The following is a 144,179-nucleotide window of genomic DNA, read 5'->3' on the forward strand; positions in this document are numbered from 1 at the left end:
CTCACAAATGCGCTTCTGAAAGATTTGTCAAACATTCCCATAGACACACACCTAAACCTTGTGGACAGCCTTCCCAGAAGAGTTGAAGATGTTATATCTGCAAAGGGTGGGCCAACGCAATATTGAACCCTATGGACCAAGACTGGGATGCATTAAAGTTCATGTGTGTGTGTGTAAAGGCAGGTGTCCCAATACTTTTGACAATATAGTGTATATTAACTGTTTACATGTTTTTTGTAAAGTATGGACTCTGGGCCAAATCCTCAAAAGGGATACGCAGGCGGAACTGCTGTTCAGCCTGCGTATCCCTGTGCCTATCTTTGGAACTGATCCTCAGAAGCAGTTTTCCAAAGATAGGCAGAAGATCTGACATCTGTAAGACACTTACACTGTCAGATCTTAGGATGCAGTACCGCATCCGCCGCTGGGGGCATTTTGCATTGAAATGCCGCTTTGCGTATGCAAATGAGGACTTACGGAGAGCCACAAAGCTTTTCAGCTTTGTGTTTTCTGCGTAAGTTTACGTTTGCATACGTAAAATTAGTTCTGCTTTTACAAAGTGTAAACTAGTAACACCTTGTAAAAACAGACCTTTTTTTCGATCGCCGCGTTTTTTTTTTAATTTTTAATTTTTTTTCCCGGCGCGTAACTTTTTTTTTACCCGACGCAACTTTATTGTCCCGTCGCAATCCACAAAGCCCGGCGTAACGTAATTTTGCGCGCTGCCCGTCGGGAAAATGACGTCACGAGCATGCGCAGTACGGCCGGCACGGGAGCGCGCCTCATTTAAATTGTCATCGCCCCCTGCAGAAGAGGACCGCCTTGCGCCAGAGACATTTAAGTTACACGGCCTGAAATTTCTAGGTAAGTGCTTTGTGGATCGGGCACTTAGGTAGAAATTTTAAGTCAGTGTAACTTAAATGGGAAAAGATAAGTTAGGCAGGATTTTGAGGATTTGGCCCTCTGTACCTATAATAAAAAGAATGATGTAAAAAATCTGGGCCAAATCTTCAATGGAGATACGCAGGCGGAACTGCTGTTCAGCCTGCGTATCCCTGTGGCTATCTTTGGAAACGATCCTCAGAAGGATTTTTCCAAAGATAGTCAGAAGATCCGACATCTGTAATAGACTGAGGCCCCGTACACACGGCCGAGGAACTCGACGTGCCAAACACGTCGAGTTCCTCGTTGAGTTCTGGGATGAAGCCGCCGAGGAGCTCGGTGGGCCGCCTTCTCCCATAGAACAACGAGAAAATAGAGAACATGTTCTCTATTTTCTCGACGAGTTCCTCGGCGGCTCCATCGAGCCAAAAGTGTACAGACGACAGAGTTTCTCGGCAGAATCCGGGTTTTGACCGAGTTTCTCTGTGAATTCTGCCGAGAAACTCTGTCGTGTGTACGAGGCCTTACACTGTCGGATCTTAGGATGCAGTACCGCATCCGCCGCTGGGGGCATTTCGAGTCGAAATGCCGCTTTGCGTATGCAAATGATTACTTAAGCAGATCCACAAAGCTTTTTAGCTTTGTGTTTTCTGCGTAAGTTACGTTTTGCATACGTAAAATTAGGGATGCTTTTACAAGGCCTAAACCTTTTTTTCGATCGCCGCGTTTTTTTTAAAATTTCGAATTTTTTTTCCCGGCGCGTATTTTTTTTTTACCCGACGCAACTTTATTGTCCCGTCGCGATCCACAAAGCCCGGCGTAAAGTACGTTCGCGTGATGCACGTCGGGAAAAATGACGTCACACGCATGCGCCGAACGTCCGGCGCGGGAGCGCGCCTCATTTGAATAGGAATCGCCCCCTCGAGCAGACGACCGCCTTGCGACGGAGGCACTTAGGTTACACGGCGTGTAATTTCTAGGTAAGTGCTTTGTGGATCGGGCACTTAGGTAGAAATTTAACGCCTGTGTAACTTAACTGCTGAAAGTTAAGTTAGGCAGCTTTTTTGAAGATTTGGCCCTCAGTTTATAAACTTTCAAACAATTCAGTCATTTTAAATATGAAATATGAGAATGAAATAAGTAAAATAAAAAGAAAAAAAATCTATACATATATTACACATACATACGTATATATTCTTTATAAGCAACATAGTACGAAAACGTAATCACATAGTTTAAAGACTGCACTGGTGTACCTTATAATTACAAGGATATTGACGGAATCAAAATAATGTTAAACAGGTTGTACTGACATAGCATGTCCTTACTGGGCCCTGTAATTAATCGCCTGCTCAGCTTTTATACTTCAAATGAAATTTAATGTTAGTTGACAGCTACACATGGTCATTAATTATCTGTGTAAATCCTTTAAATATGACATATACATAGATGCAGGCACACCGTGAACACTATATTTAAGTCAATTTTTTCTCCTAAAAATAATCATTAATTAAATAGTAAATTGCAGAGGAATATTAAAGGGTGGCAACAGTTGTACAAGATAGAACAAAAGTCCTATTAGTGATTAATTGAAGCCAAACTTACTAAATACACAAAAGCAATACATGCTGTGGGCTACTTAATCTGTAAAGGGATTTGAAATGCACTTTAGTAAGTCTTGTGATACAGACAGCCCTGTCAGGCAGCAAAGCCCGGTCCTGGATCTCAATGAAGACCACATAGCATTTAGAGTGTAACCAGGGCTGGTGCAAGGATGTTTGACACCCTAGGCGAAACCTAATTTTGCCACCCCCATTGGCTCCACCCCTGACACCACCCTTTTTTCCCTACCTATGTGACCGGAGGCAGCGATATACAGGAAGCATCAGCTTCCTCTAGCGCTGGTTTGAGTTCTGCGATGCGCCTCTAATTACACCACCGGTCGGACAGAGCAGCTGCCTGGGACTGAGTTAGTTACATGCTGCAAACTGCAGAGCATGCAGACGCGGAGGGAAACCAGTGCCCGTGCACCTCTAGGCAGCAGTGCGCCCTAGGCGGCTGCCTAGTTTGCCTAGTGGTAGCACAGGCCCTGAGTGTAACAAAATTCTGGAATCCTATCTGCTTCACTTTGTACTAAAGATCACACATGGATTCCCTTCCTACTTTCTGCAGATATTTAGAATCCTTTCCTGTGTATTTCCTGTGAGAGAATATTCCTAATATAGTCACATGTTAATAAGAGAACAACTGCTGAAAACAGTAGTGAGACAACTACATAAGCAGATAATTACATTTCTGGTGAGTTTGAAATTGAAAGGTAATATTTTTTTATTAACCCAAAAAGGCTTGTGTGGTAATTATATGTATTATAGGATTTTATTTAATAAATGTGAAAGTATCCTTTAATTGTAAGAGTCAGGTCCACAACCTGCCAAAAACCATCATAACAGAAAATCAGCACACATATGAGGTTATCTGTGTTTTCCCCTCCTGTAATTCACACAGTTAAGGTGACAACACTGTATAAAGTAATAAAGCCCTGACTGGTTCAGAGTCTGCATGGCTCTGTAAGGGCTGGTTCACACTGCAATCGCTAAGAAATGCGCTTGTTCCCATGTGATTCCCATGCAGATATCAAGGGCAGCACATTCACCTGCGGTGTAGAAACATGCAAGGAACACACTTAGGTGGATTAAGAAAGAGTTAGGCCGGCGTATCAGTAGATACGCCGTCCTAACTCGGAAATTGCACCGTCCTAAGTTTAAGTGTATCCTAAGTTTAAGTCGTATCTTAGGGTGCAATATTTAGGCTGGCCGCTAGGTGGCGCTTCCGTTGAGTTTGGCGTAGAATATGTAAATGCATAGATACGCTGATTCACGAACGTACGTCCGCCCGTCGTAGAAAAGATACGCCGTTTCCGTAAGAGATACGCCGCTTAAAGATAAACATGCCCCCTAGGTGGCGTAGCCAATGTTAAGTATGGCCGTCGTTCCCACGTCGAAATTTGAAAATGTAACGTTGTTTGCCTAAGTCGTCCGTGAATAGGGCTGGACGTAATTTACGTCCACGTCGAAAACAATACGTCCTTGCGGCGTACTTTGCCGCAATGCACACTGGGAAATGCACACAGACGGCGCATGCGCCGTTCGTAAAAAATGTCAATCACGTCGGGTCACAGTTAATCTACATAAAACACGCCCCCCCACATCCTCATTTGAATTTGGCGCGCTTACGCCGGCCTATTCACGCTACGCCGCCGTAACATAGCAGGCAAGTACTTTGTGAATACAGTACTTGCCTAGCTAACTTACGGCGGCGTAGTGTAAATACGATACGCTACGCCGCCGCAAAGATGCGGCGGTCTACTTGAATCTAGCTAACTGAGTTCTGGTGTGAACTCACTCTGAAGGAGTTTACACGAATGTAACCAAATGGAATGTCTTCTCCCTCTTGTGTCTTGGATAGGAAACACCATCTAAGTGGTTGCATGGTTCTGTCGGTTGAAAATGACCAAAGTCCCACTGTTGCAACTCACAAAACATATTTCACCCAGGTGCAGTTACTGAAAAGGAGCTTTGTTCCCAAACAGGCCTTTGCAGTCAATTGGTTGGACTCCTCTGGTTCCCTCTACACCATATTCAGGGATCCCTCATCCCAAATATCCCAGGTAGAGCCCATGAGTGTAATCCTTAGCACAAATTTTACCTTTTTCCAAGACAGAATGGACACCAAGCATACCAACCCTGCCTACATGACCAGAGCCAACTCAAATGTTAAGCATCTCTCTCACTCTTCATTTTCAACAAACCAGAAAATGTATTTTGTTGTGCATTGGTTCTTGTCTCCAACCCTGTACATCACTACTGAATCCTGCTAAAACCATATGTTTTGTTTTGGATAGTGTGTGGTTAGCACTGCTTGTGGTTCTTTATTGATCTCTGTCTCAACTTTGCACACATTGGGGGTTATTTACAAAATACAAATCAAACTTGGCACTACAAGTGCAAACTACAAGTGCAAAGTGCACTTGAAATTGCAATGAAAGTTCACTTAGAAGTGCAGTTGCTGTAGATCCGAGGGGGACATGCAAGGAAAATAAAAAACAGCTTTTTAGCTTGCACATGATTGGATGATAAAATCAGCAGAGCTTCCCCTCATTTCAGATCTACCCCTCAGATTTACAGTGACTGCACTTCCAAGTGCACTTTCAGTGCAATTTCAAGTGCACTTTGCACTTGTAGTGCAAGTGGATTTGCCTTTCGTAATTAACCCCCAATGTTTCTCACAACTCCAGGATGTGATGGGAAACGATCCAGGTTAGCCACTGAAACAATTCGTACTACTTTTTTACCACCTGGAACAAACAATTTTTTGCTTGTGCATATTGTTTGTGACAAGGTTAAAGCTGGGCCTTGGGGAAATTCAAAAACTATCCTTGCAGAGAGGCTCTCCCCCTTTCCAAAGGTTAATGCTTATTTTTTGATATTTGTCCCGTGCTGGTGATAAAATTTAGGATTTCCCTTAATTTTTAGTTTTGCTGACATTGGTCATTAGAACAAATAGAGTGTGGGAATCTCTCCAACTGGGACACAATCAGCAATGGAAACCTGACAGGGATAACATTTAATGAATAATCTATCAAAAATATATAAAGAAAATAAGTTTTGGGTTTAGATACACTAAGGGCCAGATTCTCAGTCAGCGGCGTATCTTTGCCCGGGCGTAACGTATCAGATTTACGTTACGCCTCCGCAACTTAGACGGGCAAGTGCTGTATTCTCAAAGCACTCGCTCCGTAAGTTGCGGCGGCGTAGCATAAATCGGCCGGCATAAGCCCGCCTAATTTAAATTTGGATCAGGGGGCGTGTTTTATGTAAAACTACTGTGACCCGACGTGATTGACGTTTTTGCGGAACGGCACATGCGCCGTCCGTGGAATTTCCCAGTGTGCATTGCTCCAAAGTACGCCGCAAGGGCGTCATTGCTTTCGACGTGAACGTAAATGACGTCCAGCCCCATTCACGGACGACTTACGCAAACGACGCAACTTTTTCAAATTTTGACGCGGGAACAAAGGCCATACTTAACATTGGTACGCCGCACTTATGCCTCATATAGCAGGGGCAACTATACGCCGGGAAAAGCCTAACGTAAACGTCGTAACTTTACTGCGTCGGCCGCGCGCATGTTCGGGAATTCGCGTATCTAGCTAATTTGCATACTCAATGCGGAATTCGACAGAAGCGCCACCTAGCGGTCAAAAAATGCAGGTAAGATATGACGGCGTAAGAGACTTATGCCTGTTGGATCTAATGGATATCTATGCGTAACTGATTCTAAGAATCAGGCGCATTGATACTACGGGTCGGATTAGGACTTATGACGGCGTACATGGCGCTGCGCCGTCGTAAGTTCTTTCAGAATCTGGCCCTAAAGCTTTTCTCCTCCTGCTATTGGAATTGTATCATTGGCTTTCATCTTGAGTATTTACGAAGCTTGCCACTTATAGACAGTAGTATATATTTTATGTTATAAGATTAATTTATGACAATTTACTACAAATTGCAAGGTTAAAGGATCACTAAAGGAAAAAAAAAATTGATGCTGAAATGACTGTTTACAGGGTATAGAGACATAAAAGGTAACTGATTCCTTTTAAAAATGATTAAAAATAGATACAATTCAATCATATAATGTGCCTGTAGTTTCACTTTCGTTTTTAAACTGGTTTCATGTTTATGTGAAGTAAAGAGACCCACAGAACAAAAACAAACAAATCCAGGGCAGTGTTTTGTTTTTAAAATGAATCTGATTGGTTCTGAGGAGTTTTAGACACACAGTAATGACAGCTTAGACCACCGTGAAAAGCTCCCAGTACTGTGGTTATAAGGAGCCAGACAACCAGGAAGTGTGGAGATCAGAGCAGTTTTACAGCAACATCAAAGCAAAAACGAGCAATGAGGACATGAAACCAGGACTGCAGTAAGGTAAAGGAAGCTATTTAGCTTAAAAAAAAAAATTCCTTTAGTGACCCTTTAAGTTGTACAACTTAGTCAATATCATTTTAATTGTGCTAATACAAAAATAATTGTGCACACTCTAATATTAAGCTGCAAGCATAAAAGTAAACATTCATATATCTGAATTGCAACCTAATAACTGTGAAGAAAGAAATGCTGCCCTACAAATAAATCAATATAAAATCTTAATCCTAATAAAAAATCATCAAAAGGTTTATGAATAATGATTTTTTTTGGCCATTATTGATTTTCACAGTCTTTCACAGATTTATGAATAAGTTTGGACATTGTTTTTTGGAGTTTCTATGAATTATTGGACATAAGATTGTTGGACACAAATAGATTAAAACAACAATTATTATTTGCATAGACGGATAGATCACATTTCTTAGCACTATAAATGATGATTGTTTATTAAGCTTAACCTCTTGGTGCCGGCGCCTCCCGACCCTTTCAAGGGATTTTGGATTATGGGAGGTGGGGCGTAATCTAACAACATGTGACCACCGTGATTGGCTGTCATGGCGGTCACATGATTGGAAAGCTTTTGATCAGGAACTTTCCATTAGCTGCTGGCAACTGTGATAGGCGCACGCAGGGTGCTTGCTCTTGGCACAGCTGTATTTACACGAATATGCAGCCACTCTGTGCCAAGGCCCACCAGCTGAGAGGCCGCATATTTACGTGCAGCCGGCACCAAGGGGTTAAGATTTTATATTATGCTTGTTTTATTTGTAGCACAGCATTTCACAATGTAATTTTAATTAAATGTTAACTTTTGCTTAGCTTAAGAATATATTTTAGGAACAAAATTGTGTAACCTGGCATAACTCAGTTAACATGTCTTTTGGCTGAGAATTAACTCACTTCATATTTCAGAATAATTTCCCTTTAAAGAAATACCTGGCTCCTTCTAGCTGAAAGACGTTCAAAATTCCATATGTTTTTACTATCTGCTATTCAGTGCTAAACTACCCTAAGTTTATCTTACTTTTTTAACTTTTTGGTTTGGTTTTAACTGAATGTATACTGTAAATATATTTAGCTTAATAAGATGAACATGTATGCAAAGCTCCATGAGTGGAAATGGATCTTAGTTGCTCCGGGTCAAAGGTCCCAACCTTAGAGAGTTTTCAGAGTAACAATCAAATGAAAGAATTGTGCTATAAAAAAATGTATTAAACTCTATGGAAATGGTTAGAACTGTTTACTAGCAACCCTAAGGTCCATGGTTCTGGTTTAAAGCAGGACACTGAGCGATTGCATTTTGCCTTTTTTTTTTCTTTTGCATGGATGTGTTTCCAGGTGGCAGCAGTGGGGTCAAGTGAGTCTGAGTACCACTCCTTAGCAGCCAGTCAGGGGTTGGCCGCCTCGCTGTGCATGCTGGGGAGGGGTATAAAGGGGGCAGACGCCATTGCCTCGAGGTTCTTCCTCATGTGGTGCCCACCATTGGGATAGCCATTCCACGACACCCCTGCATATGGCCCTCCTGGCCGGAGTGTGCATGGGTAGCAGTGTTCCTGGTTCCGGGATCACGTCGGCCCTGAGCAATTGATCTTCTGTGCGGGCCCAGTGATCGACTGGGTACCCAATCTGGAGGGGGTCCCGAGCTGTCCATCCAATTGGAGAAAGCTGACCGATGAGGAGTCTGTCCGAAGGATACTAAGCACGAGGCTGGTGTTCCAGGAGGGGCCTGTCCATTCATCGGGGGACTACCTGGGATCTGACAGGCTGGATGTTGGTCACCTGTCAGTCGCTAATTTTCAAAACTACCTGAAGAAAACCTGGGAGCTGAATCTACTGAGAGAGGATTATGGACCATAATTGTCTCCAATCTTTTGGGAGGGTCTGTGGCAGAGACTTGATCCTAAGTTCGAGTGACACTCTGGCTGCCAGGCTGGTGAGAGAGGCCTGTCCAGGTGCGCTACACCCACTCCGGCTGGAGTGGCGAAGTAAAGTGTTGTTGGAAGCAGGACTGTTTCCCCGTATGCAGTTACACCTGAATCTGCTGTCTCCTATTTGCTATCCCTTCACCTTTCTACTGTTTAATCGTTTTTACCTGGCTGCGTAATAAAAGCACAGAAAATGTGGACATTCCCTTTACTACAACTCTCATCAGTTACCCTAGAGGGCGGAGATACAGAGGTAACATGCCACCCAAAATAAATCAGCAGCTCCTTCTGGGGTAGTGCTACACACATATATATATATATATATATATATATATATATATATATATATATATATATATATATATATATACTGCTGTATATAAATCTGATTGATGATGCCCTTTGCTCTTTTTATGTATTGCACTATATAAGGCAAAGAAAGTTGTAATTTATGTACCATTTTTTTGGGGGGAAGGGTGTTTGGGTTTGTTTGTGTAGTGCTGTATCTTGTGTGCTTAATATTTTGTTAAAATCTTTTGGGATATCCGAAAAGCTGCTGGGATTGGAGGTTTGTCTAGACAGCAGAGCACTGAAAAATTATATCTTCACTTGTTTCAGAAATACTTTAACTGGTACAACTTAAAAGGAACGTTCTAATAATTACTCCTGTAATTCTCAAGATCCAGAAGTGGGCACCAAGAAATGAAGATGGAAAAATACTAACTGCCCCTACCGTGCTTGTATGGTGGAGTAGTTTTACAAATGATCACTGCACGCCTAGAATTATGTAGACTAGATTTTGTCTACTTTGTGTCATGCTTAATAGAGTATTTAGGTATCTGTAAAGGTACTGAGCACTTTATAAGTGTCTTCTGATAATAAAGATATCAACAGAAATGAAATACCATACAGGGGCCTTTTTAAGTAAAGATAACGATAGATACACAGTGACAGTGAAAAGGTCATTGCCTCCATGTATGGAATGCATTGAAAAGCTAAGGACCATTAAAATAGCGATCTGTGTCTTCGACACCCAAGTTATTCCCTTAGAATTATTAAGACGATTATATCTAAATTGTAAGTAGGTAATACCTGTTGCTGCAACATTTTCAGCAGGTACCGGTACTTGTATTATACCATTTATCATAACTGTCTTCTGTTAGGCTGCTCAGCATTCTTTCACAGATGGCTTAAAGTAGAAATGACTTCTGATCGGGAATGCTTTATATAATCCTCATGGTTTATATTCTACGCTTGTGGTCATTTTGATGTAATGCACAAAAATAGATTTCATAAGAACAGTTTACTGACTTATGTTTGATAAAACACATAAAGCTATCACTTAAGGTACCTTCACAACCACATAGAATGAAAGGTCTTTGAACTGAATTGCTCAGCAAAAAAAAACAGAAAAGCTTAGCTAATTAAAACTGTAAGAAGCATGATATGTGTAGCCTTTTTAAATATTTTGGCACATACTTTAAACGGCAAAATGTATGAAAAGATAAATATCTTTGTATTGCTAATTACATGTTTGCCATGGATTGTGTTGTATAGCGCTATTGTCTGCAACTATAGAAAATAAACTGGATGCCTACTACCAAGGTTTTGTGTTACATGGCTTCAAAAATTATTCATGGTTATATACTAAAGTCATGCTTTATGATGCCAAACTCAGTTCGCTGCCTGCTGAAAAAAATACAGCAATGAATACTGTTGTAGCACTTCCCTAAAAGGAGCCGCTGGATGATTGATTTCCCATGAAATTGACATGAATAACTCTCGGAGTGGTATCACATTCTGTGCCATAGCTGGATTTTTTTTTTTTTATATGGTCAAAGTTTACTGGCAAAGATAAAAAGGGAACAATAAACAGAGTCAAACAGTAACAGTATGAATGATGCTACCAACAATTCAGTAGCAGTGTAAAATATGTATAGCGTACGCAAATAGGGGATGCTCTTGAGTATTCTAACATGGTCCCTCTCGATACTTCCCCTGTTACTGTCAAGATGCTAAGTCTGTCAGCAGTTGTTTTAATGTCCCATAGTCCACGTTGGAGCACCCAAACAAATTTGTAATCCCACAAATTACAAGAACTTTTTGAAAAGTCAGAGCCCAGTTAAACAGGTAGGAACAGAGGACTCCTCAAGGAGTGGTCCCCAAACAAATACAGGAAGCGCTGTCCAATATGTGAGTAGCAAAGCAAAGCTCAGCCAAGTGGTATCTTTTGATGTCTTTAGGTATCCACAGTTGCAATAAAAGCTTTATTGTTTGAAACTGCAGGTGTTGATCTGTTTGCCTTGTTAATACAGTTGCATATCACATGCAACTTAATAAACCTTACCAGTATGTAGAAAAAAAGGTAAGAATGGGTACTCAAAAATATGTAGAAGAATACATATCGGCCTAAACTGTGGAATTTTTTTTTTTATATATATATTTTTTGGGGATATTTATTATAGCAAAACGGAGTCAAGGAGGATTATGGGATTTTTAAGGTGCAAAAAATATACAAACATATAGAAAAATATATAAATTTAATAGGTTAAAAAATCTTCATATGAATACAAAAAGTACATTTAAAAGGTGATCTTGATATACAAGCAAAGAGTGCAAACTGATTAGATCTCTACATGTTTCGCCATTTCAATGGGGTTATATCACACTTTTTAATGTCTCTAAAATGTCTCTAAAATTAAGTTCTTTGCCTTGGAATATGTGCCTGATCATGATAGACGTGGAGATGTAGATAGGATTCTCCTCCAACGTGAATCCAAGCTGATTCATACTTTAGCTGCCACTGCCCATCCAGGTTTAAACGAGTCCCTCAGTTTTATGCCTCTTCTATGGGTCATCCCTAAAGTGCCATTGTCTAGGAGATTATATCTTCTTTCTAATTGATAAAAGTTTTTCAAGTTTTTGCTGTTTTCTTTGACTATTAATTATGTGTAACCCGATTTGACAGTCTTCTATAAATTGGTCCCATTAAGCTCTGTACTTTTTCCAATGGGTAGTGATATCATTATCGATTTTTAGGATAATTAAAATCTCTTCCATTGAGGAGACTTAAATTTGCAATATCTGCATTTTTTATTATACATAATATGGAAATGGATTGGGATCAGATGTACCAAATGGACACCCAAGGCGTCATTATAAATGTTGTTCATTTCTAGAGCTCCACTGGATGTCCTCATTATACCTGTTTTGTATGTTACTGACAGGGCTAATATTGATGGGTGGTCTTTCAAGATCATCCTCTGTGAGTTATTTTCATCTTTCCACCATTAGTGCCTTTTTGGCATTCAGGTGAGTGGTTTTGACGTGTTTACCATCAATTTAGCATCATATCCCAATGAGATGGCAGACTTCCGGTTTCCGGCTGGTTTGTGTACCCATGGTTTGTGTCCATCAGTGCACCAACACCTTTGCAGCCATTGTGCTATATGCTGGGTGCTTGGTGTGCTCTTGTACCTTTACAGGAGGGGTGGCTTCCCTTCAGTTCACCTGCCCCTGTCTATCCATTAAAATGCATGTGCCTCCACTGTGGGGACGCTCATTGTTTAGTGTTAGGACCACAGATATTACAGGGTGCCTTGGCGCGGCTCTGTGGCTCATGCATGCGTTTGCAAATGCGTGCGGACTGAACCCCTGTTTTTAACGCATACTGTAGACAGGTTAATTGGTTTTCTGCAAGCTGGTCGGTAAGTAGGCTTGGTTTTTCCCTGGGCATTCCCCAGGTTTTTGTTGTTGTGTACCCAATACATCACTTCCGGTGCTTCTGGGCGCTGCTACCTCACTTTCGGTGCACTCCCTCGATGTCAGACGCCACATCCGGTGCAACAGCATTTACGTACCAGCTTTGTTGAGTGTCCTGAACTCGTCTTGGCACCATTTTTTGGCTCCAAACGAGGTGGAGGGGGATATAGAAGGAATTCAATCAGCATTCATTGCTGTCTGGTCAAACTTAGGGGAGGGAGACCTCTATGGACAGTCCCACTTTTGGCAGGTAATCTGGTGTATTTCACTGTGGCTATGGTGTTGTCATGATCCGTGTTGTGGCTTTGGTCAGCTGCTGGTGGCACTATTACTTCCAGCAACAAAGGGTGCAATTCTGGTGGCCACCAGCATCTTGACAGTGTCCTGAACTCGTCTTGGCACCATTTTTTGGCTCCAAACGAGGTGGAGGGGGATATAGAAGGAATTCAATCAGCATTCATTGCTGTCTGGTCAAACTTAGGGGAGGGAGACCTCTATGGACAGTCCCACTTTTGGCAGGTAATCTGGTGTATTTCACTGTGGCTATGGTGTTGTCATGATCCGTGTTGTGGCTTTGGTCAGCTGCTGGTGGCACTATTACTTCCAGCAACAAAGGGTGCAATTCTGGTTGCCACCAGCGGGTGTCTCCCAGTAGATGGACTCTTCATTAATCAAGCTACACTTGATGTGAGGTGCTGGAAGTATATAAGCCTGCCCTTCACTGAGGTTCAGGGCTTCAGTATCCTCTCTGCTAGCCTTGTTCCTGCCTGACCTGATCTGTTTGAATATGTTCCTGATCCGCTTCCTGCCCTGTCCTGGACTCTGTTTCCTGTACCTTGTACCCAGTCCCTGAGTCTCGTCCCCTGATTCCAGCTTCCCCTTGCCACTGCTCCCTCCATCTGGCTGGCTGTTCCCCCTTGTCTCTCATCCCTGCTTTGATTATGTATATATGCTCTTGTTTTTGTATATATTAGTTAGTCAGATTAGGTGTTTTGAGGGTTGCTGTGTTTTCTTGTATGCTTTGGGGTTTGCTGTTGTTTGGTTTGCACGTGTGCCTTTATCTTTAATAAATATATATATTTCTCACCTACTTTTGTGCCTGTTTCCTTAAGTGCAGCCCACTGATCTGTTTAAACCTGTGTTGGATGCCTGTGCTAGATATCCCTGATCTATTGGTCTGACCTTGGTTATTTGTTTGGTTTAAGGGTGCGTTTTTACAAATTGGGGCCCCATTAGGGAGGATTTTTCAACTCTCCTTCTGACTTGATGGTGGAAAAGCATATGATGGCTGCTTATGATTATTGTTGTCCAGTTGAGGTGGGTGGTTTGTTTTTTCTGTCCTTGCCTGATGACTGTTTTCTATTGGGAGATGTTTTACAAATATATTCAATTTTTGATTATCAGATGGACCAATAATGGGTATTCCTGTATATTTCAATATCCCTCTCTATGGTACTACCAGATGATCCAATTTTATCCATCAATATTTTGGAGTCAATTTATCTACTGAATACAAAGGTCTGAACCAAAACCAATGTATTGTGCTGTATGTCTTCTGTCAAATCTAGAAATGTTAAATTATATAATCTTTATTTCTTATTGTAGTGATCATATATGCAGTGCCTGATAAAATTCTCCCGAAAAAGCCAATGAAATGGCGAATCATGTAGAGATCTAATCAGTTTGCACTTTTTGCTTGTATTACACAATTACCTTTTGAATGTACTTTTTGTATTCATATGAAATGATTTTTTAACTTATTAAATTTATATATTTTTTGTGTATTTTTCGCACCTTAAAATCCCATAAAAAATACTTCTCTATATGCTACTATTTACATAGGGATGTGGTGCTTATTTGCTTCTTCAGTTGCCCAGCTAAAATATCTTCTCTAAGATCTCTAGTTATAAGCCTAGACATTTACTAATAGTCCACAAATGTTATAAACATAAACAAGGCAAATTTGACAAGCAGTGGGCTACTTTAATGAATATGTTGCATACTTGCATGTAATGTCATACAAAGTACCCTCAGTAATTCTGGACATAACCTCACTTCATCTTTACCAATGTATGTGTGCAATACACAGAGCAACAGCATAGGGGTAACCTTCTCCACTGACTACCAATGCAAGGGGGTAATACACTGATCACCAATGTAGGAGGACACTTCACTGATCACTCATGTTTAGGATCGCAAATGTAAGAAGACAGCACTCCACTAATAACAAATGTCAAGGGTGCAGTCCTCCACTGACTACCAATGTAAATGGACATTTCTCTACTCCACCAATATAGAAGAGAACTACACTAATCACTAATATAAATAGGGAAATCTAAATTGATAACCAATGTATGAGGGCACTTTTCCATTTACCACAAACATGTAAATGTGCTGACCTCCAGTGTAATAAGGCACTTACACCCAGTGGTGTATTTAGGTTTTGTGCTGCCCTAGGCCTGTCTAAACGTGTGCACCCCCTAATTTAAATATGACCCACCCTTACTGTCAAGGCCACACCCCTAGCTTTTTAAAACCCGGCCTAAAAATTTCGAGTGGGGACACTAGTTCTGAGGGCCTGGGGGGCAATGGATTCCCTTAATTTGCATAGATTTCTTCTCACTTCCTGTTTGGCTATGGGGCAGGAAGTGAAGGAAAATCTCTGCAATGGGACAGGGATGGTAAAAAAATAAACTGACAGGGGCTATAACTCTCTTACTCTATCCAAAAAGAAAAAACAATGTGTTGCCTATAGTTCTACTCTAAGCACAAATTTCTGATAATTTTATGGAGAGGACTAAGAGGATATAACCATGCCAATTGTTCAGCAGAAAACATATAGCACAGTAATGCGGAATGCCGGCCACCTGCATACCTGAAGCAGTGCGGTAGCTTTATGGGGGCGGTAGACTAATTTGCCTCTCAGCCCAGTCCGCCCCATAAGACTGGCGCTACACTAACAGTGTATCGCAAACCGGTGGGGACTCTTTCCATGCTGCCCCCCTGCAAAGTGCTGCCCTGGGCCAGGGCCTTGTTGGCCTTGGCCAGGATACAGCGTTGCTTACACCCACCACCAATATAAGAGGGAACTACACTGATCACTAATATTATAATAAAGGTGTGCTTCTATATTCACAACCAATGTAAGAGAATGTTTCGTCTCTGACCACTAATGCAAGGGGACAGTTCTCCACTGAGCACCAATATAACGTATAGTTATCTACTACTAAAGTAGAGGCACTACTTCTCTGATCACAAATTTAAGAGAAAACTACACTGACCAGCAATGTAAAGGAACAATACCATTTTCACTGTTTGTGTTTTTTTCTGGACATTATTTTTATTACTAAGTTAATTTCATGGTTATTACTAAATATAATTTTGTGTTGGGGGGGGTGGTAATAAAGAACCAAGTTGGGTGCGAAATGCTTCTGCTTAATAGTACAAAATGTTTTCCTGAGAAGTGAGAAACGGTGGGGATATTAATTAGAAATTCTGGCAAAGCTAAATAAATAAGTTATACAACTTTGTAGGTGTTGATGCTTTTATGATGTTGCGTTCATCCTGAAAAATGCAGTCAGTGGTGGCATTACACTTTAATTTCTATCTTTTATACATGTACAGTATATGTGCATTTTGTTGTAATGCTTCATGCCATAAAAAGGACCCGTAGCTAAGAGAATCTTAGTTAGGCAAAAATGACGGAGGTGAAGTAATGTTTTCTTTAGCTGTCTGCCTAAGCACTAATTAAAGTCTGTAGTAAATTACAGTTCTTCTCTGTACTGTAATCATAAGGACCTTTTTTTTTACAACATGTGCTAAGCAATTTGCAGAATAGGATATGTCTCTTTGTTATCTATAAAAATGTTCTTTAAGCATGGCTTTAATTAAATAAGGCCTTTACTGTTTTCTTTTGACACACATTAAAACATTGCACTAACCTTGCAAAAAAGTAATATCAATAAAATCTATAGCCCAATAATACTATTTTCTTTAAGATATCTTATTAAGGTATTAAAAAAGAGTTTTGTCATGCTTTTAGCCAAAGTTTGTGAGCTAATTTATTGTACGGTACATATATTGCATTTGCAGTTTGACTTACATTTGCATTTTTCATTTTCTCAAATGCATATAATCTAGTGGATTATTTAGCATTAGGAAGATCATGTCTCCAAATGGGACTAGTGATAATCAAAGCAGGTGAATCGCAAATGTTTCATTCTCCTGTATAGTAAGAAATACAAGCAATTATAATACATGAATAGTATGATTTCCTCCAAACTGAAAAAAAGTGTACACATAAATATTCAAGCAAGTAAAAAAGAATGGTAAATTTCTGATTTTCTTTAAAGTTGACATAAAGGACCTAACAACATTAATTCAAATATATTTCTCAATGGCCACAAAGGATATAAAAGCTTTTTGTGCAGCAAATTCCTTTGCAAACCCAGATATCACTTTAATAACCATAACACAGTCACTGCTTGCACAGTGTGAGCAGAAAACAATGTTTCGGGTGGTATACAGCAGGCCCTCCTTTTACAGACTGCCTACAGAATACTGTCACCCTGCACAAAGAGAGATAGCAGCAGTGATCAGTCTGTATTATGTCTCTTTTAGATGGGCAGCTAGGGTGCTCTGTTATAATGCTCATGGCCGCCCATCTGAACTGAAAATTACAGTTGGACGGGGTCAATCACACTCTGCTGCTGCAGCACTTTTTAACATGGGGTTCAGAGTTTTACAAGATGCACTGCTGGTCAACGCACCCATTGAGTTTAAAGGGGCTGCACCTCAACTGTGAGCCGAACGCAGTTGCAGCACGGTCCCACTATGCAGAAATTGCCATTATGAAATTTTAAAAATAGATTTAAAAACAGGCAGAAGTGCCACCTCTTGAATGCCTGTCTGCTCTGTTGAGTAGTGACTGCATCATGTCTGAGAGAGCCCTTAAAGGAAACTCTTGCATAGAGACAAAGTGTAGGAGTTCTTCCATTCAGGGTTAGCCATAAATCTGATAGAAATACACAAAGGAAACTAAGATTCAATTAAAAATACACAACATTTTGTATTTAGATATTATTTTTTTAACCTGGAGTAAAGATTTAACCACTTAAGACCCGGACCATTATGCAGGTTAAGGACTGCGTCGCTTTAACTGACAATTGCGCGGTCGTGCGATGTGGCTCCCAAACAAAATTGGTGTCCTTTTTTTCTCACAAACAGAGCTTTCTTTTGGTGCTATTTGATCACCTCTGCGGTTTTTATTTTTTGCGCTATAAACAAAAATAGAGCGACAATTTTGAAAAAAATTCAATATTTTTTACTTTTTTTCCTATAATAAATATCCCCCAAAAAAGATATAAAATTTTTTTTCTCTTCCTCAGTTTAGGCCGAAACGTATTCTTCTACCTATTTTTGGTAAAAAAAAAATCACAATAAGCGTTTATCGTTTGGTTTGCGCAAAATTTATAGCGTTTACAAAATAGGGGATAGTTTTATGGCATTTTTATTATTATTTTTTTTTACTACTAATGGTGGCGATCAGCGATTTTTTTCATGACTGCGACATTATGGCGGACACATCGGACAATTTTGACACATTTTTGGGACCATTGTCATTTTCACAGCGAAAAGTGCTATAAAAAGGCACTGTTTACTGTGAAAATGACAATTGCAGTATAGTAGTTAACCACTAGGGGGCGCTGTAGGGGTTAAGTGTGACGTCATATGTGTTTCTAACTGTAGGGGGGCGAGGCTGGACGTGTGACGTCAGTAATCGTCTTTCCTTATATCAGGGAACAGACAATCACTGACATTGCCACAATGAAGAACAGGGAAGGTGTGTTTATACACACCTCTCCCCGTTCTTCAGCTCCTGTGACTGATCGCGGACACCAGCGGCGATGGGGTCCGCGGGTCCCACGGGCGCAGTCACGGAGCTTCGGACCGTGTCGCGAGTACGCCGCCGCTGGCGCGCTTGTGACCCTGCGGCTGGGCTCTTAAATAGGACGTACAGGTACGTGCTTGTGCCCTTCTGCCGACGTATATCGGCGTATATCGGCATGAAGGGGTCCTTAAGTGGTTAAAGTAGCTCTATATGCAAAACTTTTTTCCATAGAGATAGAGTAACCCCTGTAAGGTTTATTATTTCTATTTGTCCCATTGGGGAGACTTACCTTCACTTCCTGTCCCATAGCCAAACAGGAAGTAAGAGGAAATCCCTGCAAATAAGGTAGTCTCTTGGGGACCCCGAAGTCACCAGAACTGGTGTTCAAAATTTGAGTTGTCATTTTTCTTTTACTTTCACTCTCAATGATAATGGTAAACAGAACAATTAGAGAGGGTGAATCTCTCTAACGGGGACACAGACAGCAGTAAAAACTGACAGGTGTTTTAATCCATCTCCACTCTTTCCAAAAAAGTGTTGCCTGTAGTTATACTTTAATGGTTTGGGACCCTAAATCATACCTAAACCCTAATATACTGTATTTTAGCTTGCCAGTTCTTGATGTGGTGGCCACATTTTGCTTCTTTGTTTAGACCTTTTTCCTTATATTTTCATCCAGCAAATAATATATCTCTGATCCTAGGGTGACAACAATCATTTACTGTACTGTGTCTGAGGAGAAATAGCATTGTCCCCCTTGGCTGCTGTCCTGATTTGAACTACAAACACTCCTCTCCCCATCTCCTTTGCAAAGGGTGGAGGGGGGGGTTTAAATTTACAGAAGATTTCTGTAATTCTTTGTGTATCGGCAACATCTGTTCCGTGCAAAAGACTGTTCAGTTCTTCAGGGTATATTGTCAATAAAATGCGATCATGTTTGCTTCCAGAAAATTTAAACATGCGTGACTGGCTAAAGTGATGCCTATTTGCCTACTATAAATTGACTGACAGTCAATATACTAGATACATTTTATAATTAAAGTTAAACTAACTTTCTACGTTTTTCTTAAAGTTTAATAAGAAAAAAATACTTACGTCAGTGCTACAGTTTGAATTTAAAACGTATTTGTGTGAACTGTGAAGTTAAGTCATGGATTGTGGAAACTAACTAGTGTCGGTTGATTGTATATGGTGTATACCACATTTACCACTGACTAATGCAGAGTTGCAATGCAAGGAGATCAGTTAAAAGTAGTTGGATCTGTATGTGCGTTATAATTAATCGAAATTAGTCGATTAATCAATTAAAAAAAAAAACGATTAATCGAACACGAAAATTTTAATCAGTAACAGCCCTAAGTTTTACTATTTATACTATTTTTCAGTATTTCTTACTAATTAAAATCTAGAAAATAAAAATATATGTATTCAAAAAAATTAAAACCCTGTCTATGCTGAACAAAACAATATACAGTATAATACACTAGGATAACCTAAAAAAAAAAAACTAATAGGCATAAGGTGCAAAGATATCTACAAAAATGCTCTGGTACTCAAGAGGGTAAAGAAAGTGGAAAAGGCTCAAAGACTCAAGCCACAACCCTGCATGTATCCTACCTCCCTTGCCCAATTCTCAGATAGAATAATTTGTGACTAGATCTGTATTCATTTCTCCTATATATTTCAAGTAAACATTTGAGGTCATTTACTTTCTTATATGTATCCTACCTGCCAGTCACCTATTTTTTTCACCTATGTACCACAACTGTTCTACATAACAAGGCCTACCCAATAGTCTCTTTCTCCTAATATGCTCCACTAGTAGGTGAGGAAGCCAGGGTGCAGGAGCAGATATAGCAGGTAGGGATCAAGCAAAAGCATAGTCGAGGTACAAGCCAAAGGTCAGTAACAAGTAGTTGCAGATTGGGATCAAGCGGATGTGTAGTCGAGTAACAAGCCAAAGGTCGGTTTCAACAGTGGTAGCAAAGATTTGCATAGCAGCAGGAGTGACAAAGGTGACATATTGGCTTGGGAGAGATCAGTAATCTGGAAAACAGGAAATACAAAGGCATGGCTTAAATAGGAAGTTAATGGGAGGCACAAAGGGTTCAAGGTTAAACAGAAATAAAATACAATGCAAGGTTGTCTAAAGAAATCAGGTAGGGTGCTGTCCCATATCTCAGGTGGCTCAGCAAGAAGAGATACTGCCAGATACAGCAGAGGTTGTATCTATCATTTTGGAACAAAGATACCATATATCTACCAATCATAAAAATTGCTCATTGGCAATAAGGCTGTTAGAAAGAGTGCTTACCCAGGGTTAGAAAAAAGATTAAATACATTAAATAGATGTACACTTTAGTCTGGGGATACACAGTAAAATAAGTGGTAGCTACAGTATCTCACAAAAGTGAGTACACCCCTCATAATTTTTGAAAATATTTTATTAGATATTTTCATGTGACAAGACTGAAGAAATTACACTTTGCTACAAAGTAGTGAGTGTACAGCTTGTATAACAGTGTAAATTTGCTGTCCCCTCAAAATAACTCAACACAGAGCCATACATGTCTAAACCACTGGCAACAAAAATGAGTACACCCCTAAGTGAACATGTCCAAATTTGGCCCAAAGTGTCAATATTTTGTGTGGCCACCATTATTTTCCAGCACTGCCTTTACCCTCTTGGGCATGGAGTTCATAAGAGCTTCACAGGTTGCCACTGTAGTCCCCTTTCACTCCTCCATGATGACATCATGGAGCTGGTGGATGTTAGAGACCTTGCGCTTCTCCGCCTTCCGTTTGAGGATGCCTCACAGATGCTCAATAGGGTTTAGGTCTGGAGAGATGCTTGGCCAGTCCACCACCTTTACCCATAGCTTCTTTAGCAAGGCAGTGGTTGTCTTGGAGGTTTGTTTGGGGTCGTTATCATGTTGGAATATTGCCCTGTTGCCCAGTCTCCGAAATAGAGGAGATCATGCTCTGTTTTAGTATGTCACAGTACATGTTGGCATTCATGGCTCCCTCAATGAACTGTAGCTCCCCAGTGCCGGCAGCACTCATGTAGCCCCAAACCATGACACTCCTACCACCATGCTTGACTATAGGCAAGACACACTTGTCTTTATACTCCTTACCAATTTGCCACCACACACACTTGACACCATCTGAACCAAATAAGTTTATCTTGGTCTCATCAGACCAGAGAACATGGTTCCAGTAATCCATGACCTTTGTCTGCTTGGTTTCAGTAAACTGTTTGTGGGCTTTCTTGTGCATCATCTTTAGAAGAGGCTTTCTTCTGGGATGACAGCAATACAAACCAATTTGATGCAGCTTGCAGTGTATGGTCTGAGCACTGACAGGCTGACCCCCCCACTCCTTCAACCTCTACAGCAATGCTGGAAGCACTCATACGTCTATTTACCAAAGACAACTTCTGGATATGACACTGAGCAGGTGTACTCAACTTCTTTGTCGACCATGGCGAGGCTTGTTCTGAGCAGATTCTGTCCTGTTAAACCGCAGTATCGTCTTGGCCACCGTGCTGCAGCTCAGTTTCGGGGGCTTGACAATTTTCTTATAGCCTAGACCATCTTCAAGAATTCTTTGTTTCAGATCCTTAGAGAGTTCTTTGCCATGAGGTGTCATCTTGAACCTCCAGTGGCCAGTATGAGAGAGTAAGAGCGATAACACCAAATTTCACACAACTGCTCCCCATTCACACCTGGGACCTTGTAACACTAATGAGGCACATGACACTGGGGAGGGAAAATGGCTAATTGGACCAAATTTGAAAATTTTCACTTAGGGGTGTACTCACTTTTGTTGCCAGTTTAGATATTAATGGCTGTGTGTTGAGTTATTTTGAGGGGACAGCAAATTTACACTGTTATACAAGCTGTACACTCACTACTTTATGTTGTAACAAAGTGTAATTTCTTCAGTGTTGTCACATGGAAAGATATACAATATTTTCAAAAATGTGAGGGATATACTCACTTTTGTGAGATGATAATATATATGAATAAAATACAAAGTATCATGACACCAATAAGGTAAATAAGCCAGTACTTTCCAGAGTAAAACATTTAAAATATGACTCACCAACTGTTTTCTTGGCGTGAAGAATGTGTCTAAATAAAATCATGTAAATTCATCTACTTCACTAAAGAGAATCATTAATATTGGTATCCTTTTTTAATAGGCTACATAGACAGGGTATTTTTCCAGTACTTTTTATGTGTCAGTTGTGTGCGTGCTCTGACAAACAGTGTGCATGTAAAGTGAGTAGAGATATAAAGTATGTAACAATCCTTGGTAGCCATTCCCTTTAATGCTTTCTTAGGTCTATGATATATGTTACCAGCAGCAATTGCTTCCAAATGCTGAAATATTTCCCCAACTCTTTAACTTGAGTGGCATAGTGCAAGTAATTGCACCTCCCAGAGACTGTAAATCAGAAACAAAGATTAAGTTAAAACACAGAAGGACTATTTTGTTATTTCTGTTTAATTTAAAACAGGTTCTGTAATTTAGCTGTAATTTGGAAAATCTAACAACATTATATACATTGACTTTCCCTTTCTTTTTTCCCATAGTTATTTAACACATATGCAGAAAATGATTTTTAACCCCAAAAATGCGACATAATAGATGAGTAATAGTAGTATTTTTTGTATCAAACTAGAGAACAAACTAAAAGTCATATGATTTCAAAATATATCCTGATTCCATTTGTATGTATAATAGATGCTTTCAGAGCTTATAGTGTTTGTTACCCCAACACTTCATATTCCTGATATGTGCCTGCTGTACCATATACTTGTATGAGAAAATATCCTGTTCTCTTTATATTGCTTATTTGATGTGAAATGCCTGGTGTTCCTATTAACCCCTTGCTGCCGAGCGTACACAGATATACGTCCTCGGCTTTCAGGGTTATACCGGGATGATGCCCGCAGCCGAAGTACCGTTGTTTAGAGCAGGCGATCGGCTTTCCGGTGGTAACAACCGATGCGCTTAAAAGCTGATCGGTTGTTATCCCGTCGGAGCGGGAGGGGACATCCCCCCTCCCGCCGCCTCCGCCGCTCTGACCGAGCCTCCCATCCCACCGGGAGACCCGATCCACGATGCGCCTCTTTTGGCGTCTAGCCACAGACTGGACCTAAGCCGTAAATGGCTTTGTTCCAATCTCCTGACTGTAAACACTGAGGTGACGTCACAACGTCACTTCCGGTTAACTCGGATGCCAATGGCGCAGGATTTAAAAAAATACTGTATACAGTATTCAGAATCGCTGTTTTCGGCAATCTGAATACCGATCTCTCCATAAACCTGTCACCACCTATTACTGTCACAAGGGATGTTGACATTTCTTGTGACAGCAATAAAAGTGATCAATTAAAAAAAAACACACACACAATTTAATAATATAAAAATAAATAAAATAAATAAGATTTTTTTTTTAAAGCACCCCCATCCCCACGAGCTTGCGCAGCAAAGAAAACGCATACAGAAGTTGTGCCTGCATATATAAATGGTGTTCAAATCACACATGTGAGGTATCGCCGCGATCGTCCGAGTGAGAGCAATAATTCTAGCCCTTAACCTTCTCTGTAACTCTAATCTGGTAACCGCAAAAAAACATTTTTGGTATCTATTTACTTGGCGTAACATGATCTTTCACAGTATACAAACAAATTGGGCTAACGTTACTGTTTTGTTTTTTTAAAATTCATGAAAGTGTATTTTTCCCAAAAAGTTGCATTTAAAATACCACTGCACAAATACCGTGTGACATAAAATATTGCAACAATCACCATTTTATTCTCTAGATTCTCTTCTAAAAAAAAATATATATATATATATATATATATATATATATATATATATATATATATATATATATATATAAATAAATGTGTGGGGGTTCTAAGTAATTTTCTAGAAAAAAATACGGATTTTAACTTGTAAGCACCAAATATCAGAAATAGGCTTAGTCATGAAAGGGTTACAAATTAAAAACTGACCATACTATGCAGGAGAACCAAATGTTTTGCCTTTCATTTCTATTTTAAACTGAGTGGGTTGTTTTACAAGGTGATCGTTTACAATCACTTTAAATAGGTTCTATTTTGTACAGCTTACCTTTCTACGATGGAGCATTCTTCCTATTGGCTGAAAAAGACACAGGTTAAGGAAGGTGCTACCAGATGTCCAGCTTATAAGACATGTAACATCTTATTACTGAATTTTTGTACAGCTCTAGTCACATTACTCACCTGTAATGGAGTATGTCCCACATTATGCAAGCAGCAGGATTCTTTTTAAATCTTCTGTGCAGGAATGTTCCTCCACTTCAAAGGACGCCCATCTGCTGAGGAAGACCAATCAGAGGTCGATACGTGTGCAGATGGGAGGACCTGAGCCTGTGATGTCACGCAGCCACGGTGGTGAGCGAGTGGACGCTCTCAATACATATAAGAAGCTGTTTTTGTTTTTTTGTTCTAGTAAGTGTCCTCTTTTAGCTGGGTTTTAAATAAACGTTTTATAGTAGAGAGCACTATGTTGGCTATGTTTGTGATTACATGACATACGAGTCCTTTGAAGCGGAAGAACATCTCAGGAGTAAGGCTGAAATATCCTGGAGATCAATCCCCTATTTGTGAGAGACACATTGGGTGAAGTGGAGATCATGAAAGGTAGAGAAATTGAACAGCTGAGCCCAGATAGAAAGGAAAGACACCTGGGGATTGATAATAAATAGTTCATTTGAGTCTTCCTGACTCATCCTTGAGGTGAGCAGATGAAATAGCTGGTGGTGATGTGCACAAGCAATAAGAAGTATTGAGAAGCACAGTGATTTGATTATAACACTGGAGCACTACTATCAAGATTTATATTGGGTAATATTGATTTATGAGACTATTTTATGATTTTGAATATTGCATTTGTATTGCATGTTTAATTAGCACTAAGTTTAGCATTGAATTATAATAGTAGTAGCACTGCACTGTGTGTATAAGTGTGCTTTTTGGCACACATACATATACATATATATATAGAACATTGATTTTTAAAGTGTAGTGAATTCACCTATAGTGTACAGCGGCTGCATATTTACACTTGATTAATCATTAAGGTGATGCTGTTTTTTTCAAATATTTGTAAATATGCTAAATGACTGTCTGAATCAGTAAAGCCCTGTACACACGATTGGTTTGTCCGATGAAAACAGACCGGTGGACTGTTTTCATCGGACAAACCGATCGTGTGTGGGCCCCATCGGTTTGTTTTCTATCAGTAAAAAAAATAGAACATGTTTTAAATTTTTCCTATGGATAAAAAAACGATAGTAAGCACTGCACTGTGTGTAAAAGTGTGCACCGATCCGATCGTCTGTATGGAACTCCATCGGTCAAAAATCCACGCATGCTCAGAATCAAGTCGACGCATGCTTGGAAGCATTGAATTTCATATTTTTCGGCTCGTCGTAGTGTTGTACGTCACCGCGTTTGGACACGATCGGATTTTTGACTAATGGTGTGTAGGCAAGACTGATGAAAGTCAGCTTTATTGGATATCTGACTAAAAAAATCCATCGGATTAGATTCCATCAGATATCCGATCGTGTGTACGAGGCTTAAGGACGGAGACAATATACCACAAACATAAAAAATAAATAAAAATTTTATTTGGTTTGATTTTCCAAGCCAATGCTTTTGTTGGTTTGGGATAATGCTGCCTTTGGGAGTATTTACTGCATTGCAGAAAAAAGCACCTTTTTATATTAGTGGTGTTGCAGTGACTTAATTTTGCACCTGATATCAGATGTCAGTAGGCAAATTAATCCTGATGGCTGCATTCCAAAAAGTTTTAATGTATCCTGAGTTACTTGCATATTTAAGTAACCAGACAGTATAATTATCACCATTATATAATAAATGTACTCCATCTGCAAAAGAATTTTCTAAATTTTTGGAATGCCATTTTTATGAAAAGCACAACCCATAAAAGCCAATACAATTAAAGATGCCTATGCCATTTTTAAAAACATTTGAAATGGCATGTGTACAGGTTTAGGTAATATATAGTATACTGAAGTTAATGTACTTATTTAAGGTAATTTAGGTTGTCTAAATAATAAAATAAATTGTAATAGTCATATACAATGGTTATTAATAACTGAGAAAATTACATAAATATAAGTAGGGAATTTATTCGAACATATAGTAACAAATCAAAGAGTAAATATATTGGCCCAGATTCACGTAGAGCGGCGTATCTTTTTGCCGGCGTAGCGTATCTCATATGCGATACGCCGACGTAACACAGAGAGGCAAGAACAGTATTCACAAAGCACTCGCTCCCTACATTGCGCCGGCGTAACGTAAATTCTTTGGCATAAGCCCGCCTAATTCAAAGTAGGTGGAAGGTGGGCGTGATACATGTAAATGAAGCGTGACCCCATGCAAATTAATGGCCGAACGAACGGTGCATGCGCCATCCTGCGGACGCTCCCAGTGCGCATGCTCAGAATCACGTTGGAACGAACGCCTAAGATACGTCGAATCACTGAACGTAACCTACGCCCAGCCCTATTCACGTAGTCCTACGTAAACGACGTAAAATACGACGGCTGTTCCATCGTCCATACCTTTGCATGGGATGCGCCTCCTTTAGGTGGAATAACTTATTCACCGGACGTACGCCTTATGTAAACGGTGTATATTTCTGCTACGGGCACAAGTACGTTCGTGAAATGGCATATCTCAGTCATTTGCATATTCAACGTGTAAATCAATGGGAGCGCCCCTTGCGGACAGCGTAAATATGCACCCAAGATACGGCGGCCTAGGAAACTTACGTTGGTCGGATGAAGCCTAACTTCAGGCGTATCTAGTTCTATGGGTACGGCGCAGAGATACGACGGCGCACATTAACACTTACGCTGCGTATCTGTAGATACGTCGGCGTAAGTGTTTTAAGAATCCGGGCCATAGCTTGTAAAAGGAATGTACAATGTTTTTAGTGTTTACTTCGTCCCTATGTTTTGTTAGGTAAATTTATAGCCACCAAATAGTATGCTAAAGGCTGCAACCATAGTTCTTCTGCAGTGATTTATTCTATTCTGCTAATGCTACAGTTGATCTCAAAATTTGGATTATGTTAGATTCAGACATTTCTTGACCTCGGATGTCACAAGCTGAATCCAAATTTTTAGTGTTATTTTTGGCAGTTTGGATTCCCAAATGTCTTATGGGAGAAAGGAACCAAACACTTGTAGTGCAAAGTGGATTTGCCTTTAGTAAATAACCCCCAGTATGTACGTTGCATTAGTGACACATCAGATGTTTTTTTCTGTATACCTATTAATTGGTAAAGTGTGTTTATCTCAATAAATTGATCATGATTGGTAAAAGATTTATGTGTTTTCATTAGACATGTGCACAGAAAATGTTTTCGTTTTTTTTTGTTCCGTTTCATATTGTTCCGTAGGTTCGTTCCCGTTCGTTTTTCGTAAGACGCCGTTTTCCTGTTCGTTCCCGTTCGTTTTTCGTACTACGCAATTTTTTCGTATTCCGATCGTTTCGTATTTTGGTTACCGTTTTATTTTCGTACATGAGGGATGGTTCATTATTCTGTTTAATTCATGTTCGTTACTTGTTAGACAATAATTTTCGTGAATTTTCGTAATTCTGTACTTTCGTAAATATATTGCGGGATTCGCGGCACTTTCAACACGCGGCTCATCCATATTAACTATTGTTAAGCCCCATACACTTGGTCAGACTTTTTTTAACAACAAACATAAAAACGATCGTTTTACCGAACGTTCATTCGTTTTTAAACTCCATCAGAAAACCATTTTTGGGTTCCAGGTTCAAAAGTCTGGCCAACTGATCTCCCTTCAGACGAAAATCCACAGAAAAGTTTATTTGGCTTTACTGTACTACTGTACTCAGCACAAAAGAGAAGCTGCTTCACTAACTAACTACACTCACTGTCCATTCAAAAAAACGAAAATGACATCTTATAACAAAAGATTTGCATTCTGTATTTTGAAACCAAATTACGAACAGAAAAAAGGAATTCAGAATACAGAATACAAATCTTTTGTTATAAGATGTCATATGAACATACAAACAGAAAAAGGATTCAAACAAAATACAGAATGAAAATCTTTTGTTAGATGTCATATGAACATACGACTGAAAATCAAAATACGAACAGAACAAGGATTCAAACAAGATACAGAATGCAAGTCTTTTGTTATTAGATGTCATTTTCGTTCTTTTGCCGTTTTCGCTTTGTCGTATTTTCGTCGGATCATTCGTTCGTATTTGCTGTTGTTCGTTATGCGGCTCATTCGTAATCCCGTCGTTTTCGTATTTTGGTGCTTTAATTTTTTCGTATGTACACATTATTCTGCGGGTACGAAAATGAACATTTTCGTACGAAAATAACATTCGTACGAACAGGAATGCACATATCTAGTTTTCATCCTTGTGACATCTAAATGCTACTGATGTTCTGCAGCTCCTACAATCTGTTCCTGTCCACATGCATTACAGTAATAGCAGGCTGAATTTTTTTCATAGGGCATATTTCCCAATAATTGCCAGCTGTTTTTTTTTTTTGTTCCATAGGGCCTTTTTTTAAAGCGGACCGCCCATGAGAATGATGGGCCAGCTCTGTTAAAAGCACCCTCCCACCCCAAAGTCAAATCACCTGCAGAAGCAATTTAAAATAAAAAGTGGTACACCCTTGACACTTAGTAGCGTATATTATTCAAAAGACAATAAGAAAACAAAATGCACAGTGGCCCGATAGTACAGATTCCAAGGGCAGCAAGTATCGGTCATCTCCAAGTCTAGCTTTCTGAGCCCCATTACGCTGGCAAAGTATTGAAGAGTTTTAGTAAATTATATAATAAAAGAAAATCAGCGCAAACACTATAAACCATATAGTGAACTTGGTGTTGAGTTATTCACTTTACGGTCAACACTGAAGACAAGGGGGCACTCTTCACATCTAGAGGAAAAGAGATTTCATCTCCAAATACGGAAAGGTTTCTTCACAGTAAGAGCTGTGAAAATGTGGAACAGACTCCCTCCAGACGTGGTTCTGGCCAGCTCAGTAGATTGCTTTAAGAAAGGCCTGGATTCTTTCCTAAATGTACAGAATATAACTGAGTACTAACATTTATAGGTAAAGTTGATCCAGGGTAAATCCGATTGCCTCTCGGGGGATCAGGAAGGAATTTTTTCCCCTGCTGTAGCAAATTGGATCATGCTCTGCTGGGTTTTTTTTCCTTCCTCTGGATCAACTGTGGGTATGAACTTGGGTGTATGGGATTGTATTGTGTTTTTTATTTTGTTTGTTTATTTTTATTTTTTTGTGGTTGAACTGGATGGACTTGTGTCTTTCTTCAACCTGACTAACTATGTAACTATGTAACCACAAATAAATGCCAGCTGAACACTTTAGGTCAATCATATCACCTCATAAACATAAAAAACAATAATATAAGTGCAGCACAATCAAGTCTGTATATAAAATGGACTATGCTGAGGAACCACAAGTCCCAGAATAAGAAATGAAGAGTCTGGTGTAGAATAATGCAGGTTCCTGTGAGATACCAACAACAGCTGATACGAGAAATGCGCTTACCAGATTCGGTGGACCTCTGGGTTTAACAGATGGTCATACGAGCATGTATCCTCAATGGAATGAAGGTAGTCAGCGCTCCAAATGAGACAGCCAGATTCAGTAGGCCTCTGATTAATCAGATGGTAAAACAAGCAAATATCCTCAATGGGATGATGATAGCCAGTGCTCCAAATGAAACAGGACTGCCAAATGTGCTCTCCATTAAATCAATCTTCTTTTTTTTTAAAGACATAAAAAGACTCCAGAAAACCTTTATAAGGTACATGAGACATTCAGCATAGGCATCTGGTAATTAGCAGGAAAATTTACTGGTGCATAGCAACACGAAACAAGAAGGATGGCAGAGGGTGATGTCTGTTAGGTAGCTCCTCCCCAATACACATTATGTTGTCCTATGGAACTTCACCAGCAAGGGTGGGGCTACCACGTCACCTGTGAGTTTAAGTAGCTTATCCACATAAGAACAGAGAAAACAGCCAAAGGTATGTGGACTTTATCACAAAAGCTGCATGAGCATTCAAGTCTCAACAATAAGCTGTTACTGCTAAGAAAATTGTATAAGATGAGACTAGAAGAAGGCCAGCAAATGTGTGACCTTGTGAATTCTATGCTAAAGATCATAGAGCAGCTGTGTGCCATCGGAGAGAACATCAAAGATAAACATATTGATGATTATTCCAGGTACCCAACTACTTATCGAATGAAACACAAGAATGAAACATCAGAGAAACTTCAAGAGTTTGTTGCCATGTCTAGCAACAAATTCCAACGCAAACCAGGAATAATACGCACCGACAATGGGGGAGAATACATAAGCAAAGAAGTGGCCTCATACCTGAAGAGACAAGGAATAGTACACCAGACAATCACACCATACACTCCTGAACAAAAAGGTGTAGCTGAAAGGAAAAATTGCACTCTTATGCCGTGTACACACGACCATTTTTTTATGGAATGGACATGGAAGACTCCCACTGTCTCCTTCAGACTGGCGAAGCGCAAAATTTCCTGGCTAATGGCGCAAGAACACATAGTGGCAAAACTGCTGGATAAGGTAGGCGATTTGAAGCTATATGGGAACCCTGGGCTACACATTGCAATATTTCCCTTTGTCCGGGCATTACAAACAGATGAGTGGCAGATCCTGGAATGCTACCCCTCCCTTTCCCTTTCTCTTCTTTTACTCTCTCTGTCTGGGACACTCTGCTCCCACCCTCCTAGATGTGTGAGAATGGGAAATTGCTCCCCCCCCGCTATGTAGCGGACAAGGTTGTACACAGACTTGAGCACCAAGCTTATTCCAGCAACTAGGCTCCAGATTCTTCTCCTTTGTTATTTTCTCCACGATGCCTGATACCGCGGGGGGGAACACAGGGCAGTAGGGGGGACCGGTTCTGCCACAGTGTGATCCCAAGGGGGTGGCGGGCTGGAGCTTCTGGGCTCGGTGGGAGGGAGGTGTGTAGGCAAGGCCGGTTTAACAATAAGTAAATTGGATGGGGACAACTGCGCTATGTTTAGGTTATTAAAGTCTGGATTAATAAGCAGCAATTATTTTGTAAACGACAAAGAAAATAATAGAGAAAAAAGGTAACTGCGCTAAACCAAAAATGTTATCCCAATGGAGAGAAACATGTAAGGGGCATAAAGCCCAACGTATATTTCGTACCTTAGTAGTGAACTAATGACAGACTTTGAACAAATTAATATACATCAAAGTGCAATATTGCATATTAGAAACCGTGGCCTCAACCACTTAAAATTAAACATATATGTGAAAAAATGTGAATAAACAATCCTATCCATCCAATATGACATCAGTCACCATTCAGGGGAGGATGGATGGATAGATGGATCATATAGAGTGCAAAAAAAACAGTCAAATTCCGATCAGCCAAAAATTAGATTCAAAGTGAACCAAATTAAATAAAGTCCAAAATCCATATGTATATCTCAATAAGTGAAAACACAGTCCAGTAAGTGAAAACGGTTTAACAATAATCGTGTTGAAAAAAACGTAGTGGGGGGACGCAGTCATGACTGTAACCTACCTACAAAACTACAGACTACCCTCAAGTGCCATTAAATTTACTCCATTCCAAATTTGGCATGGATCAAAGCCTAGCATAGGGCACATCAGAGTGTTTGGATGTAAAGCATTAGCCTAAATTCCAAGAGAAAAGTGATCCAAGCTGGAGAACAGAGCCATAGATGGCATTCTTGTAGGCTACAGTGAGCAAACTAAGGGTTACAGAATCCTACACCCAAAGACTGACAAAGTGACACTAAGACAGTGTTTATTTTGATGAGAGCCCATCACCAGAAACAGTGATTCCTGAAAGCTGTAAATTGAATATGCCAAGCAAACCAGAAGAAAAGGTCAACCAAAGCTAACCTATGCAAGAGTCAGAACAAGAGGTGGAACTCACAATTAAAACTGCATCCCTATATCAAGGCACTAAGTAAAACCTCTACATGGAGCAACCACCAGGGTTTTAGCAAGGAGATAACCTTGTGTGTAAACTTCAGAAGAGCATTTACTGTCTTAAGCAATCTGCAAGGATGTGGAATGAGAAAGTGAACAAAGTACTTACCAGAGAGGGATTCTCGTGCAGACCCCTGTCTCTACTCCAATAATTAAGAAGACAGATGGATATACATCCTTATCTATGGTGATGACATTGTAACCTGTTTTGAACAAGAAGGGGATTACAATCATATAGTTTACAAGCTGAAACACAATTTTGAAATCAAAGAACTCGGGAACATTAGCTACTATCTGGGAATCCAAATAGGGAGAGAAGAAGATGGAAGTTATCTTCTCAACCAATCTCATAAAATCTCCAATATCTTGGAACAATTCCATATGCAAGATGCAAAAGGAAGTGGAAACTCCTATGGAAACAGACTAAAGTGCAATGAAGCAGAAAACTTGCCCCGCACACTCTCTCCCCTGATTGGCTAGCTGACTTGACAGCAGTGACAGACAATGGCACCACTTGGCTTAATGCATAGAATGCATTAGGATAGAAAAACGGGCGGTGCAGCTCTCGCTCTGGGTGGACCTCATATAACGGCTTACCCGAGGGCACGCAGTGCGGCAATCGCAGCTGCACTGTGTTGCTAGGATACAGTGTGACCCCAATCTCTGTAAAGAGCCGTGGCCGTGGATTTTTAACCATGTGATCGGGTATGTCCAATCACAGTCGGTCACATGTAAACACGGAGAAGCCAGTAATCAGCGCTCCTCGCCTCACACTGACAGAGCCAGTACCAACTATCAGTGCCCATAAGTGCAGCATATTCGTGCTTTCTCATCAGTGCCACCGAATCAGTGCCCAAAAGAGCCGCCTCATCAGTGCCCATAAGTGCCATCTCATCAGTGCCCATCAGTGCAGCCTCATCAGCGCCCATCAGTGAAGGAGAAAAATTACTTATTTACAAAATGTACTGACAGAAATGAAGAAAAACATAGTTTTTTTCAAAATTTTCTGTCTTTTTTTTTTTGGAAACCCAGAAGTGATTAAATACCACCAAATGAAAGCTCTATTTGTGTGAAAGCTCTATATATGTCTCATGATTTTATGTTTAAGTATTTTTTTCGCTACTCTCAACATTTCGTATAATCAGAGATTAACTGCAACATTTTTAAAGTAATGCAAAACAATTGCTGTACTTTCTGTACTGGAAACAACCACCATGCAGTTACAGAACTCAAATTCTGGACTGAAAGTCACCTGTACAAGTAAGTTATTTGCACGCAATGTTGATGGTGAACAGATCAAAACACTGACAGAATCCATGGATGGCAGGCTTTTGAGTGTCCTTGCAAAGAAAGGTGGCTATATTGGTCACTGATTTGTTTTTGTTTTGTTTTTGAATGTCATAAATGTATATTTGTGAATGTTGAGATGTTATATTGGTTTCACTGGTAAAAATAAATAATTGAAATGGGTATATATTTGTTTTTTGTTAAGTTGCCTAATACTTATGCACAGTAATAGTCACCTGCACACACAGATATCCCCCTAAAATAGCTAAAACTAAAAACAAACTAAAAACTACTTCCAAAAATATTCAGCTTTGATATTAATGAGTTTTTTGGGTTCATTGAGAACATGGTTGTTGTTCAATAATAAAATTAATCCTCAAAAATACAACTTGCCTAATAATTCTGCACTCCCTGTATTTTGTTGTTTATTAAAAAATAGCATAATATTTCACCATGAAAATTAATGTTCTTATTTAAACGAATTGCAAAGGATAAAAGAAAAAGAAAAAATATTTGCATCATGGTTTGGTGAGTAGGGATGAGCCGAACACCCCCCAGTTCGGTTTGCAGCAGAACATGCGAACAGGCACAAAATTTGTTCGAACACGCGAACACCATTAAAGTGTATGGGACACGAACATGAAAAATAAAACATGCAAATTTTAAAGGTTAATATGCAAGTTTTTGTCATAAAAAGTGTTTGGGGACCTGGGTCCTGCCCCAGGGGACATTTTATACCTGGGGGTGTCTATAGTATGCCTGTAAAGTAGCACATGTTTCCCGTGTTTATAACAGTCCCTGCACAAAATGACATTTCTAAAGGAAAAAAAGTAATTTAAAACCACTCGCAGCTATAATGAATTGTCGGGTCCTAGCAATACAGATACAAGTCATTGAAAAAAATTACATGGGTTCCCCCTAGTCAATTACCAGGCCCTTTGGGTCTGGTATCAATATTAAGGGGAACCCCGAACCAAAATTACAAGTAAAAATGCGTGGGGTCTCCACAAATTCCATATCAGACCCATCATGTCTGGTATGAATATTAGGGGGAACCCTGTGCCAATTGTTTTTTTAAAAATGGAGTAGGGGTCCCCCCTCAAATTCCATACCAGACCCTTATCCAAGCACGCAACCTGGCAGGCCGCAGAAAAAGAGGAGGGATGAGAGAGCGCCCCACCCTCCTGAACCGTACCAGGCCACATGCCCTCAACATGGGGAGGATGTCCCCATGTTGATAAGGACAAGGGCTTCATCCCCACAACCCTTGCCCGGTGGTTGTGGGGGTCTGTGGGCTTATCGGAATCTGGAAGCCCGCTTTAACAAAGGGGACCCCCAGATCCCACCCACCCTATGTGAATTGGTAACGAGGTAGCGATTTCCAATAAGCCCCCCCGCATGCAGACCCCCACAACCACCGGGCAAGGATTATGGGGATGAGGCCCTTGTCCCCATCAACATGGGGACATCCTCCCCATGTTGAGGGCATGTGGCCTGGTACGGTTCAGGAGGGGGGTGCTCTCTCGTCATCCCTCTTTTCCCAAAAAATTGTCGCAGGGCTCCCCTTAATATCCACACCAGACCTGAAGGGCCTGATATGGAATTTGGGGGAGCCCCATGCATTTTTCTTTTAATTTTGGTTTGAGGTTCCCCTTAATATTCATACCAGACTCAAAGGGCCTGGAAATGGACTGGGGGTACCCATGCCATTTTTTTTAATTACTTTTATCTGTATTGCCGAGACATAACAATTCATTATAGCCGCGGGTAGTTTTAAATTACTTTTTTTCCTTTAGAAATGTCATTTTGTGCAGGGACTGTTATAAAAATGGGAAACATACTTTACAAGCATACTATAGACACTCCCAAGGTACGAATGTTAAAGGAATATTTCACTTTTATTGTTTCACTTTAAAGGGGTTGTAAAGGTTTGATTTTTATTTTCAAAATAGGTTACTTTAAGCTAGTGCTTTGTTGGTTCACATACCTTTTCCTTCGATTTCCCTTCTACATTTTTTTTCTTTGTTTTCTTTGTCTGAATTTCTCACTTCCTGTTCTTCCTCAGTAAGCTGTTCAGTAAGCTGTTCTAAATGACTTTCCACCGCTCGGATGATGGTGGAAAGCTTATTGAGGAGAAACAGGAAGTGAGAAATTCAAACAAAGAAAAAAAACATTTAGAAGGGAAATCGAAGGAAAAGGTAAGTAAACCAACAATGAATTAGCTTAAAGGAACCTATTTAGAAAATAAAAGATGAACCTTTACAACCCCTTTAAGCATTATTAAAATCACTGCTCCCGAAAAAAGTTTCGTATTTAAAACTTTTTTGGCAGGCAGGACCCAGGTCCCCAAACACTTTTTATGACAATAACTTGCATATTAACCTTTAAAATGAGCACTTTTGATTTCTGCCATAGATTTTTAAAGGCTGCTTTCGAATTTGCCGCGAACACCCCAAATTGTTCGCTATTTGGCGAACAGCCAATGTTTGAGTCAAACTCATGTTCGACCCGAACATAAGGCTCATCCCTAATGGTGATCATTTTGTTTGTGCTCCAAAAACTTGTTAGACATGTGCAGAATGGGAACGTTTGTTTTGTTTGGTTTCTTTATTTTCTAACGAACTCCAAATTTTTGAACGATCAAATTTGAATTGGTTGAAAATTGATTGACCGATTCGTAATCTGTGTGAATAATATGTATCAACAAGGGAGAACTATCACGCTAAAGGTACAATTAAGTGAAAAGTGTTATTGAGAATAAAGCTGCAACACCTAAAAACATGCGATACTCATGTACAAAGAATATGTAAAAAATAAGAGAAAGGATCGCAGTAAAATTTAATAATCTAGTGAGACAAAATTGTTAATTAAACATACATAATCAATTGAATCAATTGAGTACTAAATACTAAAAAAAAATTAATGTAAATATAAATATATATAGTGTATAAAGTGTTAATATTAAATGAATAAATAAAGTCCCAATGATGAGGATAAGAGTCCATATGGTGAATATTGAGCAATCGGATGTGGAAATACTGTAGCGTTAAAGTATGTAAATCCGCCACCACCGGGATGATAGGAGAAAGCCGCTCCTTAAAGAGTACACCGGAAAAAAGAGTAAGTATGGACACCCTTACCGGACAAGTTGGACCTCCTATTTAGAAAGGTCATGTGGGCTTGCAGAAATAACCCTCTGTGGGGTCTCAATGATGAATCCCAATTGTATGCACCACTCTGCTCCTATCGGCTCCTAACGGCTGCCTTAATTCTGCCCACTGTGTCCCTTGGAAAGGATCTCTCCCTCTGATGGAGTGAAAATCTGCTCACAGACTCAGACTCAGCATGCCGAAAAAAAACACGAAAAGAAGACTCGAGGTAGTGTATTAAATTAACCACTTCCTCTGTTTAATATAAAAAATGTAACATAAAAAACACAAGTTCAATATAGAACAAGTTAAAAAATGCCAGCAGTAAAAAATAACGTTAGCCCGTGCTTCTGGGGTCACGTTGAACGCGGTGATGTCAGTGAGTGGCTCCGCCCTGACATGTTTCGTCATAAATGACGTTATCAAAGGGCACGGGTGTGAATAATAGCTGGTTGTTAAGGATTGAGCCAGGAAGATGGCTGCCACGTTCTTAACAACCAATGACTCATCAGCTGTCAGCAGGTTACCTCACTGACAGCTAAATGTAAATAAAAGAATGCCGGCAATGAAAAATAAATGACCTTTGGATTTTAAGGGGAACCCCATGCCAAAATGTAAAAAAACACTGTGCCCCCCAAAATCCACGCTAGAACCTGAGCATGCAACCCAGCAGGTCAGGAAAGGGAAAAGGGAGCCCCCCACCCCTGAAATATACCAGGCCACATGCCCTCAACAAAGGGGGGGGTGCTTTGGGGCAGGAGGTCTCTGTTAATAGGGCCAAGGGCCTCTGTCGGTGGTTGTGGAAGTATGTGGGCAGAGAGATTTTCAGAATCTGGAAGCCCCCCTTTAACAAATGTACTAAGTCTATGGCTACAGGATATTATACAAGAGTGTGAGTCCACCTCTTTTCTTACTAGAACAATATTGGACTTCATTTTACATTATATATATGTTTTATTGAGCTTTGATTTGCCCTGCACTCTTTTATAGTATCCTGTTTTGGATTATGTGATGATCTTTTAGTGTTCAGCTGCATTATTATTTGCATTTGTGTTTATTTGCGCTGATTATATCCCATATTTTTTTTTATATGGCTACAGGATGTTATGTGTGCATATGTTGGGTAAAAAATTATCTTCCAATTGTGATATTCCCAAACAAATTCAAATGGACATATGGAAGTGCACTAGCAAAATGTCAAAAGTGTCCCCTGCAAAGAAAATAGTTATCCCTCCTAGATCACTTCTGGACACAGTAGGAGCTGATGGACCAAATCATTGTTTGCAGTGATGAATCATAAATTGAATACTCCTGGAAGTGTTATGCCGCGTACACATGATCGGTCCATCTGATGAGAACGGGCTGACGGACCGTTTTCATCGGTTAACCGATGAAGCTGACTGATGGTCAGTCGTGCCTACACACCATCGGTTAAAAAAACAATTGTGTCAGAACGCAGTGACGTAAAACACAACGACGTGCTGAAAAAAAAAAACGAAGTTCAATGCTTTCAAGCATGCGTCGACTTGATTCTGAGCATATATGGATTTTTAACCGATGGACATGCCTACTAACGATCGTTTTTTTTCTATCAATTAGGTATCCATCAGTTAAATTTAAAACAAGATTGCTTTTTTTAACCTATGGATAAATAACCGATGGGGCCCACACACGATCGGTTTGGTCCGATGAAAACGGTCCATCAGACCGTTCTCATCGGTTTGACCGATCGTGTGTACACGGCATTAGTACTTTCACGTGAATTTTTAGGAATGGACACTAGACTCCTACACCAGCAATTAGCATATTCCTGCAGGAAAGAATCATAGGTATAGCTGCAGCTGGGAAGCCTGTCCAAATAAATTGCAGCTGACAGCGGCCGTATCTGTGCACACTTGTCCGCATGTAGTCACACATGGACAGATTACTTGTGGATAGGAACAGATGGTTGGCTGTGTTCTCAGAAAGATTGCATAGATAACTTAGAAATAGAAATGTCTAATAAACAGATTTTTTTTCAGCAATCTCATACAGTATTTTATATATTTGGGATGGCATTTTTGGTTGTGTATTGCAAGAGTTAAGTTTTGATGTTTAGAGTTAACAGCAGCTTTTCCCATTCATGATTCAAATCTCCATTACTCTCCGAGTAATTTTTTCCATTCTTTAAATGTCGTATACACATAAGAAGTGCCATATACAGTTTTTTTTAATATGGCTGTAAAATGCTAAATGGGTTTTGGCAATGTAAAATGTGTGAGATTTTACTGTAATACAGCTTGGCACTTAAATCAGCAAGTTCTTATGACAAAAGTTTTTCAAGTTATAGTGATGTGATGATAATGATGACAAAGGTGATGGTTGTGATGATGGTTAGCTTGCGTTAGGACCCTTCCCTAAGCAGTGGTGTCCCCAAATTAAGTTCTGATAGGTTGTAGTCAGCCTTAGCTTTTAATTGATTGTTCTGTTTTGCTTAAAGCTTGGTTTTATTGTTTTCTTTAGCCTGCTGTTTGGGAGTGTCCCTGGTAACAGCGTGAGAAGATGCCTTAATTCTAAATTTTTATGTCTTGGCCAACTATTAGGAGGTTTATTGCTGCTTGTGCATGCTTAGACAGGATTTAAGTAGTTGTGGTGACCTTCTGAAAGTTCTCTTGCTGCTACCAAGAGAGGAGGCTGTGTGTGTGTTCAAGGCCAGTGCCTTTGGATTGGATTTATACAGATTGGTTTCCTGATAGAAAAATATAAAATAACCCAAACATCGGTGCTTATTGTTCTTTAGTCACTTACTTTCTGATATACAGTATCTGGTTGTAGTTGAACACTCTTTTAACCACCTCAATACCAGGGACCTTTACCCCCTTCCTGCCCAAGCCATTTTTCACCTTTCAGCACTGTCACAATTTGAATGACAATTGCGCAGTCATGCTACACTTTACCTAAATGAAATTTTAATAATTTGTTTCCCCACAAATAGAGCTTTCTATTGGTGGTATTTGATCTCCTCTGTGGTTTTTATTGTTTCCGCTATAAACAAAAGAAGAACGACAATTTAAAAAAAACTATAATTTTTACTTTTTGCTATAATAAATATCCCCAAAAATATATAAAAAAAACAATTTTGTTCCTCAGTTTTGGCCGATACGTAATCGTCTACATATCTTTTGTAAAAAAATCGCAATAAGCGTATAATGATTGGTTTGCACAAAAGTTATAGGGGCTACAAAATAGGGGATAGATTTATAGCATTTTAATTTTTTCTACTAGTAATGGTGGCGATCAGTGATTTTTATCGTGACTGTGATATTGCGGCGGACACACCAGACACTTTTGACACTATTTTGGGACAATTCACATTTATACAGGGAACAGTGCTATAAATATGCACTGATTACTGTGTAAATATGACTGGATGAGAAGGGGTTAACATTAGGGGGTGATCAAGGGGTTAAATGTGTACCCTAGTGAGTGATTCTAACTGTAGGGGGAGGGGACTGACTGGGGGAGGTGACCGATCTGTGTCACTATGTACAAGGGACACAGCATCGGTCTCCTTTCCCGAAGGCAGGAACAAAAGGTGTTTCTGGACAGCCGCACTCTGAACAAATGGTAGCCTTTATTAAAATAAGGACAGCACTACAAGTCACAGCAAAAATTATAAAATAAAACCTGGCAACTGACGCCTTTCGCACTGGAACTAGTGCTTAGTCATAGCTCAGGTCTCCTCTCCCTGACAGGATGTGGATCTCTGTGTTTACACACAGAGATCCACGGTCCTGCACATTTACTGGGTAATCAAGGGTGCCCGGCGGCCGTCGCATGTTCCCAGTAACGTGGCGGGTGCGCACGTGCTTCCTAGTGGCACTGCAAGACGAGGACATCATATGACGTCCTCTCAGAATAACAGAGCTATCGTGTCTCTGTCAATTGACGGCGGCCGGTACTAAAGTGGTTAAATACCTACCCTGACCCAAATGCCCACATGTGCTGGATATAATCACAGTTCATACAATCCAGCCTTTTCTATACATTACTTAAAAACTGTATTTAAAAAGAAAAAAAGAAAACTTCTGTATGACCTTAAATTACTGAAATGGAAAAAAAAGTACATTTTTTTACATCTGTTAATGGGAGGGACTCTTACATTGCTGTCAGCAGTATGCAGACCAACTGCTGACTCTAAGCTTTTCTGGCATAGTACTGAAATAATAGATTTGGTATTATGGGTATCTATGTGTTCCCATATTTGTATGCGGTATTCATAACCTTTGCACTCCTCTCTTTATAATCAAGGGCATTTTAATACTTAGAGAGGATTAACGATAGATTTAACTTTACAGCTGAAGCAGATTTATTAAAAGCTTAAATTAATTGAGCTGAAAGAGGGAGCAAGTTTCAGACGTTTCATATGAACACAGGCACTGGAATATATGGCATCAACAAATAAGATGACAGTGTTATTTCCTGAAATACCATACAAACTGATTGATGTGTTGCCACTTGCAGAATCCAGAAGCCCACAATGCTGACAGATGAAATTCAGAACAAAAGGTTTTAATTTTCTTAATTAGATCACATTTTTAACCTGGGCATTCAAGTTCACTTCCTATTTTCCTAGCACAGACTGTCTTTTAAATTAATTGGAGGCATCTGAGTTACAGTCAGATTGCTTTAGTAGAAAAAAAAATATGTTTATTGCTAAACAGACGAACCTGTGATTATTTTAAGCAAAGATCAGCTTAAACATATCAGATGATATAAGTTTTAAATATGCAGACGTAATTAGCAGTAAGTTAAACAATTTAAAATGCATCTAATGTTTTTTATTATTACTTCTAAAGTCTTTGAGCTGTTTTTGTTGCTCATTGTATAAGATAGGACATCAAATAAATGGGCTCATTGTAGAAATGGCTATTAACCACTTAAGACCCGGACCAAAATGCAGGTAAAGGGCCTGGCCAGTTTTTGCGATTCGGCACTGCGTCGATTTAACTGACAATTGCGCGGTCGTGCGACGTGGCTCCCAAACAAAATTGGCGTTCTTTTTTTCCCACAAATAGAGCTTTTTTTGTGGCATTTGATCACCTCTGCGGTTTTCATTTTTTGGGCTATAAACAAAAATAGAGCGACAATTTTGAAAAAAATTCTATATTTTTTCCTTTTTGCTTATCGATTGGTTTGCGCAAAATTTATAGCGTTTACAAAATAGGGGATAGTTTTATTGCATTTTTATTAATAATTGTTTTTTTACTACTAATGGCGGCGATCAGCGATTTTTTTCATGACTGCGACATTATGGCGGACACTTCAGACAATTTTGACAAATTTTTGGGACCATTGTCATTTTCACAGCAAAAAATGCATTTAAATTGCATTGTTTATTGTGAAAATGACAGTTGCAGTTTGGGAGTTAACCACAGGGGGCGCTGTAGGAGTTAGGGTTCACCTAGTGTGTGTTTACAACTGTAGGGGGGTGTGGCTGTAGGACTGATGTCATCGATCGAGTCTCCCTTATAAAAAGGATCATTCGATCGATACGCCGCCACAGTGAAGCACGGGGAAGCCCTGTTCCTGGGAGCGATTGCGACGGAGCGGCTATAAACAAATAGCCGCGCCGTCGTCCCGGATCGCTCCCCGAGGGAATCCGCCCGCCACACGCAGCGGGGGGGTCCCGATCGGACCCCCCACCCGCTAGAAGGCAGGGACGTATATATACGCACCATCTGCCTGTCCGTGCCATTTTGCGGACGTATATAGACGTGCGGCGGGCGTTAAGGGGTTATATAGGACGTACATGTACGTGCTTGTGCCCAGCCGTGCCATTCTGCCGACGTATATGTGCAGGAGGCGGTCCTTAAGTGGTTAATAAAGCCTACTTTTAGAAAATCAGTGCAAAGGGCATTACTTACTATCAATGGAATATGTCCCCTCTGCTGCCTGGCTCCTGCCTAATGCCCTGTACACACGATTGGAATTTCCGATGAGATAAAATCTGATGGGATTTTCTGTCAGAATTCCGTTCAAGCTGTCTTGCATACACACTGTCAGACCAAATTCTGACCGTCCAAAACGCAGTGACGTAAAAGACTACGACAAGCCGTGAAAAAATGAAGTTCAATGCTTCCGAGTATGCGTAGACTTGATTCTGAGCATGTGTGGGTTTTTTCTCTGTCGGAGTTCCACACAGACGATAGGAATTTCTGATAGGATTTTTTTCCATCGGAAAAAAATAAAACATGTTCTATTTCTAAACTCCGATGAAAAAAGTCAGATGGGGCCCACACACGGTCGGAATATCCGATGAAAAAATTCAGTCTGACTGTTTCCATCAGAAATTCCGATTGTGTGTACAGGGCATTAGTTGAACTTGTCCTCCTTAATATCCCCCCACTTACCCCCACCGTAATCTTCTGATGCGGTGTGGGTTAATAGAATGGAGGGACCTATCAAATGCTGACTATGCCCATTCTTCCTGCCCCTCTCCTTCATTTATAGAAGCGGTACTATAGATTATATGAATGAAAAATGATCTATGAATAGATGCTCAAATGTTTTTCAACTATAGAAGCTATAGTACAGCTACAGTACTATAAAAGACACAGAACAGCACCCACTAAATGCAGCGAGTTTACACTTTTTTAATTATAAAGAGTAAGATTAAGAACACCCACAAAAGAGTGATATTTTCCAGCATGGGTGTATAAAATACAGGTTTCATCTGCATTGTCCCGGGATAGTGTTGGGCTGATGGAAACGATCTGCTATCCGGCTTCTATCCAGTTGCACTGTGTGTTCACAGTGCTTCCGGAGGGCTGGAACGTGGATCGGCGATGCTCTGTGATGACGTCACTTCCGGGAACGGGGTCGGCGGACGGTGCTTCGCGTTCAGGGCATGCCTGCTCCTTTTTCGGGAAGGAGTGGGGCAGGAAGGGCAGGCATAGTCAGTACTCTTCATGAGTGCATATGACAGGCCCCATGGATCGATTAACCCCAGGAGGTAAAGTGAGAGCTTGCATATATACTAGCAAAGCTTTGTTTCTTGTGGCTTTCTCAAAAGGTTTGTCAGCTGCTTCTCGGGTACGTCAGCAGCATCTAAGGGCCTGATCCACAAAAGGGATACGCCGGCGTATCTACTGATACGCCGTCGTATCCTTGTTTCTATCTATGGAACTGATCCACAGAATCAGTTTCTCATAGATAGACAGAAGATCCGACATGTGTAAGGGACTTACACTGTCGGATCTTAGGATGCAGTACCGCAGCCGCCACTGAGGGCATTTCTCTTCGAAATCCAGCATCGGGTATGCAAATTAGCACTTACGGAGATCCACAAAGCTTTTAAGCTTTGTTTTCTCTCCGTAAGTATTAGTTTGCCGTCGCAAAATTAGGGCTGCTTTTACAAGGTGTAAAGTTAGTACACCATGTAAAAGTAGACCCTTCTTTCCCGCGACGCTGTCAATTTTTTTTTAAAAAAATTTTTTTTCCCGCCGCATCTCTTTTTTTTCCCGACGCAACTTTTTTTACCCGGCGCGATTCACAAAACTCGGCGTAACGTAATTTCGCGCAATGCACGTCGGGAAAATTGCGTCGGGAGCATGCGCAGTACGTCCGGCGCGGGAGCGCGCCTAATTTAAATGGGACTCGCCCCATAAGATTAGGAACGCCTTGCGCCGGACGGATTTAAGTTGCACCGCTCAAAATTTCTAGGTAAGTGCTTTGTGGATCGGGCACTTAGGTAGAGATTTTGCGGCGGTGTAACTTAAATAGGAAAATTTAAGTTACGGCCGCTCTTTGTAGATCAGGCCCTAAGTTTCTGTATGACCTCTTAGCTGATTTCTGCTAGCTGCAAGGCTCAAAGGTCATCATAAAATATCGATAAAGCAAACATTAACACAGATGCACAAGTATGAATGCATGCGCTCTCTTTAACTTGCAATTTGAAAGTGTTCGCATTTAGTTCTGCTTTAACCTTTTGGCTGCTGGACACATTTTTTTTGCACACACGCCAAATCCAATTTTTTGGCTAGAAAGTTACTAAAAATCTCCAAAACACTATATAATGATCTAAAAAGATGGTAGTTACAACATTTTTTAAAAACCTTTATGATTAGTTTAGAATTAATCATAAATGATAGCCCCAGAACTATTGTCCTTGCTCCAGAGTAGGCAGTGATCTCTAATATACAATGTTTTTTTTTTTTGCCAGAATGTAGCGGAATCTGGGCTTCTCTGTTTACAAGTGACAGTGACAGTTGGGTGGCTCCCACACAACCCTACCCGCTCTGCACTATGCCTATGACAGCAGAGGAGGGGTATCATATTTACACAGCTGTAGTACTCTGGGGCAAAAACTCATTCTGAAGCCCTCGCCTCTAGCCTACACGTTCTACTCTCCTGCTGTAAGTTGCTCTTGGGGTGGAAGGAAAAATCTGTAATGGGGTGTTTTGAGGGAACTTGGGTGGGGGCTAATTTTTAGTTGTGAACTGGCCTGTGAGATATGCAATCCTGAACCCTGCACCTTTTTTTGGGACACACTCCTGAACCCTGCACTCTGTGCATAATGCACTCCTGAAACTTGCATGTGTAGTGCACTGCTAAACCCTTGACCATATGTGTTTTGAACTCCTAAACCCTGTACCCTGTGTGTAATGTACTCCTGAAGCTTGATCCATGTGCCTAATGCACGCCTGAATCTTGCAGTCTGCATGTAGCGCACTCCTGAACCCTTCACCCTGTGTGTAATGCAATCCTGAACCAGACTAGGGGGGGGAACACTTAACACTCAAGGTTACAAAACAGCCCTTGCTGCCCAGACAGACTCCATGAGGGTGGCAAGCACTTTTCTTTACATCACTATCTCACTATTCATCCCAGCTCATACTGATGTGGAATTTCCAGTGAGTTTGGGTCGCATTCCAAAAAACTACTATAAATATTTGTTATCAAACATTATAGTTGTTATTTAGTTTCAAACACAAGAAATATTCCTTTTTTATCAGGTTGTACTGCTCACCTTTGCGCAAGTGTTGTGTTAAATAATTGCCATTTGACTGGTCTAGCTATCGTATACCTCACTATTATGTTTTTTCGATCATAACAAGTTTCAACTGACTGTGGCATAGAAAATCATGATGCCTAATCTAACAGGGAAAGTCCTACTTACAGGGAAAACACCTTATCACAGCTCCCAGCCCCCTCCCCTCTCCCTAATACTCCTACCAAACTTTAAGTACTCCAGAAATCCAGGGAAAATGACTGCCAGGCCTGTTATCTGGTACCAAGGGGAACCTATCCAAGTGACTAATAATATCAGGGAATACAGCTGGCTCAGGCACCTGCATCTTTGCTTGCCACTCTGCACATATAGCCATGGTTAGGTATAAACCTATGTTCATGCACATGCTGCATAGTGTGTTCATAATGCATATTGTGTATACCCAGGTTTAGAATTGGTGCTAAATGCCCTACTGAAGGGATGACCTGACTGTGGTATGTGTAATTTAAGCTACCTGTTCAGTTAAAGCAGACCTTTTTAGACCTTTTTAGGCTTTGTCAAATGAGAACCTCAGTTTTTAGTCTTTGTTTGGTAAGTGCCAACAAGTAGAAAAGGAAGTCAATGGACTTTACGGGCATTGAAGAGGAACACGTACATTTTGATAAAAATGTATAATGCTTTGATACAAAAGATTAAAATACATAAGGCTGAAGGACAATAAAAACAAGATACAACACATAATAACAAGTCCAGCTGTTGACTCACTGACCACTGCATTTAATTATAGGAAGTAAAGCTATAGTTGTCTATTATATATAAATGTATAATGTGGGCATGAGTGCCAATTAGTCAATGTGTTTCTCCTTCCTGCTTCCTCAGGACACATGAGAATTCATCAGTAATCACTGGACATGTTTTCTACATGTTTGTACAATTAATTATGGATGTGGCAGGAGAGTGGTATATTTTCTTGGTAAGTGCCGAACAGTTTGATACAGCTGTAATTCATCTGATTTTGAAGTTCCTCCATATAAGCAGTGAGGGCTGATGATGGAATGTGTAGCCCTGACGAAAGGCATAGTTTAAAGGGTACAGTTCTGAATTGTCTCCATAACAGTAATAAGGGTTCTGGATTATTTTACTAAGTGGTAATGTGTAAACTACAAGCAGTAGTGGTGACAGACAGTAATGTAACAATAACTTGTACAGCAACTGTAAAATTACGAGCCTTCAATATCCAACCTTGCTAAGTATAAATAAATGAAGATAACAATTGAGTAGTGGCTCCAACACTATCCACGTTTTAGCAGATGGGAAGCATCTCACACAGCTTTCTGCCTGCTACATTAAATTAATAATCAACCATTGCATTTTTAAGAATGGCTCAACATACATTTCTGATAATTGCTATTTGAGTGTGACTGATGTGCCCTGTAAATGGATTCCTGTATTCATATACAGTGGAATACAATTGGACATAATTTTCAAACTGGATAGATTTTTTGCCCATATCATGTGTACTGTGGTTGAAGTTTGATTAAACCCAATGCTAAAATCTCATTTAAGATTTAGCATTTTAATGCAGATTCTAAGTTGTTTTTGTCATTTTTATATGCAACTTTCATTAACTACTTCACCTCTCACAGCTGTAAAAGTAACATTTCATTCTGAAATTAGTCTTGCTTAAAATGGCACTGAAATGATAATTCTGGTACAAAATATTGTAAAATGATTTACAAATGAAATACATATTTCTTTTTTAAATGTTGGTCTTTGTTTAATGTGAATTAAAAAAATTGCAAACAAAACAAATATGAAAAATTGAAAAAGTAAAACAAAAATAAACAAGTCAGTAGGGAAATAATAGTTGAAGGGAGAAGGGGAAGGATAAGTTAATGATGTCTGATTAGTGTAAATCATAAAAAACAGTCCACTGCGCTCGGTCCAATATAAATATCAGGCCAGATTCACAGAGCAAGTACGCCGGCGTATCTACTGATACGCCGGCGTACTTTCAAATTTCCCGCGTCGTATCTTTAGTTTGAATCCTCAAACCAAGATACGACGGCTTTTGGGTACGTCTTCGTACGCCTTCGGATCTTAGATGCAATACTTTGGCGCCCGCTGGGTGGAGTTCGCGTCATTTTCTGGGTCGGGTATGCAAATTAGCGATTTTCGACGATCCACGAACGTACGCGCGGCCATCGCATTTTCTAACGTCGTCTGTAGTCGGCTTTTTCCGGCGTATAGTTAAAGCTGCTATTTTGCGGCGTATAGATAGACTTGCCATGTTAAGTATGGCCGTCGTTCCCGCGTCGAAATTGGATTTTTTTTTTTTTGCGTAAGTTGTCCGTGAATAGGGAAGGACGTAACTCACGTCTAAGTTCAAAAAATTACGTCGTTGCGATGTCATTTCGCGCAAAGCACGGCGGGAAATTTCTGGACGACGCATGCGCAGTTCATTCAGCGCAGGGACCCGCTTCATTTAAATGAAACCCGCCCCCTGATCGCCGATTTGAATTCAGCCGCCAGAAATACACTACGCCGCCGTAACTTACGGCGCGAAATCGCTGAGGATTCGAAATTCTGCCAGGTAAGGTACGGTGGCGTAGCGTATCTCTGATACGCTGCGCGGATCCAATTCTCTCTGGATCTGGCCCTATATACACAAATATAGAATAGTCCCAGTAATATAGTGACATAAAGTGCTTGTGCTCAAAGATGATATATCTGTGCTTAAATGTTCTCAGAGAGCGATCATCAGAACTTCCTGATGATAGTCCGCTAATTGGCTGCAATGTGTCGAAGTATTACCGCGTCACACTTCCGCCCAAACGAACACAGGGAATCAAGCAGCATTGCAATAGTGATAACTACCACTATTGTGAGACAATTTCCCCCCAAAAAATCATCTGTTACACATGCCGAGTGCCAGGATGTTTAGGTACCCTAACATTTGAGTATTACTTTTCATTTTTTTATGATTTTAATAAATGTTTTGGAACAATATTTTGTGCAATGAGGATTCTTTTGGTTTGTTTATCTGTATGAGGAACTGCACTGCATGAGATGCCAACAGCGGATCTCTACAGAGGTCTCCTCACATGCTTAAAGGACCATGCTAGCAATAGTTGGTCAACTCCAAGGGGTGAGTTTACATTCATGTGGGGCACCCAAGTCTGAGCACATTGAAGCACGGATATATCATCTTTGAGCACGAGCACTTTATATCACTATATTACTGGGACTGTTCTATATAAGTGTATATCATTTATATTGGACTGAGTGCAGTGGACTGTTTCTTATGATTTCTATTGCCATCTTGATATATCCATTGGTGTTTGGTTCTTTTATTTTTCTAAATAGTGTAAACTAAGGTTTAATAAGGACAAAAATAAAAGTTAATCTTCCTGATATGCAGATGAATACAATAGATTCAAAAGTAACATTTTTACTTTGTAGCTCTATGGCCACTTTCACACGGGCAGACCGATTGGGTCCACCTGTCAGTTTTTTAGATGGACTCGATTGGACCATCCGTTGCCCTCTTTGGAGCAATGGGTGTCAGACATATGTCCGTTGACACCTGCTGACATCCAATCTGATCCTATTCGCTAAAAATGTTCCCCATCCGTCTAGCAGACCGAATCAGATGGTAGTCTGGTGTAAACGGACAGGTGGGACAGTGGGCAGTGTCTGTGTCCGCTCTAGATAAATGGAGCAGACATGAACAAGCCATCATCCTGTTCAGCAGGGATCAGTGGACAGATTCCCCGCTGAGCAGGTGAACTCCTGGTGGAGTCTGCCCCATATGAAAGGGGCCTATTTTGTGTCTGGATGACTTTAATAAACATTGTGTCAGACAGGCTTAATTTTAACCCATTAATGCCTCTCGTTCCAATATTGTAACAGTAGTGATGTGGGAGTTATATATATTCTATTGCTTTAGGTAACATGTGAATTTTATGCATACATTTTCTTTTTAACCCTATGCATAAATTGTTTTTTAGCCAGGAATTGCAAGCAAGTGAGAGGAAGACAGCAGTAGGGCAGGAGAACAGGATGAAGTTTTTCTGGGTGGGCATGTGTAGAACGCCTAGTGTCCTAAACTGGTTAAAAGAATACCTAGTGATTTTGTGATATAGGTCCTTGTATAGAATTTTCCTGTTATGGAGGAACAACTTTTTCTCAGTTGTGCTCCATGCATTGTCACCCTGCCTCACACATCCCTGGTTGGGACTTAAAGCATCCTTGCTGACACTGTGCAGGTATGGTTCAATGTAGCCATGTAGACATGTAAAGAGATATCGCCACTCTTATGCCACGTACACACGATCGGTCCATCCGATGAGAACGGTCTGATTGACCGTTTTCATCAGACCAAACCAATCGTGTGTAGGCCCCATCGGTTATTTATCCATCGGTTAAAAAATTTGAAACTTGTTTTAAAATGAACCAATGGATACCTAACCGATAGAAAAAAACGATCGTTTGTAGGCACGTCCATCGGTTACAAATCCACGCATGCTCAGAATCAAGTCGACGCATGCTTGGAAGCATTGAACTTCATTTTTTTCAGCACGTCGTTGTGTTTTACGTCACCACGTTCTGACACGATAGTTTTTTTAACTGATGGTGTGTAGGCACGACTGATCATCAGTCAGCTTCATCGGTTAACTGATGGAAAAATCCATCAGATCGTTCTCATCGGATTGACTGATCGTGTGTACAGGGCATAAGCCTGCATGAAAAACTCAACTCTGGGTGAAGAAAGTCACACACTAATGAAGTGAGATCACATCCACTGTTGTCACAGAAAAATTATGTGCAGCCAACACAGGAGCAAGTGCCAGTAAACCTAAAATGATTAAAAAAAGTCTGGAGGAGATCACTGAGATCCAACAAAGGATGAAAAAATGAATGTTTGTACTCCATGCACAGTTCAATCTTTGCCTTACAAAGTTTCCACTCAAATCCTACAACAATTTTTGTGCAATGCTAGAATAGTTAGCAACATTTTCTTTGTTTTATGGGATGTTGTGTATATTTTGCTCTTGTTTTACGTTTTCTTTTTACTGTTTTGTATTATAATATTTTATTTGATAATAATGAAATGTTAACACTGTGTTGTCTTGTAATTTACCATTGCCAGGTTTTACAAGTGACGAAATTTTGGATAATGGCAAAACATTCTGGACTCAATACTGTGAAGCAAGAGGAAAAATGCCAACATCTAGCCTAGATAATCCCTCAGATCAGCATGTAGCTGTTATATTGCCATCTGGGGCCTACGTTTCCTGTACCATTCATTCAGACAATGTTACATATGTTTTTGTTATGCTTGTTTTAATTCAGTAAAGAAGGCTGGATTATGTACTTTTGGGTTTAGCAGTCTTACTTGTTACATGTCCAATTTGCCAGAACATAATATAAGCCCAACCATTTTTTGGTTATATTTGCTATGCCAAGTAGTCGGATAGCTTTATAGAATAGTTTTGAAGTAATTTATTCTTTGTTTTTTTGTTTTTATTAAAAAGCTGGGATATGATCATTTCTATTATTATATAGGTGCTTGCATGTTTGTATATTGGATCTTACACGTAGAGTTGAGCAGAATGTACTTAAAGCGGAGTTCCACCCAAAAATGGAACTTCCGCTTATCCCACTCCTCACCCCCTTACATGCCACATTTGGCATGTCATTTTTTTTTGGGGGGGGGGGTGGGGGCTTCAGGAGAAGGGGACTTCCTGTCCCACTTCCTCCTTCCGCCGAGGGGCTGCAAAGGCGATTAAGCTTAATCGCCTTTTGGCAGCCCCTCCCTGTAGGCGATCGCCTAGGACACGTCAGGTCCTAAGCGATCGCCTGTCCAATCAAACAGCGCAGCGCCGCGCCACGCGCGCATGCGCAGTGCCGCTCGCGCATGCTCAGTGGGTGCCCGACCGTGAAGCCGAAAGCTGTCACGGCCGGGTGCCCACAGTGACAATGAAGATGCCGGCCGGGGAGGGGGGGAGAGGAGCGGAGCCCCAGCCGGCGTGTCGCTGGAATGCTGGAGCAGGTAAGTGTCTGTTTATTAAAAGCCAGCAGCTACACTTTTTGTAGCTGCTGACTTTTAATAAACACAAATATTGGCTGGAACTCCCCTTTAAGTTTGGTTTTCAGGATGATTGCCAAAATGCTCCTAAGTTCAAATGTTAATTCCAACCCTATTCAAATAAATGGGAAATAAAACGTTAAAACCAATTCTGGCCATTTTCTAGGCGTATAGGCAAAAGCTTTTCAAGAAAAGGGTATGATGGGCTGGGCACTCACCTGGAGGATATACAGTATATCAATGGAAAAAAAGGCTTTTATAAATTATGTGCTTTAATTAATGTTTAAAGTTGGCTTTTTAATCCTTTCACTGTGCATTACATACGCTTGACCCAGAGCAAAAGAGGCTCAGTTTTTTTTTAACCATACCCCTTTTAGCCCCTCCCTCTGTGCAATTTTCCACACCTGGCTCTCACCACAGTGCAGCACCATTACTCGCCTTAGATGGCCCAAGTGTGCCTCGGATCTTTCACAGTCCTAGTTACACCTCCAAGGGGATGCTGGCTGTCATTGACCAAATATGTTTATGGTTATATTTGGTCAATGTTGTCAGCCAGCATCCTAATTTCTTTATTTCCATTCTGCTACTGTCCAGGCATATCCAGGAATTAAGCTGGAGATTCATCACCAGTTGCTGTTATTTATCCCTTCTGATAGCAATAAAATAGATAAAAAACTAAATAAAGATACTGTGTATGTGCGCAAAGGCGAACACATACGTAGGTCACGCACGCATATGTAAGTGATGTTTGCACGACACATGTGAGGTATTGCCTCAAAGGTTATAGTGAGAGAAATAATTCTAGCACTGGACCTCCTATGTAACTCTAAACCGGTATCTAACCTGTAAAGACTTATAAAGCATCGTCTACAGAGATTTTTAAGTACCGTAGTTTGTCTCCGTTTCACAAGCGTGCACATTTTTAAAGCATGACATGTTAGGTATCTACTTACTCTGTGTAAGGCTGACATAAAGTACACAGAACGCACAGCAATGTTAAAATAACAGTACTCAAAGTTGGTAACAGCAACCATGACCATTTCAATAACATAGATGTGGTGCTTATACTGACTGCTAACTGAATAAAAACTGGAGACATAAGCTACCGCAGAGGTACTGTAGGTATAATGCCTCTTATTTCCAGAGAATTGATTTCGGGTTTATTTTTGGCCACAACAGTGTCACATTAAAGAGATACCATCATATAAATAAAATTAGTACATTTGACTTTAAAGAAGAGGCTGAAAACTCAACTCTTGTGTCCCATGTTGCTGAGTGCTGCTCCAGTCATAAGCAGTTATCCCCTAACTTTACTTCCAGAGTCCCCTGAAGCTCTCCCTTGTTCCTACTACTGATCTCCATGTCATTTCTGTATCATGTAGTGATGTAGAGGTCAGCAGTAAGGGTGAGTCAATGTGTCTGGGTTCGGTTTTCATTAAACCCATCATGAAATCTCAAAATTATGAACTTAAATCCAAACCCCTCTGAAGTCTATACTAGGTGAAGCTTAAAAGTACATTTTGCAATTTTGAAGACTAATAGGGGCAAGGGGTTGTCAAACAAAGGGCACAGGGACCTGAGCACTGCTATGGAGGACATTAGCTGCAACTAGGGATGAGCCGAAAACCCCCTGATTCGGTTCGCAGCAGAACATGTGAACAGGCAAAAAATTAGTTCAAACCGCGAACACCGTTAACCACTTAAGGACCGAGCCTGTTTTTCAGACTTGTGTTTACAAGTTAAAAACATTTTTTTTTGCTAGAAAATTACTTAGAACCCCCAAACATTATAATTTATTTTTCTAACACCCTAGAGAATAAAATGGCGATCATTGCAATGCTTTTTGTTACACCGTATTTGCGCAGCGGTCTTACAAGCACACTTTTTTGGAAAAAAAAACACTTATTTTTAATTAAACAGTAACGTTTTAACCCATTATTTTTTATATTGTGAATAATAATGTTACATCGAGTAAATTGATACCCAAAATGTCACGCTTTAAAATTGAGTCCGCTCGTGGAATGGCGTCAAACATATACCCTTAAAAATCTCTATAGGCGACGTTTAAAAAATTCTACAGGTTGCATGTTTTGAGTTACAGAGGTGGTCTAGGACTACAATTATTGCTCTCGCTCTAACGATCACGGCAATACCTCACATGTGTGGTTTGAACACAATTTTCATATGCAGACGCTGCTCACGTATGTGTTCGCTTGAGTTCGTCGGGACAGGGTGCTTTAAAACTACACTGTATTTGTTTTTCTTATTTATTTTACTTTATTGATTTTAAGACAGTTATTAATTTTTTTATTGGGTCACTTTTATTCCAATTACAAGGAATGTAAACATCCTATTACAAGGAATGTAAAAAGCTCCTCTTAAATATGAGATCTGGGGTCAAAAAGACCTCAGATCTCATATTTGGACTTACCGTATTTATCGGGGGAATTGCGCGCTCCGGCGTATAGCGCGCACCCCTAAAGTGGACCCGACATTCCTGTAAAAAAAGATTTTAGTACTTACAGTTTTGGTGTCTTGCGCGGCGTCAATGGGTGTCCTCGTCGGGTTCGGCATCCGTCTGCGGAGTCGGGTATGCTCCTCGTGGTGTCTGGCATCCTTCTGCGGCGTCCTCGTGCGCAGTACACTCATCGGGCAGGCTCGGCTACTCTCGCGCTCACGTCCTGTACGTCCATGTGATTAGCTGTGACTAATCACAGCTAATCACAACAAAACGCACTAAATTGAATCAGTTTCATTCAGTAAAAATGGTTGCTTATACTACTGAAATTCACTGTTATAAGCAATAAAAATGTGTAAAAAAAAAGTAGTATTGTTCTGGTCACAGTGTGTAAAAAAAAAATCGTAAAAAAAATTAATATGATATAATACTGCTGTACTGCACTGGTATGTAAAAAGAAATACAATTCAATATTTTTATTTTTATTTCTTAATTTTCCAAAAAATTATGATAAACAATTACAATCCAAAAGGGGTCATTTGGGAGATATTTATACTGTCCTGGTTTTTTTTTAGGCTTCAAGAAATGAGGCCATCAGGACATCAGGATTGATAATTTTTTGATATATATGCCATAGTTTGTGGACTTTTGTGACAGTGCTGAAAGCTGCAACATTTAAATAAGAGCCTTGTGGGGAAGCAGTTAAATAACATTCCTGGAGAATGAATACAACCTGCTACAGAAAAACTTTTGGAATTGTCAAAAAGTGTGTGCCTTTATTTACATTTTTTTTCTTTTGTAGATATGAAGGGGTAGCCCTCTGCCTGCAGACCACCATAACCACTGGGCCGGATAAAGGGCACCCAGCTAACAATATATATATATATATATATATATATATATATATATATATATATATATATATATATTGTAAGGGGTTAGCTCGGTAGCGGGGTGTGTGACCCCCTGGATGGGTTCACTACACACTGAATTTATACAGACAGGCAGTCGAAGACGGTTGAAAACAAAGATTTTGGTTTATTCTTCCATCTTGCTGGAAACAAGTGCAAGCATCCAAACAGCATAAACAAAATCAAACATAAAATAAACCCTGGCCACTTGGGGCGTCTATCTTCACCACACAGGAACCTATCTAGGGAGTCTGGCACAGCCTAGTGCTGGGCAGACACTGCTGGTCATACAGCAGAAAAAAAATTGTCTTTTGATTTTTATCACACAGAAAAATCTATTTCCTCCTCACCTCCTCAGAAGACTTTCAGCTACTGCTCTCTTTCACTCAGAAAGCCTCAGGATGCAGCAAATCAGTGGTAATCCTCTGGATTACTTATAGAGGCCTTAATTGCCTCATTCCGAACAGCTGAAGTCTTCCAACGCCCTTTGACCTTTTCTGGCTACATTTGCAGCCGACGCCTAATAACAATTGGTGTATTGTCTAAACAAGGCAGAAATGTATGTCCCATCTGTGACAACACCCACAGATTTACCTGACTTCCTATCACAATATATATATATATATATTAGGGCTGTTACTGATCAAAATTTTTCTGTTCGAGTAATCGTTTTTTTTTTTTTTAAATCGATTAATCGACCAATTTCGATTAATTATAACGCACATACAGATCCAACTACTTTTAGCTGATCTCCTTGCAGGCTGATTCCCAGTGCAGCTACCAACCACTGGAAAAATGGATAGCAGGATACAAAAAACACACAAAGGCAGCGCTCGATGGGAATAGCATTAAAACTTTTATAGTCTTCAAGTAGGTAACCAAATAAATATTGCACTGGCGATAAAATCGATGTAGCTACATAAACTGTAAAAATGGTGCGAGTAATACCAAACGGTACCAAAAGCAGTCATAAAAACATGTAGCTAAGTATGATACTGGTATAAAAATGTGTACAACGATACCACTGCTGAATCCAGATGAGGAGAGGTTAACATCAGTCTGTCGGCATGTAGATGTCCCGTGAAGGGAACTATCACAACTCCCAGTGGATGGCTGTAGAATCCCAGGTTGATAGAGGGAAGTGATAGAGGGAAGTGTAACAGCCCTTGTGTGGCAGATAGTAAGGTCCCGCCGGCATGCAGATATGAAGGCACAGCAATGGAGCCCTTCAGATGGACACGGCAAGCCCCGCCGGTGTCTGTGACATTACTGGATCTCCGACGGAACTCCCTGAAGGCCCAGAAGCCCCTACTGTTTGTATATACCACGTGTTTATTTTTTACTTTTATATTTTAATGGAGACATTTATGTATTAAGTACTACACTATATACCATACTTCTCGGGCTTTGTGTGGTGAGCATCTTTTAATTAGTGCTCCCCCTGGCTGTGAGACTCATTTTTGGAAGAGCGGGCAGAGGCTGAAGTATTATACATTGTCATTGATTGATGTATCTTCTGGTGAGGGCATAGTGATGAAGGGCTTGCACTGGAGATATATCACGTTTTGCTTTTGCTGCATTGAGAGGTGTCACTATCGGCAGATCTTCAAGTGGACATTTAATATACGTGAACATTTTTGTTGAATGACAGGGACACTTTGTTAATACATGAATGGTGTTTATTGTAATTAATTCTTGCATCTTGTTGTTACCATCAGAAGTACTACGTTGTAATGCTCCATCCAGCACACAATAGTGTGCACAGGGATGTACAGTACAGTACTTTACAGAATGTTCTAAAAAGTACACCAAAAAGCTTCTCAATATAGTGTCAGAGCAGGGAAAATGGCCGTGGCTCGTGTTCGTGAACCAAAGCGGAGTTTGTGTACTGAAGCAAATTTTTGTAAACTCTTCTGTTCGCGAACTGAGTTGTTCATGAACAGAGAAGCATTCGTGAACTGAAGTATCACTGTATTATGCAGGCAAGGCCATCATCATGCAATGGAAATACTCCTCCGCACCATCAATTAACTTATGGAAATGTCTGGTCAAGTCAGGCCTGCCATTATTCAAAACCACCTACAGTATTTGTCTAAAGCAGGGATCTTCAAACTACGGCCCTCCAGTTGTTCAGGAACTACAATTCCCATCATGCCTAGTCATGTCTGTGAATGTCAGAGGTTTACAATGCCTCATAGGATGTGTAGTCCTGCAACAGTTGAAGGGCCGTAGTTTGAGGTTCCCTGGTCTAGAGGTTGTATCAAGAAATTTCATAAAGTGTGGAATATTTGGGTGGAATCAGCTTATACTAATGCTGATTCTTCGGATGACTAGTTAACACTTGGATAGGTAATTAATGGTATATATTGTTGTACAACTCTACATTTATGCTTCATTAGAGGGAGTCTTTTCTGACACATACGATATGGGAAAGTGTGTATTTTCATAAATTCCTGAGTTAGCTCAGTAGGATGTTTGAGAGGGAGAGTGGCCAATAACAATCTTAATATTTCAGCCTGCGTGGGTGGTTACAGCGTATCAATTTTTTGATCGTTTAGAGTGCCTTGATTTTAGCTAGGTTGTTTTTATTTATTTTTTGTTTTCTTTAAAAAAAAATAGAACATGTTCTATATCTAAACTCCGAAGGAATTAATCGGAATTTCCGATAAAAAAACTCTGATGAGGCTACACGTGATAGAAATATCAGATGGAAAAAGTCCGTCTGACTTTTTCCATCGGAAATTCCGATCGTGTGTACGCGGCATAAGTGTCACCACTGCATAACACAAACAAAAACTGCAAAAACTCACTGTGAGGATCTGGTAAAAGGAAGAGGGGGGCTGAGGAAAGAAAAAAATACCATGCTGTTAGGCTCATAGCCTAAAAGAAAAGCAGAAAGACATCAATATTACATAGACAATTCATGAAATGTAGCAAACAAAAGAATACATAAAACAAAGGTAGGGATAAGACCTATCAGACCATCAGGTTGGATAGTAAATCCAATTCCTGGAGATGGACTCAATATACACTGCTAAAAAAAATAAAGGAACACTTTAAAAACAGACCTCAACGGAGAAAAATATCATGCTGGATATCTATACTGATATGGAATGGGTAATGTGTTAGGAACAAAAGGATGCCACATTATTTGATGGAAATAAAAATTATCAACCTACAGAGGGATGAATTCAAAGACACCCCAAAAATCAAAGTGAAAAAGTGATGCAGCAGGCTAGTCCATTTTGCTGAAATTTCATTGCAGCAACTCAAAATGGTACTTAGTAGTTTGTATGGCATCCACATTCTTGTATGCATGCATGGCAACGTCAGGGCATGCTCCTAATGAGACGACAGATGGTGTCCTGGGGTATTTTCTCCCAGATCTGGATCCTGAACAGACTGAGGTGCAACCTGGCAGCATTTTATAGACCAAAACATAATGTTCCAGGGTTGTTCTATTGATTTTAGGTCAGGCGAGCATGGGGGCCATTCAATGGTATCAATTCCCTCATCCTCCAGGAACTGGCTGCATACGCTCTCCACATGAGGCCGGGCATTGTCTTGCACCAGGAGGAACCCAGGACTCACGGCACCAGTGTAGGGTCTGACAATGGTTCCAAAGATTTTATCCCGATACCTAATTGTAGTCAGGGTGCCATTGTCTGGTCTGTAGATGTCTGTGCGTCATTCCATAGATATGCCTCCCCAGACCATCATTGACCCACCACTAAGCCGGTCATGCTGAACGATGTTACAAGCAGCATAATGTTTTCCACAGCTTCTCTAGACCCTTTCACGACTGTCACATTAGCTCAGGATGAACCTGCTCTCATCTGTAAAAGGCACATGGCACCAGTGGCAGACCTAACAATTATGGTGTTCAATGGAAAATGTCAATCGAGCTCCACAGTGCCGGGCAGTGAGCACATGGCCCATTAGAGGACCTTGGGCTCTCATGCCACCCTCATGAAGTCTGTTTCTGATTTCTTGAGAGATTCACACCAGTGACCTGATGGAGGTCATTTTGTAGGGCTCTTGCAGTGTTCATCCTGTTCCTCCTTGCACAAAGGAGCAGATACCGGTCATGCTGGTGGATTAAGGACCTTCTACAGCCCTGTCCAGCTAGAGGGACTGCCTGTCTCCTGGAATCTCCTCCATGCTCTTGAGACTGTGGTGGGAGACACAGCAAAGCTTCTGGCAATGGCGCATATTGATGCAAAACTAGTAAAATGCAAAACTAGTAAAATCAGTCAGAAAAGATGAGCAGGGAAAAAAAAGGTCAGTGGCATCCACCTGTAAAACCATTACTGTTTTGGAGGTCGACACATTGTTGTCCATCTAGTGCATCTGTTTCATTTCCATCAAACTACGTGGCATCCTTTCATTCCTAACACATTAACCAGTCCATATCAGTATAGATATCCAGCATGGTATTTTCCCCCATTGATCTGATGTGTTTTCAAAGTGTTCCTTTAATTTTTTTGAGCAGTGTATATTGGGAGAAGACTTAGCTTGAATTTAAAAAAAGGCAAATAATATCACATGACAATTACAGGTTATTTTATTGGTAGGAAACTATTGATCCTACCCAAGAAGGCTGGAGGAATATCAGCACTGATATGTTAAAATATTATCAGGCAGTCCAGCTGGGAAGGATAGCTGATTGGAGCAGCCATGGGGATTATACATTGTGGATTACTATAGAGCAACAAATGTGCCCCGTACCATTAAACAGGGCAATATGGTGTTACTCAGCATTACCCCTTATAGTTAAAACCCACCCTACGATAGGTCCAACTTTGTGGACTGGAAATAAAGTATGTCATAACTCGGAATTTTCGACTAAAAACTCACCCCACTACCCGATAATAGGAAACCCAGAATTTCAGCCAGGCATAGAGTCTCAAATTTTTAAGAACTTAAGAGAAAAAGGTAGATTCCAAGCCTCTCACTTTGTGGGAGAAAGGGGGTGGATAACAATAGGAGAATTATCACAAGGGGGAGGGCGATTCCAAATACCTCTATGGCAAGCACGGCAGGTACGACATTTTTTGGAGACTTTGGGTGATGCAGGAAACTATAAACGGGCACTTACAAAGTTTGAGGAGTATTGTGGTGGAGAGGAACCATTAGCCCATATGGTCTCCAAAATGTATACACTGTTGACTGCACCACCGGAAGACTTTAGAATGTCGAGCCTGGCCAAATGGAAAAGAGACTTAGGCCAAACCTTTTCCCCAATACAATCCCAAAATATTATAAATCTAGCGTTAAATTCTTCAAGATGTACGAAAATACAAGAATTAAACTATAAAATATTAACACAGTGGTACTATACGCCAGCGCGTCTAAATATATTCTTCCCTGAAATGTCAGACTGATGCTGGAGACGGTGTGGCGAGAAAGGGACAATGTTACATACATTTTGGGGATGTCCAATAATACGACAATTTGGGGAAATAGTACGAAGAATTACCCAATCACTTACGGAACACCAGATTCCAGATGACCTCTTGTTCTTCCTACTACATCATACAGATATTTCTTTGAAAAGATATACGGGATCGATGATATGTCATCTGATAAATGCAGCAAAAAGTTGCATTGCAATAAAATGTAGAGACCCTGAAGCACCTCCAATATCAATGTGGCTTAAAAAAGTAAGGAAAATAGGAATAATGGAGAAACTCCTGCCGAGGACGATAGATAAGAGAGAGCAAATTAAAATGATATGGGCACCCTGGGAATTATTTGTACAATCAGAGGAAGGTAAAAAGTTACTAGGGGAGTAAGAATAAAGATTAGAGGTGGAGGAAAGAAGGGAAAGAGAGGAGGGAAGGAAAGAAGGAAGGAGGTGAGTGAAGAGAGGAAGGAAAGGGAGCAGGAAGGAAGGGGAGGGGAAAGGTAGAAAGGAAAGGAAGGAAAAAGGAAAGAGAAGGGAAACAAGAAGGAGGGATCATATCGCACACCAGGGGGGGGCAGCGGAGGGGGGAGGGTTGCTGTGTTATGTAGTTCTGTTTTTTTTTTCCTTTTCTTCCCTTCCGATCCGTGGGCATACACGGACGGAGGAGGAGAAGAGGTGGAGATGGGGGTCTTGAGCAGGAGATAAGGGGGGAGGGAATGAGGGGATAAAACAGGGAAGGAAGTGTGACGGAGATAAAGAGGGAATCAGTCTAATATATAGAGAATATATGGATAATCAGGGTGGAGATGAATAACTTGGGGAAGTTTGAAATTTAGTTAAAAGTAGCAATAGTATATTGGTTACCACATCTCTCCTCGGGGGAATGGATTGAAAATTGTTTGTGATATAGAATATTACCTTGCTTTACAGATATAGAATATTATAATTTCCCTCGGTGGTAAACTATGGATAGTAAATAGAGTTGAAGAGAGAGTTGCAATGTAATATCCATATATACGCTGTCTGATTTGATTTTGCTTATTCCTCTTCTTATGTTTCTTGTATTGCTTTCTTGCTTTTAAAAATAAAATAAAAATATAGAATTGAAAAAAAAAAAACACAATTACAGGTTATTACAAAACATTATCAGAACACACAATGCATCATGCTTTTGAAGGGGTTGTAAAGATTCGTTTTTTTTTATTTTCTAAATAGGTTCCTTTAAGCTAGTGCATTGTTGGCTCACCTACCTTTTCCTTTGATTTTCCTTCTAAATGTTTTTTTTCTTTGTCTGAATTACTCACTTCCTGTTTCTCATCAGTAAGCTTGCCCCCATCATCCAAGCTGTTCTGGCTGGGGGTTAGTCAGCCAGAACAGGAAGTGGAACAGGAAGTGAGAATTTCAGACAAAGAAAACAAAGAAAAAAAAACATTTAGAAGGGAAATTGAAGGAAAAGGTTAGTGAACCAACAATGCACTAGCTTAAAGGAACCTAGTTAGAAAATAAAAAACAAACCTTTACAACCCCTTTAACTGTGTTGGGTAAGACAGCATGTCTATGTTAAATTGCTACAAAGCATTCCTCTGAGCTAAGACACATCAGTACTGTTGATGTCTGGAAAAACATTGTCTAGTTGGTTCCACCATGATAAAACCTTCTATAGAAATAAGTTATCACCCTTTCAACCTTCGGGAAGCTGGGCAAGCAACTAAACGTAAATTAACATTATTACTGAGACAATACCTTTGTAGAGTATAGTGGTGTCGATAAATTCAGGTCTCTAGGGCACATGTCCGGAGACTCCTGTGTAGTGCCCCTGCTCAGCAATGCCCAATTTACTTTAGGCACTGCATGGTGAATTAACCTCCTGCCTGGCAGTTCCTGCATTGTTCCAGTGCTGACACCACTCAGCAATTAGCTCTTGCAGCAATTTATAAAGTGGTGGTTACAAAGGTGGTCCAGTGCATTTTCTTATTTTCAGGACACAGATTGTTCCTATCCCAAAAAGATTTTTGTATTTAACCCTTTCACGCCGACGGATCGCATATATGCGTCCTCGGCTTTCAGGGGTTATACCGGGATGATGCCTGCAGCCGCAGGCATCATCCCGGTACCGTTGTTTAGAGCGGGCAATCGGCTTTCCAAACATAACAACCGATGCGGCTAAAAGCCGCTCGGTTGTTATGCCGGAGGAGCGGGAGGGGACATCCCCCCCTCCCGCCGCCTCTCGCCGCTCTGACCGGGCCTCCTGTCCCACCGGGAGACCCGATCCACGATCCGGCGCCTCCAGCGTCTCGGCGAGCTCTGAAACAAAGCCGTAAACGGCTTTGATTCAGTGTCCGCATTGAAACCACGGAAGCGGCGTCATGACGTCACTTCCGGGTTTCTCAGATGCCAATGGCGCCGGATTTAAAAAAGTACACAGTATTCAGAATCGCCGTTTTCGGCGATCTGAATACTTTGAAGTGCAAAGGAGGGCTCAGGGGTCTTTTAGACCCCCGATCCCTCCATAAAGAGTACCTGTCACCACCTATTGCTGTCACAAGGGATGTTTACATTCCTTGTGACAGCAATAAAAGTGATCAAAATGTAAAAAAAAAAAAAAAAAAAATTTAATATTAGAAAAAATAAATAAATAAATAAGAAAACAAAAAAAAATTTTTTTAAAGCGCCCCCCTCCCCGCGAGCTTGCGCAGCAAAGAAAGCGCATACGGAAGTCGCGCCCGCATATGAAAACGGTGTTCAAATAACACATGTGAGGTATCGCCGCGATCGTAAGTGCGAGAGCAATAATTATAGCACTAGGCCTACTCTGTAACTCTAACCTGGTAACCGTAAAAAAAGTTTAAAGCGTCGCCTATGGAGATTTTTAGTTACCGTAGTTTGTCGCCATTCCACGAGTGCGTGCAATTATAAAGCGTGTCATGCTTGGTATCTATTTACTCGGCATAACATCATCTTTCACATTATGCAAAAAAATTGGGCTAATTTAACTTTTTCATTTTTTTAAAATTCATGAAAGTAAATTTTTCCCAAAAAGTTGTGTTTAAAACACCGCCGCACAAATACCGTATGACATAAAATATTGCAACAATCGCCATTTTATTCTCTAGATTCTCTGCTAAAAATATATATATAATGTTTGGGGGTTCTAAGTAATTTTCTAGCCAAAAATATGGATTTTAACTTGTAAACACCAAATGTCATACATAGGCATAGGCATGAAAGGGATAAACTGAGACATGGTTTGGGTTTGACTTTATATTTCAGTCGTTTTTTTCAACATATAGGGCCAGATTCACAAAAGAGATACGACGGCATATCTCCTGATACGCCGTCATATGTCTGTGTTACGGCCGTCCTAACTATGCGACTGATTCATAGAATCAGTTACGCATAGCTAGCTCTAAGATCCGACAGGTGTAATTGAATTACACTGTCGGATCTTAAGGATGAAATTCTAGGCCGGCCGCTAGGTGGCGAGGCCATTGCGGTCGGCGTAGAATATGCAAATGACTAGTTACGGCGATCCCCGAACGTCCGCGCTGCCCGTCGATCTAACTTTACGTTGTTTCCGTCGAGTTACGCCGCCTAAAATTAGGGCTGAGCCCTAGTTGTTCTAAGCCATGTTAAGTATGGCCGTCGTTCCCGCGTCGAAATTTAAAAAAACACGTCGTTTGCGTAAGTCGTCCATGAATGGCGCTGGACGCCATTTACGTTAACGTCAAACCAAATGACGTCCGTGCGACGTCATTTAGCGCAATGCACGTTGGGTAATTTACCCGACGGAGCATGCGCAGTACGTCCGGCGCGGGAACGCGCCTAATTTAAATGGTGCCCGCCCCATTTGAATTGGGCGGGCTTGCGCCGAGCACATTTACGTTACACCGCTGCAAGTTTACAGGGAGAGTTTTGAGAATCAGGCACTTACGCTGTAAACCTGCGGCGGTGTAACGTAAATCAGATACGTTACGCTGCCGTGGGAGCAACGTAATTGTATCTGAATCTGGCCCATAATTACTATGCTGCCAGTGTTGGCTTTGTTTGCAGACTTAACATAAAATTCAATAATTTCTCAGAGTTTATTTACAAAACAGTATCACAATTTAATTAAATAATCACTAGTAATAGCACCTAGCAGAAACATAGAAGTCACTTTCAAAGTGAGTTCAGGTATGCATTCCAATTGAAATACCTTTGAAATGAAAAGGTCTTCATTCTAATAAAAAAAACAGTTATCTGCATAAAATGAAAATACAGTACAATATTAATCATTGCTGCTTAAAAGGATTATATTTTATGAGTGTACAGTTAATTCCCTATTAATGGTCCTTCTTATAACCTAATCCTGAACTCAGTCATGCACATTTAAAAAGTTCTAATCCTCATCTTAATTGTAACATGCATGAATGTCAAAAAACGTTATGCACCATTTATTGCAAATTGTAATAAGAGGAAAGTAGTTTGGGATATTTAATAGCGCAGTAATATAGTTTTATGCTGGACATTCTGTTTTTAATGTTTTTAGATATGTACAATCTATTAAAAGTAAAGTCAACTTGGTTGATTTACAAAAAGGTACACTTTGCAAAGGGAATGGTTACTTATTGAATAAAGTGAAGCTGTGTTCACTTCAGTAATTATATCATACAAACACAAATCATAGTTTTTCAACTTGGTTTGAACATGATTGTGTATTTACCGCAAACATAGCTGCACTCAACAAGATGAGTAAGCTTTCACTTAGGGCGAATATTCACTTTAGTAAATCAACCCTGAAGTTTGTTTGGCCACAAAAACTAGTATATTGGAAAGTGGACTTCAAATGAAAAATAGAATCCCTCTGTAGGTGCCATGAGTAATTAAACAGAGGGGGCCAGATTCACAGAGCAGATACAACGGTGTATCTCCTGATACGCCGTCGTATCTGTTGTTCTATCTATGCGACTGATTCATAGAATCAGTTACGCATAGATAGCCAGAAGATCCGACAGGTGTAATTGTTTTACACTGTCGGATCTTAAGATGCAATACTGTGGCCGCCGCTGGGGGGAGTTCACGTCGTAAACCAGCGTCGGGTATGCAAAGTAGGAGTTAAGGCGATTGCCGATGGTTTTTCGCGTTCGCTACGTCGCCGCTAGTCTAGTTTCCCGTCGCAAAGTTAGTAGTTTTTTTTGGTGCCTTAACTTTACACAGCAATCGTATTGCTGTATAAAGTATGGCCGTCGTTCCCGCGTCGAAATTTAAAAAATAACGTCATTTGCGTAAGCCGTCCGGGAATACGGAATTACGCTACGCGCATCGCCGTTCGAAAAAATGACCTCACGGCGCGCAAAGCATGGCGGGAGTTCAGAAACGGAGCATGCGCGGTAGGTCCGGCGTGGGAGTGCGCCTAATTTAAATTTAATTTAATTTAAATTGGCCCACCTTGCGCCGGAGGCCGCCGGCGTAGGTTTTCAAGTGGTGAAATCAGGCACTTGCGATGAAAAATTGCGGCGGTGTAACATATCTACGATACGTTACGCCGCCTCTCATCTACGTGAATCTGGCCCAGGGTTCCCAAATCCCTACAGATCCTTAAATTAGTTTGGCAACCAGGTAGATCTGTTTCTGCCATATTAGTTCTCATGTATACTAATTTAAAGTCTTGTTTGTGTACGATACCTCTGACTAACAGTAAAGCCCTGTACACACGATCGGTTTGTCTGATGAAAACGGACCGATGGAGCGTTTTCATCGGACAGAAAAAATATAACACGTTTTAACATTTTCCTATGGATAAAAAAACGAAAGAAAAAAATGATCGTCTGTGGTGAAGTCCATCCGTCAAAAATCCATGCATGCTCAGAATCAAGTTGACGCATGCTCGGAAGCATTGAACATTTTTCTCAGCATATCGTAGTGTTTTACGTCACTGCATTGGACACGGTCGGATTTTTGACCGATGGTGTGTAGGCAAGACTGATGAAAGTCAGCTTCATCGGATATCTGACGAAAAAAATCCATCGGATTAGATTCCATCAGATATCTGATCGTGTGTACAGGGCTTAAGAGTGTGGTGTTCCCCTAAAGAAGTGGTAGGCAACCTGGGGCCCTCCAGCTGTTGCAGAACCACAAGTCTCATCATGCCTCTGGGAGTTATTGTAAAAGCAAGCCTTGCAATGCCTCATGGGAAATGTAGTTCTACAACAGCTGGAGGGCCCCAGTTTGCCTACTCCTGCCTTAAAGTGTAGCTGAGTGGCGACAGGTCTTGCTACAATGCGGTATGCAAAACTAACTTGGACATTATGACAAACTTACCTCCTTCATTGCTGCCATCTTTTCTGCTGCTTCTTTGAGCCTGGTGATTTCTATGTTTGGATCTCTATCTTTGGCCATTGGGCTGCAGCTGATGATTTAACTCCGTCTTTTGGTGCCACCGCAGATGGGAGATTCTGTTACTTTCATTACTATACCAGCAGCAGAATCATTAAAATTCAAACACTGAAAAGATGTGGCAAAATATTTCTGGTTTGGGCAGCAGGTAAAGACTTTGTAGGATAAAGTAAGTTGCTTTTAAGCAATTCTGTTGTTAGAGAAGTTTTGCCAGTATCAAGAACGCCAATCTAATATACAAAATGCCACTATGTTCGAGGACCGAACAGATTAAAGGTTCCTGTACAGTACACATCACAGATAGGTGACTTTTATAATGAGATTCTGGTTGGCCGCTATCTTTTTATTTTCTCATGTTCTCAGCATTTGTGTCCTGTATTTTATAACTTAAAAGGCAGATATTCCTCTTTGTAGGAGATGATTATGCTCTGAAATACTAAAGAATTTTTATAGCAAGTTGTACATTTGTGACGGCATGTTCTAGATTCTATTACCAGATGTTTTCACAAAATAGTATGAGCAAAGTATAGGGATCTAAGGTTTACTAGAGTCCTATTAGCTGTCATTACAATGCAAATGCTACTTTTAAAGTTTAATTGTGTTTAGGTAAAGCACTTTACATGTACTCATATAAGGATAAACATCTGGCATGTTAAAGTGTCATATAGCTGAAAGTTCACCAACATTGTTTAACAGTATTATAATCAAATATTTAGTGAACAAGTAATTATCTGTTAATCTAGTCACCAGCGTATTGTGGTACACCACCTCTTATGTAATCTAACCTTACATACATGAAACAATTGCAGACCACCAGTCAATGATTTTCTGAAAGTCTGCTCTGGTTAACAGAGTAAAAGCCCCAATTATTCCACTTTTATAGAATATCTTTTGCAGTAATACAACTGTACTTTAAGAAAAAAAAGCTATGATGATGGAAATTACATTTTACAACTTTTTTGCATGAACATTTTCGAAGATAGATAAATAGATAGATAGATAGATAGATAGATAGATAGATAGATAGATAGATAGATAGATAGTCAAAAGTCAATGGGCTAGATTCACAGAGAGATACGACGGTGTATCTCCTGATACGCCGTCGTATCTCTGACTTAGGCTGGTCGTATCTATGCGCCTGATTCATAGAATCAGTTACTCATAGATATGCCTAAGATCCGACAGGTGTAACTGTGTTACACCGTCAGGTCTTAACTGCAATTTAAAAATGGCCGCGGGGGGCGTTCTCGCTGATTTACACTGAGAAATATGTAAATCAGCGAGATACGGCAATTCACGAACGTACGCGGACCCGACGCAGTGTTGTTACGACGTTTCCGTATCGTTTTTTCCCGGCGTATACTTACCCCTGCTTCTATGAGGCGCAGCCAATGTTATGTATAGCCGTCGTTCCCGCATCGATTTTTGTTTTCTTTACGTCGTTTGCGTACGCCGATTCAGAAACCCGCGCGCCGCAAGTTATGCTCACGCCGAAACCACTGACGTCCTAGCGACGTCAGTGGGAGCAATGCACGCCGGGAAATTTCGCGGATGGCGCATGCTCATTTAAATCGGTGCGGGGACGCGCCTGATTTAAATAGTACACTCCCCCTAGCTGCGGAATTTGAATTCCGCCGGGGGATTTACGATCCGCCGCCGCAAGTTTGGAGGTAAGTGTTTAGTGAATTAGCCACTTGCCTTTCAAACTTGCGGCAGCGGATCTTAAATCACATAGATCACGCGGATCTTTAGATCCGCTGATCTATGTGAATCTAGCCCATAATTTTTACAATATATTAGGGCTGTTACTGATTAAAAATGTTGTGTTCGATTAATCGTTTTTTTAAAATCGATTAATCAACTAATTTTGATTAATTATAACGCACATACGAATCCAACTACATTTAGCTGATCTCCTTGCATTGCATTGAAAACCCTATGATGTTCATGGACTGCATGAGTGATTTGAGGGGTGTAAAATAACAAATTTATCCCAAAACAATGATAAAAGTAATGCTCCAATGCCCTCCAAACCTGTATCAACATGTGGATAGTCTGGTGAAAAACAGACAGGATCGGCCTTTCAGGCTCCAGCAGACTTTAACAAAATGCAGGCCGTCTGCACACAAACACTAACTTCCTGTTGCATAAATGTCAATGAAATGGGTAAAAGATGGCTTCAACTCCTGATCTCCACTTATATAGTACTCACCATTTTGAAAAGCATAGCTGAGGAGTTCTCTAGGGGTGAATAAGAGCAGAATCCATCTACTACCCATTTTATTCACATTAAAGCCCCTTTAACACTGGAGCGGTTTGCAGGTGCTATTGCGCTAAAAATAGCGCCTGCAAACCAACCCTAAACAGTGGCTTCTGTTTCTCCAGTGTGAAAGCCCGAGGGCTTTCACACTGGAGTGGTGCGCTAGTAGGACCACTCCAAAAGTCCTGCTAGCAGCTTCTTTGAAGCGGTGTGCTTACCGCTCCTCCACCACTCCTTCCCATTGAAAGCAATGGAAAAAGGCACCTATACCGCCGGCAATGTGCCTCTGCAGAGGCACATTGCCGGTGGTATTAACCCTTCTCCGGCTGCTAGCGGGGGTTAAAACCGCACTGCTAGTGGCCGAATACCACCGCAATTCCGACGGTATAGCGCCGCTAAAAATAGCGCTGCTATACCGCCACCACAGCTCCCACCCCAGTGTGAAAGGGGCCTTATGCAACTGGGAGTCAGTGTCTGTGTGCAGAGTTTAATACAGTGTTATTGGGTCTGAAGTGAAATGGATGGGTGTGTTGATAATGAATAATGTTATTGTATACTTCTTGTGGGTGCACAGACCCAATGCACATGCAAATGCACAGATGTCAGATTGGGAACAGCGTCTGTGTCTGTGCAGCCGAATACCTGCACGTAAACCTGACCCCCAGACGGGCATATGTTGTAGTATCAAACAAACAAAAGGCCACTGCCCCCACCTATAATTGGCCTTTACAGCACATGGAAGGGCAACGCAAGCAAAACAAAACCAGAGGAAATTCCCAGCTCAACTCACCAAGAGGTAATCAAAACCAATTAATGATATATAGAATAAGCATCCCAAGCAATTTTATTTTCTGTCAGTCAGGAAAGCAAGTCTACAGTCTAGCATTTGGAAGACCTTTTATGAGAAAACAATATCCAAATAACAAAATTCATAGATAACACAAATAAAATATTCCTGCCATTATTTTCTTGTGCTTTGGTGCATGGATTAAGGTCCCTCATTAAGGCCGCGTACACACGATCGGTCAAAACCCGATGAAAACGGACTGAAGGATCGTTTCATCGGTCAACCGATGAAGCTGACTGATGGTCTGGTGTGCCTACACCCCATCGGTTAAAAAAACCGATTGCATCAGAACGCGGTGACGTAAAACACAACGACGTGCTGAAAAAACGAAGTTCAATGCTTCCAAGCATGCTTCGACTTGGTTTTGAACATGCGCGGCTTTTTGACCGATGCTTTTGCATACTAACAATCGGTTTTGACCTATCGGTTAGATGTCCATCGGTTAAATTTTAAAGCAAGTTCTCTTTTTTTGACCGAAGGATAACTGACCGATGGGGCCCACACACGAACGGTTTAGACCGATGAAACGGTCCTTCAGTCCGTTTTCATCGGTTTTGACCGATCGTGTGTACACGGCCTAAAGGTTCTAGGAAGACAGTGATGCTCTACATAAATAGCATGAGTGAAACTACCTAATGCCCTGGTTCACACTGGGCTGCGGGAGCGAAGCCGTGTGAGTACAGCTGAACTCGCACGGCTTCACTCCCGCTGGCAGTCCCGATTTCGGCCGCGATTTAAGAGACATATGTGCAGGTTTATGCACAGATGTCAATGTAAATAGCGGCCCGAAATTCGCAAAAAGTAGTACAGGAACTACTTTTTGAAATCGGTGCAGCGCCGCAGACGCGGCATCACAACGATTAGGACGGTGTCATTGCCGACAATTGCTGGCAAATGCCGCCGATTTGAGATGCGATTTCTTATGTGAAATCGCATCTCAAATCGAAGCAAATCGTACCCAGTGTGAACCTGGGTTTACTGTGTTAGAACTTTTATTAGAGCTTTTTTTAGTGTTGTAACCATTTGATTGTCCCATTACAGAGGGGTGGTGTGGATGAGGGAGAAGGACAATTGCGCGATCGTGTGACGTTGTACCGAAACAAAATTGACGTTCTTTTTTCCCACAAATAGAGCTTTCTTTTGGTGGTATTTCATCACCTCTACGGTTTTCATTTTTTGCAGTATAAACAAAAAAAGAGCGACTATTTAAAAAAAAAAACACAAGTTTAGGCCCATATGTATTCTTATACATAATATTTGGTAATAAAGATCACAGTAAGCGTATATTGATTGGTTTGCGCAAAAGTTATAGCGTCTACAAAATGGGATCGATTTATGGCATTTTATTATTATTTTTACTAGTAATGGCAGCGATCTGCAATTTTTATCGGTCCTCCGACATTATGGTAGACACATAAGACACTTTTGACTCATTTTTGGGACCATTGGCATTTATACGGTGATTAGTGCTATAATAATGCACTGATTACTGTGTAAATGTTACTGGCAGGGAAGGGGTTAACACTGGGGGCGATCAAGGGGTGTTCCCTAGTGTGCGTTCTAACTGTGGGGGGTGGACTGACTATAGGAGATGACAGATCATGGTTCCCAGCTTGTAGAACTCACGATCAGCTACCACGGTTCAAGGGATCGTGCTGACCTGCTGCTGTATAATGATGACGGCAGGTCATTCAAAAGTTAAAACGTCTACAACATAGGGGATAAACTTTTGGCATTTTTATTGTTATTTTTTTTTACTAGTAATGGCGGTGATCTGTGATTTTTATCATGACTGCGATATTGCGGTGGACACATCGGACACATTTGGAACTATTTTGTGACTATTCACAATTATGCAGCGATCAGAGCTATAAAAATGCACTGGTTACTGTGTAAATGTGACTGGCAGGGAAGGGGTTAACACTAGGGGCGATGAAGGGGTTAAATGTGTATCCTAGGGAGTGATTCTAACTGTAGGGGGAGGAGACTCACAAGGGGAGGAGGCCGATCAGTGTTTTTCTGTACTGGGAACACAAATTGGCCTCCTCTTCTCTGACAGGACGTGGATCTGTGTGAGAATTTTACCAATTGGGGTCCCCAGGGCTCTTGCAATAATGTGCAAATATGCATAGAATATTTCCACATTATGACACATTTTCAGTAAAGGTTACTGGTTACTTGTGGTTCCAGAGACCAGAAGGCAAGCTGTTACTTGTAATCCTGCAGACCATCAGGCAAGCCAATATATGACTTATAGTTCTATAACATGTGCTCTAGGCATCAACTAGTCTCATCTGATGATTATTACAATAACCTACAGGGCTTTTCCCAGCCCAGCCTGGCTATCTGACTCTCAGACATGCTGCAGCCAATCATAGCTCCACCAGTCCCCTCTTATAAGGCTGAAGCCCGTCAGAAAAGCTTCCTCCACTTTCAGTCTATTTAATATCAGTGCAGCTTATGGCTTGCTGCCTAAGTAATGCTTTTGCAAGAAAGTTGCTGAGCCCTGTACATGTTTGCTATCAAGTCCACTTTCCTTCATCTATTCCTGTGTACTGACCTCTGGCTTTGTTTACTAGCTACATGGGTCCCCTACCTGCCCTGACCCTTGGCTTTGATCCTGTCTGCTTGGGTATGTTACCTGCCCTGACCTTTGGCTTGGATCCTGGCTATCTGAGTTTACTACCTGCCCTGACCCTTGACCTCATTCCTATCTATGAGAGTCTGATACCTGCCCTGACCCTTGGCTTTGGTCCTGTCTGCTTGGGTATGTTACCTGCCCTGACCCTTGGCTTGGTTCTTGGCTATCTGAGTTTACTGTTTGCCCTGACCCTTGGCTTCATTCCTGGTTAACTGGGTTCAAACTGCCTGATCTGAACTCTGACCTCTACCTTTCATGCTGTGTCTGTAATCAGCTCCATACTCTGAACTGTCACTGCAGTGTTCCTAGTTCAGACCTACTTTCTAGAACCTTCTTGTTTCCAAGTCCCTAGGCTTGAGGGGGTAGTGACCTGGGGTAATATTATAGAGATTAAAAGATAATTAAAAGATGATTGAGTCTTTTTGGATATTTGCTGTGTATAAGGCCTATCACTGTATTTATTGTCTCCAGTTCTCATAGAAGAAGTTCTGTCTGCAATGCGAATAGTGCATTTTCAGTTTTCCCATGCTAACTAGTGAACTGCTGTCCCATTAAATTATTCTCTAATAACTTTTCATTTATTCATTGTTTTGCCTTAGATCCTTTTACCTCCACTATATTTGTCCATCACTACAATGATCTTTCTAGACCCCTTATAGTTTTCTATAAGCTCAAGCTGTAGATAATTGAAGGGTAACTGCAGGAAGTTCAATGTGAGTTGGGAAATAAAGTGGGGCAATGGCTATGGTTGGACCTACTGACCTCATGGGTTTAGGATCAGCTGCCTCTCTTTAGATTCAATAAAGTTAATTAATCATACAATTTAAAGTACTTGTAAACCCAAACTAGGCGACATTTTGTCATATTTTTAGTGCTTTTTTTAGTGCTTTTGATCTCTTTCATTCTTTTTCAAACACCTCCTGCCTACATGCACTTGCTTCTTTACAAGTTGTACATTTTTGCATCGGGTGAGTTTCTCCTCTTGACCTTTCCTGTGCAGTATGTATTGGCATTGGCAGTGGCGCACAACTAAGAAACAGTTGTCACCTTATGCAGGAACATAGATCTTCACGGCAGATCACTGGGTATTATTTTATTGAAAATTTTGCCATTTAAAAACAATGAAAAGAGTTTTTCAAAGAACTCTAGCACATTAAAGCCTAACTCCAGGAATTAGGCACAATCTATCCTTGCAGTGGTTGTTAAATCTAGGGAAGATGAAAATGCTGTAACACTTAACTTACTCTCACTCTGGGGTCTGGGGGTCTGGGGCTGGGTCCAACATTCTTCTCCATTTCCTGCATTGTTCCGGGCCTTGGGCAGTCCCTTGGCATCATTGCGTACAATGCAGAGCTATAAACCCTGGACTGTGTGCGGAGGAGTGCCTTAAAATGGAGGCTTCACTGGACCAGTTGCATCACTGGAGAGTCCTTGATGGAGTGAGGTACAAGGTAAGTAAGTAAGTAAGTAGGTGCATCAGGATGATATCAGATTAGTGACAAAACGCATAGGAAGTAATGACGTGCTGATGTCACTGCATTGTTAGGTTCCGTTTGTACGGGCATTTGTATTGTTGCCGGACGGCCACAAACTTTTACTGCTATTTTTGTATACGCTCTGCAAGCGATACTCTTTTAATCATTTTTTCTTGCTCTTTTTTTTCTGAGCTAAATTCATCTCCCTTATCGGGTATGGATTTAGCAATTGTGCCACAAACAAACTTTCTGATTGATTGCTGACTGCACCTATGGTTTGATCAGACAACCGGAGGAGAAGGCCCTTGCTGGGCATTAGCCACAAGTATCCAAACTTGTACAGTCGGTAAGCGGGCATTTTGCTTGGCTGGTGGATTCACTTGATTTGTTCCTTGTAAGCCACATCATTATCATTTTACTGTTGGAATTTGGTTTCACATCCATCGGAGGAATGTATTACCTTCTGGAGGACTTTTTATGAGTTTATATTTTAGTATTTGGGACTTTCTTCAGAGTGACACTGTTTTGTTTATTTATTAATTTCTTATTTTTTATTCTGTTCACTTGGTTAATATGTCACTTTAAAGCGCAGCTTATTATCTTTCTATATCTTTCTGAATAAGTAAGTACCGTATTTATCGGCGTATAACACGCGCCGGCGTATAACACAAACCCCAATTTAAAAAAAGGAAGTTTCAGGGAAAAAATAAATATTTTAAATAAACAACTTTGAAGCAAATTAAGGGTCAGTGCCCATGAATGTCCATCTGCAGCCTGATCAATGTCCTTAATGAAGCCTGATCAATGTCCTCAATGCAGCCTGATCAATGTCCTCAATGCAGCCTGATCAATGTCGCCAATGCAGCCCGATAAATGTCCCCAATGCAACCTGATCAATGTCCCCAATGCAGCCTGATCAATGTACCCAATGCAGCCTGATCAAGGTCCATCTGCAGCCCATAAATGCATCAATGCAGCCTGATTAATGCTGTTTTTGTTTACCTTATCTGCAGCCTCATCATCTGTCAATAAAGCAGCCTGAACTTCAGGAAATCACAGAGCCGTCATCTCCTGTTTACTCGGCTCTCACACACACAGTTCTGCGTCCGCCATCGGCATTGGACCAGCTCCTGTGATAGTCAGAACACTGGTCCAATAGGAGTGGCAGGGGCGGGACTGTATGTTTGTGAGACGTGAGAGCCGACCAAGAGCTAGATAGAGCCAAGTAAACAGGAGATGGCGGCTCGTGAATTCCGGCGGCGCTCGTCCCCCTCCTTCCCCACCGAGGTACGCTGTCGGCGTATAACACGCACCCGTGATTTTCCCCTGAAAAAGTGTGTTATACGCCGATAAATACAGAAAGTATTGCTGCACCTCTAGACCAAACAAGCAGGTAACCCTTGCAGTGCAGGAGATCCCATTGCAAGGGTAGATTTTTTCTAGTTTCGAGAGTTGGGTTTGAAAGCTTATATGCGATTATAGTGCTTGGATTTACAAGTACTTTAATCAAAACTAGTTTATGTTCTAATATACCTGTATGTTATTTGATGGCATATAAAATACTAAAGAACACAGCGATGACTCATAAATCATAATGCAATCCATCAAGCTTAAAAAATGTACACTGTACGCTGTCATTGCCCTAACTTGCTGTAAAAATATTATAATAATGGATGCATTTAACAATATAATATACTTGACACCAGATGCCAATATCTACAATTACTTCTCTCAACATTGCCTTTCTTTAAATGACATTGTATTATTCACAGTACACTTCAGCATTGTGCTTGAATCCTAGAAGGAGATTAAAATGCATTAGTGGGCACAATTCTTGGACTGGATTGCAAATATGTTTGCTCTTTTAACTAATCCTTTTTAAAAGCTTTATTTTCCTAGTGCTAAAAACTAACACTTAGTATATGTTATACAGATCTCTGCTGCCATACTACAATTCATGCTTAAACAACACCCTCCCTGTCAGGCATCTAAAAGTTAAACACTGTCATAAAATGCAGATCATAAGATACAGATCATAACTTGTTTCACAACTTTAGTGCTTGCAGTCATGGAGACTAGACATGTGCAAAATATTTTCCTTAAGGGGAAAAGTATACCCCTGTTGATTGACTGGTGAGCGAGCCAAAAAATAAATGTGCAGATCTGTAAGCACATATGCAGTATCTCACAAAAGTCAGTACACCCCTCACATTTTTGTAAATATGTTATTATATATTTTCATGTGACAACCCTGAAGAAATGACATGTTGCTACAATGTAAAGTAGTGAGTGTATAGCTTGAATAACAGTTTTAAATTTGCTGTCTCTTCACAATAACTCAACACACAGCCATTAATGTCTAAACTGCTGGCAACAAAAGGGAGTACACCCCTAAGTGAAACTGTCCAAATTGGACCCAAAGTATCAATATTTTGTGTGGCCAGCACTTCCAGCACTGCCTCTTGGGCATGGAGTTCACTAGAGCTTCACAGATTGCCACTGGAGTCATTTTTCGCTCCTCATGACAACATCACAGAGCTGGTGGATGCTAGAGACCTTGCGCTCCTCCACCTTCCATTTGAGGATGCTCCACAGATGCCAAATAGGGTTTAGAAATGCTTGGCCAGTCCATCACCTTTCCCCTTAGCTTCTTTAGCAAGGCAGTGGTTGTCTTGGAGGTGTGTTTGGGGGTCATTATCATGTTGGAATACTGCCCTGCGCCCTAGTCTTCTAATGGAAGGGATCATGCTCGGCTTCAGTATGTCACAGTACATGTTGGTATTCATGGTTCCCTCAATGAACTGTAGCTCCCCATTACCGGCAGGACTCATGCAGCCCCAGACCATGACACTCCCATCACCATACTTGACTGTAGGCAAGACACACTTGTCTTTGTACTCCTCACCTGGTTTCTGCCACACATTCTTGACATCATCTGAACCAGATAAGTTTATCTTGGTCTCATCAGACCACAGGACATGGTTCTAGTAATCCATGTCCTTAGTCTGCTTGTCTTTAGCAAACTGTTTGCAGGCTTTCTTTGGAAGAGGCTTCCTTCTGAGATGACAGACCAATTTGATGCAGTGTGCAGCGTATGGTCTGAGCACTAGGCTGACCCCCAATCCCTTTAACCTCTGCAGCAATGCTGGCAGCACTCATATGTCTATTTTCCAAAGACAGCCTCTGGAAATCATGCGGAGCATGTGCACTCAACTTCTATGGTTGACCATGACGAGGTCTGTTCTGAGTGGAACCTGTCCTATTAAATCACTGTATGGTCTTGGCCACCATGCTACAGCTCTGTTTCAGGGTCTGTGCGATCTTCTTATAGCCTAGGCCATCTTTATGTAGAGCAATAATTATTTTTTCAGATCCTCAGAGAGTTCTTTACAATGAGGTGCCATGTTGAACTTCCAGTGACCAGCATGAGAGAGTGAGAGCGATAACACCAAATTTTACAAACCTGTTCCCCATTCACACCTGTACTCACTTTTGTTTCCAGCGGTTTAGACATTAATGGTTGTGTTAAGTTATTTTGAGGGGACCACAAATTTACACTGTTATACAAGCTGTACACTCATTACTTTACATTGCAGCAAAGTGTCATTTCTTCAGTGTTGTCACATGAAGAAATATATAATAAAATATTTACAAAAATGTGAGGGGTGTACTCACTTTTGTCTAATACTGTACATTGTTACATCTAGTTACATAATAGACATGTGCACACTGAAATATTTAATTTCGGAATTTCATTTTCGCCCGAAAAATCTATTTATTTAGTTACTCCTGAAATTAGTTTTATTTATTTTGCTCTGTTAAATGCTTTCGTCCGGAAATCGGAATTAAGGTAGAATCTGTCAATTGAAGGCTTATGGTGTCTGTCGAATGTTCTAAGAAGATTCGACGAAGCAGCTAAACTGTACGGTGCCACAATCGTACATTTCCGGGCAAATGCTCCGCCCACAAGCTACAGTAGATTTCTAATGTTGTATGACTGGTAATAATTATATTTATTAATTATTATTACTAGTCAGCCAACATTAGAATCCTTCTATAGCCTATGGGAGGAGCATTTGACCATAAATGTCGGCTCGCGGCGACTGCTTCGTCGAATCCTCATGTCGAATCTTTTCTCTCTATGTTGATTAATCTTGGACTAATAGATTTAGGTTAGGCTTATTCAACCGCAGGTTCGATAGACACATGTCGCTATTGTTACTGTCATGTCGAATCTTCTTTCTATATTGAACTGTTGTCGCAATGAAATGAAAATAAAGCATTTTTTATGTTGGATCTTTCGGATTTCGGATTCTGCGCATTCGTGATCGTTTGTTAAAACTCAAACATGAAAATCCCAGAAATTCGGACAAAAATGCATTCGGACGAAAACGAATGCACATGTCTATCCAATACATAGTAGGTATGGTTGAATAAAGACAATAGTACATCCAGTGTAGGTGTACGTGTGTCAGTGTCTATAATAATTTTTCATATGCCTGTATGTTGTGTTCTTTGAGATGCAAGTCCAAGAGTCTTTTAAAAATATCAAAACTTCCCGCTGCCACCACCAATTGTGGAAGAGAGTTCCACATCCTTATTGCCCTGACAGTAACTGTTTAGTGCTACAAACAATATTACACATTTGCTTGCACATAATTCTCAAGTTAGAACAAGCCTTAATTAATATATATTAAAGTGATTGTAAATTCAGAAGTTCTTTTAATCTTAATGCATTCTATGCATTAAGATAAAAAGCCTTCTGTGTGCAGCAGTCCCCCTCAGCCCCCTAACACTTTCTGTTTAGCTATGTCTAGGGGAGTCTCAGCTGTCCGAGATTCTCCCTCTTGATTGGCTAAGACACAGCAGTGGTGCCATTGGCCAATTGAGGTCAGCCAGCCAATCAGGAGAGAGAGGGGGAGGGACCTTGTCAGGGCTCTGTGTCTGAATGGACACAGGGAGCTGTGACAGCTGCTTGCTGTGGGGGCACTTATCAGGAAGGAGGGGCCAGGATCACAGAAGAGGGACCAGAGAAGAGGAGGATCAAGGCTGCTTTGTGCAAATTAACTGCAACAGGGCAGGTAAGTATAACATGTTTGTTTTTTTATAGGAAAAACAAGACTTTACAATCACTTTAAATATACACAAGGCTTCATTTGTCTGTTTTTCAGTATGCTCAGAAATACACTCCAACTCGAACACCAACTCTACAGCCAAGCTCATATGTGGTTGGATATAGGGTCAAATAAAAGCTAAAGTTTAGGTATGGACTATTTTTGTAGTAGGTGCCAAACGTTTGCCCAACTCCCAAGTGAACACAGGGGGTTGCTTGCTTGGTGTAATCAGAGCTTCCATCGCTGTATTGTGTTTCACGCTGGAATGCATACGGCAAACACGCAATGATGTCATCACCCGGCGCCGCGTGCATTGCACCGTGGAACGCGGAAGTGCGAGTGGAATCAGTGCTTTATGCACTACACATGTCCCGCTCCTATAAACAGAACAGCGTGCAGAGTACACGCTGTTCTATTATTGTTGGCCGTAGCTGGACCACGCTTCAAGCAAACTCCTGGCAATATCCCCACATGTGAATATCATCGAAACCGGATCCATGTCTCTACTAGCTACAACTTAATCCTTCTAAGTGATCACCACCCGGATCCACACTACCACCCTAACTGCAGTTGTGGGGACACCCTAAGATATCTTCCACCAGGAGACCATGCACTACAGAATCCCATAGCTGCTACAATACTCTGCTTACTGGAGAACACTCTTCCTCTGCAAACGGATAAGTACCATTACTACGCTACATTTACTGCTCTAGAATTACCCGCTTCACATATAGCCTTACAAAGTACTGTATTTGAATCTGGCTCTATTTATACTATCCTGCTGCTTGGGATTACTTAGTGTGCCTTCAGGTGACAACTGTGGAATATCTTAAAGGGACATACACTCTCAGATCATTTAAGCTAAAGTTGCCTCTCTCAAGTAATTGCTAATGGCATATAGTATTTTCATATGCTACGTGCTTGACATTTGTTGTTAATTGTATACGGGCTTGCGCCCTAAAATACTGAACATGTTTGCTGTACCTTTTCAACGCTAGGGGTTGAAGGTATGTTATGCCTGCTGCCTCAATGCATTCCTCTATGTGAGTGATATGCTGTAGAGAACCCCCTAACTCTTTTTCTCTGATTAGAGTGACGTCTGGGGTACGGTACTGATAATCACTTTACATAGAGAAGTGCATTGAAATCATTAATGTAGTTGTGCTTTACTCACGTTTATCGTAACCTTTTATGGCTAGCGGTTGAAGGCATGTTGTAATACCTCCACCCTTAGTAGCGCAACGCATTCTTATATGTGATAGAGATGATGTAGTGAACCCCCAAACTCCTGTTCTCTGATTGGAGTGGCGCCTGGGGTCCAGTACTGATATTCACATCGCATAGAGAGGTGCATTGAAATCTTTCTAACCCGCAGTTGTGGTTCACTCTCGTTCACGGTAGTTTGTGACACCTGGCAAAGGATTGCCATTCAGAGAAAACTTTGCATTTTCTCAATGCATGCATTCTTTGATTGGACAAGGTGGAGATTGTGAAATCACTGCCAAGCCTCTCCACCTCGTCCAATCAGAGGATACTTTGCAGTCGTTGAGAAAATGTAACTTTGTCGAGCAGGCAGCCTTCTTTAGTCGCTATGCAGCCACTCAACGTAAGAAACCGGAAGCTAGAACTGTAGTAGTGTTGCCTGCTACAGTGAACCGGAAAGATTTCCCCCCCTAATGACCAGACCATTTTTTGTGATACAGCAACAGCGTCACTTTAACTGACAATTGCGCAGTTGTGCAACGCTGTACCCAAACAATTTTTTTCCCTTTTCCCCCAAAAAATAGAGCTTTCTTTTGGCGCTATAAACAAAAAAAGACTGACAATTTTGGAAAAAAAAATATACTTTTTAACTTTTTGTTATAATAAGTATCACCCCCCCCCCCCACCTAAAAAAAGTAAAAAAAAAAATGTCTTCATCAGTTTAGGCCGATATGTATTCTTCTACATATTTTTGGTAAAAAAAATCATAATAAGCCTATATTGATTGGTTTGGGCAAAAGTTATAGCATCTTCAAAATAGGGGATAGATTTATGGCATTTTTATTATATATATTTTTTACTAGTAATGGCGGTATCAGGGATTTTAAGCAGGACTGCCACATTGCGGTGGACAGATCGGACACTTTTGACACTTTTTTGGGACCATTGACATCTATACAGAGATCAGTGCTAAAAATAACCACTGATTACTGTATAAATGTCACTGGCAGGGAAGGGGTTAAGTGTTCCCTAGGGAGGTGTTTCTAACTGTGGGGGCAGTGTAGTGACTGGGAGAGGAGACAGATTGCTGTTCCTAATCACTAGGAACAGACTAGCTGTCTATCCTCCCCTGACATAACAGGGATCTGTCTGTTTACATTGACAGATCCCCATTCTGTCTCTCTCAGGAGCTATCGCACGTGCCCCCTAGTGGTCTTAAAGTGGCCAATGTACCATGATGCTCAGAAGATGGCCAGGAGAGCCAACCTTCCACACTACAACTGCGGCGGCTGGTCTTTAGGTGGTTAAATAAACCTGGGAATGTGGATACTGCAATCACATTGTGTTTTTTCTTCGCAGTGGCTAATATCTACAAAACACGACAATCCCTATTAAGTTATTGAGAGCTTCCATTATTTTCTCCATAAATACATGTAAGCAATTATCTCCATGGGAGTGGACTTTTTGGCATTTGGTCTAAGAGGAAACTATATAAGCTTTCCAAAGACAGCAACAGCAGAACATTGCAGTGCTTAAGATATGTAAAACAGAGGACACATGTTGATGTAATATATGTAGATCCTGTTAAGTTTTTCTGCCAAGGAGTAGAAATTTAATATGGATAATTTAATATATATTTGCGAACGTTACAATGTGTCTCTTTTACTGAGGAGTATCTGTGGCTTGTGCTATTGTTGCCAACTTATGAAATTTAATAACTGCATAATTAGATGCATAATTGTTATTATTTTAAATACTGGTGTGTATTATGGCATTGACTTATTTTTCATGCCATATTTTTGGGTGTTTAGGTTGTATTATGCGTCATAATACAATATAATGAAAACCCACTATTTTAATAATATAAATACAATTATGATAATATTTAGTGTGCCAAACGTTCTTTCCACTGCCAAAAGTTTTGAAAAACATGAATGTATTTAGTATAATATTGTGATCCTGCTTCTCACCTGATTGCTTCTTTTAGGCAGCATTTTGGAAAAGATGGAAGAAAAATGTGCAGTGGTGTAATAATCGCAAGTGAATCCGGCAGGCTGGTTATACCGAAGTTGATCTATCAGTCAAATTGATACTATCAGCCTGCCCATACATGGTTCAAATCTTGGCTGGTTCCTGCTGAACCGGCCGAGATTCGAACCGTTTATGGCCAGCCTAAGCAATATGCAATTTACAGCAATCACACAAGAAAGGCCATGCCTGAGAATGGCAGTGAATACTATCACTGCTACAACCCATCTCCTCAAACAATCAAAGTTAGACCGCTTTCACACTGGGACAGTTTTCAGGCAATTTAGCGCTGGAAATAGCCTCTGCTTAGTGCCTGAAAACCACCTTCTCATTCATTCCAGTGTGACTTTTCACAGTGGGGTGGTGTGCTTGCGAAACGTTCTAAAAGGTCCTGTAAGCAGCATCTTTGGGGTGGGTTGGGAGCTCTGTATTTAGTGCTCCCAAAACACGCTGCCCATTGGAATGAATGGGCAGCGCTTTCAAAGCGCCTGAAAAGCCATTTGAAAGTGCTGTAAAACTGATGTTTTTAATCCTTTTTTGGGGGTTAAAAGTGCCCCGCTAGCACTCGAAAAGCGGCGCTAAAGCGCTGCTAAAATGAGCCAGCACTTTCAGTGTGCAAGCAGTCTTAGGCCCCGTACACACGTCCGAGAAACTCGACGGGCAAAACACATCGTTTTGCTCATCGAGTTCCTTGTGAAGCCGCCGAGGATCTCGCCGAGCCAACTTTTCCCATTGACTAACGAGGAAATAGAGAACATGTTCTCTTTTTGGCCCGACGAGATCCTCGTCGGTTTCCTCGGCGAAAAGTGTACACACGACCGGTCTGCCATCGAGTTTCTGGCTGAATTCTGCCGAGAAACTTGGTCGTGTGTACGGGGCCTCATAGCATTGGTTCTTCACTTCAGTTGCTTTTATAATAGACCATCCATCTACTAAAAGTGGCGCTAAAGCGCTTCTAAAACGAACCAGCGCTTTCAGTGTGAAAGCAGTCTTATAGCATGGCTTCTTCACTTCAGTTGCTTTTATAATAGACCATCCATCTACTAAACAGTCATTACTAATGTTCTTGTTTTGTATACTGTAAATAGCTTATTTTTTGCTCTTTCACCCTCTAACTTCCTCACTTCTGGCAGTGATGAACCCTCAGCTGCCTGCAGCCTCCTGGGATATCCATTTCTCACCCCCCGCAGGCTACAGGTCAGCAAGTGCTGAGGTATTGCATAGATGACATCCATGACACCTTGCTATGACATCTACAGTATGTTGGCTTGAAATCTTGTAAAACCTCAGGACTTGGTGACCTGCAGCCTTCAGGGATATGTAACATGAATATCCCAGTTGGCTAGGGAAGTCACTGCCAGAAATGAGGAAGCGTGAGGGTGGAGGAACAAAAATAAGCTGTATACAGTATATGAGACATGAACATGGTTATTAATGTGTAATAGAGGTGGAAGGAAGAAAATAACAAAGTGCAATGAGTGATGAAAGATCCAGTTTAAGGGCAAATAGTCATTATTTTCACTTGCAGAATTTAGAGTTAACCATTTGAGTCACATGAGTTTTTTTCTCCCAAAATCCGCTTTTTAGGATTTTTTTGGGGGAATGTCTTGGTTCCACACATTATGTCTTTCAGTTTTGTAGTCTACTCTAATGTATTATATGTTTTTTTTTTTTTACATTTAAGGTTTAAATGTGGTTGCAATTTTTGAAAGACATATTTTCCCCCCCTTCTTTTTTATTTAAAAGAAATAGTAAAAAACACTTAGAAAAAAAAAATTCCTTTCATTTTTCCAATTTACTTAATTTGCACGCCCCCTTATATTTATTGCAAAATATAATTAACAAAGCCTGCTGGATAAATTTACATCACATTAGTGAAAATTTTATTTGATGTAGTGGAATGGTAAGCTGAAAGTCAATTCCATGTGGAGAGTTGTATTCCCCTAACTATGCTACATTTTGCAGGATAAAAAAAGTTTGCATAAATTGTAGAATAATATTAACATAACATTAAGTTTGATTGACTAGAGGACAAATTAGCATGATGGTAACTTTTTTCACAGATTTAAAAGAGTCCACCAGGGTACAATTGTCTCCCAGAGTCTCCCAAGCAGCCGAACGGACCACCAACACCCCCTGGCGTACTCAGCTCAAAAATTCAAGAGAATGTCCAGGACTTCAGAAGCAATTATAAAAGGTGAATATTATCCTGCAGATGACTTCCCAAGCCTCATACCAGGTTTCCAATCCACTTACTGTATGCCAAATGGGTCTAATAAACTGTCAAAATCACCAACCGTGTGTTTTCCTCTTTATTCACTTTTGCTTCCCAAATATCTTCAACTCATCATATGTGAAGCCCAAAGGAAACTCATATAGTGTAATATTTTATAGTATTTATATACTGTATTTATTGGTGTATAACACTCACTTTTTTACCCTGAAAATAGAGGGTAAACTGTGCCTGTGTTATATGCAGGGGGCCGTGGAAAGTTTTTTTCCTGAAACTTCCCTCTTAAAGTTAGGGTGCGTTTTATATGCCTGTGCATGTTATACGCCGATAAATATGGTAAATGGAAACAAACATATCTATATTGTGCTTAAATGTGAATGTACCAACGTCAGTGCACCACCAGTGATAAGTTCTCCACATGCCACTTGTTCAGCCTCTTACTAACAATCAGATTAAAACTGCATATCATTCCATTTCAGGTAGGTCAGTGGGTAAACATCCCTTAGTATTTCTCCTCTTACACTCATATGTATAACTCAAAAGAAAATGACTCAAAATACTACAAACCATATGTAAATAAATCATGCTAACATTTGACCTTTGATTCCCACACCAAATGCCAGCTTAATGTGTACGAACCACTATAAGAGGTAGGTCCTTTAAGTCACAAAATCTGGTAATCTTAGATCCCTCTTTCAATCTTCTCAGTGCTCAATATTAACCACTTAAGCCCCGGACCATATTGCTGGTCAATGACCGAGCCACTTTTTGCGATTCGGCACTGCATCGCTTTAAATTACAATTGCGCGATCGTGCGATGTGGCTCCCAAACAAAATTGGCGTCCTTTTTTTCCCACAAATAGAGTTTTCTTTTTGTGGTATTTGATCACCTCTGTGGTTTTTAGTTTTTGCGCTATAAACAAAAATAGAGCGTCATTTTTGAAAAAAAATAATATTTTTTACTTTTTGCTATAATAAATATCCCCCAAAAATATATAAAAAAAAATGTTTCCTCAGTTTAGGCCGATGCGTATTCTTCTACATATTTTTCTTTAAAAAAAAATCGCAATAAGCGTTTATCGATTGGTTTGCACAAAATAGGGGATAGTTTTATGGCATTTTTATTAAGATTTTTTTTTACTAGTAATGGCGGCGATCAGCGATTTTTATCGGTACTGCGACATTATGGCGGACACTTCGGACACTTCGGACACTTTTGACACATTTTTGGGACCATTGGCATTTTATAGTGATCAGTGCTATAAAAATGCCACTGGCAGGGAAGGGGTTAACACTAGGGGGCGAGGAAGGGGTTCATTATGTTCCCTGGGTGTGTTCTAACTGAAGGGGGGTGGGACTGACATGGGGAAATGACAGATCGCTGTTCATACATTGTATGAACAGACTATAAGTCATTTCTCTCCCTGACAGTTCCCGATTCTCGCTCTGTAACGACCGATCGCGGGCACGCGCGTCGGCATCAGGGGCGAGCGGGGGGGGGTGCGCGCGCCCCTATTGACTGAACAGCGAGATGACGTATAGCTACGTAATCTCGCCCAGCAGAGCCAACCTGCCGCCGTATAACTGCGGCGGCTGGTCGGCAAGCAGTTAATACCAACCATAAAGTGCAAATCTGTGATTCCCATACCACCTTCCACCTTTATATGTGCTAAACACCTTACCAAAATGGATCCTTTAAGGCACAGCACAGGGTATGGTAATCTAAGTGGCGTTAGACACCGGACCCGGAAGTACCCAAGCAGCCATTTTGAATGTTGGATGTCTGTATACCTTTTTACATGTAAGCATATTGATGGTGAATAAAGCTGTTTTAATGGGATTTTCTACACTATGAGCTTTTTGCTTTCTTATGCCCTTTAATTATTGATCTATGGAGAGGCTGAGTACTGAGAAGACTGGGAGAGAGGCTTAGATTCCCATACACTGTATGGCATGATGGATAAGTATCCGCCTCAGTAATGTATTTCTCAGTATTGAGGACACCATTGATCCTGACCAAATCTCCAACTCCATTTGTAATAAAAGAACCTCCAGCATGCTTCCCTGTTGCCTGCAGACACTCATTACTCATATTTTACTGCTCTGCAGCCCTTTGGTGAACAGACTGCTTCCTGCTATAGTCAAATATTTCACATTTTGACTCATCAGTCCAGAGCACCTGCTGCCATTTTTCTGCACCCCAGTTCCTATGCTTTCATGCATTGTTGAGTTGCTTAGCCTTGTTTCCACATTGAAGCTATTGCTTTTTGGCCACAATTCTTTCATGAAGACCACTTCTGGCCAGACTTGTCTATAGAGTAGATTGGTGTATCTGGGTCCCACTGGTTTCTGGCAGTTCTGTGCTGACAGCACTGATAGATATCTTCCAATGTCGAAAGGAAGTAAGCATCATGGTGTTGAATGTACTAAAACTGAAGGACTCAGAATCTGGTGCTATGCATAGTAACCAATCAGCTTCCAGGTTTAATTGTCATACCTTAATTGAACGAGCTGGTGTTAGAAACAGACTGGTTACTACTATGTACAGCTGCACCAGATTCTGTGTGCGCTGGTTTTAGTAAATCTCCCTTCAATGTGTCTTTCATCTGCTGCATTGAGTTTCCTTGGCCAACCACTGTGTCTACAGTCCTCAAGATTGCGCATTTCTTTGTGCTTCTTCAAAAAAGTTTGAACAGAACATCTTGAAACCCCAGTCTGCTTTGAAATCTTTTCCTGGGAGAGACCTAATGCAATATAATTACCTTGTGTTTTGTTGTTGTGCTAAGTCTTACCATGGTGTATGACCTGTGACATGAAACTGTGCCGGTGGTGACCCCTTCACGTTCTCTACGATCGACTGGAGTATGGTTCGAGGTCATCTCTTTGCAGCTTATGTCGATTAAGCCTCACTGCGATATTTTCCACTACATTTGTGAGTAGGCCCTGTATATATTTAAAAATGTTTTTAAATCTCGTACCGGTAATACACTAGGCTGGTGCGCCTTTGTTTTCTTTTCTCTTTGCCACTAGGATATCCCCATCCATGAAGGGCAGCAAGGCCAGTGGCACCGTTGTTGGTATCATCCCTATGGGCAATTGACTCTTGGATTATCCTCTCGTGCGCAGGAGAATTTGTTTTCTGTGTTTTAAACCATCCTCATAGGGACCTGGCCTGGAGATGCAAGAGAGGCCATCCTCATCATTTCAGTCTCCTATCAGGTTCATGACACTCACCTAGTTTTAAGCCTCCTAAACAGCTTCAACCTAGATATGAAATTGATAATTAGCATTGGTACCTGCTTGATATAATTAATTATATACCTGATAGAGTCAAACAAAATCCCTGACTTTGTGCAAGTGTATAAAGTGTGCAAGTGTAAGAATTGATACTGGTTTGCAGCCAAAGTTAGTCACACTAAATATTGCTGACCATGGGAAGGGGTAAAAAACAGTTCCCTACCACTGAAGATAGGCCAAATCCTGTGCAAGAACAAACACAAAAATGGCTATAACAATGCAACGTAAATAAACAAACATTGGCCCCCACTGCGAAGGTCCACCACAATGCCCCTCTCTCACCTGCCACGTTTGCCCTTCACAAAAGTAATTACAGTTCCTAGCTGAACATCACCAGAACTGCCTGTCTAAGTGGCCAGCATTTACACCCCTAAGGGCACTTCTAGACGCTCCAGCCGCCACCATTTAGGCGCAGCCATATGACATCAATGCACCATGTGCATGTCATCACTGCACAAGATGGTGCCTATCACAGTGTGGTATCCAGGGTAACCCACTCCACTATCCCTCCCCAGGACTACCAACACCACCCACAAGGGAGGAGCTGGGCAGGAGGATCCACCCCAGGTGTGAAGAAAGGGCAAGACTAAATTGCCCTTTGGCCTCTGCATTTCACCTCCCTCCATAGGGAACCCAAACACCCGATTCTGTAGAACAAGGAATGGTATGCATATGCCCGCCCAAGTGTCCAACCCCAATGCCCCTAACACCCAAAGACAAGAGAATACCGGGACCATAGTGATCCCATCATAAATTTGTATATAATACTACAAAATATAGTAAGAAATTGTTCCTAAATGCATGCATAAATAGATCAACAAGGACAAAAAGGAATAAAAAAAGAAATCCAAAACAAATCATACACCTAGTCACATGGTGGTAATGTATGATGGGAAATAGAAACCAGGACCTACAAAAAGACCATTCAGGGTGATGCACACAATGACCCCATAGATGTGGAGCAAAAAAAATCCCAGAAACGGCTTAAAAAATGTGTTTCACTCCTGGGGATGAAGTTGCCTTTATTTGATCCATTTTGCTTCATGTTACAAGATTTTCTCGTCAAAATTCCCCCTCCAGAGTCCTCAAATATCCTATCAAGGGCCGCAAGCCTAATCACATCAGCATCATAATTATGATGCATGCCAACATGTCCCAATTGGTCTAGATAATATACCATTCTTAATGTAATAAATGTGATCCTTAATTCTGTGCCAAAAGCAACATTTTGTTTTCCCAATATAAAATGCTCTGCATCTGCAGACCATTATGTAAACCACCCCTTTGGTCTGACAGTTTACAGAGTGTCTCACTGTGTATGCTGTACCGCCAGGAAGGATTAGAGTATGATTTTCAAGAATCCATCCACAAAACTTGCAAGACCCACATTTATGGGTACCACCACCACCTAAGCGCTGTTCCGAGATAGCTCCCCTGTCCCGGAAGTTACTTTTAGTTAGTCTATCCTGAATAGAGCATGCCCATCTGTAAGTAATATCGGGTGATTCCTTGACATAGTTCTTAACAATAGGATCGTTTGTCAATGGGTACCACTATTGGATGTCGACTTGTATTATGCAGCACTATATGCCTTGGAGTGATAGTTTATGTCCAGCTTATATTTTTCACTATTAGGATACTTAGAAATTTCACTGCAGCTGCTTTATATACACATAGGTATTTTTGAGGGAGTGCATGAGATTATGATCACATTCTTCACTATACAGAAGTGCAGTGTTTTCTATGGGACAACCTGTTGAAGCATCAGAAGGTCAGGGCCTAATCATTTTATTGGTTAGTACTGGATACTTGGCTTTAACTGACACGTGGCTGTTTAAAAGAAAAGTATAATTTTTTTCCCAATAATACTTACTTAGCTAGTCTGTCCCCTGGGGGCTCTAACACTGAGAACCGAGAGATCTAACACCACTGATCACTCAGAGCTCCCTAAGCAGAGAGCTGCTGACTGTCAGTCTGCAGCTCTCTTCTCCCCCCTTCCATTGCGCTCACTGGAGTGCTGGGCTGTGGAGGTGGTAGGAGCGGCTGACTCAGGCTCTCAGTGGCTCGATAAGAGGCAGGGCAGGGCAGGGCAGGTTTATGATCATGTGATTGGCTGTCACGGAGGTCACATGATTGGAAAGCTCCGAATCGCAAGGCGTGATTGGGAGCTTTCTGTTATCCACTGGCAACTGTGTTTGGATCGTGTAGGGCGTGATCTATCGACACAGCTGCATGTGTGGCCACTGCAAAGAGGTAATACCACACCATATACAGCTGTATGCAGGTACTTCCTGATAAAGAGTTTGTAACCTTCATAACTAATTGTTCTAAAGTAATGAAACAGAAGGTCTGTAAGCCAGTGGGTATGTCCCCCAATGCAGGAAATAATAATAATAACATATTGTTCCTAGCATTGGCTCCCACTTCTGTCAATCACAGCAAGTGAGGAGGGATTGGGGGCAGGGCTGTGCCACGCTCTGTGTGTCCTATGGACACACAGAGGTGGCTCGGTAGTGAGCAGGCACAATTGCCCCCGGAGTAATCAGCTTGCTCTGGGGGCACTTAGCAGGAGGGAGGAGCAAGGAGTTCAGGAGGGGGACCACAAAAGAGGAGGATCAGAGTTTATCTGTGCAAAACCACTGCACAGGGCAAGTAAGTATTTATATATATTTTTTTAAAGCTGAACTTCTAGTATCACTTGAAGTACCTTGTTTCTGTATATAATGTGTAATTATGTATGTAAGCATGGGGGATACATATTTGTACATTACATATGCAGGGTTTGCTTCCTACTTTGCAGTAAAACATAATGGTTATGATATATTGCTCTCTCACATTTTGAGTCTTCAACTTGGTGGACTCCCTTTTGGTAAAAACTATACAAATTGCTTGAAATAGCCACTCTGGAAATTCAGTATACTTTCTCTTTAAGGCATAAGTGGCTTAAAGCAAAATGAACATATTTGTATTTGCTACATTTCAAACAAATTATTACTAGTTTATGTACTGGTGTATTTAATACTTAAAGCAGTGTCCCCCCCCCCCCCAAAAAAAAACACATTAAAAGCCAGCAGCTACACATACTGCAGCTGCTGGCTTTTTATAAATGGACACTTACCTGTCCTGGAGTCCAGCGATGTCAGGTGCTCCGCTGCCATTGTGGGTATGGGAGCCAGGCAGTGTAGCCTTTCAGCTTCACGGCAGGAACCCTGCTGTGCATGCCCATGCCCCGCTCCTCTCTCCTATTGGCCGGTGGAGGAGGGACTATTGGAAGTGGGAAAGGTATCCTGTCCCCCTCCCCCCGAAAGGTTCCAATTGTGGCACCGGAGGGGGGAGGAATAAGATGAGCGGAAGTTCCACTTTTGGGTGGAACTCCACTTTAAAATTTTTGGAGCCAATATCACAGTTCTGTTAGGACTATTTTATTAAGGTGTAATGGAAATAAATAAACAACTAAGCCCTGGTTTACACTATAAACTGCATTAGAATCGCACTGCATTTCTGTACAATTCACATGAAATTCGGTGCAGTGCAATTTTAACCCATTCATTTTGGAGCCGCACTGCAACCAGATCGCATGGTAGTTTTGGACCATGTGATCCGGTCCAAGCAAACCACACTACATTTGCAATCCGTTTGGGGTGTCATTAACTTAGTATTGACACGCAGCAGATTGAAACCCAGTGTGATTGCAATACATAGTGTGAGAAACGCGCAGGGATTTCTACGTTTCCCACACCGCATGTGTGTAAAATTAATGTTAATCAATTTTAAAAAAAGCTATAGTTTTAAAACGATATCCTCATTTACGCATTTTCATTAAAGCTCCAGTAGTTTCAAATAGGAATATGAGAAATTGAAAGCCTTTCTTTCCCTAAAATTTTGATGAAAATTGGAGGATTTGTATTTTTTAATTTTATATATATATATATATATATATATATATATATATATATATATATATATATATATAGTGGTGATTATTGACCACCAAAATAAATGTATATCTATTTAAAAAAAAATTATAAAAAAATGATTTGGGTATAGTATTGCATGATAAATTTTCATTCAAAGTGTGACAGTGCTGAAAACTGAAAATGGCCTAGACTGGAAAAAGGGATTGATACAGTTCAGTCTTCAAGTTGTTAAAGAAATTATAAGCAGTCTAGGAAAGTCAAAGTTATTTGAGTATGATTATCCACCACATGAGAAAAATCTAAGGAAAATTAGCAAAAACAAAAAAGTATGCAACAAAATCTCAGGTGTCTTAGTCACAGCCAAATAGCATGAGGTTTCTTCATGTGCACTTTTTTTTTTGTGCTATATAATTTAGATATGAATCCATCAACCATTCCTATCTCTCTAACAAATTAATTCTGAATAAAATAGCTTAAAGCTATTTTGTAATGAAATAAAACTCAGTTAACGTAAGAAAAACGGTTTATAATAATGTAAGTTTACTCTTTTAAATATCAATGTACAATGGATATTAATGCTCCAGACTCCCTGCACTATTCATTAATCCAGACATCAAGATTGCCTAAAGCTACACATGAGTTAAAAATGAGAAAATAGTTGTAGATTCAACTTAAACAATCAAATGAACTTTCCAAAACTTTAAATATCTATTACCTTCTGGCTATTAAATAAATGCATCTGGGGAGTTCTTATATGAACTTTGTAAATATAAAAAGTCAGAGTACTTTGATATCAGGAAATCTGGAATTTAAAAGGCCTCCCAAGGTCATGGAGTGGAATTTAGCATAATTAAACATGTTTAAAGGAAATGGAATAAAAGTAAACCTGTCCTTTCGTTAAAACCCAGCCCCATCCAAAACTTTTAATTTGTTTTAAAATTGAGCAGGGAAGGGTAGAGCTTGTGTCAGGGTTTTATTATCTTTATGTACATACTGGATTTACTGTTACTCCTGTCAGGACAAGAATTGGTGGGAAATTTCTCCAACAGGGTCCCAGACAAAAACAAATATCTACTTTTAATGGTGTGAAAAAGAGTTTGAAATTCTTACAATGTTTACTACTGTTCTTCATGACTTTGTGTTCTGGTAATGACTGCTCCCCCCATTTTTTTTTGTAGAGGCCTCACAGGCACAAGAAGTGAACAAAAAAATCCCCCCAATGGGTTCAAAGGCAGAAATTTAAAGCAGATAGAAATTTTATGTCTTTACCTCTTTTAGAAAATCTACCGCTTACCACTTTATTTAAAACAAAAACAACAATAGTTAGATTGTACACAAAACTGCCAATGTGATTGAAAGGGAAGCACCAAGATGTGCCGTCACATGCCTTTAGAAATCACACACAACAAACTCTTACAAAATTTGAGACTTTTGATGAAATATGTTATAAAATCCAATAATTTATTATAACATTTTTTAAAATAGTACTAATTTCACAACCATATTACATAACATAAAGATCCTTAACACATGTTTTGCAGTGAATCATTTTTCATTCCCCTCTCTTCTACAAAACGTGGCTCCCAAATGGAAATTGAAGTCCAATTGGGGCAAGCAAAACAATGAATTACAATGTGTTTTGTGGGTCTCCACCCCCTCTTCCTCAGGTTCTGTGAAACTATAGATACCAGTCAAAATATACATCAATGAATAATATAAATGTATACATCTGCCTGGCATCATGTAAGTATACATGATCAGTCTCATTATAGATCTCCCTACTTTTATCCACCATTTAAAAGTCAATACGGAGAGTGTGGTGAACACTGTGCTGGCAAAGGAAAATAAAGCTGCTAACACGGCTAATAATGAATGAAAAAGCAAAAACAGAAGTGTACAAAAAAGTGTAGCGCTTATGCAATATATACCATAACGATAAACATTGTATATGTGAAATATAATGAACCACTAAAAAAGATAATGATAATTAAGTGCAGCACACTAAAAAAATATAAATGATGTCCGTGCAAATATATTCCACCAAATAAATGATGAAATAATCAAAATGAGAAAAAAATTATCAAGTAAAACACAATAAAGTCCATAAGGATGGATTCCACCACGTGAATAAAGTTGATATAAACATGGAACGCTGTTATCTTCCTTATGTGAGACAGACCACCACCAGTAGAAATTGAGGCTTACCAGAGCTGGTGAACTTATGGTAACATATGTCACCAGAAGTCAAAACAGGCTTGTAAATCGCGGTTCTCAATCATGGAAGCAGAAGGTATGTTGATATACACATCTAGTTCTCTGATGGGTGATACTTCAAAAGATGGGAGGACATGCGATGGAAAGGAGGGTTCCTAGATAATATCTCTCCAGTAGTATCAATAATGAGAGGAGATAGGGGAGAAAAGTGGCCACATAGCGTAATCCAGTTTCATTTAAAACAGAATTTATTAAAACAGCAGGTACACTCACATGTAGGCTGTAAAATCACGCGTGTATACACAGGTGAGGCGGCAGTGGAGACGACCCAAATACAACAAAAGAGATTTTGAACATTAAAAAATAATGTAGTACCATCACCCCGTGTGGTGTAGATTCCTTCTGCTGCCCAGACCTGTGTAATTTACCACCCTCTTTCTTTTCTGAATGAAACTGAACGTAACTGAACGTAACTAAAGCCTAATAAGCTGGGTTTACTAGGCTTCAGTTTGTGAATGAACAGGAAGCAGTTCAGTACTGAACATTTCCCATTCATTCACTGTCCTGAAAAGGCTGGGCGATCTCTGTCCTCAGCCCCTTTCTCTGTCACAAAAGTGAGATATCAGGTTTTTTTAGGACCCATGATATTTCACCAAAGCCCCCAGTGCCCTACTGACACCATCCATTACGCTACTGACACCATCCATGTATTAATACATTTTAAATTCTTGTATACATTTTGTGTATCTGTATATATATATATATATATATATATATATATATATATATATATATATATATATATATATATATATTTATTACACATGCATTTCAGATATTGTAGCTTTGGGCCCTCTGCATTAGTGGGAGCCAGAGAACTTGCATTGTCTGCTGTTGCATGGTTATGTCTGGTGTGTTATTCCTCATTGATGAACACCTAGTGCAGTAGTTCATAGTACAGGGCTTTTGGTAGAGGGAACAAGTTATAAATAAAGAGTGTTCTCAAGCATCCCTGACCAGAAAGTTATATTTAATGGTGAACCTGACCCTAACTCCTAGATTCTCCTCTTGCTCAAATTCTAACATATAATGTTAGCTGTTCAGAGCACTATACCCCCACTCCAGAAAGTCCTTCAGCAAGCCTCAGTAGCATTCCCATCCAGGGCTGTATGGGGCAGACATAGCAGTCTCAATGGATGCCAGCTTTGTTCCCCCTATTCTTTCATGTACCCAGTCTCTGTCTAGATGCCAGTATCAAGGGAGGGCAATGTATGAGTCACCTGCTTCCTCTAACCTATTCAGTAACCCTTCTTCCTGCCTATCAATGAAAATGATATGTTAAACAAATACTTTTTCCAGTACAGAAGCTAATGGTTGTCAATGTGACCAAAACCAAAGCATTAAGAAAAATATTAGTCTGCAGCACCAAAAACAATCAAGGTAAAGGGGACACATAATGCAAAAACCACCTATAAACTGTGGGCCAGATTCACAAAAGGGTTACGACGGCGTATCTACTGATACGCCGTCGTATCCCTGTTTCTATCTATGCGGCTGATTCATAGAATCAGTTACGCATAGATATCCCTAAGATCCGGCAGGTGTAATAGTTTTACACTGTCGGATCTTAGGATGCAGTACCGCGGCCGCCGCTGGGGGCATTTCTCGTCATAAACCAGCGTCGGGTATGCAAATTAGCACTTACAGAGATCCACAAAGGTTTTTCCCTTCGTGAAGTCGCCGTAAGTGTTAGTTTGCCGTCGCAAAGACAGGGTACCTTTTACAAAGTGTAAAGTTAGTACACCATGTAAAAGTATACCCGTCTTTCCCGCGTCGCTGTCAAATTTTTTTAAAACATTTTATTTTTCCCGCCGCAACTCTTTTTTACCCGTCGCGATTCACAAAACCTCGGTGCAACGTAACTTCGCGCAAAGCACGTCGGGAAAATAGCGTCGGGAGCATGCGCAGTACGTCCGGCGCGGGAGCGCGCCTAATTTAAATGGGACTCGCCCCATTTGAATTGGCCCGCCTTGCGCCGGACTGATTTAGGATACACCGCCGCAAATTTCCAGGTAAGTGCTTTGTGGATCGGGGACTAACTTGGGCAATTTGCGGCGGTGTAACTTAATTCGGAAAAGTTACGTTGCGCCCGCTGGTTGTGAATCTGGCCCTGTGTTCCCAATACAAACTGATAATATAAGGATACCTTGTAGGGACCAATGGAAGAACACAGTTCCATTGCCCTATGGGGTAGAAAAGGACAAGACGGTTGTCACATCCTGGGACTTTAACTGCTTGCCGACCAGCCGCCGTATAACTGTATAACAGTTATACGGCGGCAGGTCGGCTCTGCTGGGCGAGAGCACGTAGCTATACGTCACCTCGCCCAGCAGCCAATAAGGGAACGCGCGCACCCCCCGCTCGCCCCCGACTCTCGTGCGAGTGCCCGGCGGGCGCGATCGCCGCAAGGCACCCGTGATCGCTCGTTACAGAGCGGGGAGCGGGAGCTGTCCTGTCAGGGGAGAAATGCCTGACCATCTGTTCATACAATGTATGAACAGCGATCAGTCATTTCCCCTAGTGAGTCCACCCCCCTACAGTTAGAACACACCCAGGGAACATACTTAACCCCTTCCCCGTCCCCTAGTGTTAACCCCTTCCCTGCCAGTGGCATTTTTATAGTAATCCAATGCATTTTTATAGCACTGATCACTATAAAAATGCCCAAAATGTGTCAAAAGTGTCCGAAGTGTCTGGTATAATGTCGCAGTACTGAAAAAAAAACGCTGATCGCCGCAATTACTAATGCCATAAAACTACCCCCTATTTTGTAAACGCTATAACTTTTGCGCAAACCAATCAATAAACGCTTATTGAGATTTTTTTTTAAGAAAAATATGTAGAAGAATATGTATCGGCCTAAACTGAGGAAAAAATACTTTTTTTTATATATTTTTGGGGGATATTTATTATAGCAAAAAGTAAAAAATGTTAATTTTTTTCAAAATTGTCACTTTATTTTTGTTTATAGCGCAAAAACTAAAAACCGCAGAGGTAATCAAATACCACCAAAAGAAAGCTCTATTTGTGGGAAAAAAGGACGTCAATTTTGTTTGGAAGCCAAGTGGCACGCCCGCGCAATTGTCAGTTAAAGCGACGCAGTGCCGAATCGCAAAAAGTGCTCTGGTCTTTGACCAGCGATATGGTCCGGGGGTTAAGTGGTTAAATGTACCTGGACACTCATTTCATTATCAAAGTGGTTGAAAACCCTTACATATACCCAGTGACGTTACTAGTGTCAGGCAATACACCGAGATGAAATAAATCCTCCTACATAAGTTGTGCCTGTTTATCCACAGCAATCTCGTTTGTAGATTATCTTAAAATACACAGGTCAAAGGTTTTTTTTCCCACTCTAGCAGCAGGGGGTTGGGATTTTTAGGGGGATTATAGATGTAAGCTGAAGTTCTCCATTGGTGACACTTTTGTCGGTTTCTGGGCAAAGAGTTGTCATGCCCAGGCAGAGATGCTAAAAGGTTTCCCGCTTACACACACCTACACATACATACAGTTCTCTTGTAGTTCAATTAAAATCTCTTTCTTATTTATTCTATGTATTTTAGGCTTCTATTGTGGTCCTTGTAGAAAACCTTTGACATTTTATAACATATTTTGGAGTGCTCCCCTGTCTATCTGCACAGAAACCCAACGCAATGCTTACCACTATAATTTTTTCTTCTGTCTTGGTAGATCCCACTGCTATATAAAAATGTTTACTATTTCTCTAGAAGTTTTGTGTTTACTACAGAGAGGTTTAGCCAGCTTTGGTTTTTAAATCTACTTTAAAATTACACAAAAAAAAAAAATTTGGTACAAAGAATTGCAAAGATAATTATAGGTAAAGCAAAGGCCTTTTTATTTTGCTATTTTTTTTAAATTCAACACTAAAACATTTAATGAACAAAATAAATACATACAAAAACAAAACAAGTTTAAATACTAATGGTTAGAAAAATAGAAATAAAAATATGTTTTAGCAATAAAATAATAAAGGGGAGAAGGGGAAGAGAGGGTCATTTCGTATTGATTAGGGTAAACCTAGGGTTAATAATGGGTTAAATAAACCCATTTTACTCATCAGGTTGTTTTAAAGAGTAACTTCTGAGTGATCTCTGTACATTACATGGATTTTAGCAAACCTTGTTGCAGAGTCCTACCTTTTGTTATTCTGAAGAAAATCCCTGTGTGTTTGTCTATGTCCACGTTGGAAAGGGAATCTAACGGGAGTGGTTTCATAATGATAAATCAGCTGCTGCACCTGCAGAGCTCTAATGAGGAAAATTGCAGGGTCTGCAGCCCTTTAGCCGTGATTTCCAATTGAGAGTATCTCACCATCATGTAGCCTGATATCTTACTTATATCTTAAGGCCCAACACATGATCGGATTATCCAATGGGAATTGTGTGATGACAGTCTGTTGTCAGAAAATCCAATTGTACGCTCCATCGGACAATTGTTGTTGGATTTTCCGACAACAAATGTTGGATAGCATGCTTTAAAATTGTCCAACAACAAATGTGTGATGTCGGATTATCCGATCGTGTACACAAGTCCGTTGGAAAAAAATCCAAAGTACAAACACGTATGCTCAGAAGCAATGCTAACCATAGCACAACATTAGCAGAAGTTGCCCAACCGGTGGCGCTAAAGAGCTGAAAAAAACACGTAGTTTCGTATTTGTTGGCTGACAACATTTTGCCATCAGTATGCAGAACAAGTTCACGGTCAATGCCCTCAGACAAACTTCCACAGCTTTGTCTGATGAAAATCTGATCGTGTGTACGAGGCTTTAGTGTAGACTTCTGGGAAAATCAATGAGCCAATCAATCAAGCAGGTAATGATGTTTCTGGGGGGCGTTCTGTACACATACTGCTTACAGAACACCTTCAGATAGCCATATTGCATTGTGTTGTACAGAAATGTACAGAGCTGCAGATTTAAAAGGAAAGGAAATTTTTAATAACATTTAAATACTGATGTAAATGTACAATGTAGAAGTAAAGTGCTGCGTAAATTGATGGCGCTTTGTAAGTGTCTGAAATAAATAAAAATAAATGAATAAAATACAATATGACTTGAGTCGCAATTGTATATGCTATATTATTTTTTGTTTGCAATTTTTTTTTCACGAAAGTGGAGTTACCCTTTAATTACAGTAAAATGATATGCAGATCTCTTTATTTGGCATCCGAATAGTCATTCTAAACTGTGCCAGATGGACTTTTTTTGATAGAAGCAGGTGTAACAGAATGTCCCATGACACCCAGAGACTTTTGAAGGATGAGGGGTACTCCTGTGCCAGCGTCACTAATAACTCTTGGGTCTAGGGTCATCCTGTGCCCCTTTTGGGCATAGGGTGACTGAGAAATATTAATTATAAATTTCATGAGATGGGACATTACTGATAATTCATGTTTTGCAGGATATCTTGGAATATTACAGTTTGGTTCATGCTGACCCACACCAGGTCAATAGACTCTTGAAAGACATTCCATTGTCCATTGTGTGATGCTAACTAAGTCTGAAGAGTCAGATGTCTCCTTTCAGGGGTAGGGAATTAGCATGTCAATTATGTTTAGTAAAGGAATGTGACTTGTCAAGCTGTAGTAATTAACCCCTCTAAATGCAGAGACGGGACGTCTGGGGGATGACTAATGATTAGCTCAACTGGATGTCATTGTCTAAGAGAAGGTGTATTGAAGCCCCCCCCCCCATTGTGTGCTGTGTGGGTGGAGAGTTCTTTGTCCCTGTGATTAACTTTAACTTGCTTTACTGTATATAAGAAAGCTAAGATACCATTAAAAGCGTTCATTCATTTGACTCAGAACACAGAGCGTATGTCTCATCTCTCTGAGGGAATTCTTATGGATTGTGTCTGCTAGATTGTGGAGTGTCAGATAAGCTGTCGTGGCTGATGGAATGGGAATATCGTAAACGGTGGTGACCGTTGCAGCAGGTTTTACAGATGCTGTAATTACACAGCAACTCCCAGCTGTCATTTTGACAGCTAAGAATTGGTAGCAAATATGAAGGGAAAACAGCAGCAGAGCAGAAGGATAGGAAGTACTACAGATGCCCTGCATACTTCAAAATTTTAGGGGGACAAAGTATAGTGTGCCCAATATAACCCAGGTAAACTACAATGGGCATTCGCACAATATCTGTATGAGATTGTGTTTTTATCTGTTTTAACAAATATTAAAAATCAAAGCAATACCATAGTTAAGATACATATTATCAATAATCTGTAACTTACAGTTTATTACACACAGTTCTGTTCCTACATTGATGGTGTGATTAGCAATCTACTCACACATTTGTACACATTTTCAAGCACCAGCCTTTGTGGAATAATATGAAATAATTTGGTCATGCTTTGACCATAGACCAGGGGTGGGGAACTCCCCACAGTCCACCTCTGTATTAAATGGTCCAAGCATTATCAGCCAGAAGATTTTGGAGATGTTACAGGCTTAAAAAAACTAGGAGGAAAGTACTCTTTCTGCTAAGCAAATGCAAAAAATAGACACGCACAGAATGATTTAAGTTAAGTTTTAACAGAATATTCTTTAATAAATATTATGCTTTGAATTTTCCTAGGAAATGTAAGACTTCCTAATAAATTCCACATACATTTTACCCATTTACTTTGATAGCCAAATTAATAAAACAAAGTGGCCTTCGTGTGCCTTTTTATGTATTTTTTGTGTAGCACTGGCAAAGTGTAACATTATGGAGCCCTTTTCAAGGCACTGGGGCCAAAACGAACTATTCATTTTGGATGAAAAAATATTTTGGCAAGCTAAATTCAAAACAAGTCAGCTAATTGCAAATTTTAAAAACATCCGGTGGGTGTTTTCAAAGCAATTTTAGTTGCGTTATGAAGCTTGGGCACATATGGAAATGTGGAAATATTTCCAACTTTACAGGCAAACAGAGAAAGTAAAGCTGGTAACAATTATACACTCGTGGATGGTCTCTTCCTATCTGGATATAGCACTATGCCTCATTGAACTAATTAACGGAAAGCTTCAATGACATGTGTTTATATTATTTTTTAGCAGGAAGACATACATTAAATAGGCACTCATTTTCAAGCATGCCCTTGATATTGTTGAATTACAATTCATTTAGATGTATATAATTTCAGCCTACACTCACATTTAATCAGTTTGTTTACTTACTACAATGAATAGAGGGCAACAGTATGCTGTGTGAGCAATTATTATTTTCTTAAATTAATTGCAATGGCATCTTAGACGTGCCGGGGTCAAAACCAATTGGTTAAAGCATATCTAAACCAAAAAACATACCATGAATATATTGGAGTGATCCTTAGGCCTTGTACTCACGACCGGATCTGTGCGCTGAAAACTGTCTGCCGGACAGTTTCCGGCGTACAAGGCTGATTTTTGTTTTGTTCCGCTGGCTTGTACACACCAGCGGGCCAAATTCCCGTCGTACCGGAACGCGTGCACGTAAACTACGTACGACGTCACTATAAAGGGGAAGACCAAACTTAATGGCGCCGCCCTCTGTTCCTCTTTTGCTAGTTACGGGTTTGCTCGTGTTAGTGAAGGTTTGGTTAGAGCTGATTCGCGCTTCTCGGTCTCCAGGCTTTGACAGCGTGTATTCACGGGTTCAGTGCGTGTGCTTGCGGTAACGTAGTTGTCATTCGGCTATAGGCTAGCAGGTTGTTTCTGCTTTTGCAGTTGCATCCTGTGCGCTCGTATCTGTTTGTCACGCGTTTGTCGCAGGTAGTGCTGGATTTGCGAGTGCTTTCTGTTTGAGTGTGTTCTTGACTGACCAGCCGGCCGGTTTGAAGCCATGATGGAGCAGCAGCGTCAATTTTCGCGAGTTGGTGCTGTTTATGGGATGGCTGCTGGATATGTTCATTTTTCCAGTACTTTGGCCAGAAACAGGGGGCGGAGGCGTTTCTGGACCAAGAATTGGTTGCGCCAGCGTGACCAGTTCTCACATATGCCTCTGCTTAGGGAACTCCAGGAGAATAATCCTAATGACTTTAGGAATTTTCTCCGCATGACGGACCCCGTATTCAACAGTCTGCTGGAACTTCTGTCCCCCTATATCACGAGGCAGGACACTGTGATGCGCCAAGCCATCACGGCCGAGCAGAGGCTTATTGCCACGTTGCGGTACCTGGCGACTGGGAGGAGCCTGCAGGACCTCAAGTTCTCGACAGGCATCTCTCCGCAGGCGCTTGGGGTCATCATACCGGACACGTGTGCTGCCATCATTAAAGTTCTGCATGAGGAGTATATTAAGGTAAGTTTCCTGGCTGTAATAATGTGGCCAACTAACTTTATTTTTAATTTCCCAGATATGCTGTGTGTTTAACTAACGTTCCCTTTTCTCCCTATGCATGTTGATATAAGCTTTACATGTTTTATTCTTGACCTACCTGCATATTTGTCCCTTACCCAATATTAACCTGTCTAGCATGCTATCCTAGGGACAAACCCACCTTTCCATTTTTTAAAACTCTAATTTTTGGGTTTTGTGTCCCCCCTCCCCCTTCAAACTTTTTTAGTCCCCATCAGAGGGCTGTGGAGTCTCTTAATTAAGTGGCCCTATATATTTCATTCCCCAAATTCTCCATGCACATTTTTCAAATGCAATTTTAATACTGTGAATTTTCACAAGGATGCTTGTAGGATGTTTTTTGTTTGTCCCCACAGCTACCCTCCACACCACAGGAATGGCAGTCTGTGGCTTCCCAATTTGCCCAGCGGTGGGATTTTCCAAACTGCGGTGGAGCAATAGATGGGAAACACGTCCGCATTGTGCCCCCACCCCACTCGGGGTCCTACTATTATAATTACAAGGGTTATCATAGTATTGTGTTGATGGCGGTGGTGTCGGCACAGTATGAGTTTCTATATGTGGACGTGGGGAAGAATGGCCGGATGTCTGATGGGGGAGTGTTCGCACGGACTGATTTCTATGATCGTCTCCAAGCTGGTGGTCTGGCATTGCCACCAGATGAAGAGAATGTGGAAGGACTTCCGTTTGTGTTCCTAGCGGACGAGGCTTTCGGGCTTGGTCCTCACCTCATGCGGCCTTTTCCCCAGAGGACCCTCACCTCAGAGAGGAGTGTGTTTAATTTTCGGTTGGCCAGGGCTCGGAGGGTAGTCGAGAATGCCTTTGGGATACTCACCAACCGGTTCCGCCTGTTCAGGACATCGATACATCTGGCGGAATATAAATTGGACACCGTTGTATTTGCCTGCTGCATTTTGCACAACTTTTTACGCAGGCACTCCCAGACGTACCTACCCGACATCGGTTCTGAGGCAGGACTACCCTCAGATCCCCTTCCTGGACACTGGTCGCGCTGGCTTGGCCCCCCAATCAGCTTGTGAGGTACGCGACAAATATGTTGAGTACTTCATGGGTCGGGGGGCCATTGCTATGCCAGATCATATTTCTTTCTAATTCGGCCCCCAAAGAAAGGAATATTCTCACAAATAATAAATAATTAGACCATTGGACTTTATACAGTTGTTTGTCATTAATGCTTTTTCTCTTTTTATCTGTCTTCCTGGTTCTATAACTAACTTCTGCCATTTTACTGCATAATTGATTTCTCCACTTTTAGTAATTAACCACATTTTGCACAGTATTCACTCATCTACAAACAGGGTATTGAGTCTAGAAATAAGAAGCAACTCCATTAGAAAATTTGTAGGTCAAGTTTTTTAATTTTTGCTTGTTCATGACCCCAAAAATTAGTTTATATTTTTTTCATTACTCCCTGCTTTTGTACTTAGGAGTCTACAATAATTTTTTATTTTTTTTTGTTTTTTTCAGGTAATTCAACAAAAAATAGTATGAAGATTATACATTTTTTAACAAGTTCACAGTTTTGTTTATCAAATATAGTTTGATTTATTGTTTACATATATATATATATATATATATTTATATATATAGAATATTTTTGGTGGGGTGTTTACCGCCTTTGTATTTTTTCTTCTCGGCATATTTTTTATGCCCAAAAACCTATAATTTTTTTTTAATTTTTTTTTTTTATTTTAATTTTTTGGTGTGTTTTTAAATACGAATATTTGTTGTGGAGATTTACGAGTCAAATCTCGACTTCACTAAATTCAGTGATTAGAGAGATTTATAATTCTATATATATATATTTTGAATTTTTATCGGTGTTTATTCTTTATGGTCTAAACTTTATAGTATCCAAAAATGTACAACATGGTCAAAAAGTAAAAAAATATAATTATAAAAATATAAAAATTCACAACAGCAGTCAGTCATGGTGTGCTTTCACACTGGAACACGCCAAAATTTGAAGATACACACATTCAGTGCAAACTCGCCAAATGTCATTGGTTCAACAGACAAATGGCCACATGTGCTATCTGACATCATGGGTGATCAATGTCTGTGTTTTGTGGGAGCAAACCCTTCCTCTCAACTACTTGAGGATGGAGGAGGGGGTTGGACCCACAAAGCACAGACACTAGATATTCTGTGATGGCAGATAGCACATGTTGGCACACTGTGTGTGTATCTTCAAATTTTGGCGTATTCATTATTAAAACAGTAAAAATGTTTGTGGGGGCGGGGGATGGGCGGGGGGTGTTTCAGTCTTTGACACGGCCCATCATGTCAATAATATTTTTGAAATTAGATTCGATGACCATCATTCTTTGCCGCATATTGTCCATTTCCGTGCTGCATTCCAAAAGGACATTTGTTACATTCTGTTCCATGACAACCATCCTTTCACGCATATTGTGCATTTCAGTGCTGCACTCCATTACCTGTTGAATAATTATAGCAGCACTTGCACGTGAAAATATTGACACACCATCCTCCTCCCCTAAAAACAAAAAAAACGGTAATTTACAAAATTATTTTTGGATGAGGCCTATCTACATATGTTTTTTTTAATCAAGCTAGGGTGACACTGACCTGATGGGCTTCTCCATTCCACCTCTTCGACATCTTCTATCACTCCTCCTTCTTCCACCACCTCCCCATCATCTTCTATCACTCCTCCTTCTTCCACCACTTCCCCATCATCTTCGACTCCTCCTTCATCCATCAATCCACCTTCTTTCAATTCGCCAAATTGTTCTTCCGCCACTTGCCCTTCATCTGCTATAAATTCTAAGTCCAAAATTACTTCTTCCTCCTCTCTTCCTTCATCCTTTCTTCCTTCCTCCTCTCCTTCCACATCCTCTACTCCTTCCACATCCTCTTCTCCTTCCACATCCTCTTCTCCTTCCACATCCTCTTCTCCTTCCACATCCTCTTCTCCTTCCACATCCTCTTCTCCTTCCACATCCTCCTCCTCCTCCACATGTTGAGATGGAAGATTTTGGCCTTGTCTGGCCCTCTCTGCCTCCTCCAAATGCTGGCGACTTCTTTCCCCTTAAATACCAAGAAAAAAAATGTAGACTCATCAGCACACAGATATTGGAGAGCATAAATCGCACACATTGCTTAGAAGAGGCTTTCATTTAGTTACTTTTATCTTTCACCAAACCTACATTTTGCAATTACTTCTATGGCAAGCTCTGATCCTGCCCCTTTTTAGCAAAGTGACACACATGGATGTCCCCCGTAAACTGTATTTTTGGGAGACCCTACCAAAACCCATTTTTGATTTGGGGAGACACAGGTGCTGTGCATTGCAGATGTGAAAACATCTGCTTTATTACCACTGTTTTTAGAATAAATCCTGTTTGCCTTTCCCATTCTCCTAATTCTATTTTTTAGAACTAGCTTTTGCACAATGTTTACAAACAAAGTTTTTGGCCAGTGAGCCATGTCCAGGTGTGTTGTTCCTGGAATAACCGAGCCTTTCTGAGAAACTATGTGATGTTACGTGGTTTACTAAGAACACTATTTGTAAATATGTAGTTATTTATGTCATAAAAAATAAATGACAACATGTCTTTAAAATTACAAGCAGGCCAAGGAGGCAGATGGTGAAATATACATGGCAACACATTATTGCAGACTATCAACCCCCCCCCCCAACCCCAAAATATATTTACTTACTTTTACGCAGAATTTTAAGGATCTTCTTCATCTGATGTGGCTCCCTCAATTTTAAGTCTGACCAGCGTTTCCTCAGCTGTTCCTTGGACCTGGTGATCCCAAACATCCTCTGCATTCTCCTCGCCACCTTGTCCATAATATGTGCCTTTCGCCGGTTAGGGGTCTTGTATGGCCCTAATTCACCATCATAGTCCTTCTTTCGCATGATGTAAACTAACTCCACCATTTCCTGGAACCGCATATTAGTGGCTTTATATCTTCTTTGCCTTGATCGGGACGTCCCTGCCTCTGTCCCTTCACTTGTGGCATGAGAGCATCGTGCCCGCTCGTGTGACATCGCCATCTTTCCTTTCCCACAGAGATTATGGGCGGGGAAAAGATGAATTGTTACGCCATGGGCGGAGAAGAGGGCGGCGTTTAATACATACGCGGAGTGTAGAGAATGCTAACAACGTGTTTACGTAGGTTACGCGGAGAATCTTCGAGCGCATCCAGAACATACACAGTTAACGCCATATTTCCTAAACACATTGATTAGGGGCCTAGCAAAGGTGACGAGGGCGGGGTTTAATAAATACGCGGAGTGTTTAAAATGTGCACGCCGTGATTACGCATCTTACGCGGTAATTAGGCGAGCGTGAGAAACGAGGAGCGAGAGACAGGAAGGTAAGGAAATTAAAAATGGGATCAGCAGAGGCCTATAAAATGTAGACACATGGGATGGGGGTTTGGGCTGTTGGTTGCACCCTTTTTAAGCTATTCTGTCTATGGGGTACCACAATGTTATTTTGGTATCCAAATGCTTTTGGACAACTCACAAAATAGAGATGTGAACAATGCTGTACCTCATTGACAAGTTTTTGAATGGTGTATTCAGGCAAAGTATTGTTCAAGTGTTGGTTGTACAGAGGTCATTAGGAAGTGTCTTTTATGTCATCCATTGTCAGGGGCATGAGATTGACACATGAAAGAGTGCCTAGATGAATACTGTCATTTGTAATCCTTGTTTATTTTTCTATATTAAAAATTGATACTGCAATGTTAACAATGGCTCTGCATCTAGCAAATCAATGTTTGGTACAACCAATGCGGCCGAGCTGCCAATCATTGTTTAAACAAGAGAGACTGTGTTTGTAATTAGATATAGGTAATAAATTTGAAGACACATATTATATCAAGGTCAACGCTGATCCTTTTGAATATTTATTTTTCTTTGGTTTATGTTTTGCGAATGTAGACTCAAAAAGAAATATCATATTTCATAACGGGAAATGGACCAACTACAAACCAAGGAAGCTATAGAGGCCTTACTCCAAAAATATCAGGACACGCCCATCCTGTGGAATTCCAAACACGCGTTATATTGCAATAAAGAGGTACGAGCGGCAGCACTAGAAGAGCTAGCAAACTATATGCAAACATGGGTGCCAGGATGCACTGCCAACATGGTGAAGGATAAACTTGCCAACCTGAGAAGCACATACAGAAGAGCATATAAAGCTAATAAAAGCAAAAAATCGGGAGCAGCAGCAACACAAGCAAAGGAACCCAAACTGTGGTATTACAAACAGATGGCTTTTTTGCGGGACGAAATGGAAGGCAGGAAAACGATGTCGAGTCTTTCTTCCAACCTTTCCTCCATGCTACCTTCCAGCAGACATTCCCCAGATGATCACAGCCCTGCAGAGTCGGAGGAAGAGGGCCTGGCTGACAGAGATGCAGATCTGCCACCCTTCGATGAGGAGGTATAGTAGTTTCCTCTATATTTCTGGCGTAAATAATTATTGGTGGATTAATGATTTGATATTGTAAAAGAAAAGCCAAGCTGTGAAAAAGCACAAAAAAAGGTGTACAGACAAATAGGTGTCAGGGATGACAACTGCAGGGGTCAGAAGTAGAGTGTATTCAAGTAATAATGAACAGAAAATACTAAACGAAAAACATGAAAATGAGTGTAGTTTTATTTAGCGAAATTGTAAAAAATGTCCTTTTTTTTGCACACAGGAAGAAGAGATCAGCCAGGAGGTGGCAGATCCTCACGTCTCTGTCAGCCAGGAGGAGGCCGGGGTCAGTGGCAGCCAGGAGGAGGCCGGGGTCAGTGGCAGCCAGGAGGAGGCCGGGGTCAGTGGCAGCCAGGAGGAGGCTGGGCCCAGTGGCCTGCAGCAGGTCCCCCAGGCCAGGAGAACCACCACCAGCCAGTCTTCTCCCCCCCAGGTGAGGCCATGAGGCCGAAGGAGGCAGTTGAGGCCTGTGGAGGAGGCAAGCCTCCGCATGATACAGGAGGCAAGCGCCATCATGAGGGCCCCCCTCAACCCCACAGAGGCCTTCAGTGCCTCATTGGCCCACGATTTGAATGAAGGGGAGGAGGGCCAGAGAAGACTGGCAAAGGCCCTGATGAACCAGGTCCTTTGGTGGATGCAGAAGGGCCTGCTGACCCCAGACACTGGGCTATGTGACCCGGCCCGGCTTGCGGAACACCATCCTCCTGCTGCCACATCGACCCCACCTGCAAGAGCCCGTGTTAGATCCGCTGGAAGGCTGCCTGGAGGGAAGGCTGGAAAGAGGAGGAAACGTTGATTCTCTGCCTTCCATTTCCTTCCACATAAAGGACATATTGTTTGGACTACCACAGTTTGGGTTCCTTTGTTTCTGTGCTGCTGCTTCATATTTTTGGGTTTGGCTCCTGAGGCTTGGAAGTTTATCCTTCACCATGTTGGAAATGCAAGTTTGCATATAGTTTGCTATCTATTCTAGTGCTGCCGTTCTGTTTATTTTTTGAGATGACATTTTCCTAAATAAAAGGCTTTTTGCTTTCATTTGAAAACATGTCTATTGTTTGTTAGTTATACTGTGGGGATTATTAGGCAGCAAACCTTTAATAAATATACAATGGGTCATTTACAAAGGACACACTCCTTGGGGGGGGGGGACATTTGGTGTGCCAACATGGTTCAATATTCTCAAATGAAACACAAAAAAAAAAAATTAAAACAATTTAAAAAAAAAACATGTAAAAATATATTAAACAAAATGGTGACATAACTAGAAAGAACAAAAAAAAAAAAAATAGATGCACATTCATTTACAAAAATTACTACTATAAATTATGGAGGACCACCAACCAAAACACACGTCTGGCATAGAAAACCTTATTAAAGGATTACATCACAAGCAAGAAATGTGACATTTCAGTATGGGACAACTCTATTGAAATTGCATCAGCAAGAGAACGTGGTTATTCTAGCAAGAGAAGAATTAATAAAACGAGGCAAGAAACTGTGGTTTAGTGCGCCTTTTTAAGACATTGTTCTTTTGCTAGAATAAAAGGTTTCTAATGACGAATGTGCCATATCCCAAACAAACGCGAGTTTTACCTGAACAAGCGCTCCCGTCTCCTCATTTGGACTGAGCATGCGCGGGGTTTTTGTACGCTGCTTTTGTGTACAGACGACCGAACATGTCTGGCGGACACGATTCCAGCAGACTGTTTTAAAGCAAGACCAGGAAACAGTTGTTCGTTGGAAAACGGTCTGGCCGACGAATGTTTGCTGGAATCCTGTCCGTTACTGCCTACACACGAACGAACATGTCCGCTGAAACTGGTCCGCGGACCAGTTTCAGCAGACATGTTTGGTCGTGAGTATGGGGCCTTCAATGTAATGGCCACATTTTTTAGGCTTTTTATACCCTTTATTTTCAAATGATGATGGAGCCAGTAACACACCTACTATCTTAAGGAAGCTCCACTCTATGAAGGGCAATTGAGCAACCCTTTGACAGCATCATTGTCAACCTATGGAGAGGGAAGTGATAGATGCACTAGCAAATTTAAATGAACTTGAATAACTTGAGGCTGGGTTCACATATGAGCATGGAGCAGCTCAGAGCAGGGGGTCCGGTGCGTCTCCATTCACCATTTAAGGTCCGATTTCAACGCCAAATTTTCGGCTGAATTCAGACCTGAAAAGGACCAAAATACGCACAGGGCTCCTGTGCAATTCACACTGGAGCTGCTCCGGAGATGTGTGAACCGTCTCCTTAGAGAGCCGGTCACAATCTCCTGCTATGCAAATTGGATGCGGGTTTCCCCGCAACCAAGTTGCAATAGTGTGAACCCAGCCTCAATGAATTAAAGCCAAACTCCAGCTAACACTTTTTAAGCAACATTTTGGGGGGATAAAGGTTTTACATAAATTAATAAAAGGTAACCATTCTTAGCACTTCTGCCAGTGTTTTGCCCCTTTTGCTGGACAGCTTGGTCTGTTAAACCTTTCATGGTCAGAGCTGTTTTTGTGTTTTTTGCACACATATTAAACTGTAAATAATGGCCCTAAAATTATTGCTGTCACTCCAGCGGAACAGCTCATATGTGTTAGCAAAATGAAAATGTGATCTATGGAAATGGAAACTATTAGACCCCTAGTTTCACCTTTTTACCCCATTGTAGCTAGTCAAGTACATATTTGTGCTTTAATAGCTTCTTCCCTTCCCTTCTTTCAAGAGCTCTTGAAACTGAAATTGACAAACTGTTTCTAGCTTCATTCAATGAAAGTACAATCAAAACATGAATGTTTACTATGGTCCCCAGCTCTCCCAGTTGACAGCCACCAGTTGACACCGCCGTAATTTTTTTCCAGGTCTCCAGGTCATACATGATGAAAAGTTAGGCATAGGGACAGCACCTTCTAGCATGTGTAGAAATGATTGCACTGAAATTCCACTACAAAAATGACTTCTAGCTACTGTACATAAGCAGCCAGAAGTCAGTTTACAGGACTGTGCTGCCAGTGGGCAATACAACAGCAATGAGATATTTCTGATTCACTGTCCACTGAGTGGATTTGAGATAATACATTTGGCATAAAATATGGGTCTTTTTCTTGTACAAACTTACAAAAAGTAACAGTGGTGTCATGAGTTATTTTTTAGATTCATGATTGGCCAACTAAAGTAAGACCTCTGGGGAAGAAAACCACTAATGGCAAAACATAAAAAATAAGTTGTTGGTCTAACATCTGCCCATCAAAAATAAGAAGTTGCAGCTTAGACAAAAAAATAACATGTTTAACAATTATTTAAATAGACAATACAGTTACCAGGCTAATGTGTCCCATGTATCCCATTATATACAAGCCCTTTCTCTCTTTGTCCCAGCTTCTTCTTTAAGGGCCAGACAAGTTAAATATAGTACAGTTTGTACTACTCAAAAAAGATACGCAAAACACAAGTACAAAATGCAACAATTAATTAAAGTGTTTTTTTTAACAATGCCAGAAGTCTGCCAAGCAAAATAGGAGAGTTGGAAGCTTTGGTGCATGAAAATAACTGATTGAACTGTTAATGCAGTGCTTATATTTAAAAAGGAATCAGAGTCTTTACAAAGTAACTACAGACTGGTTAGGTTAACTTCTAAAATCGGTAAGATACTTGAATTTCTGAACTTAATTTACCCTCTGCAGACAAGAGGTTATTAAGGGGGGTATATGATCAACATGTATAAATACATGGTCCATATAGTCTTTTTCACAGTAAGAGTTGAGAAAATGTGGAGTGGACTTCCCAAGAACTAGTTCTGGCTATCTCAGTAGATTGTTTTACAAAAGAGCTGGATGCATTCATAAATGCACACAATTTTACTGAATATACTAACAGGAATAGTTGATCCAGCGAATGTCTTATTGTCTCCTGAGGGATTAGGAACGTTTTTTTCCCATCACTGGAGCTAATTTGATCATCAATCTCCTCCCTTTCTGTCCCTCTTATCATTTCAAGCTCACTGTATATCGTCTATTTTCTCCAATTCCCTTAAGAATTGCTGTGATCTACCAGCCCACTGGAGTGGTATGAACTTTTCTTTAACTTTTCTGCCTGGCTACCTCACTTTCTCTCTTATGAAATTCCCACTATCATTTTTGGCGACTACATCCCTGTTAATATTAACACTCCTGTTATTTCTAAACTTATTGGTCTTACCTCCTCATTTGACCTGAAACATTGGGTACATATCTATTCACTCTGATGGCAACATCCTTAACCTTATATTCTCCTACCCATGTACCTCGGACAACCTCTCAAACAATCCTTTTTCTCTCTCTGATCACCGCCTTATTAGTTTCCCTCTCTCTCTGTCTTCCACCACCTTTCCCCCCAACCGCCTAACATTTACCCATAGAAACCTTTGCCATTTCAACCCTTCTCTTCTCTATTCTGTTACAGACCACCTCTATGACAAAATCTCACCTCTACCCTGCCACAATCTAGCTACTGCACTCTACAATAGATCCCTGTCATCCACCCTGGAGTGGAGCCATGCTAGATGAGAGATTATTTAAGCAGCCAGGTAAGAGTGGCTGGCCTCTAAGGTGAGCACATGGAGGAGGTAAGCTAACAGACAAACGCTACTGCATATCCATGACATTGACTCAATTTTGTGATGAAATCTCCACTCTACAGATATCCCCCCCCCCCCACGTAACACCCCGTGTCCACAGGTACAATTAACAGTCCCCTTATTCAACCCTGCTACTATAAACGAGAGGTTGCTAAACTTACTTCTAACACCCACCTAACCACCTGGCCCCTGGACCCAGTTCCCTCTTGAATACTGCAGTCACCAACTGACTATATTCTACAATTTCTAACCCACATCTTTCTTCAATATCTCCCTCTATTCTAGCATCTTCCCCAACTCTCTAAAAAATGCACTAGTCACCCCTATACCTAAAAATCCTGCCACCCCTAACCCAAAAAAAGAAAAAAGCTCCATTCCTGAAAAAGACCCCTTCCATCTGCCAGCTCTGCCGATGGTGCCACCTGGTAATGTCACCAGGCGGCCCCACCCCTGTGTGATTTTGCTGAACAGGAGCATGATGGGTCATTGGATGACTTATTGGTTGTTAAGGACGCTGTGGCTGGCAGCTTCTTAACAACCATTTTGCTTACTGTAGTACACATTCCATAAATACTGCATACCTCGTTCACTACTACTACTACTACTACTTAATTACCACATGCATTAAATTATTTGTTTCCTGTGTAATTTTGATGAATTCGAGGAGGAAGAATTAGCTGTGAAATTGCAGGACAGAAAGTATGGAAATAATGCTAAAATGAATTAAAGCAAGTGTAATGGATTTGCTATCAGTTATAATGTACAGACAGGAGACTGTGAACAAACACAGTTTCTAAAAGTCATGTTGTAGCTAACTACTGTATTAAATAAATGTTAAATATCTTCACTGGTGACAATTTGTCTAAATATTTTGCCCCCCTTAAACATTAAAATAAAATTAGAGTACAGCAAAAACATAATGGAAAGTGTCCTGCACCAAAGATAATAAGCATCTCACTGCTGGTTGGCACTATAGCAAATAACTTTCAGATGTCTCAGACTAAAAAAGTACAACTAGTTAATTTAGCAAAAAATTGAAGTCATCAGTGAACAATTAGCAATCAGCTGAAAAATTGCATATTATTGAAACAATGACATAGTAATGAAGCCAATTCAGTCTGGGAAGCCATTTTTCACATATTCAAGCAGCCAGTTCACTCAGGGAGAAAATTATTGGTGGCGTTATACTGTGCATTAAATGAGAATTGAATAACTGAGGGAAGTATATAAAATATTGCTTAAAGAGAACCTGTCCCCAACCTGGGAAAATAGATTAGCCACAGGGAAAACTGTGCAAAAAGATCAGAAGATCCAGACATATAGGCATCCGAAGTTACATGTTATGCCTTGTACTCACGATCAGACTTTTGACCGTGCAAGACTCCGCCATGAGTTTGTCGGAAAGAAAGAGGTTCTCTATCTAAGGTCCATTGGACTTCTGACAAAAAAAGTCAGATAGAGGCTACACACGGCCGGACTTTCCAAGAAAAAAAGCCCGTCTGACTTTTTTTCTCAGAAAGTCTGGCCGTGTGTGTACGAGGCAATAAAGAGGAAGTATACTTTCATACCTGACTTTTACCTATTGGTAAGCCTATAACAAGGCATACTTATAGGTAGTGTAAATATCTCCTGAACGTGCACCGGTTAGGAGATATTTACATTACATGCAGCCAGTGACATCACTGGCGCATGTTCTCTGAAGGAACAGCCACCTGTGCCATTCCTTCTGAGCCCTGTGCTGCGAATAACAGCTCCTACGCACATTGGCGGTGAGTGACATAATTGCAGCTCCGGCCAGTTACAGAGCTGGAGCCTTCCCCCCCTGGAAGCAAGAGGGGTGATGACATTGCGGCACTGGAACAGCTTTGTTTTATGGTAAGTTTCACTTAATGTGCTTGTATGCATTACTAGCTTATTATGATTTTACCTTACAGGGAAAAAAATAAAGGACAACAATATACAACTGCTTTAATCTTAAACTGCTTTTAAACTCTAACTAAATCACTATTATTTACTTAAAGAGGAGGTCTAGCCCTGCCCCCACGAAAAATTAAAAGTCAGCAGCTACAAATACTGCAGCTGCTGACTTTTAGTTTTTGGACACTTACCTGTCCTGGGAGCCTGCGATTTTAGCACCCCAGCTGATCTTTGGATCGGCTGTTGGGTGCAGCTGCCGCCATTCCTAGTAAGGGAACCCGGCAGTGAAGCCTTTCAGCTTCATAACTGGTTCCCTACTGCTGTGCTTTCTAATTGATCCAGGGGCGGAGGAAGAAGAAGGGGGCTGAATTTCCAATAGACCAGTCTCCCGTAAGTGGGGAACGGTACCTGTCAAAAACAGGTACCTGTTCCGCCCTCCCCCTGAAAGGTGCCAAATGTGGCACCGGAGGGGGGGGAGGAAGCAGAAGTTCCACTTTTAAATGGAACTCTGCTTTAACCACTTCCGGGACCGCCGCATGACTATATACTGTACGTCGGCACTTTGAAGAGGGATATCTCTGTTATGGCAGTAGCTAGCTGCCATAACCCAGATATCCTTGTCTTCAGCTGGCAGTCCGGTTTCCAATAATGGTGGTCTCTGCAGCGGATTCAGCGTGAGATCACCATTATCAGCGGTGGGAGAGGGCCCCCATCCCGCCGCTCTCCCATGCCCTCCACCGCTTACCAGAGTTGTCAGTAGCAGCGGAGGCAATCGGGCCCTCTCTGTGGCTGGAGACGTCTCCATACCACAACAGGGAGGAAGTGACGTCAAAACATCACTTCCGCCCATAGCTCTTAAAGGGAATTTATTTTTTTGTCATTTTTTTCAAATGACAATTTTCTTTTAGAAATGAGGAAAGGTGTCTCTAAATGGAAACACTAACAGCGCTCTGGTAAAAGATTGTAATAAATCTAAAATTACCCCTCTGCTTATGGTGATAAATAATCACCCTTGGTGAGAGCAAGTGTTAATCTGAATCAATCATAAGCCATGAGTGAAAAAGAAGAAAACAAAACCTCACTGCAATGATCATGGTTAAAATTGAAAAAGAATCAATGATGCAAAGTCCATTCACAAAAAAAAAAAAAAAAATCATTAGCATAAAAAAGTCTCTAAAATCATTGTGATTCCTGTGCGTAGATATTCCTGAAGTGTCCAAACAAAGATCTTCACCTACAGGTCTCCCTTAGGAGTTCTACTCACCAGATGCCTATGGTGTAATCAGCCTTGAGAACTCCTGCATTCCGCTGGGCTCCTTCAAATGGAATGCCTAGGATGTATCCTGGATAACTCCAAGAATCCTTCCTCAGTGTCACCTTCCAGGGGAGCCCCAGACTCTGCAGGAACGCCCTAGAACGTTGCCTATGGAGATTTTTAATGGTAAAAGTTTGTCGCCATTCCACGAGGGGGCGCAGTTTTGAAGCGTGACATGTTGGGTATCAATTTATTCGGCATAAAATTATCTTGAACAATATAAAAAAATTGGTGTAACTTTACGGTTGTCTTATTTTTTTATTCAAAAAAGTGTATTTTTTCCAAAAAAAGTGCGCTTGTAAGACCGCTGCGCAAATACGATGTGACATAAAGTATTGCAATGACCGCCATTCTATTCTCTAGGGTGTTAGAAAAAATTGTATAATGTTCTGGGGTGCTAAGTCATTTTCTAGCAAAAAAAAAAGTTTTTTAACTTGTAAACAACATATCTGAAAAAGAGGCTTGGTCCTTAAGAGGTTAAGCACTCAATGCATTTTTATATAATATGTGTCACTTATTTAGCATCTTAGTACTGCTGATCTCTAGTTGCACAAAACGACTATCTGAAAGCAACTCTTAACTTGTTCAAAATACTGTGTGATTAGCTTGTTAAAGTGTTTGTAAACCCTTTTCAACCCTTTTTCACTACAGGTAAGCCTATAATAATTTTTACCTGTAGCTACCCCAGATATCTCCTAAACCTGCACGGTTTAGGAGATATCCCCTGTATCAGCATGTGCCGATGTCATTGGCACATGCGCAATGAAGCAATGGCACTGAAGCAATTGCTTCAGCTAGTGTGCCGTTACGTGACCTCATCATGGCTCCAGTCAATCACAGCGCCGTAGCCCACGATACTCGGAATTAACTCTGGGAGCGCAGTCGCCGATCGAAGCAGTGTACGAGGACTGCTGCAGGGGCTTCGATCTAGGGTAAGTAATTCATAATTAGCTATATATGCTAGCTCATTATGCCTTTGTCTTGCAGGTTTTTTTTTGTGGGTTTAAGACCAGGGCTCTAGTCCTGCGGGAACGCGTGGGAACGGAGTTTCTGCACTTTTTTCACAGCAGGAACGCAGTTCCCTTTGCAGGACTAGAGCAGCCGAGAGCAGTTGAGCCGCCCGAGCCAATCCTTTACTAAGCGGCGATGCCCAGCTCGAGTCACTGTCAGGGGCAGGCGAACCTTAGTAATCCTTTATGTTACTGGCCGCTTCCTGTATATGGATTCATCGGGTAGTGTGCGGGTATTCTGTCACTTCCTCGATGCCGCAATGTCTCCTGGGAGCTTTTGTCATTGTTCCAAGGAGACATTCCGGAGGTTTGCTGCGAGTTATTGCAGGATTTAGAAAGAACTTGCTTAAAAAAACATGCGGTTTAGTAATTATGCATATGAGCGTAATAATTTTTTTTTTTGGTGGGGTAGTGGATCTTGGGTGGGAGTTCCCACACTTTTTTCCCCAGGACTTGACCCCTGTTTAAGACCACTTTAAATCTTCAAACAGTCGTGTGGTTGGTGCCCTCTATATACAGTAGGATACAACAGATGCTTTAGGTAGGTTAACAAAGACTACTAAGCCACAAGGAAGGGGGCATTCTAAGACCTCTGAACCATGTTGGCATATTTTTTTAGATGTCCTTAATAAATAAAAGGACAAGTATACAAACTAGAATTTGATCACTCATTGGGGTCTAATTAAAAATGTTTTTACTCAAGATTCACACAAATTTTACCCAGCATTCATACATTTTTCCAAATGAGTCCAATTAGAATCTTGTTTGAATCTTGGATGAAAGTTGTATAAATCTTCCATGAAAACATTTATAGATAGGCCCCATAGTATATACAGTACTGTCTACATGTTTTATTAAATATGTTATCACATTTTTTTAATGCTGTTGTTAGCCTATGTGAAATATTTCGTATGCTGCTACAGGAGAGATCAGGCTCTACACTCCACAATCACATCTCAAGCCCCGTACACACGATCGGAATTTCCGATGTAAAAAGTTCAACGGAAATTCCGACCGTGTGTATGCCCCATCGGAGAAATTCCGTCGGAAATTCCGATGAATTCCATCAGAGTTTAAATATAGAGCATGTTCTATTTCACTCAGATGGAATTCCGTCGGAATTCGGATGTGCTTTTGGCCTGGGCAATAGCCTGATTGTGTGTACGTGGCTTCAGGGGTTTGCTCAGGTCATCGCCATTAATTGTAACAGCAACAGGAATGCCTCCCACCGAGCTGTAAATTTACATTCACGTCGTAGGCAGTGTTCGACGTATCTTAGGCATTCTATCCGACGCATGCGCACTGGGATACACCCACGGACGGCGCATGCGCCGTTTGTTCAAAACGTCATTTACGTGGGGTCATGCTTTATTTACATAAAACACGCCCACCTCTTCACAATTTGAATTAGGCGCGCTTACGCCAGCACATTTACGATACGCCGCCGTAACTTAGGACGCAAGTGCATTGTGAATACAGCACTTGTCTCTCTAACTTACGGCGGCGTAGCGTATATGAGATGCGCTACGCCCGCCTAAAGTTAGGCACATCTACGTGAATCCAGCTAAAGTGCTGTATTCACAAAGCACTTGCATCCTAAGTTACGGCGGCGTAGCGTAAATGTGCCGGCGTAAGCGCGCCTAATTCAAACTGTGAAGAGGTGGGCGTGTTTTATGTAAATACAGCATGACCCCACGTTAATGATGTTTTGAACGAATGGCGCATGCGCCGTCCGTGGACGTATCCCAGTGCCCCTAGTGGCCAGCGTAAATAGACAGCTAGGATACGACAGCGTAGGAAGACTTACGCCGCTCGTATCTTAGCAACATTTAAGCGTATCTCAGTTTGAGCATACGCTTAATGTTACGACGGCGTGGATTCGGAGTTACGACGGCGTATCTACTGATACGCCGTCGTAACTGTACCTGAATCTGGCTAATTGTTATCTCAAAGATTCTTTGAGAAAGCGATGTGCCTAGTGCAAAATATATATCAGAAAAGACCTGTTCCCACTATTTTAATAAAGGATGAATATTATTTTACATCTACACATTTATTGCTTGCACCCTGTTATACTTTTACACAGTTCTAAGCATCCATTTAGAATAACATATTTAACACCACAGAATGAAAATTAAATCAACATTATCACAAGCGTAATAAGCTTTTATAATGTATATACAGTCCTCAGCTATTTGTTCTTGATAAAGTTTAATTGTTATTTCAATGTTTTAACTAAATGACAACTGCAAAGGTTTCACTTGTGGGTTGATTTTGTAAATGAAGACAGTTTATGCAGCGAAGCCATTGTTTGAATTCTTATCCCTAATTTGGAGTAGTTGTCTGACAGAAGCCCATGTCAAATCGCTAATATCTTCATTGAGAGCATTCCAGACAATTAGCTGTGTCAAACAGTGTGCGCCTGTGAAAGGCAACTTAGGTAATAAATGTCCAACTACAGGACAAGTCTACCAAGCATGTATAATAATCAATGAACCATTGTAAGTCATAGAAAGTTTCAATAATCTTTTAGTTCATTAGCATTACATATGACATGTGTAAATCTATTAATATAAATTTAATTCAGTTATTATTAAAGATGATGATCTTGTATTTTCATCAAGCTTAGATTTTCTAATATCAGCTATAAAGCAAAACAATATAATGCCAATTTCTTGAGTAAAACACCCCAAGATGAAATTCTCCTGCAGTAGTAGAATTCCTTTACTACCCTTTCCAGTGACCCAAGTCTTTTATTTTCTCTCTATTCCCACGCTGCAGCCACCATAGGACTCTCTGACATTCAACACTTTCGGGAGAGTGAGTTGTCTGTGCCCCCCACTCCATGCTGTGATTTCATCCTCCAGCCCATAGTTAAGTTCTGTGGTGATGTAGAGGTTGGAGGTTGAAAGTACAGCATGTAGTTTAGGACATGTGTAACTGACCCTCCTGAGGAGATTGAATGCCTAAGCGATTGACAGAGACTGCACACAAATAGAACAGAGAGAAGGCAGAAAACATAGGTGAGTAAAGGGGCTCCTCTTTTTGCAAGAGACTTTAAATGACAGGGTTACCTTAAAAGTCCTATATATTATAGTATATTTGCTAAGTATCATTTTAGGCTCCATGTACACGGGACGCTTTTACAACTGCTCCTAAATGATTAAACTTGACAGATAGTAACCTACGTTTAAAACGTCCGTTTTGCCGCGTTTACATGCCACGTTTAGCGGCGTTTAGCCACGGCTAGCAGCGTTTAGCCGTGTTTGCGTTTAGAAGCATTTCAATTATTTTTATTTTTTTTAACCACTTAAGCCCCGGACCAAAATGCAGGTAAAGGACCAGGCCCCTTTTTGCGATTCGGCACTGCGTCGCTTTAACTGACAATTGCGCGGTCGTGCGAAGTAGCTCCCAAACAAATTTAGCATCCTTTTTTTCCCACAAATAGAGCTTTCTTTTGGTGGTATTTGATCACCTCTGCGGTTTTTATTTTTTGCGCTATAAACAAAAATAGAGTGACAATTTTGAAAAAAATGCAATATTTTTTACTTTTTGCTATAATAAATATCCCCCAAAAATATATAAAAAAAATTTTTCCTCAGTTTAGGCCGATACGTATTCTTCTACATATTTTTGGTAAAAAAAATAGCAATAAGCGTTTATCGGTTGGTTTGCGCAAAATGTATAGCGTTTACAAAATAGGGGATAGTTTTATTGCATTTTTATAAAAAAAATTTTTTTACTACTAATGGCGGCGATCAGCAATTTTTTTATGACTGCAACATTAAGGCGGACACTTCGGACAATTTTGACACATTTTTGGGACCATTGTCATTTTCACAGCAAAAAATGCATTATTTATTGTGGAAATGACAGTTGCAGTTTGGGAGTTAACCACAGGGGGCGCTGAAGGAGTTATGTTTCACCTAGTGTGTGTTTACAACTGTAGGGGGGTGTGGCTGTAGGAGTGACGTCATCGATTGTGTCTCCCTATAAAGGGGATGAAACGATCGATGCAGCCGCCACAGTGAAGCACGGGCAAGCCGTGTTTACACGCGGCTCTCCCCGTTCTTCAGTTCCGGGGACCGATCGCGGGACCCCAGCGGCGATCGGGTCCGCGGGTCCTGCGGTCCCGGAGCTTCGGCTGGGTAGATGTATATGACGTGCCGGTACGTCCATCTGCCCAGCCGTGCCATTCTGCCGACGTATATTTACAGGCGGTGGTCCTTAACCTCTTCCCAACCGCTCCATAGACAAAAGACGTCTACAGAGCGGTTGAGTTATTCCGGGACGACGTCCCTGGGACGTCCTCCCAGAATCCTTCACTCGCGCGCCCCCTGCGGCGTGCTCCTAGAAGACCCGGCGCATCACAGATCGTGGTAAATCGCCGCTGATAGCGGCGGTTTACCACGTGATCGCTCCGTCAAATGACGGAGCGATCACTTGTAAACAAACTGGCGTCATGTAATGACGCCGGTTCCTCCCTCTCCTCTCTGTACCGATCGGTACAGTGTGAGAGGAGGGGGGGGGGGGGCGCGGGGTATCAGCAGCTGCTGTGGGATGGATCTGTGACAAATGCAGTCACAGATCCATCCATCCCTCCCTGTGCAATACTCTGCAGTACCATCAATACTCTGCAATACCCCCCACACTCTGCAATACCCCCCACACTCTGCAATACCCCCCACACTCTGCAATACCACCCATACTCTGCAATACCCCCCACACTCTGCAATACCTCCCACACTCTGCAATACATCCCACACTCTGCAATACCCCCCATACTCTGCAATACCCCCAATACTCCGCAATACCTGCTAATATGACAGAAACGAGAATTTTTTTTTATTTTTACAGAATTTTCAGTGTTTTTTCTTTTATAGCGCAAAAAATTAAAAACCCAGAGGTGATCAAATACCACCAAAAGAAAGCTCTATTTGTGGGAAAAAAAGGACAAAAATTTCAGATGGGCACAATGTTGTATGACTGAGTTATTGTCATTCAAATTGTGAGAGCACCGAAAGCTGAAAATTGGTCTGGTGAGGAAGGGGGTTTAAGTGCCCAGTGGTCAAGAGGTTAAGTGGTTAAATGGCCAAAAACAAAAAAATGACAAAAAACAAAAAAACGCTACTAAATGCGGGTTACCGCGTTTAGTCGCCTTTGGCGTCTGAAACGTGAAAATCTTCTGTGTCTGAACCCATTTTTTGCTTTCAAAGAAACAATGTTAAACGCAACTGCCTAAAAACGGCAATAAGCGAGACTGTGTACATGGTCACATAGGATAACATTGAATGAGTTCAGGGGCAGTTGAAAAAAGCGTTCAATTGCCTCTTAACGTATGTTTGGCAGCGTCCCGTGTACATGGGGCCTAAAAGATTTTGGCAGAATTGCCTACTCATTACACTATTAAGCACCACTTCTTACAAAAAAATAATATTTCCCTGGCTGTTATGCTGATCCAATGGTTTCAGGATCTCCTATGTTACTAATACAGAAAAAATATGCAGAGTGTTCTGACTTTCCTGAACTGTATGTTTGTATGAAGTCAATGGGGCCAATAGGCTATTCACTTTCAATGGAACGTCGCTTTACAAAGGAATGGTTCCTTAGCTTAGTGAATGAAAAAAAATCAAAAAGAGAAATGCATCCTCACATGTAGTGCGCATGTGGATGCATAATGATAACAAGCATGCCACGTCCTAAACAAATTTTATAAAGAGAAAATGGACTAGGGGCTAGTCATGGACTTTACGGGCATTATATGTTGGTAAGAATATTAGTCACCACAAAAGGGAAATTTATATAAAAATACTATTTATTACAAAAATATATTTTAAACAAATAAAAAATATTCTCCAAAAGATGTGCACATGATCACAGGGTAGCACAGCGTTAACAGGGATTATAGAGGCTAAGACGTAGAGGGTTACACATGGTTATAGTCAAAGGACATTCAAGTCAGAAAATGATAACAGAATAGAAAAATAAGAACAAAATCGTGGTGTGAACACCCGCTTTAAACCATGAATATATAGTGTAACTCCTGGAGAAGGCCTGCAGGTTAATCCTCTGAAGATCTTAAATGGTGACGCTGGACTGGTTGTGGCCCGACATGTTTCGCGCTTACAGATACGCGCTTCTTCAAAGGACCTGTTTAAATCAATGTGCTATAATAATGCTTACCTGCGTATCAGAAAATTTAAAAGCATTTAAATTTTCTGATACGCAGGTAAGCATTGGTGCAATCACTCCTTTTTTCATCATTATACCTTTCTTTATTGCTATTCTGTTCTGTTATCATTTTCTGACTTGAATGTCCTTTGACTATAACCATGTGTAACCCTCTACGTCTTAGCCTCTATAATCCCTGTTAACGCTGTGCTACCCTGTGATCATGTGCACATCTTTTGGAGAATATTTTTAATTTGTTTAAAATATATTTTTGTAATAAATAGTATTTTTATATAAATTTCCCTTTTGTGGTGACTAATATTCTTACCAACATATAATGCCAGTAAAGTCCATTTTCTCTTTATAAAATAACTTAGTGAATGAGGTGAAGCTATGCTGACTTCCATCATCTAATCATGTGCAAGCAAAATTATTGTTTTTTTTGTTTTGTTTTGTTTTTTAATTTCACAAGATTGGGTATATTTCACAACATTCACCAAGCAATGAGACAAACATATTCACAGCCTATTCACCTTTAGCAAACTAACTCTAATGTTTCAATCTTCAATATTTAAATAGTATGTACAGTATCTCAAAAAAGTGAGTACACCCCTCACATTTTAGTAAATATTTTATTATATCTTTTCATGCGACAACACTGAAGAAATTAGACGTTGCTACAATGTAAAGTAGTGAGTGTACAGTTTGTATAACAGTTTACATTTGATGTCCCCTCAAAATAACTCAACATACAGCCATCAATGTCCAAACCGCTGGCTACAAAAGTGGGTACACCCCTAAGTGAAAATGTCCAAATTGGGCCCAATTTGCCATTTTCCCTCCCGGTGTCATGTGACTCATTAGTGTTACAAGGTCTCAGGTGTGAATATGGAGCAGGTGTGTTAAATTTGGTGTTATTACTCTCTCATACAGGTCACTGGAAGTTCAAAATGACACCTCATGGAAAAGAACTCTGAGGATCTGAAAAAAGAATTGTTGCTCTACATAAAGATGGCCTAGGCTATAAGAAGATTTCCAAGACCCTGAAACTGAGCGGCAGCACGGTGACTAAGACCATACCGAGGTTTAACAGGAAAGGGTCCACTCAGAACAGGCATTGCCATGGTCGACCAAAGAAGTTGCGTGCACCTGCTTAGCGTCTAATCCAGACGTTGTCTTTGGGAAATAGATCTATGAGTGCTGCCAGCAATGCTGCAGAGGTTGAAGGGGTTGGGGGGTTAGCCTGTCAGTGCTCAGACCATGCGCAGCACACTGCATCAAATTGGTCTGCATGGCTGTCATTCCAGAACGAAACCTCTTGTAAAGATGATGCAAAAGAAAGCCTGCAAACAGTTTGCTGAAGACAAGCAGACTAAGGACGTGAATTACTGGAACCATCTCTGATGAGACCATGATAAACTTATTTGGTTCAGTTGGTGTCAAGTGTGTGTGGCGGCAACCAGGTGAGGAGTACAAAGACAAGTGTGTCTTGCCTACAGTCAAGCATGGTGGTGGGAGTGTCATTGTCTGGGGCTGCATGGGTGCTGCCAGCACTGGGAAGTTACAGTTCATTGAGGGAACCATGAATTCCAACATGTACTGTGACATACTGAAGCAGAGTATGATCCCCTCCCTTCGGAGACTGGACCACAGGGCAGTATTCCCAAATAATAACTACCCCAAACGAGTGTTGCCAACTGTCCGTATTTTTACGGACAGTTCGTAAAAACGGGCACTTTTTTCCCCCATTCGTAAATGTCCGTAGTTGTGGGAATGTGCCAGTAGAAATAGCCAAGATCGGTTCGGCTTGGAACTGCGCATGGAGATTGGAGGCAGGGGGTGATGGTGGCTGCGGTGGCACCGCAAAGGGGGATAGAGGCAGGGGGTGTTAGTGGCAGGGGGGTGTTAATGGCACCGCAGAGGGGGATGGTGGCACCACAGAGGGTGGGGGATGGAGACAGGGGTTGTTGGTGGCACCGCAGAGGGGGATGGAGGCAGGGGGCCTGGGAGAGATGGCAGGCAGGGGGAGATTGGGGCCCCGCAGAGGGGGGTGAAGGCAGGGGGTGTTGGTGGCAGAGGGGGATGGAGGCAGGGGGTGATGTGACTAAATAATTTGCCCTTATTAAATAATACAAATGTTTTTTTTCCCTTAATATCTACCTTAAACCACATTGATATTTGCCTAGTGTACTTGTTTGTAGCCTAAATACTGAAATGTGCACCTAAAAATGTAATTTAGTAACTTTTGTGAAATGCCAGTAAAAACATGGCTGCGCCAGTAAATTTCAGGGTGTGGTGCCAGTAAATTTCAATCTAGTAGGTTGGCAACACTGCCCCAAACACACCTCCAAGATGACCTCTGCCTTACTAAAGAAGCTGAGGGTAAAGGTGATGGAATGGCCAAGCATGTCTCCAGACCTAAACCCTACTGAGCATCTGTGGGGCATCCTCAAATGGAGGTGGAGGAGCGCAAGGCCTCTTATATCCACCAGCTCCGTGATGTCATCATGGAGGAGTAGAAGAGGACTCCAGTTGCAACCTGTGAAACTCTGGTGAACCCCATGCCCTAAAGGGTAAAGGCAGTGCTTGAAAATATTGACACTTTGGACTCAATTTGAACATTTTCACTTAGGGGTGTACTCACTTTTATTGCCAGCGGTTTAGACATTAATGGCTGTATGTTGAGTTATTTTGAAGGGACAGGAAATTTACACCATTATACAAATTGTACACTCACTACTTTACATTGTAACAAAGTGTATTTTTTTCAGTAATATAATGAATAAGGTGCTTACTCAAATGTTAATTTGATGTATCTTAAGATACAGTGGTATATCAAATGAGCAAATAATAAAACTGGATGTGCAACTATACACAAATATGAATATATAAATAACGTATTCTTCATACACAGTAAGGTGCAGAAATTCCAAAGTGACAATGCAGTGAATAAATGTCATACACAGTAAAGTGCAACAAATCCAAAGTGACAATGCAGTGAATAAATGTAATAAATGTGGCTATTCTTAAAGTTCATGATCAAATAAAGTGTTTATGCAAAAAACGGAATCCAATAAATCCAAATGTTTCCACCATCCGTAGTGTGCCAGTGGTTTACCCCAGCCTCTCACCTTAGCCAAAGACCCCTACAGGTCAAGTAAAGCCTCCTTAGTTCCTTCTCAGTCTAATTAATTGCCCTTTCGGTATGTTGACAAGCCAAGTTGCATAGTGACAGCTATCCATTGGTAGGTAGCTATTTCTATCTACCGGTTTAAATACATCTGTGTTACCAATTTTTCTCCTTCTTGCCTTATCTCTAGATCTAAAATTTTTATTTTATCATCACTAATTTCCCAAGATAATTTTATATTTTTATTATTAGTGCTCAAATCATACCCAAACTCATTGAGTCCCTCTTTATCTTCAGCCCATATGACGATAAGACCATCAATAAACCTCTTAAATGGTAGTAATTGCTGTGGTTTCTAATTGTACAGTAGAAGGCTCCCTCCTCCCATTCCACCATATACAGGTTTGCCACACTGGGTGCATACTTAGCACCAATTTCTATCCCCTGTATCTGCTTATAATAAGTCTTGTCGTACCTGAAGTAGTTGTGGTCCAAACTATATTTAAGGCAATTAACCAAAAAACTTCTTTGAACACATTTTAATTCTCTTAATTCTCTCAGAGCCCATTTCGTTGCTTGTATAGCTTCTTAATGATTAATAATTGTGTATAACGACGCAACGTTGGCTGTTGTCAAATATACAGGACCATTGTATAACTTAGTATTATCTAATAGCTGAATGAGATGTTTTGTGTCTCTGAGGCTGTAGAAACCAGTCTATGTATTCACCAATCCAAGCTCCTACAGAATTTATCCCATTCACATCGTACACCCGTCTCCATACCCTTGATGAAGTCACAACGAGACCGGAAATACCATTGTTTGTTAAGCTGAACACTGCTATTTTTAACTGTAAGTTACTACTTTGTTTAAATAAGTTTATATTGGAATACTACACCATGGAGACCTCTCTGTGTTGCATGTAAAATACATATGATAGGAAGCAAGGATCTGTAAAGAAAATATCACTACCAGTGGAAGCTGTAATATCTATCTGGCTGGATGTCCCTGGAAAAAGGGGTTCACTGCCTTGGAGCCTGGAGTGATATCTATACAGAGGCTTTAATTTACCTGTAAGGGTTTTTGTCTAAGGTGAGAGGCTGTGGCAACCCACTGGTGCATTACGGATGGTGGAAGCATTTTGATTTATTGGATTCCATTTTTTGCACAAGCACTTTTTTTGATTACGAACTTTGAGAATAGGCACGTTTATTACATTTATTCACTGCATTGTCAATTTGGAATTGTTGCACATTATTGTGTATGAAGAATACATTATTTATAAATTCATTATTTGTGTATAGTTGCACATCCAGTATTATTATGTTCTCATTTGGTATATCACTGTATCTTAAGATACATCACATTACACTTTGAGTAAGTGCCACATTATTCATTATATTATTTAGCACTGTAAGGGAACACCATTTATGTTGGCAGTTACTTAGTTTATTATTAATTTTGGTTTGCGCATTAGTATTTGAACTTGAGTAATTTATTCAGCGTTGTCACATGAAAAATATTTACAAAAATGTGAGGGATGTACTCACTTTTGTATATATTCAGTATATTCCAGATCGTTTAAAAATCTTTATTTTTTTTAATGAAAGACTTTTTAGATGCTTTTTTATACTAATCTAAGCCTGACGTCTCTATCACTATCTGGCTCCACTACTGGGAGTCACAACCCAGTAGACTGGCCACATCACACTGCTATGGTCTTCCACCACTGAACAACCAATAGGTAAAGGACATGTCAGGCAATGAAATTAACTCCCAAAGTAGGTCCCTGCTCCTTTTCAGGAAACAATTGGAAGTGTCACATGAACACAGAATTATGTAAGCTGTATGCTGGCCATTTACAAACGTAAAACAATAAAAAATTGATGCAGCAATTAATGTGTGTATGTTTAACATTTGGGTGCCAGTTTTAATCTGAGTTCTTCGCAAGTACAGTCAGAAAAAAAAGACAGATATGCCCCAATAGATTAATGCAGGAGTTTCAGCTGGAGCACTGTCAAGCCTAATATTATGATCTTTACATGATAAGCCTTGTTTTTCATAGCTCCACTTTGGTATGTAAGAATGTATGTATGTTAAAAGGGTGACAATAATTAAAATAATAACATTGTATATAATTATGGTATCATTGAATAATTTCTTTCAGATGGCATGTAACAATATAGACAACTTAAAAAATATCAGTAATATATACTGACTTATGAAACTTTGGCCTTTAAGAAATGGATATATTAACCCCAAGCTATTGATATTTATGGCTCTCCTGAGCACAAGAAAAAATGACTTGATAGTTTCCCAGAATACATGGTAAAAACAGAACAGATGTCACTCTTCTTATGCTTATCAGGATTAAGTGGCTCTTTCCTCATGACCTGGCACAATACTTCATTCACCAATGAAACTAATTAGTTACAGATTTTTCTGCATTAGGACCATGTCCAGTCTTTAGATGTTTCCTTCAATACCAAATCTTATGCAACTAAAACACAAAAATATGTTGTATATGCTAATAAAATAAGGGATTACAAATTGAACAAAAACACAAAGTACTTTAGTTTTATGCTAGAGGTCATAAAAAGATCTATGCAAAGCTTTAAACTGAAAATGGGTTTTGCAAAATAATACGTAAAGGATAAATCTAGACTCTAGAGCTTAGAACATGGCATTAGCATTAGCCCAAAGACATATGTACAAATGTGAACGTTATGTAAAAAATGCATTTCAAATCATTGCTGCCATGTGTGTCAGCAAACATTAATTACATCAAGTTCTTCGTCAACCACCAATAAACCAGTTACACCCAGTTCAACAGGGAAGATTTACAACACAAGGGCAGTCAGCAAGTAGAAGGGGAATTAATTGCATATTTGGATGCCTTTGCTGGCACTCAAGGCTTTTGGGGTCTTTGTATAAATATGATGAACCAATTGGATAGAGAAACTGCTTAAATGCTTGAATTGATTCTGCAAGATACCTGTTACAGGCATGAATCTCAAAGATAAGCTGTATTTGGGAAATTAATCTATGCCAAAAAGCTGTAGTTTCTAGTGGACATATCATCAGTGGGGTTGATTTACTAAAACTGGAGAGTGCAAAATCTGCAGCTCTGCATAGAAACCAAAGTGAAAAGAGTGGTCAAAATGTGATAGCCAAAGAGCAGTCATGATCCCAGATGTATATGGATAGGGTTTACAAATTAAAATGGCATAAAAAAAAGGTGAAAAATGATTGTTAATATACATTATAATCTAAGACTGGTAGACATTTGAAAGTCAAAATACATTGGGCTAGATTCAGAAAGAATTTACGCCGGCGTATCTATTGATATGCCGCGTAAATTCAAATCTGCGCCCGCGTATCTTCTTTCTGTATTCAGAAAGCAAGATACGCCAAAATTAGGCTAAGATCCGACTGGTGTAAGTCTCTTACGCCGTCGTATCTTAGGGTGCATATATACACTGGCCGCTAGGTGGCGCTGCCGTCGATTTCAGCGTAGAATATGCAAATGAGCTGAATACGCCGATTCAGAAACGTACGCGCGCCCGTCGGATTTTTTTACGTCGTTTGTGTAAGGCTTTTTCTGGGTTAACGTTACTCCTGCTATATGGGGCATAGCCAATGTTAAGTATGGACATCGTTCCCGCGTCGAATTTTTAAATTTTTACGTCGTTTGCATAAGTCGTTCGAATGGGGCTTTGCGTAAATTACGTTCACGTCGAAAGCATTGACTATTTGCGACGTGATTAGGAGCATGCGCACTGGGATACGTTCACGGCCGGCGCATGCGCCGTTCGTGAGAAACGTCATTTACGTGGGGTCATGTTTTATTTACATAAAACACGCCCACCTCCTGACAATTTGAATTTGGCGCGCTTACGCCGGCAGATTTACGGTACGCCGCCGCAACTTACGGAGCAAGTGCTTTGTGAATAATGCACTTGCCCGTCTAAGTTGCAGAGGCGTAGCGTAAATAGGATGCGCTACACCCGCATAACCTTACGTCCCCCTACCTGAATCTAGCCCAAAGTTTTTATAACTTCTGAGTTATTTGTATGATTACATATATGCAAAAGCAATCGAGTACTTAAAACCAAAAACAATAATGTAATGTATTACAGCTTACCAGTCCATAGATGAGGTGGCTGCATTAGTTGTCTTTTTAAAAAATGTTCTCCTTTATTTACACCTGGTAATCCTGCAAATATAACATTTCCTGTCCTTGTGTCGCTATGTCACTTTCTCCATGGTTGTCATCCAGGCTTCAAACTTATCAAATTTCAAGCATATATGTCTTTGATCACCTCCATTACATGCCGGTTAATGGGTTTAGTAGTTAACAGAAGAAAGAAAAAATTGGTTTTACTGTACACCCAGCTCAGAAAAAGTGGCAAGGACACTGCATTTCTGGCAAGATCAACAAGCATTTTTCTGTACTTGTATGTATGCCTGAAAACCTAAGGCAGCCACTGCATCTGAAGATTGGTAAGCTAAAACTAACTCCATTATTGTCTTTTGGGTTTATATATGCTTCCGTCCTACAGTTCAAAGACATCTTTTAATGGACAGGGTTTTTTTACTGTAGCACCCTGGGGTTTAGTCAGGGAGCTCCTCACAAATGTACTAGCCAGGAGTAGTTATGTTGGTCGATTGACAGAGATCTATTGATTTCTCCCTAAGTTTGGCCTTGTTGCACTTTTCTCTTCTACCACTAGGTGTCTGGGTACTTGGTGGTACTAGATATGAGAAGGGCAACCCAAGGTCAGGTTATGAGTATATGGGGTATCTCAGCCAATGAGCAGGGGTTTTCTTGAATCCCTTGGTCTGCTGGGAGAACCTATAAATTCAGGTGAGGTCAGGTGATCTAGGTTCTGTGCCACCTGGACAGCTGTCTGGATGGACATGTGTCATACGCCCAGCGCTGCTAGGCCAGAGATTGGACCTATCCCAAGGGCACCTGGCTGCTAGGCTGTGTTAGGGCCTTTCCAGAAGTAGGAGAGCAGTGTAGGGTTGGCATTGCGGCTTGTAGTCCAGGAGTGATGGTTCTGCCAGCCGGAGAACCTGTCAGTGATCGGAGGTAGAAGGCAAGCTTTCGCCACAAAGGGACCAACCACCTTTACCAAAGACCACAGTGAGTAACTGAAGCAAGTACTAGAACCACATTCTCACCAAATGGGCATGGTGGAGAATTGGGAAACTTCAGGTGGTGATCAAGTCAGGGACCCAACCCGCAAAGGAGATGCTTGAAGAACAGCCTTGTGAGTCAAGCCAGGGACCTCACCGGTTAGCAGGGGTGAAGCTTGATAAGTATCTGGAGTGCCAAGCTAGGGACCCATCCAAGAAGTGTCTGGTGCCCAATGACTTTCACGATCTTTGCACCTACTATGCCTTACAACCCACTACATAATGAAGGATGTCAGCTGTCTTTGGCCTTGGAGGTCCTCATTAGACTGGACAAGGCCGAAGACCTTGCTACATTACTTATTGATTGTTGCATATTAGCACATTATGACATTGCCTTGCTGGAAGGATCACCAGGCAAAAAGAAGGGAAAAACTGGAAAATAAATACCAATACAGCCACTACATTTAAGGACTGGTGATTTATTACATTTTTGTTCCTTGGTTTAAATACACTTTAAGTTGGGATACACTGACTTGTATTGCCAGTTAGCATTGAATGTTTTATTTTTTTCATAAACGTTTTATTGAAAATATTTGAATAGTACATAGACATAAATGACTCTTTGAGCCCAAAATAGTTATGTAGGTAGACATCAGCAGAACAGAAATATAACATGTCTAAACATCTCTAAACAGTAAGCCTATTCTCAAATTGGGTAACAATGTTTAGATGTACATACCCTAGGAGAGGGAAATAGGAACTCCAGAACACAAACAAAAATAAAAAAGGGGGGAGGGATGGGGAAGATGGAAGAATGAGCTTTATTAGTCCTGGCCTATAGAGGAACAACTTTCTCTATCAATCTCATCTTATTGTGTTACAGCGGAAATGCATGGGCCACGGATCTGATGCTGTTTAGCAAGTGGCTCCAAATCTTTTTAATCTCCTCTGGTCGTGTCCCTCAGTAGCAGGGAAAAATTAAGTGGGCCCCCTTACTCTCTGGGACTAGAAAAAAAGGGGGGGTTGTAGAGAAAAGGGGGAAGGGAGGAAGAGCATAAGGACGTAATGAGAGGGAAGGGAGGTGAGGGAATCACCGACTACCCCCTCCAGCTTCCAGTGGTCAGAACACTAAAGTGTGTCACACCATTAGCGCAAGCCCGATTCTACCCTTAAGGTCGGGGGTAATATTGCCCCAGTTGAAAATCAGTTTGCATGATTTGTAAGGTCTAGGTAAAGTTGGGAGCTTTTAAAGGCTGTCCAAACTTCCCATATAGCAGTGAATTTGGAAATATTATCCAAGGCAGTATAGATCAGTTCCTCCATCTCAGCAACGCAATTATAGAAAACGGGGATGGAGACCGCCAATGGACTGGCATACACACCCTAGCAGCACTAATCATATGCATAGCAACAACATTGAATGTTTTAGTTAAAGCTGAGATTTAATATCAGCTTATATCTACATAGTTTGAACGCTGAATGATGCACCTGATCTTGCTGGCATCCTTGCAACTTTTGTTCTGGAATTTCCAAATTTACTGAGAGCCAAAACATTCTTATACATTGGCAACAGTTCATGAGAACAGTATCTTACCTATTTTTTATACATCTCACATCATATAAAAACATGGTTAACAATAGCATTATTATTATTGAGTTCAAATAGAAAAAAATGATAAGGACTTGAGAAATTAGCTAAAGAAGCTTTTTTATGCATACTATCTAATAATACCTTTTTTTGAGTAGACCGAATTTGTAACCAACAATGTTATGCTTTATAAAGAAAATTAAAAGCAAAATATACTGTTTGGGGTATAATACATTTTGTTTTTTTATTATTATTTTATCTCCCACTCTAGAATACAGTTCACTAAAAATCAGTTACGGTATTTGATCTATTCAGAGCCTGATAACCTGGAAGGAAGCCCTGTCAGTGGTGACAGCACAGCGCTGGAGGGCTTCATTTTAGGGTAAGTCTTTCATGATGTAGTAGTAAGCACTGCATATTAGCACATTATGGTATTACGACATTGACTTGCAGGGGGGAGTTTTTTTTTTAAAGCGGTTGTATAGTCATAATTTTTCCCCCCACCTGTAAGGTAAAAGGCATAATGAGCTAGTATGCACCGCATACTAGCTCATTATGAAATACCTACCTTAGAACGAGGCATCAGTAACATACCTGGTCCGTGCCGAGGGAGATGACATCTTGCCTCGGTGTGAGTGAGTGAGTGAGTGAGTGAAAAACTTGTAAAGCGCAACACATGTGAACTGAATCGCCTCTGGGCCCTGTTTCCATTCCATGGGTAAGGAAAAACCTGTTGACCTCAGAAGAGATGGGTTTTAATCCTTCTCCTGAAGGCCAAGTGGTCCGACTCTAATCGGATGGTAGTTGGTAGCGCATTCCACAGCCGAGGTCCCTGGACTGCAAATCTTCGATCTCCTTTGGACTTGTATTTGGCTTTAGGTATTTGGAGTAGGTTTTGATTTGTGGATCGCAGAATGTGATTTGGGTTATGGGCTTTTATTTTTTCGCAAAGATATTGGGGGGCATTTCCGTGAATACACTTATGCGTTAGGCAGAGCGCCTTGAAAGCGATTCTTTTACTGGTAACCAATGAAGGGCTCTCAGCGAAGGTGAGATTGATTACCATGTTTTTTTGCCAGTCACTAATCGAGCGGCTGTATTTTGAACGACTTGCAGACAAGTGATTTGGTATTTGGGGAGTCCCAGATAGAGGGCATTTGCGTAGTCCAGTCTGGAATTGATGATTGTTCCCACTACGACTGCAATGTCCTCTTTTGGGATAAAGGGGACGAGTTGGCATAGTAGGCGCAGCAGATGGTGGGATCCGCTGACTACTGACCCTATTTGTGCATCCATTGTCATGTAGGAGTCAAAAATGGCTCCGAGACTTTTGACTTTGGTGCTAGGGGTGATATTTTTAACCAGAATGGGCGGGGGGTCCAGGTTGACGTGGGGGGACTTTTCCGGTTTGCGTGAAACAGGAGAAGTTCTGTTTTTGAACCATTGAGCTTAAGATAACTGGATGTCATACAGTTATCTATTAGAGTAAGGCATGTCTCTAGTCCAAGAGAATGATCCTTTTTGTTGCAGATGCGGAAATACAGTTGAGTGTCGTCTGCATAGGAGTGGTAAAGTAACTTCTGGTTTCTGATGATTTCAAAGAGGGGGCAGAGGTAGATATTGAACAATAGGGGTGCCAAGGGAGATCCCTGAGGGACTCCGCATGATACCGTACATTTTTCAGAAGCGAAAGATCCCAATTTCACTGTTTGTGATCGGTTTTCCAAGAAGGAGGAGAACCAGAGTAAATCACCTTCCGTTACCCTGGCCACTTCAGCTAGCCTAGCTAGTAGTAGTCCGTGGTCTACAGTGTCAAAAGCCGCGCTTAGGTCCAGCAGGATCAGAAGACAAGATTCTCCTTCATCTGCGGCCTCTAGAACGTCGTCCCATATTTTGACCAGTGCCGTTTCTGTTCCGTGACCCGGACGGAAGCCTGATTGGAACGTGTCAAGTAATTTATGGGTGTCGAAATGCATTTGCAGTTGTTGTACAACTTTTTTCTCCATTATCTTGGAGAAAACATTAAGACCTGTTATGGGCCTCCGGTTATTTGGGTCTTTGGGGTCAAGGGTGTTTTTGTACCTTGTTTCAGCAAGGTGGGTACCATGCCCTCATTGAATGATTGGTTTATGAGCTGGGTGATAGCTGGTGCCAGTATATCGTCACTTTCTTTCAGTAGTTTTGTGGGAATGATATCATTGGGTGCTGTGCTATTACGCAGAGTCCCAATGATGGTTTTAGTGGCATTGATGGTGATGGGTTTTAGAGTGAATTTTGGTAGTTGTGGCCGGTTTATGTGGGTATTAGGTTTGGGATTTGGGGAAAGGTTAGGGACGATTCCATTTTGCTGAATACTTTCACGTATTTTTTCAATTTTATTAATGAAATATTTTGATAATTCGTTGCAAAATTGTTGTGAATCAGAATTGGGGGCCTCTAAACACACTGGATTCATCGTCTGCGAAACCAGCTTGAAGAGTTCCCGGGGGCGGTTCAGGGCATTTGCGATGATGTTGGAGAAGTGAATTTTTTTGGCCATAAAGATTTCTTTGTGATATTTCTTTGTTATTATCTTGTAGATGGTGTGGTTTTTATCTGAAGAGCTCCTTTTCCAAGCAGCCTCTGCTCTTCTACGCCATTGCTTTAGCAACGTCAGCTAATCATTGAACCAGCTGGAGTTGTTTTCCCGGATGTGAGTTTTGTGTTTTGGTGCCACCAAGTCAGCTGACTGTAGCAGCGCCTTGTTGATGGCGTCAAGTGTTTCTGTGGCAGTTTTTTTTTTGTTGGATTGTTTTTATTTTGTTCCCTAGTGTTGTTTTGAAGAGTTCCGAGTGGAGCTTCCTCTGATATCTAGTCCAGTGAGTTGTCACCGGTTTTCTCGTTTTTTTTGGCCTGGTGTTATTGGTGATTTTGAATTTAATGACATGGTGATCAGTCCATGGTAGTGGCTCATTTTCCAAGATGTCAATTTCCAAATCTTGTTTGAAAATGAGATCGAGCATATGACCTGAGGCATGAGTGGGGCCTAGTATTAGTTGCTGCAGACCTAATCCTTCCAGATGGTTGATGCAGGCGTCCGCTACGGGGTCGAGCGAGGAGTTGGCCCAGGATTTAAATCCCCAAGCACCAAAAGGTGTTTGATGCTTAGGGTGCATGAGGAGATGAATTCTGTCAGTGACGAGAGGAGATGCGTTTTTGGGCCGGGTGGTCTATAGCAAAGTAGAATATGAATCATGTCTTGGGGTTTGTTTGCAGCTGTAGAGTGAGGGTTTCCATGAATGGAAGCGAGTTTTGAAGGACTGGTTTGGTGATCGAGAGGTGAGTCTTGTGGATCACCGCCAGGCCTCCCCCTCTTTGCCCCACTCTGTTCTGCATTTGAATGCGATAATTTGCTGGCACCACTTCTCCCAGAATGGTGTTGCAGTCGGCTGTAAGCCAGCTTTCTGTGATGAAAAGGCTAGATCGTGTTGGAGGATGAAATCATAGATTTCTTGACGGTGTTTTACTGCCGATCTTGTGTTAACCAAAGGGCATGATATGCGTTTGGGCTGGTGTACCTGCATGCAGGTTTTTACTGTTAATCGTCGATTGATTCTTAACAGTTGCTCCCTCTTTAGAGCTTTTTTGTTGACTGTAGGAAGTGTAGAGGCGAATGGTTTTAGCTCCCAAATGGTTTCTGCAGAATATTTCAGATAACCCATGAATGCAGAAAAAAAACGCAGGGAAGTGATGATGATAAGGGGGCTTTACGGGCACTGGGGGGAAGAGTAATCAAGTGAATCGTCACTTGCTTAAGTCTTCCCACCCCGAATTGCTCCAGAGGAAGGCGAAAAACCCTAGGCGTGCTGGGCCAATCTGCAGCGACCGGGGAAAAAATTCCTTCCTGATCCCTCACTGGCGATCGGTGAAACCCTGGATCAATTGCTTTGCGATAGGTGCCTCTGGGTTAACCGATGGGACCTAGTTTCAGGCTGAAACAGGCTGTGGGGAGGGAGGTGAGGGTGAGTGAGAGGGGTTTTTATCCTTGGAATGGGAGTACCAAGATGGCCGCCGACCGGGACTAGGCCCGAGCCGGGGGCTGGGGTACGGGGATGGTGAGGGGAGAGAGAGGGGGACCTGCAGGGGCGATGCGGGGAGAGTGCTTGGGGGTTTTTGGTGTGTTGTGTGGCTCTATAAGGAGGGAGAAACACGGAAGTCCCGCTAGGCCGCGGCTGAAGCCGCGGACTTTCCAGGATGCGGAAGCCGCGTTTTTCCGGGCCCCAGATGGCAGAGGATGGCCGGGGGTAGTGGGGGAATGGCGGTGTAGGTTGGGATGCGATGGGAGTGTAGAGGGGGGTGTCGGTCGTCCGTTTCCCGGGATCAAAAAGCCGCGGCTTATCCTGAAAAGGACGGCCGCATTCGATCCACCGGGTCGGCTGGCCAGATGATGGGGCCTTACCTTGAGAGGAGCCAAAGGGGATGGGAGAGAGGAGAACCTGGAGATCCACGGCGATCCTGGGTGCTGCAGCAGGAGGGCCGGACAAACCCTGCCTGACCGATCTATCCCTGAGACGCCAGGAGGCGTCCTGCAGTGCGCTATCCCTAAGGTGAAGCCGACTCGTTTGAGAGCGTCCTGCCTCACCACTGATCAGCAGCCTTCCTGTTTCCTGTGTCTGAGGACTGTTTCAGCGCCGCATCAAAGTGCTCTTCTGGGAATCGCGGCTCCAGCGCTGTGAGTGTCTGGAGCCGTGAGGTCGTCACTCCCGCACATTTAAGCACTGAAGACGTCTGCCGGGCCTTCAGCCAAGAATCCCCTGTGCAGTCAGCGAGGGGAATATCTCCTAAACCGTAAAGGTTGAGGAAATATTTTTTTTACCTACAGGTAAGCCTTATTATAGGCTTACATGTAGATAAAAGTAAAAAATTTGCCTATACAACCACTTTAAGCCGTCACAACCGATTTAAGGATGTCTGCAGCTGAAATTTATGACTTGATCCACAATATTTTTTTTTTACTCTTTTATACAACTACATAAAACTCATTCTGCCCAGAAGGATACCAGAAATATAAGAAAAAGCAAAGATGCTGCCTGCAGTATTTTTTTAACGTCCCGCAAGCGCACAGCTCCAGTGTGAAAGCACTCAGACTTTCACACTGGAGTTATAGGAGAGGCCCTTTACAGTTGCTTTTCTGGCTTTCACACTGAAGCGGTGCACTAGCAGGACCGCTCAAAAAGTCCTGCTAGCCGCATTTTTGGAGCGGTATAGGAGCGGGGTGTTTACCGCTCCTTCCCATTGAAATCAATGGGAAACCGCAATCTATCCCTGAGACGCCAGGAGGCGTCCTGCAGTGCGCTATCCCTAAGGTGAAGCCGACTCGTTTGAGAGCGTCCTGCCTCACCACTGATCAGCAGCCTTCCTGTGTCCTGTGTCTGAGGACTGTTTCAGCGCCGCATCAAAGTGCTCTTCCTGGAATCGCGGCTCCAACGCTGTGAGTGTCTGGAGCCGTGATGTCGTCACTCCCGCACATTTGAGCACTGAAGACGTCTGCCGGGCCTTCAGCCAAGAATCCCCTGTGCAGTCAGCGAGGGGAATATCTCCTAAACCGTAAAGGTTGAGGAAATATTTTTTTTACCTACAGGTAAGCCTTATTATAGGCTTACATGTAGATACAAGTAAAAAATTTGCCTATACAACCACTTTAAGCCGTCACAACCGATTTAAGGATGTCTGCAGCTGAAATTTATGACTTGATCCACAATATTTTTTTTTTACTCTTTTATACAACTACATAAAACTCATTCTGCCCAGAAGGATACCAGAAATATAAGAAAAAGCAAAGATGCTGCCTGCAGTATTTTATTAACGTCCCGCAAGCGCACAGCTCCAGTGTGAAAGCACTCAGACTTTCACACTGGAGTTATAGGAGAGGCTCTTTACAGTTGCTTTTCTGGCTTTCACACTGAAGCGGTGCACTAGCAGGACTGCTAGCCGCATTTTTGGAGCGGTATAGGAGCGGGGTGTTTACCGCTCCTTCCCATTGAAATCAATGGGAAACCGCGGTAATACCGCCCGCAATGCGCCTCTGCAGAGGCGCATTGCGGGCGGTATTAACCCTTTTTCGGCCGCTAGCGGGGGTTAAAACCGCACCGCTAGCGGCCGAATATCGCGGTAAATACGACGGTATAGCGTTGCTAAAAATAGCGCCGCTATACCATCACCGCACCTCCACTGCCCCATGTGAAAGGGGCCTTAGTCGCCCACTTAGACAGAGCATTGAGGTCAGCTTGAAAATTGGCAACATCCTGTAAGTACGTTATTCCACTGCATAGCTTGGTGTCATCTGCAAAGACATAAATGTTACTTTTGATCTCAGACCCAATATCATTTATAAAGATATTAAAAAGTAAGGGTCCTAGCACTGAATCTTGGGGTACACCACTGATAACCTTAGACCATTCAGAGTATGAATCATTAACCACGACTCTCTGAATTCTGTCTTTCAGCCAGTTTTCTATCCATTTACAAACTGATATATCCAATCCTGTAGACTTTACCTTACACATGAGCCATGTGTGGGGAACTGTATCGAACGCTTTTGCAAAATCCAAGTATATCACGTCCACAGCCACGCCTCTGTCCAGGGTTTTACTTACCTCTTCATAAAAGGAAATCAGGTTTGTCTGGCAACTTCTTTCTTTCATGAATCCATGCTGTCTGTTGCTTAAATAGTATTTTTCCAGCAAGAACTCATCCATGTGGTGTTAAACTAACAGGTCTATAGCTACTTGGTAAAGACTTTGTTCCCTTTTTAAATATAAGCACCACATTGGCACTACGCCAATCCAGTGGTACTATTCCTGTCATTAATGAGTCCCTAAAAACTAGATACAATGGCTTTGAAATTACAGAGGTCAATTCTTTTAGGATCCGTGGGTGGATGCCATCTGGTCCATGTGCTTTATCCACCTTTATTCTGTCTAAATATTTCTGGACCATATCACTTTTGAGCCATTGTGGATTTGGGGCTGTGTCACTACCACCCCCATTTTGGACATGAGATCCCCCATGCTCCATTGTATACACAGAGCTGAAGAAAGCATTTAATAAATTTGCCTTCTCTTTGTCCCCAGTCACCCACCCTAGATTATTTTGTAAAGGGCCTACATGCTCAGACTTCACCTTTTTACTATTAATAAATTTGAAGAATTATTTGAAGAATATTATTACAGTTTGGCATGGTTTTACGAAGACCCCTGTTACAGGTAACAAAGATGGTTTTGGTTTGTCTGTTAATTAAACGCCTAATTTTTTCTCTGGTTAATCCATTTGTTTCTCAAAAACTTTCATGCTTATTCCTAGTGTTGCTGAAACTTGTCTTAAAGAGGCACTCCAATGTGAACTCTCCCCATTGGGTTATCATTTAACCTATGCTGTGAAAGATAAACGATTTAGAGGGGCGAGTTTGTTGACATTTTATCCTTACTTCCAGCATCAAAGAATTTCCTGTCGAAATCTGAGAGAAAAACGATGGATAGGTCTGAAGAAAAAAGAAGGAGGGCTTTCCCTAGGATGTTTCAAAACTGTCTGCAAGTTTCTGCATTTATGTAGTGGTTGTGGGCCAATGTTTTCCATATAGGTGCTCTGGATTATTCCAACATCTGGACATAATAGCGGAAGGCTTCAGGCATTTCGATGGCACAGCGTGGTTTACATATGATGACAATTTTAGGCAAAAACTAGCTGTCCACCCATATCTGTGCTGGGAAAAGAAGGATGTCGGTCTGTGGATAAATTTGTTGTTACCGCAGAAACCTCTGTTCACTCCTAAGCTGGTTAATAGTGTGGAGAACCCCTTTTGTAAGGGATTCTGTTTTTCCTTTAACGAATGGCAGTGCAAATTTGCATCAGATTGCAGATAAAGGCATGAATACTCATACTGTACAGGATCACATCCTGCCAATAGATGTCACCGCAAGGCTTCCACATCCTCAAGTCAACCACAGTCTCGAGATGTGGTTAACAAAAGGCAGGATCCCAGTGAGTCTGGCAGAAATGTCCCCATGGTTAGATCACTATCTACACCACAGGGTGGCGGATCGTTTGCATAGAGGTTTTAGTGAAGGGTTTTTGGTTCCACACTTTATGAGTGAAGGTTGTTAAATGGTTAAGAACTTACATTCAATTCTTCTGTATCCTGAAGAAGTTGAAATTAAAATTGCTAAAGAACTTAGCGAAGAGAGGATCGCAGGTCCATTTCTATCTCCCCCGTTTCCAGTTTCTGGCTCTCCCTTTTAGGCCTGGTTTGCACGAAAGAGCAGGGTACCTCCTGACTAATTCGCCATCTCTCATAACCCTCAGGCGATTTGCTCAATGACGAAGTTGCAGATGTCGAAGCCTCTGTATCTTACACTTCTTTTGATGAAGCTCGGCTGTTATTGAGGCGTTTTGGTAAGTCGGCCCTGTTAGCAAAGGCTGATATCAAACCAGCTTTTCATTTACTCCCAGTTCATCTGCAAGGATTTAATTCTCTGGGTTTCCATTTCCAACAACCTTTTTTATTTTGACAAGTGTATGCCCATGGGCTTTTCCCTTTCCTGCTTTTATTTTGAAGCTTTTTACAGTTTTCTTCAGTGGGTTTTTTCAGAGTCATTTCCTGATGGCGGTTACTTGCACTGTTTGGTATGATTTTTTTGTTTGTAGGTCCACCCCCCCCCCCCAAATTACCAATTTGTGCACAGGTAGGGTTGCCACCTTTTCTTCAAGTCAAACCCAAACACTTTAGCACCTCACAGGAATTTTTTTTATAGTATAAACCATACATATATTTTGCTATTAAATAACATTTCTAATCATATGAATTTATTAACAAAAGTCCCCCTTTACATCAGAGTTCTCCTTTTACATCTGAACTCGCAAAGTTCACTGTAAGGGGGGACTCCGCAGACTCTGATGTATGGAAGATCTCTGGGGCCTCTAACATAAGGGATGCTCTGGGAACCTGGATTTAAGGGGGAACACTGAGAACTCTGATGTATGAAGAAGACTCTGAGGTAAGGAGGAACACTGTGGCCTCTGGTGTGAAGGGGAACTCTGATGTAAGGGGTGATCTGAAAACCCTGATTTGATGCACTCAGAGGCAGGAGAGAGAAGGGGGATACTTCAGTCACAGACAGTGATGAATGGTGAGCTCACTCACCCTTTAGCAGTCAGCATCTCTCATTTAGATGTAGCTGGGGCTACTGGACTTCAAATATCCAGCCCCAACTTTCCCTTTCTGAGGCACAGTGCCACGAATTGGAACAGTCCTTGGCTTGTTTTTTCAATATTTGTGACTCTTTTGAGATACCACTTAACAACGAGAAAATGGTGTTTGCATCGACAGTCATTGAATTCTTGGGGATCATTCGTCATTAATGGAAGTTAGACTTCCCCCAAAAAAGTTGATGCGCATGAGAAATATGCTATCTTCCTTTTTGACCAAGTATAAAGCTTTACTGAAAGAAGTCCAATCTCTTCTGGGACTGTTTGCATTTGCAGCCAAGGTGCTTACGATTGCCAGGATATTTTCTAGGTGCTTTGCCCTGGCCACAACAGGTTTAAAGAACCCCTTTTCTCATATGCTATCAATTTATTATTATCTAAATCAGAATTTGTTATTAAGTTACTTTTTTTTTTTTTAGTGTTACATTGTAAGCATTATAATATCTGGTTAAAAGTGAAACATATAACCGTGTACATATTAACGTTGCCGATGCCTTGTCTCGTTCACAGTTCACCAAAGTTGGCTCTGAACGCGGATTTAGTCGGCATTCCTTGCCCAGACTTCCTCTGGGGCTTAAACTAGAATCAATTGCAATGAATCTAAAAAATTAGGTGTCACCCAAGGCTTGGGAGGACTATATTAATTAATGGTCCAGATGGTGCTCCTTCTGTTTGGTTAGGGATATTGATTGTATGAACATTAGAACTTATGTAGCTTTAGCCTTTTTTCTTTTTTATTAATCTGAATTTTAGCTTGGCTTCAGTTCAGAAAATTTTAGCCGTTGTATAATTTTTCCCTACATTTTTGGGTCATCCGACTTTGTCTTCTTTTTACCAGGTTAGCCAGATCCTTTAAGGATTTAGGAGATGATCCCACTCAGTGGTGGATAACAGGCGACCAATTTCTTTCAATTTGTTAGGTAAACTACTGGCAGTCCTGGATCAGGTTTGTTTTTCACCATTTGAGTTTTTACTTATCAGATCAGCCATTTGAATTGCATTTTTTGGAGCCTTGAGGACTGGCGACTTTATGGCTCCCAATTAAGGATGAGCTTCGAGTTCGAGTCGAACTCATGTTCGACTCGAACATTGCCTGTTTGCCTGTTCGGCGAACAACGAACAATTTGGGATGTTCGAGGCAAATTCGAAAAGCCGCGGAACACCCTGTTAAAGTCTATGTGAGAAATCTAAAGTGCTAATTTTAAAGGCTAATATGCAAGTTATTGCCCTAAAAAGTGTTTGGGGACCTGGGTCCTGTCCCAGGGGACATGTATCAATGCAAAAAAAGTTTTAAAAACTGTCGTTTTTTCGGGAGCAAAGAATTTAATAATGCTAAAAGTGAAACAATAAAAGTGAAATATTCCTTTAAATTTCGTACCTAGGGGGGGGTGTAAAGTTAGCATGTGAAATAGCGCATGTTTCCTGTACTTAGAACTGTCCCTGCACAAAGTGTCATTTCTGAAAGAAAAAAAGACATTTAAAACTGACTTGCGGCTATAATGAATTGTCGGCTCTGGCAATTCAGAGAGAATTCATTCATTAAAAAAAAGTGTGGGGGTCCCCCCAAATTCAATTACCAGGCCCTTCAGGTCTGGAATGGATATTAAGGGGAACCCCGCCGTCAATTTAAAAAAAAATGACGTGGGGTTCCCCCCAA

Source organism: Rana temporaria, chromosome 2 (genome assembly GCF_905171775.1).
Source record: "Rana temporaria chromosome 2, aRanTem1.1, whole genome shotgun sequence".
NCBI classification, from domain to species: Eukaryota; Metazoa; Chordata; class Amphibia; order Anura; family Ranidae; genus Rana; species Rana temporaria.